We start from the raw sequence: 144,179 nt of genomic DNA, 5'->3' as shown, positions 1-144,179 counted from the left end.
CTGAATCAGTGACCTGTCCTCTTCATTATTTATCACTCTCCAAATTTTGTGTCATCTTCAAACTTTATCACTGATAATTTTATGTTTTCTTCTAGGTTGTTGATAAAGATGTTAAACAGCATAGGGCCAAGAATCAATCCATGCTGGACCTTACTGGAAATAGACCTGCTCAATGATGATTTTCCCTTTACAGTTTAATTTTGAAACCATCAATTAGCCAGTTTTTTTCCCATTTAACATTTGCCATGTCAATTGTATATCATTCTAGTTTTTTAATCAAAATTTCATGCAGTAACATGTGTCACAACAAGAAAAGGAGTACTTGTGGCACCTTAGAGACTAACCAATTTATTTGAGCATGAGCTTTCGTGAGCTACAGCTCACTTCATCGGATGCATACTGTGGAAACTGCAGAAGACATTAGATACACAGAGACCATGAAACAATACCTCCTCCCACCCCACTCTCCTGCTGGTAATAGCTTATCTAAAGTGATCATCAAGTTGGGCCATTTCCCGCACAAATCCAGGTTTTCTCACCCTCCGCCCCCCCCTCACACAAACTCACTCTCCTGCTGGTAATAGCCCATCCAAAGTGACCACTCTCTTTACAATGTGTATGATAATCAAGGTGGGCCATTTCCAGCACAAATCCAGGTTTTCTCACCCTCCCACCCCCCTCTAACAACCACACACACAAACTCACTCTCCTGCTGGTAATAGCTTATCCAAAGTGACCACCCTCCCTACAATGTGCATGATAATCAAGGTGGGCCATTTCCAGCACAAATCCAGGTTTTCTCACCCCCCCCACCCCCATACACACACAAACTCACTCTCCTGCTTGTAATAGCTCATCCAAAGTGACCACTCTCCCTACAATGTGCATGATAATCAAGGTGGGCCATTTCCAGCACAAATCCAGGTTTTCTCACCCCCCCCCACACACAAACTCACTCTCCTGCTGGCAATAGCTCATCCAAACTGACCACTCTTCTTACAATGTGCATGATAATCAAGGTGGGCCATTTCCAGCATAAATCCAAGTTTAACCAGAACGTCTTGGGGGGGGGGGTAGGAAAAAACAAGGGGAAATAGGCTACCTTGCATAATGACTTAGCCACTCCCAGTCTCTATTTAAGCCTAAATTAATAGTATCCAATTTGCAAATGAATTCCAAATCAGCAGTTTCTCGCTGGAGTCTGGATTTGAAGTTTTTTTGCTGTAAGAAATCGACCTTCATGTCTGTGATTGCATGACCAGAGAGATTGAAGTGTTCTCCGACTGGTTTATGAATGTTATAATTCTTTACATCTGATTTGTGTCCATTTATTCTTTTACGTAGAGACTGTCCAGTTTGACCAATGTACATGGCAGAGGGGCATTGCTGGCACATGATGGCATATATCACATTGGTGGATGTGCAGGTGAACGAGCCTCTGATAGTGTGGCTGATGTTGTTAGGCCCTGTGATGGTGTCCCCTGAATAGATATGTGGGCACAGTTGGCAACGGGCTTTGTTGCAAGGATAGGTTCCTGGGTTAGTGGTTCTGTTGTGTGGTATGTGGTTGTTGGTGAGTATTCGCTTCAGGTTGGGGGGCTGTCTGTAGGCAAGGACTGGCCTGTCTCCCAAGATTTGTGAGAGTGTTGGGTCATCCTTCAGGATAGGTTGTAGATCCTTAATAATGCGTTGGAGGGGTTTTAGTTGGGGGCTGAAGGTGACGGCTAGTGGCGTTCTGTTATTTTCTTTGTTAGGCCTGTCCTGTAGTAGGTGACTTCTGGGAACTCTTCTGGCTCTATCAATCTGTTTCTTCACTTCCGCAGGTGGGTATTGTAGTTGTAAGAATGCTTGATAGAGATCTTATAGGTGTTTGTCTCTGTCTGAGGGGTTGGAGCAAATGCGGTTGTATCGCAGAGCTTGGCTGTAGACGATGGATCGTGTGGTGTGGTCAGGGTGAAAGCTGGAGGCATGTAGGTAGGAATAGCGGTCAGTAGGTTTCCGGTATAGGGTGGTGTTTATGTGACCATTGTTTATTAGCACTGTAGTGTCCAGGAAGTGGATCTCTTGTGTGGACTGGACCAGGCTGAGGTTGATGGTGGGATGGAAATTGTTGAAATCATGGTGGAATTCCTCAAGGGCTTCTTTTCCATGGGTCCAGATGATGAAGATGTCATCAATATATCAATATAACTGGACAGTCTCTACGTAAAAGAATAAATGGACACAAATCAGATGTAAAGAATTATAACATTCATAAACCAGACGGAGAACACTTCTATCTCTCTGGTCACGCAATCACAGACATGAAGGTCACTATCTTACAGCAAAAAAACTTCAAATCCAGACTCCAGCGAGAAACTGCTGAATTGGAATTCATTTGCAAATTGGATACTATTAATTTAGGCTTAAATAGAGACTGGGAGTGGCTAAGTCATTATGCAAGGTAGCCTATTTCCCCTTGTTTTTTCCTATCCCCTCCCCCCCCCAGACGTTCTGGTTAAACTTGGATTTGTGCTGGAAATGGCCCACCTTGATTATCATGCACATTGTAAAGAGAGTGGTCACTTTGGATGGGCTATTACCAGCAGGAGAGTGAGTTTGTGTCTGGGGGGGCGGAGGGTGAGAAAACCTGGATTTGTGCGGGAAATGGCCCAACTTGATGATCACTTTAGATAAGCTATTACCAGCAGAAGAGTGGGGTGGGAGGAGGTATTGTTTCATGGTCTCTGTGTATCTAATGTCTTCTGCAGTTTCCACAGTATGCATCCGATGAAGTGAGCTGTAGCTCACGAAAGCTCATGCTCAAATAAATTGGTTAGTCTCTAAGGTGCCACAAGTACTCCTTTTCTTTTTGCGAATACAGACTAACACGGCTGTTACTCTGAAATGTGTCACAACATTAGCTTTCTGCCACTCTTCTGGAAATTTCCCAGCGCTCCAAAACTTATTGAAAATCAATATTAACTGTTTAGAGAGCTCCTCAGACATCTCTTTTAAAACTCTTGCAAGTTATTTGGACGGAATGATTTTAAAAACTCTGACTTCAGTACCTTCTGTTTAACATCCTGCAGAGCTGCTAGTGGAATGGAAAGAGTGTCATCATGTGATTAGACTATATCATCTTTTTTTCCCCCAGAACAGAAATCTTTATTCAACACTTCCACCTTTTCTGCATTATTATTGATAATTCTATCATTTCCATCTAGTAATACCATCATCGGGAATTTTTTTGTTACTAATATCTTTTTTTAAAACTCCTCCTTATTTTTCCTTAACTCTGCTGGCCATAGACTTAGTCTTGTGTCCCTTAGCTTCTCTTATCAATTTTCTATAATTCCTAACTTCTGATTTATATTCATTACTATCAGTTTCCCCTTTATTCCATATATTATGTCTATTTACAGGTGACTTCACTTCTTCTATAAACCAGGTCATTTTTTTAACCAGCAGAGCCTTCTTCCTCAGTAGTGGAATTCCAGCTTTAGGGACATCTAGCAAGGTGTTCTTAAATTATTCCCATCTATCATTCACATTTTTTCTGATTAAATTCCTCCTCTAAGATGATTTTGCTCATATTTCTTTTTGACTTTATAAAATTAAAGCCCCATAAAAACAGCAAGTGTGTATATATTACTGGTCTGGACTTTATTCTGCTTTCACTTTATAAATGTGAACAAATCATGATCCCTTGTATCTAAGCTACCATTAATTTTTAGTTCTGTGGTTAGTTCCTCTTTATCTGTTAGGACAAGGTCTAATATTGAATTCGCCTATGTTGTTACAACACTTTTTCAGTTAGGAAATTGTCATCTATAATGTTTAGAAATATCAAGGATGTTTTAGTACTGGCAGCATGAGACCTCCAGCATATCTCATTCACACTGAAGTTCTGCATGATCACACAGGGTTCCCCCCCACACACACACACATACACACACTGTGGATAGGTGCTTAAAGAAGAACTCCAGCTTGTGCATTATCTGGTACGACATTGATCCATAAGTATTCCAGCTCATTTTCTTCTGAGTTATCCGTGACTCAGAAACAGATAATGACATTTTTGACATAGAGTGCCATTCCCCCTCTCTGTTTGCGCACTCAGTCATTCCTAAATAGGTTACAACCATTGATTTTAACATTTCAATTGTGCAAATCATCCCACCAGGTTTCAATAATACCAACTAGATCAAATGTATGCATATAAAAGAGCAAATCCAATTCCCCCAGGCTTCTAGCATTAGTGTATAGGCAAATGAAGAATTTTTTCTCTTCATGTCCTTTGGTTCCTTGATTAATTTTGTTTGCAACATCTTAATTTTGTACTGAGTGTTCATATCTTGCCTCTTTTTACCCTCCCCTTTTGCTATTAGTTTAACCCTCTCCTGACTACTCTAGCCAGACCAGTCCCCAAAGAGATTGGTTTATCTTCTTCTGAAATGGAGGCATTCCACACTATACAGCCCTCTCTCCCCATACAAGGTGGAGCAGTGTTCCACAGTACCAAAGCCCTCCACCCAACACCACTTATCTAGCCAGCTATTCACTTCTAAGAAAATAGAGAGAGATTTGGGACATGTGTATGGATGGCAGGTGAGCACATTCTCAGCTATTCACTTCCAGAATTTTCTGCCTTATGTCTGCCTTTGCATGTGGGACAGGAAGGATCTCAGAAAAGATTGCTTGGACATTCTTTTTCTTTTGCACACTTCTAAGTTCCCTAAAGACATCTGCTATCTTGAAGATGTCCCACGATGCAGAGTCCTTAGTAGTGATAATGAACCATCACAAGTGGATCTTTGCCTGTAGACTTCAAAAGCCTATCAGATCTTAGAAAGAAAAGGAGTACTTGTGGCACCTTAGAGACTAACAAATTTATTTGAGCATAAGCTTTCGTGAGCTACAGTTCACTTCATCGGATGCATCAAATCAAATCAAAAGTCTAAATCAAATCTTAGAGTGACATGTTGTGTCTTAGCTCCAGGAAAGCAGCACACTGTTCTGTTGTCCACCTGTCCCTTGCAGAATGTTCATTCGAGTATTTTGAGTATAGAATCTCCAACAAGGATCCTCCATCTTCCTTGGAGGGTTGAAGAATTCTTTGGGTGTAAACATGATTTTTTTGCAGGTTGTGCCAACATGCCATCCGTACACATGTCCCATATATCTCTTTTATTTTTGTGGACCTACTGGATCTTGAGAGGTATCTTCCATAGTTTCCTTGTGCCCATAGTGTCCAGGGGTCAGGAAGGACTTTTTCCTTCCAGCTCATAATTGTCCAGATGAATTGTGGGTTTTTCTTACCTTCCTCTGAAGCATCAGATATTGGCCGCAGCTGGAGGCAGGATAGCAGACTAGATGCACAAATGGCCTGATCTAGTGCAGCAAATCCTATGGTGATAGGTGCTTAGCCTGTTCTTGCTCATGCGCCCAGGATTAAACTGATCACCAGATATGGGGTCAGGAAGGAATTTTCCTTCATGTCAGATTGGCCAATGCTTTGGGGAGGGGGCGTGTCCACTTTCCTTTGCAGTGTCAGGCATAGAACATCTTCAGGGATCACCTGGACCCATCTCACACAGCTATTTCCCACCATTGCAGGGGCCTCAGGTATTGGGGACACCTCGGTCCTTCCTGTTTCTATCTGTGGTTAAAAACAGTTTGATCTCCTCAAGAACCTACATTTTACAGGATAATTAGCCCAATTTAGATTTTATAATGATGAACCTGGTTCAATAAAATTCATTTGGAAAGAATATCAATTGAGTTGTGTTTATCTGGAGTTGCCATTTCTTTGTGATACAAACATGTTTTCTCACAAACTGGAACCATGGAGTTTGCTGCCAGAGTCCACATGTCATTTGTCCTTCAGTGACTGTTCACAAACGGAGCTGGTGATAGCTTCTTTGAGCTACAGGAACCATTGGTGAATGGCCAGGTAAAATGGATGGGGATGGCGCACCCTGAGACCATGGGGAAAACAAGGCATATGTTAGTCTTAGAGCACTTCATGATGATACATAGTGAAGAGCTAAGTAGGAATCCAGCCAAGAGGTTCCCAAGTTGTCAGACTGGTTTGTGTCCATGAAACCCTGAGGCACTGAAAGGGGATAGAGGAGAAAATAGAGTTTTAAGGGCAGAAAGAGAGACAGGCACTGTCATATGTCAGTGAGATCTCAGCATAAATTATCCATAGGCCACCCCGTTGTGATAAAAGAGAGACAAAAGAGAAGTGATGCTGGGGAAGCCAGATATGGGCTATTGTTCATATAATTGCTCAACCTAGAAAACAAGAGGACAAGAAGGATCTGAGACTGGTTGTAGCAAATTCACAGGTTATATCCCTCAGTATACTTAGCTCCTACCCATCCCTAGTAAACAAATATTTTTCTTTGTATATGAGTTAATTGAAATCAGGTGCCAGGTCTCCGGGTCTTGGGTGCTGAGATTCATGGTGACCAGTAACTGGATCCAGCCAGCATAAATGCTGCCCCTCCACTGAGGTGAAACCAGGCCCTACATGCACAGGTCCCTTGATCTGAATGATTATGGATCTGGGAAGTTGTTTCAGAGTACGGGAAGTATGTTTGGAGGATCATCACACTTTTTATGTGATTTTAGGGGATAATCTGGAGGAACAAACTGAGATGGCCCATGTCATGGCTTGGAGACAGATCTGCATTTGTCCAGTGGGATGTAGCACAGCATTGGTGCCCTGAGAGCTCCTTGGGGCTCAGCAAATTGCACCCTGGAGTCCAACTAACATGTTGCCCATCACACCCACTGCTACATGATCTCCAGATGGATATGAAACAGTTCTTAACAAGGTTAGTGGTCAGACATGGCATTTCCAAAATGAACTGAAGTAAACAGATGGAGCCAAGAATTGTGGTATCAAAACCACACATCTCCGTTCCATTATGTACTAAATATAAAATCATAATAAAGGTGTCTTAAAGCTGCCTCAAGGCAGCAGCTGAGGGCACCTGTGTCCTAGGTGAATCTTCCACAGTCTTTGGCTCTGTTCCCCCTCTAAGCACTCTGGCACAGAAGACAGTACAGGGCTGAGAAAGGGGTCCATCAGTCGTGGGAGGAAGCAGGGCTGGAACACAATGCACAATAGAAATTATGGTCTGTAGAAAGGCTCCTTGGGATTTAGTACCCACTAGTGCTAGTTAAAGAATCCCTGACCCTACTGTACCTTTGACTGGAGGCCAGTTTAGTTCCTGGCAGGATTAGCAAAGCAGAAAGGTGACATAAATCCACCTATGCACTAATTACCCACAGGTGGCTCACCTAGGAACTTAATCTACAGCCATACTGAAAAGGGTATAAATAAGATAGTAAAGCCATCCCCAGTGGGAGATAAGGGCCTTCAAACATTTCGATATTCAGACAGCTATGGGAAAATGCTGAGGATCTCTAGGTTGAGTCATTCCTACAGAAGTCCAATGCCTTTTCACTAGTCTCCAACTCCATCTCCAATTGCAGCCGTGATCCTAATTGCTCCATGATCTCATAACCTTCCCACCTGTGCTTGGGTCAGCACTTTCACAGGGAGGCTTGACGCCATGGAATACAAGCCCACATAAGGTCATGCTGCAGGGAACTTACTGCAGATTTGAAGAGGGATGATGCTGGAGAAAGTGTTTCTCCCACATACACCCAAAACTGCTGAGCCCGAAACCAGTAGTTTGTGCATGACCTTCCACAGGTTTGAAAAAAGGGGATAATGCCACACTGATAATATTCCACCACTTTGCCAGAATGTTGGCCAAATGAGCATGTTTTCTTAAAAAAAAATGTGATATGGTCCTTCTGATTTAGAATGGAATCGAAGTGTGGCATCCCCACTAGAACGAGACGAACCCTGTAGAATTTTCCACAGTCATTTACATCACTTTTAAAAACATTTGCTCTGGCTGTGCCCTTTTTGTGTTTGCTATCTGTAGACATTCGGGCAATCAAGAGTTTCTTGTGCAAATGCTGACAGGAAATGAATTGTAAGGTGATATGTCCATTGATCATAAATATTTTATGTGGGATGGGGCAATGCCTGATATAGCCAGAAGCCATGGTTCCCAAAACACCTCACCTTTCCCAAAACACCTCACCTCACCCGAGCCCTGGCACAGAGACAATTAGATAAGAACAACAGGGGCATACTCTGCACCTAGGAATGTATATACATACACACAATTACTTTCTGTGACTATGCCCAGAGCAAATCAAATTTAAACTCTGCAGCAGGCTAATGAATCATACAGTAACCTAATTGAACAAGGAATGATGCCCCAGGAAAGGTTTATGTGGCCAGAAAGGAAAAGGTTTAACCTTTTCTAAATTTGCTAATCCTATTAACTCCTCCCTCTGCCCAAACTGCTATCAACCTCTCCTTGAGAGACTGAAAGCCACAGTTGTATGCTCCATATTAATATGTCATTGCTATAGAACCTGTAAAGATGCTGTAATTTTAATTGTAGCAGGTGCATCATGGCTCCTGGTGGTTGAATTTTCATGTCATGTTACTGAGGTGAAAAATGGTCTTTCAGAGTGTCAGTCTGCTCAGAACTTAAAGGTGCTCATTGCTTAAATTCATAGTTGGAGAAAAACATGCTGCACTGAGAGGTTTGCAGAATAAAGGAATGACATTGTTCAATGCTGGCACAGGGGAATGTTTTGCTAGAGTAAAAAGAAAAGGAGTACTAGTGGCACCTTAGAGACTAACCAATTTATCTGAGCATAAGCTTTCGTGAGCTACAGCTCACTTCATTGGATGCATTCAATGGAAAATACAGTGAGGAGATTTATATACACACAGAACATGAAAAAATGGGTGTTATCATTCAAGCCTAAGTTAATTGTATCCAGTTTGCAAATTAATTCCAATTCAGCAGTCTCTCGTTGGAGTCAAGGATCTACAACCTATCCTGAAGGACGACCCATCACTCTCACAAATCTTGGGAGACAGGCCAGTCCTTGCCTACAGACAGCCCCCCAACCTGAAGCAAATACTCACCAGCAACCACACACCACGCAACAGAACCATTAACCCAGGAACCTGTCCTTGCAACAAAGCCCGTTGCCGACTATGTCCACATATCTATTCAGGGGACACCATCATAGGGTCTAATCACATCAGCCACACTATCAGAGGCTCGTTCACCTGCACATCTACCAATGTGATATATGCCATCATGTGCCAGCAATGCCCCTCTGCCATGTACATTGGTCAAACTGGACAGTCTCTACGTAAAAGAATAAATGGACACCAATCAGATGTCAAGAATTATAACATTCATAAACCAGTCGGAGAACACTTCAACCTCTCTGGTCACTCGATTTCAGACCTAAAGGTCGCACTATTAGAACAAAAAGACTTCAAAAACAGACTCCAACGAGAGACTGCTGAATTGGAATTAATTTGCAAACTGGACACAATCAATTTAGGCTTGAATAGAGACTGGGAGTGGATGTGTCATTACACAAAGTAAAACTATTTCTCCATGTTTATTTCCCACACCCCCCACTGCTCTTCGGACGTTCCTGTTAACTGCTGGAAATGGCCCACCTTGATTATCACTACAAAAGGCTTTCTCTCCCCCCACCCCACTCTCCTGCTGGTAATAGCTCATCTTAAGTGATCACTCTCCTTACAGTGTGTATGATAACACCCATTTTTTCATGTTCTGTGTGTATATAAATCTCTTCACTGTATTTTCCACTGAATGCATCCGATGAAGTGAGCTGTAGCTCACGAAGGCTTATGCTCAAATAAATTGGTTAGTCTCTAAGGTGCCACAAGTACTCCTTTTCTTTTTGCGAATATAGACTAACACGGCTGCTACTCTGAAACCTGTCATTTTGCTAGAGTGCTTTCTATGTTTAAAGATATTCCTTCGGCACCTCCTCTAAAAATGATTCAGGCTGCTGCATCAATGAGGTTGCAGATGTACTCTTTTTTTAGGCAATGGGGAAACCTTTTTAACATGAATTTTATTAGACATTTATATGCAGTCTCAGCAGGCCTGTGGTGTTTGCACAGCTACTTGCTGTAATTGTTGCAGAGAGAGACATTCAATATGCAATTCTCCAGTTGAAAGAAAATGTAATTCTCAAAGTACTGAGTTATTATTAGGACTTTCTTTACAAATTACAGAGAATCTTGAGACACTCTAGACTGGGAAAATAAGATAGATGGTGATATTTCAGTTCTAATAGCAATACTGGGTTGCAGGAGAAAAAAAAGCAATGAAGATGATCTGAGATATGAAGGATCTTTTATTTTCTCCCTGCCTCAAAGAACTCCCTAGCCAGAACTGCATCTCTCATTTGGTCTATCTATGCATCCGATAAAGTGAGCTGTAGCTCATGAAAGCTTATGCTCAAATAATTTGGTTAGTCTCTAAGGTGCCACAAGTACTCCTTTTCTTTCCATGTATCTAAGGTGGTTATTACAATAGCATCTCTTTATAGCATCAATTTTATTACAAGAAACTGCACCATTCAACAGCAACATAGGATAAGTTGCTGATACACACTTTTCTTTTCCAGGGGTTTTTTGGTAAGGTTTTCTTGGTGCATTATTTTTCCATTTAAGAAAGAGTATTTTTACATACCAACTATCCACTTCAAAATGTTTCGTCATAGATGGGCTGCTCCACTAATGTGCAATAGCTCAATGTTATAAATTACAGTAGTAGGGGTGCCTGGATAACTAAGAGGATTGGTACTGTAATATAGTCTTTCACTTCTAGGTTACCGGGTCAAATTTAGCCTATGCAAACGCTGACCAAAAGCTGTTACCATATAATGGCTATTAGGTGTACTATGTGAAATCCAGTTCCATCCAATTCCTAGTGCACAAGTTGTCCACATCACAGAATAAACAAATAAAAATAATGAAAACGCACCCCAGCTGGTAATGCCAGCAGAGGCCAAGGGCTCAATATATATGGAAGCTGAACTGATCTTTTACCAGTAACACTTGTGTAGGGAAGGTAATAGCTGCGGAAAAAATGATAGATTTTTAGGATTGATATTTACATTTGGGCTAGGTACTTTGGATGCTGAGATGAGATTTAACAGTTTCCAAACAAGTTTATCTTATTAAATACAACCAAAGAAAGAAAAAAAGTTTAGACATGAAGCTTTTTTTTCTTTACCCTGGAATGATGATTATATTATCAAAGGCTCAGCTTTATTCCAGGCTTTCTGGAGCTCTTATATTAGCCCATCACATCAGAATGGCAGCCTCTTGCCGTTGGAAAGCTGGGTTCATGAAACACTCCTCTGAGCTGCATTTCTCTTTCATCACAAAAAAAAAGTCAAGAGTAAAATAAAACAAAACAAACGAGATATTTTTATTTAAACATAGACATTTTTTAGCAGAGCCTTACAACTCCCCGCCCCAAACCAACAACCAGGGAACAAATGCATCATTGGATGGATATTTATTTGTGTTTGGACAGTCCTTTATCTTGTATTTTTGTATTGTGTGCTTTTAATTTTTGGAAAGATTCCCAGATCCAAAGTTGGGCACCCATTAGAAGTTTATAAATTTAAGTATATATATATAAATAAATAGGATTAACATCTCTGGGGTCATCTTATCAAACAGAAGGTGAAAGAGTGACTTGATCACAGTTTGTAAGTAGCTATGTGGGTAACAAATATTTGATAACGGGCTCTTCACTCTAGCAGAGAAAGGTCTGAGTCCGAGCTGAGGGAACTGGTGGGCTCAGAGGTCTCTGACAACTTCTTGGACCTAGATTTTGCTCAGACCATAACATTCCCATTCAGCATAAGAGCATCCCTGATGTGGTGGAATCCATTGATGGGTCCCTCATTTCCTCTGGCCCAGTTACTCATCAAATTACACTGCTGATGGTGACCACACTCCAGGACCACTGGCAGTTGCTGCAGTTTGGATCGATCTGAGCCCCTCCTTTCTCTGTCATCCTTTGTATTCATTGGCTGGTCATCCACAACCCATGCATCCAGTGGGGATCAGGCAAGGTGCACTTTACATCAAGATTCTGCTGCAAGTCATGTCTCCCAAGATCAGGAGTCAAACCTGAACCCCTGTCAAGGTTCCTCCCCCACTCTGAACTCTAGGGTACAGATGTGGGGACCTGCATGAAAACCTCCTAAGCTTACTTTCACCAGCTTAGATTAAAACTTCCCCAAGGTACAAATTAATTTTATCCTTTGACCTTGGAATATCCACTGCCACCACCAAACTCTAACTGGGTTTACTGGGAAACGTAGTTTGGACACATCTTTCCCCCCCCAAATCCTCCCAACCCTTGCACCCCACTTCCTGGGAAAGGTTTGGTAAAAATCCTCACCAATTTGCATAGGTGACTACAGACCCAAACCCTTGGATCTGAGAACAATGAAAAAGCATTCAGTTTTCTTACAAGAAGACTTTTAATAGAAATAGAAGTAAATAGAAGTAAAGGAATCTCTATAAAATCTAAAACCTCTATAAAATCAGGATGGTAGATACCTTACAGGGTAATTAGATTCAAAACATAGAGAATCCCTCTAGGCAAAACCTTAAGTTACAAAAAAGACACACAGACAGAAATAGTCATTCTATTCAGCACAGTTTTTTTCTCAGCCATTTAAAGAAATCATAATCTAACACATACCTAGCTAGATTACTTACTAAAAGTTCTAAGACTCCATTCCTGTTCTATCCCCAGCAAAAGCAGCATACCGACAGACACAGACCCTTTGTTTCTCTCCCTCCTCCCAGCTTTTGAAAATATCTTGTCTCCTCATTGGTCATTTTGGTCAGGTGCCAGCGAGGTTACCTTTAGCTTCTTAACCCTTTACAGGTGAGAGGATTTTTCCTCTGGCCAGGAGGGATTTTAAAGGGGTTTACCCTTCCCTTTATATTTATGACAACCCCCTTGTGATAAATTGCGGAAGGGGGTACTTTAAAAGTAGATGCCACCCTCTCTGTCATCCGTTCATTCACTTTGGATATTCCAGAGAAATATCAATACTACACGGATGTCTTTGACAAAAGAAGGGCAGATGTCTTACCACCTCATCACAGCTAAGATTGCCCCATTGATCTGCAACCCAGGGCTGATGTTGCCTCTCAGAACCAGAACTCCAAATGCTCTGGGAATATATCCCTGAGAATTTAGAGAAGGGGTTGATTTGTTCTTTTACCTCTCCAGTGAGGGCTCTGATCTTCTTTGTGGCAAAAAAGATGGCTCCTGGCTCCCCTGTGTTGATTACTGGGCTCTGAATACAACAACAGTTTGAAATCACTAACCTTTGCCACTTATTAATGAACTCTTTGATAGACTTCACTCTGCCAGGCTTTTTCTAAACTGAACCTTCCAGGAGACTTCAATCTGGTTTGTATCAAGGAAGGCAAAGACTGTAAGAGTGTGTTTTGAACTCAATACAGTATTTAGGCTCATTTGAGTATTTAGGTATTCATTTGGGCTATGTAATGCTCCAACTATTCTTCAGTATTTTGTGAACTCATTTTCAAGATGGACCAATTTGTTGTTATCTGTTTAGATAATATTCTTGTCTTCTCTGAAAAATAGAAGGTACATGAACAACTTGTCCTTGGCAGACTTCGCCAGAATCACCTTTATGCCAAACCAGAGAAATGTGAATTCAGTAAGGATGCTACTGAGTTTCTTGGGTATATCATTTCTTCCAAGAGCCTGACAATGGACCCAGAGAAAGTGTCTGCCATCACTGGGTGGAGTACTCCAAAGGATGTAAAGGGAGTTCAGTGATTTCTCATTTTGCCAATTTTTATCAGCTCTTCATTAAAGGATTCTCCTGGCTAGTAGCACCAATAACTGCACTCCTCCAAAAACTGGCTTGTTTTGTCTGGTTGATGGAGGTACAGTCTGCCTTCAATAAGCTAAAAAAGCCTTCACTTCAGCTCCTGTTCTTTTGCACCCATACCCTGCTAAACCTTTTACCATGGAAGCAGACGCCTGTGACCTGTGCTGCTGAAGAAAGTGCCCACATGCTAAACTGCTCAGTCTACTCCAGCCTCTGCCAACCCCACCTCAACTCTGATATGTGGTCTCATTGGACTTCATTGAAGACCTGTCTTGTTCTCAAGATTGCACTATCATCCTGGTAGCCATTGATCTTTTCACTAAGCTGGCACATTTTATTTCTTCTCTCTCTCTTCCCACGGCTCAAGAAACAGCCTGTCTGTTAGCAAACCATGTTTTTCATCTTCACGGATTGCCACCTGGAGTAGTGTCTAATCAGGACCCACAATTCTCTTCTTAGTTCCAGTATGAACTCTGTAAACTCCTAGGAATTAAACTCTTCACCTTCTTAGACTACCACACGCAGACAAAGTTGCAGATGAAGTGTGTAAATAAAATCTTAGAGCAATATCTTTGATGCTTTCTTAACTCTCACTAAAATGATTGGGTCACTCTCCTGCCATATTTGCTTACAAAGCATGCCTCATATCTGTCTAGTCACACCTATAGACTTGCAAGTTCCTGCTGTGGCACACCTCACTGCCCACCTTTATCAAGTTCACCAGGAACTTATGGAGCATCTGGAAGCCACCAAGAAAACATATAAACTGAGACTGTCAAGTGCACTGACATTGAGTGCAACTAATCATCTCAAATCCTCCTGCCCATCTACCGAATTAGACTATCCATACCTAGGTTCATTCAAGATTGCTGAACAAGTCAACCTGGTAGCATTCCATCTCTAGCTGCCCACATCCCTGAAAGAACACCCAATTTTTTAAAGGTACCCCCTCAAGTCCCCAGCTGCTCCACTCCACCACTCCCTCCCATGGAAGCTCAGGGGCAGGAAAAATATGAAGTATGAGAAATCCTGGGTTCTAAGCAAATCCTAAATTGTCTTTACTATCTTGTGGACTGGGAGTGATGTGGCCTGGAAAAATGGTCTTGGGAATTGGAAGGGAATGTCCATGCTCTGGAGCTCATATTCCCCCTTCACCAGAATAACCCAGAAAAACCAGACCCTAAGGCCCCTAGAAAGTGCTCTTGAGTTGCCGGGAGTACTGTGAGGAAGCCAGCTTCAGCAGGGTCTGCTAGCAACACAGTGGGCATAACTGATCATAGCAGTGTCTTCTCGTTAGATAGACCATCCATTCTCTTGATCATCCCCATGGCTTTTCTCTTCCCCTGTTCTAGTTTAAATACCTCTTTCTTGAACAAGGGTGACCAGAATTGTACGTAGTTTTCCAGATAAGGTCTTGCCAGTGCCTTGTATAATGATATTAATATTTACCTACCTGCACTGGAAACACCTTGCCTGATACATCGTAAGACAGCATTTGCCTTTTTCACAGCAACATTACATTGGTATTTCATAGTTATTCTGTGAACAGATACATCCAGGTCTTGCTCCTCCTCTGATGTTTCCAACTGATGAGCCCCCAGCTTATAACATAAATTACTACTTTTAGTCTATCAGTGCATGATCTTGCACCTTGTACTATTGCATTTTGTCCCATTTCAATTACTCTACTCCACAAAATCATCCAGTTCTTCCTGTGTAATGTTCTGATCCTCCACTGTATTGGCAATGCCCCTCAACTTGGTGTCATCAGAAAATCTCATTAGCACACTCCTACTTTTTATGCAAAGGTCATTAATAAAACTATTAAAGAAGATTGGTCCCAAGAGAGCCGCTTTAGGACTTTCAGTGGTAGGCTCCTTCCAGCCTATTGTAGCACAACCTGTTGTCATCTCCCTTTTAGCCAGTTCCTTACCCCCTTACAGTTCCTGTGCTAATCCCCATCTTCTCCAGTTTGACTAATACTTTCTATGTGATACCCTGCCAGATGCTTTACTGAAGACCAGATATATTACATCTACTTTATTTCCCTAGTCCAGAAAATCTGTTATCTTCTCAAAGACAGATATCAGGTTATCAGGCATGATCTATCTTTAGCAAACGTATATTGGATTTTATCCCCTTTTCCATTTTGCATCATGCCTTTCACTATTCTTTCCTTCAAACTTTGTTCTATACCCTTGCTACTGTATGGAATTATTTTTAATAACTCTCTCTGCAATCCTCCATTTAATTAGTCATGCCACTGCTGGTCTTGTGTAACACCTGCATCGACACGTTGCTTCCCTTGGGATTTCATATAACCATAGAATCCTACAAGATCAGGGATGGATAAGACCTCAGGACATCATCTGGTCCAACCCCCTGTTCAAAGCAGGACCAACACCAACTAATTCATCTCAACCACGGCTTTGTCAAGCTGGGGCTTAAAAACCTCTAAGGATGGAGATTCCACCACTTCCCTAGGTAACCCATTCCAGTGCTTCACCACCTTCCCAGTGAAATAGTTTTTCCTAATCTCCAACTTAGACATCCCCCACTGCAATGTGAGACCATTGCTCCTTTTTCTGTTATCTGCCACGACTGAGAACAGCTGAGTTTCATCCTCTTTGGAACCCCACTTCAGGTAGTTGAAGGCTGCTATCAAATCCCCCCTCACTCTTCTCTTCTGCAGACTAAATAAGCCCAGTTCCATCAGCCTCTCCTCATAAGTCATGTGCCTCAGCCCCCTAATCATTTCTGTTGCCCTCCGCTGGACTCTCTCCAATTTGTCCACCTCTTTTCTGTAGTGCGGGCCCCAAAATTGGACACAGTACTCCAGATGTGGCCTCACCAATGCCGAATAGAGGGAAATAATAACTTCCCTCGGTCTGCTGGCAATGCTTCTACTAATACAGCCCAATATGCAGTTAGCCTTCTTGGCAACAAGTGCACACTGTTGACTCAAATCTAGCTTCTCATCCACTGTAATCCCCAGGTCCTTTTCTGCAGAACTGCCTCTTAGCCAGTCAGTCCCCAGCCTGTAGCGGTACATGGGATTCTCCTGTCCTAAGCGCAGGACTCTGCACTTGTCTTTGTTAAACCTCATCAGATTTCTTTCACCCCAATCCTCCAATTTGTCTAGGTCACTCTGGACCTCCTATCCCTGCCCTCCAGTGTATCTACCTCTCCCCACAGCTTGGTGTCATCTGCAAACTTATTGAGGGTGCAATCCATCCCATCATCCAGATCATTAATGAAGATGTTGAACAAAACTGGCCCCAGGACAGACCCCTGGAGCACTACACTTGATACTGGCTGCCAACTAGACATCGAACCATTGATCACTACCCATTGAGCCCGATGATCTAGCCAGCTTTCTATCCACCTTATAGTTCATTCATCCAATTCACACTTTTTTAATTTGCTGGCAAGAATACTGTGGGAGACCTTATCAAAAGCTTTGCTAAAGTCAAGATATATCATGTCCACTGCTTTCCCCATATCCAGAGAGCCAGTTATCTCATCATAGAAGGCAATCAGGTTGGTCAGGCATGACTTGCCATTGGTGAATCAATGTTGACTGTTCTTCATCACCTTCCTCTCCTCCAAGTGCTAAAATGGATTCCTTGAGGACCTGCTCCATGATTTTTCCAGGGACTGAGGTGAGGCTGACTGGTCTGTAGTTCCTTGGATTCTCCTTTTTCCCTTTTATAAAGATGGGCAATATATTTGCCTTTTTCCAGTCTTCCAGGACCTCTCCTGATCTCCATGAGTTTTCCAGGATTTGCTATTTTGCTTGTCCATCCTGCAGCAATGCTCAGCAGACTGACTTGGCTTAGCTGACACAAGTAAGAAATGGTGATATTGGATGAGTACCACTACTGCACACACCTCTGCATGGTAGAAAAAATATCTTCACTGACATCCATATATCTTCTCTTCCTATAACTGATTCAGAATGATACTCTTCCTACCTCTTAATTCAACTTTGTACTTTGCTATGATTTTCTGGGACCTTCATTCTGATTCTCTTAATCTCCTAACATCCTTCCCTGTCACAGTCTCCATAGACTATAATTTATTTCTCACTGCAGCTCACACTTTCCTGTCTCCATCAGAAAAAAAAGGCATGTAGAATATTTAATCCTTAAAAAAAACCACCCTAAAACCTTAATTCCACCATTAATTCCCTGGGGGTATACCCATGTGGAGCTCCATTTCCATAAATGGTTCCACTTGTAGGATCTGTCAATAAAGTATGTGCTTTTTACACCTATTTTTAAAAATTAACCAGCCAATTTTCCTCTTAATTTCCTCAAACCCAACTTCCATCTTCAAGACTCCCCTTTTGTGAATAAATGTGAATTAATTTGATTACAGTGGATAAGATATAGATAGATATTTTTTGTGTATGAATAAGCTAAAGCATTGTCATTATGTGACCTTCAGTCCTTCCTTCCACAGTCAAATATCTCTTTGTTTTACAAAGGGAATAGCAGTTTCTGCTTCAAGCAAAAGTCACAGAATAGTACTGGGTGGAATAATCTCCCCCCTCCCCTGCAAATTTATGAAAGCAGTGAAAGGGCAACTTCTTTCAGCGTTGATTTAGTTGACAACATTTTTTCAGAGCTACATTTGGCAACAGCCATAGATGTTTGTGAGCACTGAAGAGTCTTCACTTTTTAACTCAAAAACATGTATTCCCTTTTTTCACCCCTCTTCCCTATTTTCAGTCACTGATACTCTCTATTTTAAGGATTAAGATGTCTGCTATGGCACTAGAGATGTGTGAAATATTTGCATTGAACCGCTTAAGCAGTCTTAGATTTGAAGGTTGATGCAGTCATGAATCTTAGACCATTTTTTCTAAAGTTCAGGGACCATTAGCTTAGGCTGTTAGCAAGGCCAGGAAGCTGGTAAACCTCTTTTGTGAACTGGCTTCCCTTACTCCCTTTCCCAATCTATAAATCCCAACTCCCTCTCCTGCACACATCTAAGGTAAAAGGAAAGAGTTGAGTACTTGTTGAAGAGGGGAAGAGGCAGTAATGGCCAGCTGTGTGGAATTTCCCTTGGAAGTTTGTTGGAACCTCCAAGTAAACCTGCAAGGTTTGGTTTGATTGTAATGCTTGCAAACCAAACTAAAGGTTCAGTTTTCAAATGCATTCATAAATTGAATCCTGCATGGCATGCACAACCCAAGCTAATCCAGCCTCAAATCCAAATTCATCTTGACTCCAGTTACCTTGCACCCTTCTGCAATTCCCTCTGCATATCAATCTTTTCTCAGAATTTTTTGCTACCATGTTTTTTACTCCTGTTCACCCTGAAGAGCTTATACATCTTAAGGGGAGTGAGCTGGTTTCTGTTCTGGTTCACACACCACCAACAGAATGTTTCAGCTGCAAAACCTTTATTGATGTTAATGCACCAGCCAAAATAAACTTAGTTTGACTCTCAAATCGTTAAGCTGGCAGTTGGAAAAAGCATTGTTTCATTTGTAAATGGTGCAAAATAGATATAGATGTCACAGAGACGGTAACCAAGGAACGTTATTTCAACAATCACTTTTCATAGCAAAATGGCATCTATCCCATTTTTGTGCTCTCCTTTTTTATGTAATGTAGGGATGGGACAGACCACATCAGAAAAAAAGCAATAGTTTCAAACATTTTGGGTGTCTATAAGTAAGTGTGCTGAAGCTATTGTACCATACAAACATTTATATATGATCCATGGTTTCTGCATAACTGCATAACCCGGAAGGTGTTTATTTCTTCTTGCTTCAGCAGCTGTTCCTTCTATGGAATGTCCTCTCAGTGACTTGCTGGCACAAGTAGTGGCCAGCTCAGTTGTGTGAGACTGATGGGCTACTCAGACTCTTCCTCTTGCAGTGAGAAGTGAATGATCTAGAATATTAATCAAATATGCATTTACCTTCATGGCAGGAATCAAAAAATCCTGCCAATCAAAGATTTTCACAATGAAATCACTGTGATAAGAATATTTGGCCTACATTTCCTCTCACTCCAGAATTTTCACCAGTGTAACTCAATTGAAGTCATTTGAAAATACTCTTGAAATACTCCTGTGCGAGGGGATAATTAGGGCCATAATTTTTGGTTTTCATTTTTAAGCATTTCCTTATGAAACAAGTGTAGAAGCAGCATCATAGTGATCTGCTCAATGATAAAAGCGGCAAAGAGTTCTGTGGCACCTTCTAACAGACGTGTCGGAGCATAAGCTTTCATTGGTGAATACCCACTTCGTCGGATGCATGTAGTGGAAATTTCCAGAGGCAGGTATAAATATGCAAGCAAGAATCAGGCTAGGGATAACGTGGTTAGTTGAATCAGGGAGGATGAGGCCATCTTCTAGCAGTTGAGATATGAACACCAAGATCAGCCACACCATCACCAGTTCATTCACCTGCATGTCCACCAATGTAATCTACGCCATCATGTGCCAGCAATGCCCCTCTGCTATGTACATCAGCCAAACTGGACAGTCCCTACATTAAAGGATAAATGGACACAAATCAGATATTAGGAATAGCAATATACAAAAACCTGTAGGATAACACTTCAACCTCCCTGGACACACAATAGCAGATTTAAAGGTAGCCATCCTGCAGCAAAAAAACTTCAGGACCAGACTTCAAAGAGAAACTGCTGAGCTTCAGTTCATTTGCAAATTTGACACCATCAACTCAGGATTAAACAAAGACTCTGAATGGCTAGCCAACTACAAAAGCAGTTTCTCTTCCCTTGGTGTTCACACCTCAACCACTAGAAGAGGGCCTCATCCTCCCTGATTGAACTAACCTCGTTATCCCTAGCCTGATTCTTGCTTGCATATTTATACCTGCCTCTGGAAATTTCCACTACATGCATCCGACGAAGTGGGTATTCACCCACGAAAGCTTATGCTCCGACACGTCTGTTAGTCTATAACGTGCCACTGGACTCTTTGCTGCTTTTACAGATCCAGACTAACATGGCTACCCCTCTGATACTCAATCATAGAATATCAAGGTTGGAAGGAACCTCAGGAGGTCATCTAGTCCAACCCCCTGCTCAAAGCAGGACCAATCCCCAACTAAATCATCCCAGCCAGGGCTTTGTCAAGCCTGACCTTAAAAACCTCAAAGAAAGGAGATTCCACCACCTCCCGAGGTAACCCATTCCAGTGCTTCATCACCCTCCTAATGAAAAAGTTTTTCCTAATATCCAACCTAAACTTCCCCCACTGCAACTTGAGACCATTACTCCTTGTTCTATCATCTGCTACCACTGAGAACAGTCTAGATCCATCCTCTTTGGAACCCCCTTTCAGATAGTGGGTTGATAGTTGAAAGCAGCTATCAAATCCCCCCACATTCTTCTCTTCTGCAGACTAAATATTCCCAGTTCCCTCGGCCTCTCCTCATAAGTCCCCTAATCATTTTTGTTGCCCTCCACTGGACTCTTTCCAATTTTTCCACATCCTTCTGGTAGTGTGGGGCCCAAAACTGGACACAGTACCCCAGATGAGGACTCACCAATTCAGAATAGAGGGGAACGATCATGTCCCTCGATCTGCTGGCAATGCCCCTACTTATACAGCCCAAAATGCCGTTAGCCTTCTTGGCAACAGGAGCACACTGTTGACTCATATACAGCTTCTCAACCCCCTAATTCCTAGGTCCTTTTCTGCAGAACTGCTGCCTAGCCACGCGGCCCCTAGTCTGTAGCGGTGCATGTGATTCTTCCATCTGAAGTGCAGGACTCTGCACTTGTCCTTGTTGAACCTCATCAGATTTCTTTTGGCCCAATCCTCTAATTTGTCTAGGTCCCTCTGTATCCTATCCCTATCCTCAAGCATATCTACCACTCCTCCCAGTTTAGTGTAATCTGCAAACTTGCTGAGGGTGCAATCCATCCCCTCATCGAGATCATTAATGAAGATATTGAACAAAACCGGCCCCAGGACTGACCCTTGGGGCACTCCGCTTGATACCAGCTGCCAAGTAGACATATAGCCATTAATCACTACCTGTTGAGCCTGACGATCTAGCCAGCTTTCTATCCACCTTATAGTCCATTCATCCAGCCCATACTTCTTTAATTTGCTGGCAAGAATACTGTAGGAGACCGTGTCAAAAGCTTTGCTAAAGTCAAGGAATAACACATCCACTGCTTTCCCCTCATCCACAGAGCCAGTTATCTCATCATAGAAGGCAATTAGATTAGTCAGGCATGACTTGCCCTTGGTGAATCCATGCTGACTGTTTCTGATCACTTTGCTCTCCTCTAAGTGCTTCAGAATTGATTCCTTGAGGACCTGCTCCATGATTTTTCCAGGGACTGAGGTTAGGCTGACTGGCCTGTAGTTCCCTGGATTCTCCTTCTTCCCTTTTTTTAAAGATGGGCACTACATTAGCCTTTTTCCAGTTGACTGGAACCTCCCCCGAGCACCATGACTTTTCAGAGATAATGGCCAATGGCTCTGCAATCACATCCGCCAACTCCTTTAGCACCCTCGGATGCAGCGCATGGGGCCCCATGGACTTGTGCTCGTCCAGCTTTTCTAAATAGTCCTGAACCACTTCTTTCTCCACAGAGGGCTGGTCACCTCCTCCCCATGCTGTGCTGCCCAGTGCAGTAGTCTGGGAGCTGACCTTGTTCGTGAAGACAGAGGCAAAAATTGAGTACATTAGCTTTTTCCATGTCCTCTGTCACTAGGTTGAACTCCCCCATTCAGTAAGGGGCCCACACTTTCCTTGACTTTCTTCTTGTTGCTAACATACCTGAAGAAACCCTTCTTGTTACTCATAACATCCCTTGCTAGCTGCAACTCCAAGTCTGATTTGGCCTTCTGATTTCACTTCTGCATGCCTGGGCAATATTTTTATACTCCTCCCTGGTCATTTGTCCAGTCTTCCACTTCTTGTAAGCTTCTTTTTTGTGTTTAAGATCAGCAAGGATTTCACTGTTAAGCCAAGCTGGAATAGGACCACAGTGTTACAAACAAAGGAGTCAACTGTGACTTGGACTATATACCTGTGCAGAGGAGTAAGAACCTTGTGTCCGGAATAGGCAGGCAGGGAATGGGTAGGGAGTAACAAGGGATGGGCAATGCCTAAGTAGGGAGATTATAGTTTACTGCTGGTATAGGTCAGCAGCAAATTACTACTTCCATGGAGCAAGCATGGTGAGAATTGTTCCTCTGAGGGGAATTTGTGAGTCATAATTTACTCTTGATGTATTCCAGAGATGGTGCAGTTTTTACACTACTCCTTGCTCAGGGTTGTGTCCCAAGGAACAATGTAGCCTACAGAGAGAAAAATTAAAAGGAACAGTAGGTTTTATTCCATTATATTTTGTCAAGAATTCATTTTTTTTAAAAAGTCTTATTCTCTATCTATGAACTAGTTCTACATTGGTGGCTTGCTGTGAGACTTCTGAAATCCATGTACCATCAAGACCTTTCCTTATTTGCAATGCCTCATGACTGACAGAACTGCAATATAAAAAAGAATATGCATATATTTGTTTGTGAGAAGATAGAGAATAATCGTCTGAAGGGATAGTCGAGTGAACCATCCTGAACTGCAATAGAGAATGTATATTCAGAACCATACAGTTCATTCACCTTTTGTTATATAGATTTCTAGTATATTTGTAGATATAAACTGTTTTATAGTATATTAAGTCAACGTTTTCCATGTTACATCTCTAACATTTTTTGATCTCAGATATATGTCTATTTCAGTTTTTTGAAGTCCAGTAAAGATCTTGAATCAAAAATTAATGCTATATTTTAATGTTTTCATTTATTACTATATTAAGTATTATTGCATAAGAACTCACTCATTTATCAAAGCCCACATAGTTCTAATATTTATTTTGGCACAGATAGACAGTAAACCACTAAAAAACATGGTGCTGTAACGTTGCAGAGAGAAGCTCACCTAGTTTTCAACAATTCTGGTCAGCAATGGCTCAGCTTGTGAAAAGTAATTTAAGGCTGCTGTCATGTTTGTCAGTTTTTCAACAGGAAGAAATGGATTGAAAGAAAATGTAGTAATATCTTGTCCCTTTAGCTCTTCTCCTCCATGGTTGACAGGGTTCCATCAGTAACATTATGCTGAAGGATCCCAGTTTGATCAAAGGGGAAAGGACATTTTCACACAAGGGGTGCTGTCCTTTGGGGAAATAACTAATACTATTAGGCTGGTCACAAAGAGTATAACCCAGTACATGAACACCACAATACATTGCCACAAACCCCAGCCAATGAATTGGCACACTCAAAAAGAACAATGTAACACACAGGACTTTATTGGGAACAGGAAAAACCAGATCTAGGGGAGGAAAAGGATAAACTACAATGTTAAAACATTAACAGTATAACAAATTCCCCACCTCCCTGCATTCACCATTGTACGCAGACCCTCCCCCCCCCAGCTCACTCCCTAGAACCATTCCAGGCTGATGGGAGGCTGAGGATAAGTCCTGTGACAAGTGTTGCAATGCTGTGAACATTGGCAGGCTTAAAGCAAAAGAAAGGAGTTCCTTTAGAGAGTCTTCACCCCGAGTAGGGATAGGGTCCTCTAAAGGCTCCCTAGTCTGGAGACCTGTGGAGGCCTCGCCTGGCTGTGGGTAGCCAGCACCAGGTTGGTTATCTGACTACCTGACTACCTGATCCCTGTTCTCTGCAGCACTGGCTTTCCCCAGTCACATTCTAGATCCCAAAATAGATGGAAGTCTCCCTTTGTGTGAGGAGTGGAAGCTGATCAGAAACTCCCCAGGCTGTGCTGCTCCTCTCCCAGCTCCAAACCCTGCCTGAAAAAGAATGTTTCATGGAAAGCTGTTCAGAACTCTGTCAGCAGTCAGAGTTGTTCTCTTGGTACCAGTCCAGCAAAACATGTAAGCACATTTTTAACCTTAAGTATGGAAGTAGTCCCATTGACCCAATAGTCTCGTTTTTGAGCAAAAAAAAGTGACATTTTAAAAAAATCCTGATTTGGCTATTTTAAATTTCTTTCAGATAATAATTCACTACAACAACAATAATCACTTTCCAGAAAATAAAATTGTTCCATGTCAGTATAATAGTCCATGAACACAATGTAGTGCACAATGTAAAAAGTATTTGTGTCAGCTGAACTGTGTGATACACTATCATGTTATAATGTAATATTAATCTCAGCAGTAAAAAGACTGGGATTCTGATGAATGCTAATATTATTCACTTGATTTTAGAACTTGGTGGATGAAGAATACTGATCTGCATTAAGATAAAGCCTACTGGGTTGCATGCATCTATTATTTGTTTCTTTTACATCTCGATGAAGTAGTATTATTTTAATAAAAGCAAACACATATGCATCCACACTGACTGACTGTAGATATAAATAAGCAAATTGTGTACCAGTTTCAATGTTGGTTTGTTTTGAATGTGACATTGATTGTCTGACAAAGAAAAAGGAAAAACCTACTCTGCTGATGCTGATGACTGGGGTTGTGGTGTTTCTCACATACATTTTAATTGATTAGTTTTGGCTTTTTGCTGGTCTCTTGAAAACAAACTCATGGAGTAAGGTGAAATTCAAAGTGCGTAAGCATTTCAGAATCTGGACCATATTCATACAGCAGTATGTTACTCCATAAGTATCCCCACTAATATTATTCCTTAGTTGTAAGGATGGCAGACTCTGACCTATATTTACAAACCGGCTATGAATTTACAAAATTTAATCAAAGGGTTAGCTTCTACCCCTCTTACTCATGCTGAGTAACAAAATCAGTGGAACAACTCACAAAGTAAGGTGCAACTCAAAGTGAATAAGGGTGGCAGACTTACTTTTGTTGTAGAAGTTTGGTTGCACGTGTGCATTCTCCCTATGTGTTGTCCCAGCTCTGCGCAGGTAGCTGGCACAGCAGCAAACCACCCAATGACCAAACCGCCCAATGACCAGAAGATCCATTAAGGTACAAAGGCACTAGGTCAGGTTTATTGTCAATGAAGCATGGTCCTAATGCCCTGGCTCAATGGTTACAGGTACACTAACACATGTATGCCCATTGCAATGGACTAGCTCAGTTAGCTGAGGGACTTTCCATTATCCTCTAGGCCAGCCAAAGACACGCCCTCTGAGACTCCATTTTATACACTAATGCAAACAAATTACATATTGCCCCTCGGACATAGTTATTGCCCCCTGATGTGATTTATTACCAACCATTACCTTGTACATGTTGGTTCAATCAAAACATCTCTATCCATCACACTGTCATCCTGACCTTATCTTTAGGAGGGGACAGAGTGTTCTCGTTATCTTTAGGTTGTGTGTTTGTACATACTTGGAATTAGGGTGTTCTGGTACCATCCTACTGGAATGTGTTTGTGTGAGTGTCCTGTGCATCCTGTGCATCCTACTGGAATGTGTGTGTTTTTGCAATACCAGTCCTGGTCTTGCCAGGTTCTGAGAGTTTGCAAGCAGGCAGATGCTGACATCTGCTCATAGCAGATTTTTGCTAAATTTGCTTTATATCGGCAAAGCCTGCCCACTACTTTAGCTCAGGCCTTAGGCCTCACACTGGGCTTCTGATACAAGACTTCATGTCTCAGGCTCTCTTTCTACTACAAATTTCAGTCATATATTTAAAATTAGACATCTACATTTTGCATCCTTTATTCACATGGATGAGCACTTTGTCCCACAATTAGTTCCACTGAAGTCAATAGAACTGCTTGGTGAGTAACTACTCTTCAATGGGAGTACGGTGTTTGCAGTCTGACCCATATTTAGCAAACCATATATGATTTTCCTTTTGCCTGATCCAAAGCCCATAGAAGTCAATGAAAAGACTCCCTTGACTCCAGACTTTGAATCAGGCCTTAGTTCTTTCTACAATAATGTTTCCCAATTTATTTCCAATAACATTCATCTAGTCAGTACTCTTGACAGAGAAAATGGGTTTTTACTGATATGAAGTAGGAGAATTAAGTGACAGCAATACTAACATAATCCCTGTGAAAGATGATTGGATGTTTAAATGATAAACTTTCCACAACTTGAAAACAAAGTTGATACTAATAATTACTGAATTACAGAAATTAATGGATTAGCACATGCATTCAGTATCTTGATGCATTCATCCATTTCCTTTAATGAGTTTGCTATTTTCTTGGGTCTTGCTGACTTGTCTTCCATCATGGCAAGAAGTTGAAAAATAGCTACTATTACAAATGTAGGCTGTGTGAATGGTATAATTTAGGCTGTGTGAACAGTTTAATGAATACATTTATATCACACAGTTTGTGACAGAGCAAGTCTAAGAGGCAAATGAATCAGTTCCCAAAAGATGAACATTTTTAAAAAAACCATCCTCAAATCCCCAGCAAAGCCCTTTCTAAAAACTGCTTTTCTCAAAGTATTAGCCTCCTGAGGTCTAAATTGAAACTTAAGGTTCAGCCCTGAGTATTGGCAGTGCACAGCTGGGCCACCCCAGGAGGAGTGCCAGGAAAGAATTGTGTCTTAATGACACCACTTTGAAGTAGTTTGCCTCCAGAGTAAACTTCTACAGCTTGTAAATATGTAGGGGGGAGGAAGGTAGGAACATGGTACATTAGCCCTCATCCAGCCAGCTCCACCAGCTGTAGGGTTGTCAACTTTCTACTAGTACAAAGCTGAACACCTTTGCCCCGCCTCCTACCCCACCCCTCCTCCGAGGCCCCACCCTGCACCGCCCTTCTCCAAGGCCCCACTCCTGCTCACCTCATTCCACTGTTCCTCACTCTCCCTACCCTCACTCCCTCACTCACCCACTCACTGGCTCAGGGGGTTGGAGTGCAGGTGGGGGTGAGGGCTCTGGCTGGGGGTGCAGGCTCTGGGGGGGCAGGGATGAGGAATTTGGGGTACAGGAGGGTGCTTGAGGTTGGGATCGAGGGGTTCAGAGGGTGGGAGGGGGATCAGGGCTATGGCAGTGGTTGGGGCACAGGAGGGGGTCCGGGGTGCAGGCTTCCTGCAGCGCTTACGTCAAGAAGCTCCGGGAAGCAGCAGCATGTCCCACCTCTGGTTCCTACATGGAGGCGTGGCCAGGTGGCTCTTCATGCTGCCCTATCAGCAGGTGCCACCCCTTCAGCTTGTATTGGCCTTGGTTCCCGGCCAATGGGAGCTGCAGAGCTGATGCTTTGGGTGGGGGCAGCTTGCAGACCCCCCTGGCTGCCCCTACTCATAGGAGCCAAATGGGGGACATGCTGCTGCTTCTGGGAGCTGCACAGAGCCATAGCAGGTAGGAAGCCTGCCTTAGCCCCACTACGCTGCTGACCGGACTTTTAATGGCCCGGTCAGCAGTGCTGACCCGAGTCGCCAGGCTCCCTTTTCGACCAGGCATTCTAGCCGAAAATCAGAACCCTGGCAACCCGAACCGGCAGTTGTGTAGGCAGGGATAGAGCCATTGATCCACCTACTTTTGCCCCTCCCTACCCATTTGCTCACAAAGGACTGTATTGTAAATTTCAACAGTTTAAGTAGGTTTACATTGTGCATTGATTAACATGTCTGTTCCTGTTTTGGGAGAGTAAAAGAAGGAAGGTGATTGTTGCTATGACAAGAGGAGGCCTTATATATCCCAGTGAAGGATTTTCTTTGCTATTTATGATCCTGTCAAGGCCTACATACAGTACATGGAGAGGTGAAAAATATCCCTGGTTTTCTTCATGAGAAAGATGCCTACAGTCAGAACAACTTGTATTATAAGTTAGTCAGCTCTCATTAGCAAATCAGAGCCAAGCCTGGAGATTACTAGTATGGAAGATTCTCCACACAAATCCATATGCTATAGGTGATTCAGTAACTATCACTATCCTTTGCGCCAGCACTGAACCCAGAGCCCATCATGTGTCAGAGGGCACTGTGCTTTTCTAATCACTTGTGGTCATTGAAGCTCCCACAGAGCCTTTTGCAACAATAGAAAACACCTGCCTAAATTCATCGCTGAGTTATTACATTTTGCTACAAAAAAGTCCCTCCTGCAATTATTTTTCTGTTCCCCTCCAAAGAACTGTTGTGTAGAGTCGCTAACACGGAATAGCTGCTATAAGTGTGAAAGAGGGTCAATGTATGGATTTTCTGAGGTGTCAGAACTGAAATCTAAAACCAGATTTGCCAATATGATGAACACTGTAGCCAATGTTAGAATGGAATCTAACAGGATAATCACCTTTTTACTGAGGCCAGGGAGCATTAGCTTAGCCATTTTAATGCTAGGTTATTTTCACGTCAACTTTGAAATTGAACAATGTTTCTCAAATCAGAACATTCGGTTATTCTTAAACAATCATCAGTTTATTAACTAGACAGAACCACATTAACATACAATCAACAGTTCATTAAGCAAATGTACACACAACCAATACTTTATACATGTTTTGAACAGACAAATAAGCAATTGTCATAGACCAGGGCTGGGCAAACTTTTTGACCTGAGGGCTGCCTGTGGGTACGGAAATTGTATGGTGGGCCATGAATGCCCAGTGGGGGTGGGGGACTCTATGGGGTGTAGCATGGGGGGCTCTATAAGGGATGTTACCAAGGTGGGGGGAGGGGGGACTCATAGGATATGGCAGGGGTGGGCTCTACAGGAGCGGTACTAGGGACTCCTATGGGCCCTGCCGGCAGTGACACCAAGGTGGTCGTACCAGGCACTGCCATGGGCGGAGGAAACCCAGCTGTGATGGGTGTGGCCCCTGGGCAGTTTCAAAGCTCTCAAGGGTGGGGCCACAGGAGACTGGGAGGGGATTGGGCACACTGCTGCCAAGGGGGGGCTACTGCGTAAGGGTGGGATTCTGATCCCAGAAACAGTGTGGTGAAGTTGCACCTGCGCAGTGTGGCTCTGTGCGTGCCAGAAGATGGTGGAATTGTGAGTCAGGGGCTGTGGAGTGCTGGGCAGGCAGAGCGGGCAAGCCCCCAACCCCGCTCCTCAGGCAAGCAGATTGGGGCAAGTCCCTGACTCCACTCCCTGGCGGGAGCTCAAGGGCTGGATAAAAACGTCTGATGGGCTAGAAGCAGCCCACGTGCTGTAGTTTGCCCATCCCTGTCATAGACTATAGTTGAGTCTCTGTAATTACATCTACAAACAATAGAAATCACCAAGATTTTTATTACATTTACTTATGACATTAATCATCAATTCTTTAGTACTTAATACCTTTCCAGTATTTCTCCAAGAAGTAATAATTCACTTGGCTTTAAGGTGTTTTTAAGCATATAGTCCCTGATATTTGAATGGATTGTCCAAAAAGGAGCAATTTTAGAACATCCAACACAATTGTTTAAAGTTATGGTTCAAACCTCTCTTAAGACAATGTGCTTGGACTTATAAGGCAGGGCATGTGTATAGCATTAGTTAAAATCCAAAATATGGCTACTTGAGATCTCACTAAAGAGAGTAGACTCAGCAAAATAACCCACAGTTATATATGTTAAAGAACAGAAGAGGAAATACAATCCTTGAAATGAAATCTCATTACATTTTCTTATCCTGTTGATCTTGGAAAAAAGGTTGAGTCCTTTACACACAGCTGGTCCAGTTGTTGGTTGCACTGTGGATTCTTTAGCTTCTTTATGGGTTCAGCCGACTCTTCTTTATCCTGAGACCCTGGACCAGGGAGAGTCTTTCCCACATGGAGTTTGTAGTCAGTCACTGGCTGTATATCTGTGTTCTTTCTGTGTGCTGTCCCAGCTCAGCGCAGCTAGCTGACACAGCAGACCTCGATTGAACTGCCCACAAAGACCACAGACCCATTTCAGTAGCAAAGGCACCTGTCCAGGTTTATAGTCAATGAAGCATGGTCCTAATGCCCTGGCTCAAGGCTTACAGGTACGCTAACACATTTATGCCCGGTGCAATGGATTCATCTCAGTGAATGGTGGGACTTCCCATTCCACCAAAGACACACACCCTGTGACCTCCTTTTTATACTGATAAACAAGTTGTGTATTGTCCCTCTGCTGTGGTTAGTTACCACCCTTTACTTTGTACATGTTGGTTCAATCAAAACATCTCTATCCATCACCCTGTCATCCTGATCTTATCTTCAAAAGGGGGTCAGTGTGTCCTTGTATCATCTTTGGGGAGTGTGCTTACACCATAACCTTGTATTAAGGTGTTCTGATACTAGGCTTCTGGAATGTGTTTATGTGAATACTTAATGCCTAGGAATGCTTGTGTTTTTGCAATGCCAGCCCTTTTCTTGACAAGTTAATGTATTGGATAGTGAACCTGCAAGTAGGCATGTTTTATAACAAGGCCTGACTTCTGCTCAGAGTCTGACTTTTGGTAACTTTGCTTTATATCAGCAGGATCTATCACTTTAGTTCAGGCCTCAGGCCAGGCCTCATGTTTCAGGATCTCTATCTACTACAGGGTTCAGCAAAAATCTCCTGGAAAAACTGAGGTTCTATACAGTGACCTCAGTTTTATATACTTTGATTTCAAGGCTTGTTTGAAGCTGATTTCTATTGCCATTTGCCAACTGGGTTTTAGCTTTCTCAGTTTCTCTGCTGCTCTCATTAATATCCAGTAAATGATCTCAGTGTATAATAAATTTCTTCTATGTTTCTTTTAGTGTCAGGTTTGATTCATGTAATGAATTCTATTTCATTTTTAGCCTCAAACAAATGGACAGTTCCTAAGTTGGAGAGAAATATATTAATTATTATTATTATTATTATTATACTGGCTTCCTGAGGTATCACGAAGTTTGACCTCTGGAAGTTTCAAATTCTTGAGTCACCAGCAAGTTATTCCTAACTGATTTAAACCTACATTTTGTTTTCCCTCTCCTCTGGTTCTTAATTAACATATAGGAGACAATAGGACACTTTGAACAGGTAAAGGGGAGGTGACTCTTGTTGGTTGTCTGGTGGGGATCCTCCTTGGCTAGGCTAAGAGAGATGGATGTCCTATCCACGAGTAAATTATGGAGCCTTTGGTCTGAAAAACTAACAATAACTGGAAAATTTCTCATCAAGCATAGGATCATTCCTTTCCTGGGAATTGTCTATTTTAGCTTTAGGTTAATTAATGCTTCCCAGGCAAGATGTCTCACCTGTTAGAATGGGCCTATTGACTCTTTGAGAGGAAGCGAAGTTTAAAATTTGCATAAGGGATATTACCACTTGATAGTTAAAAGGGCAGAGAGAAAGAAGGGTGTTGTCAACAACATATTTTCAGTATTTTCATATTTTCTTACAGTGCAACATTCCACCATACATACAGAATCTTTTCATGCATCTAGTCCATACAGTGCCACAACCTTAAAATGTGGTAGAAATAGGTTTTGTGGGAACATTCTGAATATTGGAAGAACTACACAAATTGCAGATTCCCAGTTTGCATCCATTGGTCAAATTTACTGGTGGATAGTACTAAAACTATTCAAAATTATGTTGTGTTTTCAAAAGTTATTTCTCAATAATTGGTATTGTTCAGTTACTTTCTTGCCAGGAGCTCTGAAGTTAGGACAAGATTATACTGTCAAATTATGTAAATTTATACAAGTTATCATAAGAAAGTGGGCAATAACAACAAATAAATGCAGTGTATATTCCTGTCCTAGAGAAACTTTCTGAAGTAAGTTTTGTTGAGTAGGTAGTTCAGTCAGTAACCAGTATGTTTGGCAAACTCTGGAAACAGATTTTAATGCTGAACCCTTGGTGGATACTTTTAAAGGAATTTAAATTCTTCAGAGCTGCCAAGCAACTTAACTTTGTGCATTGCTTACCGGGGGCTAGATTTTGTCATTAGACACACCTCTGAATAAAGGGAGTAAAGCGCAGTGAATTTTTTTTACCAAAATATTTTTTCCATAAAAATAGTAGATTCAAAACACCTAAACATTTCATAAATTTGTGTCCATTTCACTGAATTGTTCCTTTTTAAATAAAATCTTAAAAATCCAATAAAATCAAAACCATTCATTGTGACATTTTCAAAACAAAACATTTCATTTATTTCAAAACAATTTTTGTTTCAAAATTTCTTTCAATTTAATTTTTTTTAAATCAAAAACATTTAAAAATACTTGAAATCAAAATGAAATATTTAATTGGGCCTCAAACAAAATGTTTCATTAGCCCTGAAATAACATTTTTCTTCAACTTCCAACATTTTTTAAATTTCTTGCTTTTGGTGCGACCCAAAACAATTTTTTTCTTTGACTTTTTGAAATTGCCAATGGACTAAAAAGCCTTTATTCACCCAGCACATAAACTGCACCATTCCAGAAACACTACTCTGAGTCACAATTCCTCCCCCGATTCCTCCTGGTGCCTCAGTGGTAGTAATTTACTGTTGGTATAGGCTTGGTGTATAGTCCAGAAGTACAGCATCACATATGCATGCCCTATATTGACTCAGGAGTATTTGTGGCACCTTAGAGACTAACAAATTTATTTGAGCATAAGCTTTCGTGGGCTAAAGTCCACTTCATCAGATGCATGCAGTGGAAAATACAGTAGACAGATAGATATAGAGAACATGAAAAAATGGGTGTTGCCATACCAACTCTAACGAGACTCATCAATTAAGATATGAGTCTCGTTAGAGTTGGTATGGCAAAACCCATTTTTTCATGTTCTCTGTATCTATCTTTCTACTGTATTTTCCACTGCATGCATCTGATGAAGTGGACTTTAGCCCACGAAAGCTTATGCTCAAATAAATTTGTTAGTCTCTAAGGTGCCACAAATACTCCTCGTTCTTTTTGCTGATACAGACTAACATGGCTACCACTCTGAAACCTATATTGACTCAGTTACTCTACCTAGAGAGTTGGCAGGGGAACAAAGTTCCATTCATTCTTCACCCATTCCCTGCCCATAGCCCCTCTGCTCCAGGGTGGGAGTAAGCAGGCATGTAGTTCCACTTATTCCTGTGCACATGAACCCAAGATCAGGTAGTCCATGGCAGGGGTGAGTTTTTATTCCCTCTTACTCCTTTTCTCAGGCATACAGTCCAGTCACAACCTAGGCCATGGACAGCACCTCTCTAGTGCTGGAAAATGGCTTTTTCTCCTGTTGCACTATACATTTTGCTCCTTCCTTTAAGCACTAGCAATAGAAATTAATAGGTGCAGTTTTCCTCTTAGGTACAGTAGATTGTTGAATACATTGTAAATATGTGAAACTTTCCTTCAAAGAGTCAGAGAAAGTAGCTCTTTCTAAAAGCAAAACTTAGACTGATTCACCAGATGACTGCTCTTTATTATAATTATAGGCCACTGCTGAAATAATATTTTCCTTGATGTTCATGCTATTAAACTAGATTAAAGTGAATAGCATACTGTGCAAAGAGAACATCTTCCCATCCAGCTGAAATGTAATCTTATTTTAGAATGTGATCAGTATGTTGTTTTAGCTCAGCAGAGTATTAATATAAACAGTAACTGAACTAAATCAATCAATTTGCACATTTCATCTTCCAAACTGAGGAATATGAGCTGAATTCAGCCTTCAGTAGATTGGAAAAGTCCATGTCTGCTTGCTCCTTCCCCTAAGAGTATTTACTGATGACTGAAGGGATTGTGCTTTTGCTGTTACTCCAGTTATAATTTCATCCACCAGGAAGAAATTGCATGCAGATTTTTAGCTGGTGTGATAGGCCCATGCCAGTTGGGTACAGTAGAGTAGTCCTGTTGGTATCCAGGAAGTGGGCGGGCAGAGCCCGCGCACTACTAAAGGACCACCCCCAGCCTAAGGGGAGGATCCACGGGTCTGGGATTCCAAATAATTGCGGGGAACAACTAATGAGATAAAAGGAACGAGAGTGAGGTCACAGAGCTAAACGGACGGGGACACCGAGCAGAGAACCCCAGACAGCGCCCACTGCTCCTCAAAGGTGTCAAGGGAGCCAGTGGACGCCGCCCAGAGGAACTCTGCCTGGATGCGCGAATGGACTGAGGAGCAGAAATAGGCCCCACAGTAGCAGGAAACCCCGTCAGCCAACCTCTTCTCCCTTGTTTTGTAGATGGCCATTTTGTCCAGGGCTAGGAGGAGGTTGACAAGGAGGTCCCATGACTTTGTGGGGCCATGGATGGAGAGTGAGTAGATGAAAAGGTAAGGGGAAAAGTGCAACCAAAAATGTAATAGTAGATCCAAGAGGAGCTGGAAGAGGGGCTGCAACCTGGTGCACTCCAGGTACACATGCGCCAGGGTCTTCCTCATGCCGCAAAAGAAGCAAGTGTCTGGGAGGGGAGTGAACCGCGCCAAGTACATGCCCGTGCTCATGGCTCCATGAAGGATCCGCCAGCTGACATCCCCGGTGGGCCTCGGGACCAGAGTGGAATATGGGCTGGCCCACTGGGGCGCCTCACCCTCCAGAGGTGGCAAGAGGTCTCGCCACTTCGTGTCAGGGCGGGATGCGAGGGTGAGGACATGAAGAGTGTGGAGCATGAGCGTGTACAGGTGTTTTCTTGGCGCGGTCTGGAACCAAAAAGGCTGCAAGTCGTGCAGCTGCCTCACAGTAAAGGGGTGGGATGGTCTGGCAGGTCCACGGGGTAGGGGCCCGATGAAAAGGTCCATAGGGCCTGGGGTGGAGGGTGGGCATGGCATGCCCTCTCGCAGGACCCAGTCTCATTGACATTAAGGTCAGAAGGGAATATTATGATCATCTAGTCTGACCTCCTGCACAATGCAGGCCACAGAATCTCACCCACCCACTCCTGCAATAAATCTCTCACCTATGTCTGAGCTATTGAAGTCCTCAAATCATGATTTAAAGATGTCAAGGTGCAGAGAATCCTCCAGCAAATGACCCGTGCCCCATGCTGCAGAGGAAGGCGAAAACCCCCCAAGGCCTCTTCCAATCTGCCCTGGAGGAAAATTCCTTCCCGACCCCAAATATGGTGATCAGCTAAACCCTGAGCATGTGGGCAAGATTCATCAGCCAGATACCCAGGAAAGAATTTTCTGTAGTAACTCAGATCCCACCCCATCTAACATCCCATTGGGCCTATTTACAATGAATAGTTAAAGATCTATTAATTGCCAAAATCATGTTATCCCATCATACCATCTCCTCCATAAACTTATCGAGTTTAATCTTGAAGCCAGATAGGTCTTTTGCCCCCACTGCTTCCCTTGGAAGGCTATTCCAGAACTTCACTCCTCTGATGGTTAGAAACCTTCATCTAAATTTCAAGTCTAAACTTCCCGATGGCCAGTTTATATCCATTTGTTCTTGCGTCCACATTGGTACTGAGCTTAAATAATTCCTCTCCCTCTCTTGTATTTATCCCTCTGATATATTTATAGAGAACAATCATATCTCCCCTCAACCTTCTTTTAGTTAGGCTAAACAAGCCGAGCTCCTTGAGTCTCCTTTCATAAGACAGGTTTTCCATTCCTCGGATCATCCTAGTAGCCCTTCTCTGTACCTGTTCCAGTTTGAATTCATCCTTCTTAAACATGGGAGACCAGAACTGCACACAGTATTCCAGGTGAGGTCTCACCAGTGCCTTGTATAACGGTACTAAAACCTCCTTAACTCTACTGGAAATACCTCGCCTGATGCGCATTAGGTTTTTTCATGGCCATATCACATTGGCGGCTCATAGTCATCCTGTGGTCAACCAATACTCCAAGATCCTTCTCCTCCTCCGTTACTTCTAATTGATGGGTTCCCAGCATATAACTAAAATTCTTGTTATTAATCCCTAAATGCATAACCTTACACTTCTCACTACTAAATTTCATCCTATTACTATTACTTCAGTTTACAAGGTCATCCAGATGCTCCTCTATGATATCCCAGTCCTTCTCTAAATTGGCAATACCTCCCAGCTGTGTAACATCCGCAAACTTTATTAGCACATTCCCACTTTTTGTGCCAAGGTCAGTAATAAAAAGATTAAATAAGATTGGTCCCAAAACTGATCCCTGAGGAACTCCACTGGTAATCTCCCTCCAGTCTGACAGTTCACCTTTCAGTAGGACCCGCTGTAGTCTCCCTTTTAACCAATTCCTTATCCACCTTTCAATTTTCATATTGATCCCCATCTTTTCCAATTTAACTAATAATTCCCCATGTGGCACAGTATCAAACGCCTTACTAAAATCTAGGTAAATTAGATCCACTGTGTTTCCTTTGTCTAAAAAATCTGTTACTTTCTCAAAGAAGGAGATCAGGTTGGTTTGGCACGATCTACCTTTTGTAAAACCATATTGTATTTTGTCCCATTTACCATTGACCTCAAAGTCATTCACTACTTTCTCCTTCAAAATTTTTTCCAAGACCTTGCATACTACAGATGTCAAACTAACAGGCCTGTAGTTACCCAGATCACTTTTTCCCCCTTTCTTAAAAATAGGAACTATGTTAGCAATTCTCCAGTCATATGGTACAACCCCTGAGTTTACAGAGTCATTAAAAATTCTTGTTAATGGGCTTGCAATTTCAAGAGCCAATTACTTTAATATTCTTGGATAAAGATTATCTGCACCCCCCGATTTAGTCCCATTAAGCTGTTTGAGTTTTGCTTCTACCACAGATATGGTAATATCTACCTCTATATCCTCATTCCCATTTGTCATGCTACCATTATCCCTAAGATCCTCTTTAGCCTTATTAAAGATTGAGGCAAAGTATTTGTCTAGATACTGGGCTATGCCTAGATTGTCCTTAACCTCCACTCCATCCTCAGTGTTTAGCGGCTCCACTTCTTCTTTCTTTGTTTTATTCTTATTTATATGGCTATAGAACCTTTTACTATTGGTTCTAATTCCCTTTGCAAGGTCCAACTCTACTTGACTTTTAGCCTTTATCACTTTATCCCTACATGTTCTGACCTCAATAAGGTAGCTTTCCTTGCTGATCTCTCACATCTTCCACTCCCTGTACGCTTTCTGCTTTTTCTTAATCACCTCTCTGAGATGCTTGCTCATCCAGCTTGGTCTACAACTCCTGTCTATGAATTTTCCCCCCTTTCTTGGGATGCAGGCTTCCGATAGCTTCTGCAGCTTTGATTTAAAGTAATCTCAGGCCTCCTCTGCCTTTAGATCCATAAGTTCTTCAGTCCAATCCACTTCCCTAATTAATTTCCTTAATTTTTGAAAGTCAGCCCTTTTGAAATCAAAAACCCTAGCCGCAGATTTATTTTTGTTAATCCTTCCGTTCAGTTTGAACTGAATTAGCTCATGATCACTTGAACCAAGATTATCCCCTACAACCATTTCTTCTATGAGGTCCTCATTACTCACCAAAACCAAATCTAAAATGGCATCCCCTCTAGTCGGTTCAGCAACTACTTGATGAAGGAATCCATCAGCTATCGCATCTAGGAAAATCTGAGCCCTATTATTATTACTAGCACTCATCCTCCAGTCTATATCTGGAAAGTTAAAGTCTCCCATGATCACCCAGTTTCCATTAGTATTTACTTCATGAAAAACATTAAAGAGGGCTCTATCCATATCCAAATTAGATCCCGGCTGTCTATAGCACATCCCACGTACTATCACAGGGGAGACTCTAGTAGTTTTCTTCCCCAATGTGATTTTTTCCCAGACGGACTCTGTCTTATCCATTTCATCGCTTCTTATTTCTTTACATTCTACCTCATCCTTGATATACAATGCTACTCCACCACCTTTACCTTTATTTCTGTCTTTCCTAAACAGCACATACCCTTCAATAGCTGTAGTCCAGTCGTGACTACTATTCCACCATGCTTCTGTTATCCCTATAATATCTGGTTTCACTTCCTGCACCAGTAGCTCTAGTTCCTCCATTTTGTTTCCTAGGCTCCTCGCATTGATGTACAAACATCTTAATTTTTGCTGTTTGGCCTCGCTCACATTCTTTACTCGATTAGGCATGGACATTCTACAGCCAGTATGACCTATTAGAGTGGTATCCACACTGCCCTTCCTCCTTATGTCCATTCTCCTACCCACGTCTGTATCCTTTCTTACTTCGTTTTCTTCCCTCTCAATGCTAAAATCCGTCGTGGAGATTACCTGGACATCTCCCAACCATCTCCCCCAAATTCCTAGTTTAAAGCTCTCTTAATCAGTTGTGATAGCCTCCCTCCTAGAAGTCTATTTCCTTCCCTACTCAGATGAAATCCATCCCGAGAGAACTGTCCTTTGTCTATGAATGCCTCCCAGTGGCCATACATCCCAAAGCCCTCCTTATAGCACCACTGCCTGAGCCATCTGTTGATAGTCATAATCCTGTCACACCTTTGTTGCTTCTCTAGGAACAGGCAGAATCCCACTGAAGACCACCTGATCCTCCATTTCCTTAACCATCTTCCCCAGCCTGGCATAGTCTCTCCTGATACATTCCAGTGAGAATCTACCGGTATCATTTGTTCCCACATGAAGGACAATCAGTGGATTCTTTCCCACTCCCTTTGGGATCCTTTTCAACCTCAGGTCCACATCCCGTATCTTAGCACCTGGAAGACAGCACACCCTTCTATTCTCTGGATCAGCTCTGGTTACAGGCCTGTCTATTCTTCTCAGTAAGGAGTCCCCGATCACATAGACCTGCCTTTTCCTGATGATGGTGCGATTCTCCGGTCTATCCTCTGTTCCCTCTGGCTGCAAGTTCTTTTCATTCCTATTCTCCCTTGTAATCCTCTTCAATCCATCCTGTATACTCCTGTGGCTCATATTTGGTGTAGTCTCCATTGACTCTTCCCCTTTTCCTATAGGACTAGCCGCTCGTCTCTTCCTCCTTGCCCTTCCACCTTCAGTGACCACCTGCTGAGCCCTTCTTCATTTTCCAACTCTGCAAACCTGTTCTTGAGCTCTATTTCTTCTTAACTAGCCCGCCTTTTCCTCTGCCTTGTTCTCTTAGTCACATGCTTCCATTGTCCATTTTTTTTCACCCAGCAGTCTCCCCTCAGAATTTTTCAGTACTGCTTCCATCTGCAAGTCTGAGCTTTTCCCTTCAGTCGAGGAAGACACAAGCAGTGGGCATTAAAGTGGCCCTCACCTTCTGAAGTAAGGGTAATATCCCTTATGCTCCAGGGAGTACAAAGTCTGGAGACCCCCATGCGCTGAGCGAGCATCAGGGAATCCAGCCAGTCTCCCCGGTTGTAGTCCAGAAGGTCTCCAACTCTGGTGACTTCTGCCAGGACCAACCTCTGGTGCACCAAGGGGGACTCTGCCACCTGCACACAGAGCTGAGGGTTGTGTAGCAGGGGTTCCATGAGAAGATCTGCCCCCTCGATGGCCACCATGGACCTGGTGGCCGAAACCAGTTTCCAGGTCTGGAGGAGGTCCTGGTAGAAGACCGGCAGCCCAGAGAGGTCTCACGGAAGACCCCTTGGATGGAGATAAAGGAGCTGCCGGTTGCATCAGAGCCCTCGGAAGTGGTGCAGGAGGGCGTGCGCCAGTATGCTTCACGCTGGACTACCTGCACCATAAAGGAGCCTCTGCAGAGCCTGGAGGTGGAAGATGTGGACCTGAGTGCGCAGGCACTTCAGGCCCTGTCCTCCCTCCTCCAGGGGTAGGTGGAGGACCCCTGCGGAGACCCAGTGCAGTCCTGGCCAGAAGAACTCCAGAACCAACTTCCGGAGGTTGGCCAGGAAAGCCGGGGCTCGGACCAGGGTGTGGAGCCAGTGCCAGAGCATGGACAGGACTAGCTGATTAAGCATCAGTGCCCTCCCTCAGAGGGAGAGGCACCTGAGTAGTCCTGTCCATTTCCGGAGCTGCTCTACCACCCTGCCCTCTAAACCTTGCCAGTTCTCTGGCAGAGACGGATGCATGGCAGAAAGGTAAATGCCAAGATAGAGCAGCGGACCCGCACTCCACTGGATGGCCTGAAGCGCGGGTGGGAGGGAGCTCACCTGCTACCCATCCCCGACCACCAGGCCAGACCTCTTGACCCAGTTGACTCAGGCGGAGGAGGCCACTGAGTAGATGGCCTGGCAAGCCTCCACCTGCACCAAGTCGCCTGGGTCATGGACCACAAGGAGCACTTCGTCGGTGTACGCTGACAGGACCAGCCGCAGCTCCTGTTCCCACAGCACCAACCCTGTCAGCCTCTGGCGGAGGAGACAGAAGAAGGGCTCAATCACCAACATACAGCTAGTGCGAGAGGGAGCACCCCTGCCATACTCTCCGCCCAAAGCTGAGCAGCTCGGTCAGGGTCTGGTTGAGCCTGACCTGACACTCCGTGGAGGTGTACAGCACCCGAAGAAACCCCACAAACTGGGGTCCGAAGCTGAACTCTCGCAGAGTGCTCAGGAGATACCCGTGGTCCACCCTTTTGAACACCTTCTCCTGATCCAGAGACAGAAGGGTGAATGACAGACCATCCCTACACCCGAGGTCCAAGAGATCCTGGACCAAATACAGATTATCAAAGATGGTACAGCCCAGGACAGTGTAGGTCTGGTCGGAGTGGACCACATATGTGAGCATGGACCCCAGCCGCAGCGAGGTGACCTTGTAGTCTATGCTGAGGACCGAGATGGGACGCCAATTCCAAAGGTCGTTGGGGTCCCCCTTCTTTGGGAGCAAGGCAAGCACGGCTCGCCTGCACGACAGGGGGAGGACCCCGCTCTCCAAGGACTCAGCCCAGACGGTGACAAGGTCTGGGCCGAGGACATCCCAGAACACTCGGTAGAACTCCATGGTCCATGCCCGGAGATTTATTGGTGGGCATGCGGTGGAGGGCTTCCAAGAACTCAGCCAGAGTGAGAGGCAGCTTAGCTGGTCTCAGTCACTCACGCTGACCATCAGGAGTCCATCCCAGAGCACTCTGCAAGCGTCAGGATTGGTCGGACCTGAGGAGAAAAGACCTGCGTAGAAGGTCCTGGCCCGCCCGCACATCTCTGCCTGATCCATGAGGGGGGTGCCGTCCTCTGCCAGGAGGCAGGTGACATGCTTCTTGGCCCCCCTCTTTTTCTCCAGGGTGTAGAAGAAGTGGGAGCCACAATCCATCTCCCGAAGGAGACGGATGCAGGATCGAACAAAAGCACCCCAGGCCCCAGAGCTGCAGAGCAAGCTGCACATTGTTTCCTGGAGAAACTCTCACAGTTCCTCTTACAGCCTATTGGGGGGCAGGGTTACAGGCCCCTGGTCATCCTCTAGTGGGGCCCCTGTCAAAGTCCTGTGGCCTACTGAGATGGGAGGCAGGAGGTGAACCCCTGTCATGGCACCTGATGTGCCAGTGCCACACAGCCCGCCTCAGCCCCCGGCTCAGTAGGGGGTGGTGAAGGGAAAAATAGCAGCCCCTAGAGGGTCAGAACAGGGGAACACAAAGGCCGCTCCCTGGGGGTCGTCTTCCGAGAAGGGGAAGGAGATGGCCCCAGGGGCGGCAGTAGCAGCACGGGCGGTGGAGGGGAGGGGGCCGGGGTCGGCATAAGGGGCAGGGCAGAGGTCAGAAGCAGAGTTGGGGAGAGGGGCAGAAGTGGGATCATGGGCCCCTGAAGCCGAGCCACTGGGGGGCAGCGCCTCTTGGCCAGGCTCAGGGGTCTGTGGAGTGGGAAGGGGACCCTCAACAATACTGGGCTCGTGCTCCAAGGCAGATGTTGTGGCCATGGCATAAATAGGTGGGGAAGCAGCAGTGGGGCCCCCATATGGGAAGGAGGTTGGCTGCCCCTCGTCAACGAGGGATGCTCCTGGTGACTCAGGTCCCAGCCACGTGGCACTGGCTCTTGCCTCAATAGGCTTGGCAGCCATTAGTGGGGGGCCATCTGCGGCAGGGCTGGTGGAAGAGTCCAAAGGTTCCTCGGAGGCAGGAGCAGAAGCAGTGGTTAGGGGGATGGAGCATAGAGAGACGGGGGCCGGGGTGAGGTCACCCAGATCGAGGCCTGCTGGCAGAGGGTCATCCTCCCCCTGAGTGACTGGGGTCAGATCTAGGGCCTCAAGCTCCTCAAAGATGGAGGGGAAAATCACCACCCCGGGGCCCTCCTCTCTGGTGCCCAAAGCGACACTTGCCTTGAAGCATGCAGGGAGGTCAGGTGGCAAGGGGGCAGGAGGGGTTCCATTGGGGGGCCCCACAAGGAGGGACTCTGGAGGAGGGGCAGTGCTACCTGCCATTGATGCCACATCATCCCCAGCTGGCTATAACAGATGGGATGCACCCAGGGACAAGGCAGAAGGCTCGGTGTTGGTGACCACCTTCCTGGTCTTTTGGGGGGCCTGTGCATCAGATGGAAGGAGCAGACCTTAAGCCTTCTGCTTGCCCCGCTTCCCCTGTACTTGGACCCAGTCCTCCATGGCATCATCTGTAGGCTAGCCAGAAGGGGTCGGGTCAGGGGGCAAGGGCGATGGCATGGGAACACGGGGAGGTTGCAGTGGGCTGGCACAAGGGAGGGAAGATTCCCCCTGGGGCAGGCCCTCTCCCATCCCAGTGGTAATCCCACCACACCCTCCTCCAAAGGCCCCGCCAGACTGCACACAGCAGGGGCGGGGCTCTCCCGCTCATCTGGCCGCGCTGGGGGAGGTACCTCTAGGGCCCAAGTGGGAGCCGTGGTGGGCTGGGAAGGAGAAGGGGCGGCTCCTGGCAGCCACGGTTGCCAGTAATGATGGGGCCGGCTCCCTGCCGGGGCTTGGGGGTCCCAGATGCTCCTCCATGCCCGGCCAAGGGGCAGTCCCTTCGGATGTGCCCCATCGCCTGGCAGAGGTAGCACCAGGCCTCCCCCCTAAAGTAATGCACCTGGTAGCAGGCCCCCTGGTAGGGGACCAGAAAGGATTCCTCACGTGCCTCTCCATCACACACTGCCAGCAGCAGTTGAAGCTGCACCTGCCGGTGGAACGAGAGGACATGATGGAGGGCAGGGTCTTTGCAGCCCAGGGAGAGAGGACTGACTATGGAGAGGGGTTGCCCCAGGGTAGAGAGGCAAGGTAACAGAGCAGCATTAGGAAGGAATGGAGGGACTGAGGTCAGGACCAACAGGTGGAGGTCAGGACCAACCAGACGCCCAGGTCCTCCAGTGGCTCCAGGGGGACGAACAGAGCCAGGCCCTACTCCACTGCCTCCTAGGCAGCGGCCTCCGAAGCCAGGAAGAAGATGACCTTCCCATACATTTTGGAGGCTGCTACAATGGCCATGGGCCCCACCACCCTCGCCAATGCCCACAAGTAGGTCTCCACGTGGGGTGAGGTGGGCACCTGGAGGCAATGGACGCCATGCTTCCTGGTCAAGGTGGGGAAAGGGCTCTGGCCGCCAGAGATGGTAGCAGAGGTGATGGCCGGGAGAGATAATGTAGCGGCAGGCAGGGGAGTTGCTGCCACCTGGGCATACGTCCTGGGGGCCGGGGGAGGGGCACCTGCAGAGCTAGTGGAGGGAGCAAGGGGGAAGGATGCTGTGGCCAGTGGTGGGGCTGCGGCAGAGAGGGCAGTCCCTGCCATGGAGGGCCTAGCCTTTTTGGTGGAGCCCTTACCCTTCTTTTTTCCCTGGCCTTTCACACCGGCTGCAGGGGCTCCCCCAGAATCAGAGGTGGCAAGGGACGTGGCAGCAATGGAGTTCACCCTGTTTTTGCTGCTGCTGGTGCCCCAGTGGGGGTGGTAGCAGGTGATTTGGCAGCAGTGGTTGAGGTGGGAGCCACAGTGGGATGACTGGGGGGCGGGTGGAGGAGGGGCAGGAGGAACTGCCTGGGGGGTCTCACCCACCTTCTCCCCCACCATAATGAGCAGGGATGGAGGAGAAACACCGGAGGGGGAGTAGGGAAAGGGGAAGCAGGTCAACCACTCCTCCCTGCTAGGCTGCAGGCAGGGGAGGAGGGCACCAGAAGAGGGGGTTGGATGGGGGGGCTATCAAGGACTTCTGGAGGGGTGGGGTTCAGTCACCAACACAGGGTGGGATTCCATCTCCTCTAGCTGCACTAGGGGAGGGGGGCTATAATAGCATCTGGGGAGTGCAGTGAGACAGGGGTTCAAACTGAACCGGGGAGGGGCACAAGTGCATAGGAGGGGGCACGGTCACATGGAGCAAAGGGCCAGTCAGGGCAGAGGAACTGTGGTGGGGAGAAGGGGAGAGCCAGGCTGGAGGTAGGACAGGAAAACCAAGGGGCTAGCTTTAGAGGCTGGGGCAGGGCAAACAAACAAAAACAAATAAACAAACCTGCAGAGGGAAAGGGGGGTGGGGGTAGGCAAACAAACTAAAGCTGCTGAGGGGCTGGGGCAAAAAGGGGGGGTAAAGGACTGGAAGGGAAGAGGGGGAGACAACTGCAGGGAAGGGGGAGTGTCAGTCCAAGGCGGGGGGCACATGCACCCACATGCACTTGCAAAAAAAAAAAGTCAATGGTTGCTGGCTGCTGCTTCAGGCCCAAATGGTGGAAACAGGGTGTGGCAAGCCAGGTGAGCAGCTGAGTCTCAGAGGCAGGAGCTTGAGGCAGATGGTCAGTGTCCACTGCAGGTGGTGGAGGGGACAGCAATGGTGGTGGGGAGGCCGGGGGGAGGGACACAGATGGACCAGGGTGCAAGCTTCACGCCATACCCCCTGTGTCCCCACAAACATAGTCAAGACCCGCACCATAAGAGCACAGTTTGAAAGTTACTCAGTACTTGAAGGCCCCCTCCACAGTGGTCTGCAGAATCTCTTTGTGCTCCTCCAGCAGCGGATCATCCCCATCTTCCTCCTCCTCGAGGCTCCAGGGGCTCCCAGGCAGCCACAGCAGCTCCAGCTCCTGGTGGCCAGGCAGGAAGGACCCCTCTCAGGTGGTGGTGGTGGTGTCCACAGCAGCAGTAGCAATGGCTGGGGTCCCTTACTCCCCTCCTCGGGGGGGGGGGGGATGCACCCAAGGGGTTGCAGCAGGAGCAGCAACCACTGGGGGTGGGGGGGGGGAGAGGCTCCAGCAGCCAGGTAGCAGAGAAGGGGGGGTTGTCTGGCCCAGTCAGGGGAGTAGCTGGAGCAGGAGCAGCAAGAGCCAGAGCCCAGCAGCAGCCCCAGCACTTACGGAAAACCCAGTAGGTGGGTGAGCTCAAGCTCCTCCTGCTTCTCCCGGTACGCTGCACAGAGGGGTGGATTCTCGGGGCCAGAGACCTCTCTAGCTCTAAGACCTCCTGCTCCAACTGCCCTATCACCGCATCCCTCCGCCGGCTGGTGCCAAGGGTGTAGTCTCAGCAGAAGAGCCGCTCGCTTACCTTCCCCACATCCCACCAGTGCCATGCCGAGGGAAAGGTGTGTCGCTGCCTCCGCCAGGCCAGCCAGAACTCCTGGAAGGATGCCACGAAGTCCACATCCTCCAGCATGCTGTTATTAAAATGCCAAAAGGTCAGCCCTGGCCTCTCTGAACTGAGAGAGGCCATCACGGTCACCAAGTGGTGATCCGTGAACGGGGCTGGCCAGATGCTGGAGGCATGGGCCTGTGCCAGATGGAAACGTGAGAGATACATTCGGTCCAACCGGGAGTGGCATGACCGATCGTCCTCCATATGGACATAGGTGAAGGTAGTATCGTCATCCGGGTGGTGGTCATGCCAGACGTCCACCAGGGAGTGATGGTCCACGATCTCCCTGAGGATGCTCACGGCAGCCGGGGAATTCTCGAGTCCTGAGCGATCCCGGTCCTCCAGGATGTTGAAGTCCCTGCCCAGGACCAGGCACTCGTGAGGATCCAGGGTGCCAAGGAAGGCCAACACCTGCCGGTAAAAGTGCACCCGGTCCGGGCCTGTGTTTGGGGTGTAAATGTTGGCTAAGTTTAAGATCAGCCCCTCCACACAGGCCTGGACGTGCAGCAGGTGGTCTGGCAAGACCTCAGCGACCCCCAGCACCTCGGGCCATAGCTCGGGGGAGAACAGGGTAGCCACCCCAGCCGAATGGGTGCTGAAGTGACTAAAATAAACCCTGTCCCCTGACTCCAGCTGCCAGGTAGCCTTGACGGCTGGAACCGTGTGGGTCTCCTGCAGGAAGATCACAGAGTACCCCCCCTCCCAAAGGAAGAAGAGCACCTGGCTCCTGCGGAGACCCACCCTATGGCCCCAGGTGTTTAATATAGTGAGGGGAGGAATCGAGCCCGTGATCTGCAGGTGCCGTGCTTCCCCCGGATGAGCACCCAGACCTCCAAGGTGGAGGGCCAGTCAGCAGGGTAGGGCCAGGGGGCAAGGGAGATGGTTCCAGGGCTCGGGGGGGCAAGGGTGGGACAGCAGGGGGAAGGGAAACCTCCCCCGGGGCAGGCCCTCTGCCTTGGCCAGCAAGGGTCTCACCGCCCTCTCCTCCATGGGCCCTGCTGAACTGCAGCTGATGGAGGCTGTTAGGGGGCTTATTCCTTCACACACTTACTTCTCTGGTCCTTCTCACATGAACAGAGAGGAACAATACCCGAAGTCCAAAGGTGCAAACAATTCGATGTTTATTGGGGTGAACGTCCAGCAAGCATGATTCCAGTTTCCTTCCTTAGTGTCCCTCTTCCCAGCTCTGACACCACAGAGCCTTACACCTTTGTCCCTGTTCCCATTCCTGCCCTTAGCCAAACATGATTCTAATTTCCTTACCCCCATTCCCTGTTCCCATTTCCCCTTTTAGCAAAACAAGACTCCAATTTCCTCACCCCCATTCCCTGTTCCCATCCCCCCCACCCACACTCACCCACTCACTTCCTGATTGACTGCAGACTATATAGTAAAACTTGAGTTCTGCTTAGCTATACCTTAACCAATCATTTTCCTGAAATTTAACTAACCAATCCTAACATATTGTAACATGATTATGTAACCAATTCTATCCCACCACCTTAATTAGTTTACACCCAGCAAAATTAATTATACAGCAGACAAGAACAATCACAGAACCAGACAGAGATTATACAGACAAACAATAGCAAAGTGGGAACTATAATGACAAAACAATATAGAAATGAGGATTTCACATCCCAGTATTGATAAGTGAGTTCTTGCCAAACAGGATGCTATCAAACTAAGTTTCCTTTTACATCTTCTAGTCACTTCCCTTTCTCTGGAGGCGATAGGCCTTATCAGGACAGGATTGTATTCCTAACAGCCCAATAGCACCTTCTTTCAATGTGACTAGTTTGGAATGTGAGGATGTGACCGGTCGCTTCCCAGCTTATGGCTGCCTCTGCTGCTTAGCCAAAGGCCTTAGCCTAAGAACAGGGCCTCAGACTGTCACAGTAAGAGAAGGCCCTTACACCGGCAGACAGTGATTTTGATTCTCTCTTTTATACCTCTATAACTAGCCAAGTGATAAGAATACACCTAAATTCTTCGAGTACAGGCCTTTACCGACAGGCCTGAATATCTATATCCTAACAGAGGCAAGGCCCACCCACTCCTCTGGGCATGACATGGGGGCTGACCCCACAGCCTGAGCGGGGGCTAGGGCAGGAGGAGGAGGGGTGGTAGCAGCGGTAGCCAGGCCACCAGGGTCACTGGCGATGACAGGGCCAGCACCCTCCCGGGTCTTGGGGGTCCCAGGCATCCATCCATGCCGGGCCAGGGACTAGTGCCTCCAAATGTGCCCTGTTGCCCGGCAGAGGAAGCACCGGGCCTCCCCAGTCATGCAGTGGACCCGGTAGCGGGCCCCCGGGTAAGGCACCAGAAAGGACCCCTCGAGCACCACCCTGTCACATGCCACCAGCAGCAGTTGGAGTTGGATCTGCCGGCGGAAGGATAGGATGTGACGGAGGGCAGGGTCCTTATAGCCCAGCAGGAGAGGGCTGATGATCGAAATGGGCTTCCCCAGGGTGGAGAGGGCAGGTAACAGGGCAGCATTAGGAAGGAAGGGCGGGATGGAGGTCAACACCACCCATATGCCCAGGTCCTCCAGGGGTTCTACTGGGATGAACATGCCCCCCACCGCCAGGCCCCTCTCCACCGCCTCCTGAGCGGCGGCCTCCGATGCCAGGAAGAACATGAACTTTCTGTACATTTTGGAGGCCACCACGACAGCTGTGGGCCCCACCACCCACGCCAGTGCCCGCATGTACGTGTCAACATGGGCCAAGGTGGGCGCCAGGAGGCAGCATATGGCGTGCCTCCTGGTCAGTGATGGGAAGGGACCCTGGCCACCAGGGATGGTACCGAAGGTGACAGTTGGGGCAGATGATGCAGTGGCATGTGGAGGGGCGGCAGCCTCCTGGGCGTACACTCTGGGGGCCTGAGATGGAGCACCCCCAGAGCTGGTGGAAGGAATGGCAGGGGAAGGAGGGGTCATGGCAGGTGTCGGGGTCACGGTGGGGGGGGGCAGCCCCGCCCATGGCAGGGAGTGCAGCCCCACATGCAGTAGGTTTTGCTTTATAGGCGGGACCTTTGCCCTTCTTGTTCGTTGGCCCTTTTTGCTGGTGGAAGTGTTGGGGGGGCCATGGCAGTGGCAGAGTCTGGACTAGTAGTGGCTGAGAGGGCAGCCGCTGGGGCAGGCAGGGGTGGTGGCGGCAAAGGGGAAACCAAGGGGTCAGCAGGGGCAGGGGCCTCCTCCATTGTGGCAAAAAGCAGGAGGAAGCCCTAATATTGGGGTGGGGCGATGGGCAGCCACTCCTCCTCACTAAGCAACAAGCAGGGGAGGAGAGTCTAGCAGAAGGGGCAGGGGGGTGGGGAAGAACAAACAGGGCTAACCACTCCTCCCTGCTAGGCTGTGGTCAGGGAAGGAGGGTAACAGTGGAAAGGGAAGAAGCAAGCACTCCCCCCTGCTAGGCTGCAGACAGGGAGGAGGGCACCTGCAGTGGGGGATATAGGGGCGAAAAAGGGGGCACCAGTACAGGATAGGGATACCAGCTCCTCCGGCTGCACTGGGAAGGGGAGGGACTACAATATCCTCAGGAGGGCTGTGAACAGTGATGGGGGCAACGGAAAGGGGGGGGGGGCACAAGTGCTTATGAAGGGGGCATGGGCACACAGGTAAGAAGGGCTGAGCTGCGGGGAGCAAGGGAAGGCCAGGGCCAGGCAAGTCACAGAAGGGAACTACAAGTGTAAGGGTGGGTCAGGCAACCAACCCAAAACCCAAAGTTTGGGGCAGGGCAGGTAACAAACACCGAAGGGCTGGGGTGGGGTAGCAAACTAACAAATGCTGAGTCAGGGCAGGCAAACTAACAGAGGAAAACTCCCAGAGGGTCTAAACAAGTGGCAGACAGGGCAGGCTGCACAGAGGGAGGTGTAAACAAATGCAGGGAGGCTGGGGGGCACAGCAGGGAGGGGGCCCACTAGCCAAATGCAGGTGGCAGGGAGAAAAGTCCAAGGTGGGGAGGCACGTGCGCCCACATGCGCTTGTGTAACTCAGTCTTTACTGCTCATTGCTGCAAACAGTCCCCAGGCGGTGAAAAGGGGAGAGACAACAGCCACGCTGAGGGGCAAAGAGTAGGTCCAGTTGGTAAGTGGGGTGGTGGATGGGGTGGGGGGGGAGCAGATGGGCGAGGGCTCCACACCTCTCCCCCTTGCTCCCCATAGCAGCAATAGAAGTCACCACCACACCAGGATCAGAGATGTCAAAAGTCACTCAGTTCGTGAACAAACCCCCGCCGCAAAGTCCTTCAGCAGGAGGAGTCCTCTTCCTCCTCCTCGACAGCAGCAGTGGCTCCGACACAGCAGCAGTCAGCCGGCCAAGCAGGAGGGACCCATAGGTGGTGGTGTCCTGGCTTCTCCCTGTAGAGGTGGGGCAGGGGCAGGCCAGCAGTGACCCCCTACATTCAGCAGTCCAGGGAGGGAACTCCAGCCAGCAGCAGCAGCCACCACCCAAGGGAGGGAGGGAGAGCAAGCTCCAGCCAGCAGGGCTGCCAGAGCATACTGACCAGCCTCTGTAGTGAGGTGAGGGGGCTTCCCAACCAGCTCCAGCAGCACCTATTGGAAAACCCAGGAGGTGGGAGGGAGCAGCCTCCTGCCTCCCTCCAAGCCAGAGGGCTACAGGAGAGGAGTCAAGGGCTGATCTACTGGCCACTGGAGAAACAGCAGGTTGCTGTTCCCTGACTGACCAGAGCAGGGGCTGCTCCAGGCTAAGGGGGACACTGGACTCATGACTCCAAGTAGCCTGTAAAGAGTCAGGTGAGGCAGTTAAGCTAATGTGAATGCCTGACTCTAATTAAGGCCCCTCTGATACTATAAAAGGGCTCACTCCCATCAGGCCCAAGAGAGCCAGGGGAGAGGAAGTGTGGCTGAAGGGTTGGATAATGAAGATACCCTCAAACCATTGGAAAGGGAGCCCTAAGGTAAGGGTGAAGAAGGCATTAAGAGAGAAGCGGGGGAGCTGTGGTGAAGTGGCCAAGTCCCATTATTTTTTAAGTAGCTGAAAGAGTAGTAGTGAAAGACAGCATGGCTATATACTTAAAGCAGGGGACAGGAAATCTAGAGAACTTGTGTAATTCCTTATTCTGTTATTTACTCACTAAGTGGCTTAAAGGGGTATTGAGAAGAATACAGTTACACCTGATAAATATTTTAAATTGATTACTATCAAGCAGTATCCTGTGAAACAATGAAGTTTGTATAACAGTATTCCAGTTTTAGTCTCTTTAGGATGCAACTACTAGAAGAGGATGATCACAAACACTTGAGCATTTCTAACATTCTATCCAGCAGAGGACAGTAGTGCAAGAATGCATTGTGAATGAGATTATGGAATTTAATCATTAGTCAACTCTGGGTATGCTCAAGCTCCCTTATGAGAGGGGAGGTATCCAGCCTGCTCCCCTTTCTGCATCTGGCTAGCCTCCTCCCTGCCTTTTCTGACCCTTTTTTGGGGTGGACTGTACTCCTGTGAACACACAAAAGGAAGAATGTGCTTGATGGTTTTTTTATGAGAATTTTATTTTGAGATAGTGATTAAAGGTTTGCAAGCTATTTCAAATAGCTGTGCTGAAGTACAACTTGCTGTAATCACCATGGTTCAAGCTAGAAAACAGTCACATTGTTGCATAATGCAAGTACTGTGTGCACAATCACCTGGAGCTTTCCTGTGCCTGCTGATAATTCATAAGAATGATATTAATGAGATCCCTTGAAGAGAAGAGGCAGAAGTAAAATGTCAGAGGGGTTTAATGCTTAAAATATTAAAGTGATAACAGCAGAGGAAAAGTGCTCACAACACTGGAATTACAAGAGTTAGGTCAAACTGCTTGAAGGTTAAAGAGCTGTATCTGGCCTTGTACCACAAATCTATAAACTGATAGCAAATCTGTTCAGAGGAGATTGTTGTGCCACTTTGTGTGACTTCTATGGGAAATCTTGATAGTATTGGACCAATAGATTTTTCCTTGTGTAAATGAACACTATCAGTGAGAAAAATTAATTGCTCTCACATACTTGGAGACTTTTCTTTTGAAACGGTGACAATCTTATAAAGAGAAACAACTTCAGAAGATTTAGAATGCAGAAGCCCAAGACAAAATAGAACTTGTATAATCCAATGAAAGTATTCAAAAGAAAAAAAACATGATTTACATAAGAAAAAAGCAGCTTTTCTCTAGCTCTTAAATATGTTGAGATGTATAAAATTATAGAAAATGTTACTTTCTATTGATTTCAGTAGGAGTTGGATTAGGCCCTAAATATAGCTATAGAAACCTAACTTTTGGCAACTCTTTTTGAATATGTTGGCATCTGTATGGAACTAATGAATGGAATAAACAGTGTATGCACTCGCCATTGCACTCAGTAGAGGTACAGAATGAAATTATTTTTGTTAGACTGGCTGAAGACTATGGGTGAGATTTTCAAAATTTTCTAGGGGGAGAGTTTTAAATGTATTTAGGCACCTAAAAACCTGTAAAAATATGGCCCTAAGTGACTTAGGAGGACATGTCTAAAACTCACCTATGCAGTTTTGAAAATCCCACACCAAATTCTTAAATCCGCAGTAACTCTCGACTTCCATGAAGCTACCTCATATTTATACCAGTGTAACTGAGAGCACAAGTCAGTCCAAAGTCAATGCAAATTTTAAAATTTAAAAATGAAAACAGGCCTACCTAGGACAGTGAATTATTGTGCTGTAGCTATTTTTGCCTTTAGAATTTTGGGTTTAAATACCACTTGAGACACAACTGAAAGTTATTACAATGGTAGCTTCTTCCTAGTCTTTAGATATTGCTCCACCTCACAAAATGATTGTAAAGCACAGTCTGCCAAGTGCAGGGGAAGAAAATGACAAACTAGTGGTGACACAAAATGTTCTTCCTGACCTGCTGTAGGCATGAAGTATTAATTAATGCTATACTATGGATATTTCAAATATTGTGACTGTCACAGGGTTTTAAGAGGTGTCAGTCTGCCTGTAACTGCTTTGTGCAGGCCCCTCTGGGAGTAACTGGCTGCCCCTAGTGACTGCTGAATGGTTAAGTAGTAAATGAGTACCTGGCCCTAATACAAAGGGTATCCCAACTCAGTTAGGGTGGGTATCCCAGGGTAAAGGTGCTTCTGGATAGAAGGGGCTCATGGAAAGAGTTGCCCAGGAGAAGGAACTGGTCAAGGGACTTCCTGGATAGTTTATCCAACAATGACTGACACACCGTCAAGCAAAAAGTGGCAGCCATCAGAACATCCCTGACTCTGGAAGAGGAACTCAGCACAAGAGTGCTCCATGGCTAAAGGAGCAAGACATAAGACTGACTAACCGAGAGGCAGAGGGTTTTCCTGTGGAGTAGTGGAGCAAAGGTTTCACCTATGTTTTATGTTGGTCCTTTCTGTTAATAAAAAAAAACCCTCCAAAGGGGGTGCTCGTTAGTATGTGAAGGTCTGCTTGGACTTGATTTCACCTCTCCTAGATATAAACAAGGCAGGGCTCAACTGCAGTGCCATGCCTGACCACAAGGGAGTGTGCAGGGATGTTCTCTGCCATAACAGTGGTATTTTTTTATTCATATACATGTTTTATAGAAATTTTCAGAGAAAAAACATTTAATGTTTATTAGCCAAAAGGACAATATTTTATTCCTCAGTTCAAGTAACAAGATGCACAGGAACATCCTAAATAAGATGTCCAAATTATACATTAAGTAGTTCAGGTATCGGAGAACTTATCAGGAATTCAGAAGGAATGTCAGTACCATGGGTGAATGTAAATGCAAGCCTTAGGAAAGAGCAACTGCATTGAAAATTAATCGGGAAATATTTTTTGGAAGATCAGGTATACTCAATCTTGGTACATATTGCTTCATTTAAAGGGTTTTAAATGAATTTCACCCTTTATAGAATTTGCTTATTCTGAATATTCCCCATTCCTACAGTTCAACTGAAGCAAAAGTCTCATTGCCTTCCATGAGAGATTGTGCGGAGATATTCGAAGGTGCCTAAAAGGGATTTGGTGCCCATCCCCCACCACCTGTCAGTGAGAATTGAGTCTAACTGTCTTAGGTCCCTTTGAAAATCCCCACCTTCTGTCTGAAAAAGGATTCACTGAAACCTGCAGGATTGGGTCTAATATTCAAATGTAAAGTTTGAGAGTTTAAGGACAGAAGGGACCAGCAGATCATTTAGTCTGACTTCCTGTATTGACACACCGTTACATTTCACCCAGTCACCCCTGCACTTAGCCCATTGACCTTATCTAGCTAGAACAAATCATTTCAGTCCTCAGGAGATAAAACCATGTGCCATGGGCAGAGACTGAGGTGTCACTGTTGTCCGAGGCATGAAAGGATATACACTCATTCTAGACCATGTGGTGGAGCTCCCTCTTTGCCTCAGAGGGTCATGCACTTCTAGGTAGTTAGGGCACTTGCCTCAGAAGTTTGCTGTGACCCTCAATGTAGGCTCTCTCCCCTCCTAGAGACAAGGGTTACAGCTTACTGAGCCACCTTAATTATCAATGAGTCAATGGGTTTGGTATAAGAGCCCTCTTTAGTCCCTGTCTTCCTACTCGGGGAGCATTTGTGAAGAGTTGTGGGGAGGGCTGGGGGGAACCCAGGCCCACCCTCTTCTCCAAGTTCTAGCCTAGGGACTCTAATGGCACCAGCAACAGGTAGTTTTCCTATACTACTGGAGCTATAGTCCTTCCCTGGGCTACTTCCCTAAATAGCCCCTCCTAGGTACCTGACCATGCTTCCCCTCCTGGCTCTTTCACTACACACCTTCTTTCTTTCTCCCAGTTTTCCCCCAGCGCACCTTCTTACTCCCAGTTTAGGGGCTTCCTTTTAAACTAGTCCCAGCTGGTTCTAAATGGGCTTCAGATCTGATTAGCCTGTTTCCCTTGATTGCTGCTAATCAGTTCTTATTGGTTCCAGGTGTCTTGTGGAGTCTGCCTGACTTAATTGCTTCTAGCACCTTCCTGACTCCTCTGGGGCAGCCCCTGCCCTGGTCACTCAGGGAACAGAAAACTATTCATCCCATATGTTTTCCTTCTACCAGACTTCTGCACCCAGCCATTCTGGGTCTGTCACAACCATTATGAGCGAATGGTAGTGTTGTATGTTGTTAGAGGGGTAATTTTTTCTCAACTTGCAGTATATTCTCAGATATGATATATGATCTTAATATAATGTTGATTTGGGAATTGTTAATATGTGTGTGTTCCTGGAATAGATAGCTCTAATTATTGTGAATATGATGTTATGGAAAAAATGCTATAAAATGAACTTAGGTCTAGTTTTGCATGATGCTGAATATCTGCTTGTGCTGAAGTAAATGGAAACTGCAGGTGTTCTGGACCACTCAGGGGTTGCTTAGCATCATCTTGCAGGATTGGGTTTACAGCATGAAAATTTCCCAACTGAAAATAAAATGAGTAGCTGGATTTCCAGGACTAAAGAGAATACGTATTAAATAATCTAAGTTTAAAGGAGATCAAAGAATTCTAGTATAATCTGATAGGTTTAGATCTCTTATTAAATAATGCAGCAACAATAAATGAAAAGCTTAGAGGGAAAAGAGTAGGAAAAACCAAGTCTGAATTATGAGTGGTATGCAAAAGTGAGTGTGCTCTTTGACCTACCGTACCTGTCGGTCATAATCAAAGTAATTCAGTGCAGGAGGAAAATACCTGACAACTTTTGCTTCTCCTAAAAATTCTGGTTTGGCTCATTTTCTTTATTCATGGATCCCTTGTTCTTATGGACCCAGACTGAAAGCTATAAAGCCGGGCTTTATAGCTTGTCTCAAGCTATCTGATGTGGGGGACCGGCAAATTTTTTTTTTCCAGTATGTGCACAGACCGGCAGCTGATGGCTCCCTGTCCGCAGACTACCACTTTGAGTAGCACTGCTACAAAGGACTCACAGAAGCAAGAGAAAATATGCATTGTCTTTTAGGAAATAGGAAGTTGGGATAATTCATGTGTAATACAACAAATAAGTTTATAGAATGACTAATAGACAGAAGGACCAATTCCACAAAGAGACTGCTCTCAGAACTCTTGTTGACTGAGTGTGGAGTACTTGCATGTTCTGGCCTCTAATTTGTAGAAACAATCAGCCACAGATGCACTGCATAGTGTTGAGTACCAATATATACACTCCTGCAGAATTTCACTTTAGACTTGGGAATCTGTCCTGCAAGGTGCTAAGTAGCTCTTGAGAGATGCTGAAACCCCTCAATATCCATTTGGATTCTTTCCATTCCCAATAAGTCATTGGGAGTTTTGCTATTAGCTTCCATAGGAGCAGAGTTAGACCCACTGACTTCATTGTGATGTTAGAGCACCCAGCTCTTTTCAGGACAAGGCCCTAGATGCAGCAGCTCCAGAATACTCCCTTTTAACCTTTAAACATCAATGGGGATAGTGCGCTACTGCTCCAGCAAAGCAAAACATGTTGACATCTGCTTCCAGAACAAATAGCAGATTAGATTTTTTTAAATCTCTCAATATAAAATCTGTTACACAATTTAATTATATATTTTCTTTAAAAAGGTTGGGTTTTTTTCAGAAAAAAATAGCCATTTGTCCAAAAACATTTGACAGACTGCATGTTAGCTTTATTATCAAGCTAATAATTAAGACATTTGTTTTGCTGGTTATTTTCTTTTTCTTACAAACCCTATGGGCTCATCTTAATTAAAAGTAGAGATTATCATTTTTAACTAAATGACAATAACAAGAAAACATACAAGAGTTCCAAATGTGATCAAATTACTTTTTATGATTTTAAAATATATTGTAAGTATTGTAGCAGAAATGTAACTGGTTGACTCCAGATAGAATAGCAAACAATTACTTTGACAAATCCATTAATAATGCACTACAGGATAAATCTATTGTAAAGATATCTCAATGCTGCTTTTATAAAATCATTTCTTTCTCAAAAACACAATTTCATGTGCAATAAACTTGCTGATTTTTTTCCTATTTTTTTTCTAAGGAACAGCAGCAGCCTTGGATAGCTAGACTTAAAGCCCAGTAAAATTCTAACTGAGCAAAGTGACTTTGAGCACATTGGAAAAGAGATTTAAGTAAGAGTCTGTCAGCATTTCTTACACACAGGTTGCCAAAAAGGAGTTCATCTGTGCAATAATGCCTGAAGCCACTTTAATTCAGCACTCCCTGGTTATGGGCCCTGATTTCTGATGATTACATTATGATACTCTGCATCTCAAAGTAGAACCCTGGACCCCCTTATTCACCACTGTCATATGATTATGATACGTTTTGTACAAAGTATGCCTTGTGAGGTTTCATTTTAAGAGTTGTGATCTGATGAACCTTAATATCCTGTTGAATTGTATGTATGCGAAGCTATGAAGTATTGCTAGATGTGTTTACTGAAATATTTTGTGAGGCTGGGAGATGCCCACACCTGGCCTTTCAGTAACAACAAAGGGGCAACCATCCCTGGCAAGACAGTTAATGATGGCCCATCAAGAAGAATCCATAAAATCCATAAAAGAAGAAAGTATAAAAGGACAATGACATCATCACTCGGCCTCTCTTCTCCCCCATATCAACAACTGGAAGATTGTCTGGGAGACAGACTTTGAACTAGGGAGATTGGTCCCAGGCTGGAAGGGAGTTCAGTCTATGTATTAGGATCTGTAAGCTGCCTGTAACATCTATCAGGGTGAAAGACTGTCTGATTCAAATCTTACTTAATCTGTTAAAGTTAGAATTTAGACTGCAAATTTATTTTTGTTTCTTAGGTAACCAGCTTTGATCTCTTTGCCTGCTACTTATAATCATTTAAAATCTATCTTTCTGCAGTTAATAAATCTGTTTATTTTACCTAAAAGTGTGGGTTTTTTTTAGTTCAAAGGCTTGGAGAATCTCTACTCAGGTTAACAAGGGCTGTTACACGTCCACTACGCTTTTGTCAGAGTAGCGAACTAATTAATGAGCTTGCACTGCCCAAGGGAGTCTTTAGCAGTTTAAGACAGTATATTTCTGGAGTGCAAGGGTGGGGGTTGGGGTGAGTGGCTGATGCTTCTCTCCATATCATTCATGAGTGACTCAGTGAGTATTCATGCAATTTAGCTGTATGTAGGGCTCCACATGCTGATGGCGGAGTAATCACAGCTCCTGGAAGGGTTTTGCTGATTGTCACTGGCACAGCATTGTGTGAGACAACACAGGCTGGAGAGTTATGGAAGCACAGCAACCCCACAGTTCCAGGTTGTACCCCAGGGATCCTGTCACATACATGTAGTAGCACATTGATGCCCTAACTGATATTGGCCCTATTATGTTTGGTTATGAATAAACATATAGTCAGAGACATCCCAAAATCTAAATACAATGTGAGGGGAAAAGGAAATGTCATTATCCCCATTTTGCAAAGGGGTATTTAAGGCACAATGGTCTCAGTTAAGCATGCTCCTGAATATGGGGGCGTTTTCCCAAACAGAGGTTAGAGACTGTGATGAAGTGGACATTTTTGTAATTTTTTTGACTCTTATGTGTGCCTTAGTTTCCTCTATATAGTGCATTGCAACCAAGTGATAGAAAAAGGGATTAAGTTTCCTCTGAGGATAGTGTGAGAGAAATAGGTGTGTGTGTGTGTGTGTGTGTCTCACCCCTCCATCTGTGTGGAATGAAAAGTCATTAAGGAACTGGTTAAAACAGATCAACAAGGAGGATGAGACACCAAGCAAGCTGCAATAACTAATGGATTTCCCCACTTCTCACCAGGGAAGCTTAGCAAAGACCCCACTTGAGGATAAAAGACTGAGAGGCCTGAGGCTGGGGGATAAGTGTGATCTCTAGAAGAAGCTTAAGTTCTCTCACCTGGAACCTGACTAAGGAAGTCGGACAGAGACACACAGAGCCTGAAAATGGAGTTCACTGCAGATTGGCTGGGGCTCTGGGCTGACCAGCGTGGACTACCCTTTAACCTTCATTTCTCTAGGCTAGGGACTTCCTATGCTGTGTTCCAATTCACTAATAAATCCTATTGTTTTGAAAATGCTGCTTGAATGGCATTGTAAATACTTAGTGAGATGCATTAATCTCTGAAGAGTGTATAAGTCTCTACCCGGAGTCTTTCTCATTGGACTCACTGAACAGAGCTTAGGGTGTGAAATAAAAGTGCTGAAGCCCAGAGGTTCAATCTCAGGAGTCAGTGAGGCCATATGACCTACCTTGAAGAAAGAGTGAGACACGTGGGGGTCTGGCACCTCCAATGGGGTTCCTTCAAGATACTGTTCCAAAAGTAGGAGCATAACACCAATCCTGTGGATCTGACAATTGGTGGTAACAAGGGGATACTGAATGCACCAATAGTATTTTGCAGTAAGTGACTTGCAACCATAAAGTAAAGTTAGTCAGAAGTAAAAAGCAAGAAAATTGTGTATATCCACCTCTCTAAGAAGAACATTGTAAACCTGTGCAGGGAGAGAGGGTTAAGTATTTGGAAGTTCAACAGGGTATAGCTGATTGTGCAGCTGGTGAAGGATGATCAAATGAATCAGGTTCCAGACCCAGCAGTGGTTCTGAGAGTGACAGAGGCAGCAGCAGAATGCCCTCAAGACCTGGTTCCCCTTCCAGCAGAGGGTCCTCATGATATGGTTCCCCTCCAATAGATTTGATACAGTGGGAGTTGGAGCTGAGTATGAAAAAGCTAGAGGACCAAAAAAGAGAGCGAGTTGACCATGAGAAGCAGTGAAAGCATGAACTAGGATGGAGAAGAGGAGGAGCAAGAGGACCCACAGATGGGTAAGTGGGGAAAGATCCCAGAATGCCAATTCTGCAGGGAGCCTAGATAGTTAGTCTCTAAGGTGCCACAAGTACTCCTTTTCTTTTTGCGAATACAGACTAACACAGCTGTTACTCTGAAACCTTAGATACCAAACTGTTTCCCCTGTTTAAGGGGGTGGGATGTAGATGCCTACCTCAGTGCCTTTTGAGAAGGTTTGATATTTAAACTTGGTTGACCCTACATAGAAGCTTCACTGACTTGCCCTCTTACTTTGGTCCCAAAGCTATAGAGGTGCACAACTAGAAGGACTGACTTGATACTGGTGACTATGAACAGTTCAAAAAGGCTCTACTTCTTAAGTTGAAATTGACACCAGAGGAGTCTAGGAAAAGGTTTTGAGGTGTGCAAAAGATCCTGGGTGTGATATAGCTTCCCATGGTGGCTTCCATATATATATTCACAAATTGGGTAAAGGTGCAGAGATCAGTACATTGGAAGATTTGTCTAGTCTGATTGGGTTGGAACAACTCTGAGAGATGTCCCCATGAATATAGCTAAACCCTTCCTTGTGAGTGCAGAAAATTAACTTGATTGCCTAACTGTCATTTTTAGACAAGTGATAGATGTTCAATTCATTGGTTTCTGAGTGTGTGGAAAGGATTGAACTCTAACATCATCCAGCAATTGGATTTGTTACAATATCTCTTTTCTGAAGTCATGATTGTGTCATATATAAGCCTTTTAAACTCGATCTTTCTAAGTTCTATGAATGCAACACTTCATTGCTAGGGAAGAGTTTGGCAAAGTTCCAGTTTACTTTTAGAACTGAATTATGCTTTCTTCATCAATTCAGCATTTACAATCTGTTTTTTATTAACTTGGTTGCTGCAAAAGTTTCATCTGATCTTTGATAGATGGCCTTTGGAATTTTCAGAGGCAGGTAACTGGATTGCATTAGAAAAGGAATTAAAACTGACACTTTATATTTTCTGTTATTTTTAGTTATAGGCTGGATCAGTTTTTTGATAGATATGTGTAGCTCTCATTCTGGGTCAGTCTGTTGGTGCTATGGCAGAAATGATTAGGATTAGGATTGCAGTAGCATCAACAGACCCCAGTCAGGCCCCATTGTACTAGGCACTGTACTGACATTTAAGCAAATTACTCAGCTTGCAATATTATGTGAAGGCACAAAAAGTGGAGAGGACAAACAGGAATGGAGGAGTGAGAGGACTGCAAAGTAAAAAAACCAAACAAGTATTGTACAATGAGCCGTAGTTAAAGCTCACATCTCAGCTGTGATCAGCTTGCATGGTTTCATAAGCACGATGTCAAAGGTAAGTTTTGAGAAGATATTTGAACAAGAACTTGGAGTTTGCTGTGAAATTTTCCCCATCCAGTGTGGCTGCAAAGGAGAAGACATGAAGATGTTTCAGAAAGCTGACTGGTAAGCAGTAAAGACTGGGAACATTGGTGGTGAGACAGCAGTGATCAAGGTTCCAGAGGTTACTATATCAGCTAGGTAGGACAAGGCTAACTTGGAGAAGGTCTTTAAGATACAGATGAGAAGCTTGTGTTCAATGTGGTGGAGAAGAGGGAACCAAGGAAGGGAAGGCAGCAAAGAGAGGTTGGATGTGGTCAGAGTGACAATCCAGAAAGGTAATTTCGATAGCAGCATTCTGAATAGATGTGAAGTGGAATGGGCCAGAGAGGCGATGTTTATCAGACCGCGCCTGGGGGAGGTCGCCGTGAACTGCGCCATCCCCAGTACTGACAGCCAGTTGTGACCTGAAGTGGTGGTCACCGACAAGGCCCAGAAAAAGATCATCCTCATCTACGTCACGGTCTCCTTTGAGAACAGGACCCTGGCCTTCCGCGAATCCTAAGCTCATAAGCTGGAAAAATACGCCCCCCCGGCCAACACCCTGAGAGAAGGGCTACGAGGTGCAGATGGATGCCCTGATCGTCGGAGCCCTGTGCTCTTGGGACCCCTGCAACGAGCATGTGCTGCGGACCTGTGGGATCAGTCAACACTGCGCACGGCTCATGCGGCACCTCGTGGTCTCGGACACCATCCGATCATGGAATATCAGGGTTGGAAGGGACCTCAGGAGGTCATCTAGTCCAACCCCCTGCTCAAAGCAGGACCGATCCCCAATTAAATCATCCCAACTAGGACTTTGTCAAGCCTAACCTTAAAAACTTCTAAGGAAGAAGATTCCACCACCTCCCTAGGGAATGCATTCCAGTGTTTCACCACCCTCCTAGTGAAAGTTTTTCCTAATATCCAACCTAAACGTCCCCCACTGCAACTTGAGACCATTACTCCTTGTTCTGTCATCTGCTACCACTGAGAACAGTCTAGATCCATCCTCTTTGGAACCCCCTTTCAGGTAGTTGAAAGCAGTTATCAAATCCCCCCTCATTCTTCTCTTCCGTAGATAAAACAATCCCAGTTCCCTCAGCCTCTCCTCATAACTCATGTGTTCAGGTCCCCTAATCATTTTTGTTGCCCTCTGCTGGACTCTACCCAATTTTTCCACATCCTTCTTGTAGGGTGGGGCCCAAAACTGGACATAGTACTCCAGATGAGGCCCCACCAGTGCCGAATAGACGGGAACGATCACATCCCTCGATCTGCTGGCAATGCCCCTACTTATACATCCCAAAATGTCATTGGCCTTCTTGGCAACAAGGGCACACTGTTGACTCACATCCAGCTTCTCATCCACTGTAACCCCTAGGTCCTTTTCCGCAGAACTGCTGCCTAGCCATTCGGTCCCTAGTCTGTAGCAGTGCATGGGATTCTTCCGTCCTAAGTGCAGGATTCTGCACTTGCCCTTGTTGAACCTCATCAGATTTCTTTTGGCCCAATCCTCCAATTTGTCTAGGTCCCTCTGTATCCTATCCCTACCCTCCAGCGTATCTACCTCTCCTCCCAGTTTAGTGTCATCCTGCAAATTTGCTGAGGGTGCAATCCACACCATCCTCCAGATCATTTATGAAGATACTGAACAAAACTGGCCCCAGGACTGACCCTTGGGGCACTCCACTTGATACCGGCGGCCAACTAGACATGGAGCCATTGCTCACTACCCGTTGAGCCCAACAATCTAGCCAGCTTTCTATCCACCTTATAGTCCATTCATCCAGCCCATACTTCTTTAACTTGCTCACAAGAATACTGTGGGAGACAGTGTCAAAAGCTTTGCTAAAGTCCAGGAACAACATGTCCACTGCTTTCCCTTCATCCACAGAACCAGTTATCTCATCATAGAAGGCAATTAGATTAGTCAGGCATGACCTTCCCTTGGTGAATCCATGCTGACTGTTCCTGATCACTTTCCTCTCATGTAAGTGCTTCAGGATTGATTCTTTGAGGACCTGCTCCATGATTTTTCCAGGGACTGATGTAAGGCTGACTGGCCTGTAGTTCCCAGGATCATCCTCCTTCCCTTTTTTAAAGATGGGCACTACATTAGCCTTTTTCCAGTCTTCCGGGACTTCCCCTGATCGCCCTGAGTTTTCAAAGATAATGGCCAATGGCTCTGCAATCACATCCGCCAACTCCTTGAGCACTCTCGGATGCAACACATCCGGCCCCATGGACTTGTGCATGTCCAGCTTTTCTAAATAGTCCCAAACCACTTCTTTCTCAACAGAGGGATGGTCACCTCCTCCCCATGCTGTGCTGCCCAGTGCAGTAGTCTGGGAGCTGACCTTGTTCGTGAAGACAGGGGCAAAAAAAAAGCATTGAGTACATTAGCTTTTTCCACATCCTCTGTCACTAGGTTGCCTCCCTCGTTCAGTAAGGGTCCCACACTTTTCTTGACTTTCTTCTTGTTGCTAACATACCTGAAGAAACCCTTCTTGTTACTCTTAACATCTCTTGCTAGTTGCAACTCCAGGTGTAATTTGGCCTTCCTGATTTCACTCCTGCATGCCCGAGCAATATTTTTATACTCATCCCTGGTCATTTGTCCAAACTTCCACTTCTTGTAAGCTTCTTTTTTGTATTTAAGATCAGCAAGGATTTCACTGTTAAGCCAAGCTGGTCGCCTGCCATGTTTACTATTCTTTCTACAGATCGGGATGGTTTGTCCGTGTAACCTCAATAAGGATTCTTTAAAATACAGCCAGCTCTCCTGCACTCCTTTCCCCCTCATGTTATTCTCCCAGGGGATCTTGCCCATCAGTTCCCTGAGGGAGTCAAAGTCTGCTTTTCTGAAGTCCAGGGTCCATATTCTGCTGCTTTCCTTTCTTCCTTGTGTGAAGATCCTGAACTCGACCATCTCATGGTCACTGCCTCCCAGGTTCCCATCCACTTTTGCTTCCCCTACTAATTCTTCCCGGTTTGTGAGCAGCAGGTCAAGAAGAGCTCTGCCCCTAGTTGGTTCCTCCAGCACTTGCACCAGGAAATTGTCCCCTACATTTTCCAAAAACTTCCTGGATTGGATTGTCTGTGCAGCGCTGTATTGCTCTCCCAGCAGATATGAGGGTGATTGAAGTCTCCCATGAGAACCAGGCGTGCGATCTAGTAACTTCTGTGAGTTGCTGGAAGAAAGCCTCATCCCCCTGGTCCGGTGGTCTATAGTAGACTCCCACCACGCCATCACCCTTGTTGCTCGCACTTCTAAACTTAATCCAGAGACTCTCAGGTTTTTCTGCAGTTTCATACTTGAGCTCTGAGCAGTCATACTAATCTCTTACATACAGTGCAACTCCCCCACCTTTTCTGCCCTGCCTGTTCTTCCTGAACAGCTTATATCCATCCATGATAGTACTCCAGCCATGTAAGTTATCTCATCAAGTCTCTGTTATTCCAATCACATCAAAATTCCTTGACTGTGCCAGGACTTCCAGTTCTCCCTGCTTGTTTCCCAAGCTTCATGCAGTTGTGTATAGGCTTTTGAGATAACCCCCTGATCGCCCTGATGGTCCAGGGACATCTACATTGAACACATCACTGGCCACCGACAGTAGCAGGAGGTGTGAGCCAGTACAACATCGTGAATCAACTATGGGAAAGGGACTGAGAGACTTTTTCCATTGGACCATATGAACTGGAACCATAAACTCACTGAACATTAAATCCCACCAGATGAGGGTAGATCTCTCCCCATCATCGTACCCGCTCATTATACTCCACACCTGAACATAGCCATTATATAGGCAACATACCCCCGTAGCTCAATGTCTGTACTTTGACCCATTAAACTTTTACCCCCAATCGGGGAGATTGCAGATTATGAATTCCTTACACCACCTGCTCCTAAACCGAATTTTGCACCCCTTGATAATCTGTACCTTATTCCCTGATAACCAGAAACTTCTAGGCCTAAACTCTGTATCATTTTCTTTTTACTTCAACATTATCCTAATAAAATTATTAATTCTGAATAGATGTAAAGTGGAACGGGCCAGAGAGGGGATGTTTGCAGTAGTTGAAGCAGTTGTCTGTGTGATCTTCTATGATTGATTCTTTGTGTCTATTAATCAGTAACACTGTAGTCTACATATTTTCTACTATGTTTAGCATTTAGCTTCCAGTAGTTTACACATCTTTTGTTAATTAAATACCAATGTAATCAATAAACATATGTAAGTAACGTATTAAACCATACTGAATAGTTTTAAGAGATCTTACCATAATACAAGTTTTTGTCACTGATATGGTCCAAATTAGCCATTCCTAATCTAACACAACAGAAAATCATTGACAAAATGCAAAAATATAATCAAAATGTGGGGGACAGACCTGGACTCAATAAACAAGTACAAAAGTGCATTTTGAAATGTGGTATGTGTGCTGGTTGAACCCAGCCACTGGACCAGACAGACCATAGCAAAAAGTTGATACAGTTCTTTAGCAGCTAGATGAGCTACCTATCATTTACGGCTCAACTACTTCTCAACATTCATTGGAATAGGTTATGAATGACCATGTCTAGTGCAAGAATGATATTTGATTACTATGTGGTTCCTGTGCAAATGATTTCTAATAATAGTCCTGTTTTTAGGACAGACTTATTGAAGTTTGCAGACACGTACTGATTTCCCACACCACATCCATCCCATGTTTTTCCCAGAGTAATGTCAAAGTAAAATCTGCCATTAAAATGTTGAAACACTTCTTTGTGAAATATTCAGCTCCTTATCTGTCATCCTAGCTGGGATGTCCTATCCCTTTAAATGGTGAGGCATTCTGTGCTCAGTCAGGTACAGTCTCACTTGGATTTCAGTTTCATTTTTGCTGCCAGAACAATGTCTCCACTGGCTCGCAGCAGACAGTTGTATTTCTATCCACTCCCTCTGTATCTATCTCCTTTCTCTGCTGGGTCCAAATATATGCAATATGAGCCAACTTGAAGAGGAAACATACATTTCCCTACAAATGTTAAGGAGTACTTGTGGCACCTTAGACTAACCAATTTATTTGAGCATAAACTTTCGTGAGCTACAGCTCACTTCATCGGATGCATAGATGTTGTGACTCCAGCAGTGAAAAAAGTTAATTGGGTAAACTCCAAGAGTACCTGGGTTTACATCAAATTGCATATATACTTGAAAATAAAGTTTACTGCAGCAAATCAGGAATGTTAATATGGGGAACCAGAGCCTATTAAAATGTTTGCTTCAGTTCTACTGATAGTTAAATCACATATGGAGTCTTGCTCAGTTCTGTGGTCACAGATAATTTGGGAGCCACATCACTCTGCAATTTAGAGTTACTCTGGTTTATGCTTATTCAAATATATGCAAGCTCTGCATACTTTAGCAAAATGTGTTTTTTATGACGTCTGCAATTTGCATTTTTGCCTAGTGTTTTGGAAAGTCAACCATACGAATGCCCTCACGACATCTAAAATGAGATTTATTATTTATAAAGTGACTTGTTTGCCAGTTACAAATATGAAGTTTTTCCCCTTAACATCATATCTACTTACCACACTGATGTCAATGATCTATGAAGCATCACCGGACTATATAAGACAACAATTTTCCTCTTTAATAGTGCTTCAATTCTTTTAACTAACATTTTATCCTTATAAAAGGTTAAATCTTTCTGTTAACAGGCATGCTATGATTTTTGGAATTATTTGTCTTTTCAAATATTTGATCATGAATCATTTTACTATCTAGACTTCCAAAATTTTTGAAAACCCTTTCTATTTATTGTAAACTAAACTGGCAAGTTTTTAAGGGCAACCATTGTACTTCAACTTAGTAGAGTGAGTCCATAAGATGCAGCTAGAACAGTGGTCCCCAAACTGTGGGGCATTTGCCCCTAGAGAGGCACAGAGGAACATTTGTGACGGGGGGGGGAGACATGGTGGTGTGCAGCCTTGGCCCTGACTGCGGCCCCCAGCCCTGCTCCCAGCTGCAGCCTCGATCGTGGCCCCTGCTCCCAGACTCCGCTCCCAACCGCAGCGGAGGAGGGGTGTGGACAGGGATAAATGGGTATGCAAGGTAAAAAGTTTGGGGACCACTGAGCTAGAAGAGAGACATCTCCCTACAAAAAAGTAGTTGACTCATATAAAATTTGAGGGAGGGGATATTCTGAATGCACCTGGGAGTGAGGTCTAATGTCAATACTATCAACACTGATACTGTCCATTTTGAATAGGAGGCACAGCAGGTCTCATAGAGCAGGCGATGTGTTGTAGCAGGTGTGAACACTGGACTAGGAGAGCTGAGTTCTAATCACACCTTTGTTTCCAAGCTAGAGTTGCAATCTTCTGAAAGTCACTTCTCCCTTTGTTTTTCCTTCAGCCTTTTGGAGATCAGACTAGAAGATCATAGTGGTCCCTTCTGGCTTTATAATCTATGAAAATTAAATTTCTCATTTATACCAGAGCTGAGGTGGGGGAGAGCGAGCAACAGAGGGAGGGGGTATGGAGTGAGTGGGGGCAAGGACTTGGAGAATGGCCCCAAGGCAGGGGGTGGGGCAATGGTGTTTGGTTTTCTGCAAATAGACAGTTGGCAACCCTACCACCGATGTCCAGACTACTGCTTCCATAGTTTGGAGCAGTCAAATGTACATTGATGACAGCATTTTGGGTTTTAGTATGCATGCAATTTTCAGTGATCTACTGTGTGTGTATATAAAGAGGGAACTCTCAGCAACCTCTCATGTTTTAACGTTTGTTTTCATCCCCAATCAGGCAAAAAAAATAAATACCAAAAAACTTTATGAAAAAAAATTCTGAAGAATTTCAATTTGGAAATGTCTACATGAAAATTTTCAACATTTTGGGTTGAAACAAAACATTTCAACATTTTGAAACAAAAATTTCCATCTTGATTTTCCCTATGGAAAACTGAAAAATGTTGTTGAGTGGGTAGCCCTCCATTTACCTGGTTACCTCTTTTAACACCAATCACTTTACAGGTGTTGACGGACAAGCCTGGGTTCATCTGGATACTACCTCCAGCTCAGCAAGATATTTATTTTCTTCCTATATGAATTTATTAGGGAGTGCCTCCAACCCTTTTGGTCCTTCCTAGCAGGGTCACTAGGGCAGCTCAGAAGGAAAATTATAACTACAAGGTAATCCCCACTTACTTGCCAGATAGTTGGAAACTCCCAAGAAATAACACAAACAATATATTCAACAGAGTAATTATATTAAACAGGAAGTAAATATAACATAACAGGGTAAAACATTACTCTCAGGATCACCAGTGCCCATGCTGATAATACCCATGAAACTCCCCAGTCACATGACCTGATATAGTAAGAGCAAAATTTAGTGTCCCACTTCTTCCCAGGGACTGTGCTTCTTCCTGTGTTACAAGCACACAGAGACCCAGGAACTAAGGTAAACTCCTTGGGGGTTACACAGGAAAATGTCAGTACCCAAAAATGTTGATTTCCACAAAACCATATTTACCAGCAGAAAAGATTTTTGTGCAAAATCTTTTGACCAACTGTAGCTCTGGGTAAAGATCTGGCTTATTATTTCCACATACATCCTTTTCTCCCTCTCATCTCTGGAACCCTATCAAACCCTCCCACCAACCTCCTCTCTCTCTCACACACATACTTTTTCTCTTTAAAATAAAAATATTCTGTTTATCAATGTTGCAGCAATCTGTTTGCCTCTATACTCTAATAATAACTTCTGGTCCTGAATGTTAAATGCACTGCACAAATTGTTTGCTTTGTGACAGCTTTCAAATGAGGTTAAGACAAAATGTATGCTCAAAAATGTATCAGATTGTTTTAATTATGAACTGTGCCCTGTCACAAATGGCTGGAGATTGGAAATTGATTTCTAGGAGCACAACTTGTTTATTTAAACATTCATTGGCCTCAAGGGCGTAGTTAGGCTAAATTATTCAGAGGTACAGACCTGAAGCTTTTTTTAATTAAAATTCCTGGATTCATCAACTGGCTAGAAATCATTATGAAAATATTCAGAAAACCTTACACTGACAAGAGGATGAGATTGCTATTGGAATTGGAACACAATTTTTTATCTAAAATTGCTTCAGTCTTGCTTTGTATTTCCAGTGCCAATTTCTTTTTGGATTGTCAGCCCCATCAATGTTATTGGGGGTGGGGGGCGGGAGAGGAATGTGCATGTGTCTCCTTAATAAATGAAGCAAGGAGATAACATGTGGAAAGTCATCTGAGTTTTACATACCCCAGGTAAAACATATATTTACATGTAACTTTAGTGCCCTCATGGCCAAGATAGAGTCTGCTCTGCAGGCAGCTCTGGTCACGAAAAGGAGCCTGCAGGAACACAACAGGGAAAGTCCCTTCCACCCCAGGGGCACCTATTTCAAACACTCCCCCACTCCCCCTCCCAGCATGAACACACACACACCCTGGAAGAGTACAATGAATATAGGAAAGGGAAATATTTATTTACAGAGAAATGAAAGGAGAAAAACAACAGGGGAAAAGCTGTGGGGAGCGGTAAAACAGGGTCACATTCAACACAAGGCCCCACAGGCCCAGTGGTACCACAGTCTGAAAGGGCAGATATCAAGCAATGCGTCTGCACAGAGAGTTCAGGAGTCCTGGGCAAAATTCTGCTCTGGTGGTGAGTCTTGGGTGCTCCTGGTCGTCTTTGGCTCCAGTAAACTTTCCCCCCCAAAAGTTGCCCTCTTCTGCTGCTCTCTGCAAACCCACATAGTGACAACCTCTCCATTTAGGTAGCTACAGCCTCCCTCGTTATTCCCTGTGCAAGGTCACAAGCCCTGGTACTGGGTCCATCTCTGGTTTGTCCTTCTGCCTGGCACAGTGCTCCTTCTGGCTCCTGTCCTGAGGTGTCTCCGATCCACCGCTCTGTCCCTCCCAGGCTTCAGGCAGGTTCTCGGCTGCTTCACTCTGTGAGGGCATGCTTGCTGCAGCCCTTCTGTCTGGAGCTCCAGACACATACAGCCTGTTCTCTCCCTTTCTCCACACTCTCCCCCGCCCCCTTGCCCACCCTCAAACAGCATTTCCTCACCCTCAGGACAAAGGGGACATGCTCTCTAAACCCCAAAGGGGTTACATATAAACAACTGGGCAATAGTTTCAGACAAATATTAAAAGTTTCTCTCTGTTTGGACTAAGGCAGAGAGCAAGAACTGGATTTTCTCCTACCGCTCTGAAGGACTTGGGCTCTACCCTTGAATAACCTTCACAATCAGTCATTGATCTTTCACATTCCAGGACCTTCAAAACTGAGTACATTATTTTACAGAGCAAATACTTTTGCCGTATTGAAATTTGGGGGAAATCGTGCCTTTGTTGTGCTCAAAATGTTTCAATCAATGTCACTGTAGTAAAGACAATAGAGCAGCCATAAATCTGGTCTTTATATTTCAGTTAATTTGCCCTTTCATTGATCCTTGTATTTAAGCAATCTACGGTCATGTAGCGAAAAAGAAATTCTGTACATGTGGAAAAACATGGCTCTACATGCAAAAAACATTTTTGCTCATCTGCCACAGTTATGCACTTCCCATCCACCCTGCAAACTTTGCATCGCCTTGTTCACCACCACCACTATGATAAATAGCTGAACTGCCCAGCTGTTTGATAAGCTTGAAGGAAACATTGCTGAAACTGTACAATCTTCATAAAGCAGCTGACCAGGAAAGGGTATGACTCGAATATTTTTAAAAGTATCAAGAGGGTGAGAAAAAGCTAATTAGCTAAGGGCTAATTATACCATCCAGATGAGGACAGTTGAGAAACAAACCATCACAGCTCCTATTGGTTGGCTGTAGATGCTCCACATCTCTAAACATTTTGACATCATGGGCCAGATTTTGCCCTTCATTTCCACATTCAGAACAGAACCTATGCCCATGGATCTCACTGCTACCTGTTCTAACTGTTCAAATAGTTTGTTTTCTACACGGCATGTCAGATAAGTAGGGTACTGATGATGATTTTTGCTGGGATAGGGAACAAAAATAATTTTCCTCTCCTTTCTTATCTCTTTTCCTCCAGATCTTTCTCCATCTTTTCAATCAGTTTCAGACTTCTGATCAGTTTCTCTTTCTCTTTTAAACTGTATTTTAAAAAATATTTTAACCCCCTTTCATTGCTGGTACAGCCACAAAGCTCCCTCTGCTAGCCATCCCATTGCATTGTATGCACTTTTTAGAGCTCCTCACATTAATTCACTGTCTCTGTGCTATTTCAGTACAGTGAGATAGCAAGACAAAGTGGTTGTTAGGGAAAAACAAACCCACAGTGGGAATGAAATTAGTTTGTAAAAGGACAGAGTGACCTCTATTTCAGACACGAATTGGGCTGGTGAAATGTGGATGTCACACTCCATGTACATCAGCATCCTAGCCTCTCAAATATTAACTATTCTAATGTTATCCATGTTCCTAGTTGAAAATTCTTTTCCCAGAGTGCCTGGACAGGTAGCATCTCAATCTGCAGCTTTCTGTGCAAATTTTGAAACTGCCTGAGTGCTGTAAAGTCAAAAGTTCTCAAAAGATACATCAAATGAGAACACAAACATTTGTATTTTGATTGTGTGAACAGTATTCATTTTAATTCTTTGAATACAGTGATGATTCACAGGAACCACAAACCCATTGCCAGAGCTTGAATGGTTGCTTTATCTATGAGATGATGTTTTTGACTTGTTTGCCATGCTGAGAAGGTGTTACAACAACTATTTGTGTCAGGTTACTTAAGGTAATTATGCCATGGACACAAATCACCTTTCTAAATTATGCAGCAGATACAGTTTGTTCTGCTTTTGAAATATCTCCTCTGAGAATCATTAAAAATTTCTTCTTGTGAGTAATTCCATTCACTAATCACTCTTGAATGACTGTGTGGGCAACCTGCATAAAGCAATATTTTCTAAATTGGCAGGATGTTGTATTTCTATTTAAAATATCAGCTGTTCTAGCTATATATTAACTATACTTTACTTTTTAATGTCAATTGATGTTTAAGCCATCACATAAAAAAATGCTGCCCTGTAGCCCTACATTTCAAGGAGCCAGGGTCTTTCTCAGGTTGGCATCACTGTGTTGTGCAAGTACTAGAGTTCTTTAAAGTTGCCCGCTGTAGCTTTCTCCATTTGAAATTATCAGGCAGCATGTGGTTCACCTTAAGTTCTTCTATTTAACCACTGGTAATAACTCATTTCAGTAACTGTTTTCAATTCATTTGGCCATCATAATTATATGTTAGACGTCCAGGGCATGGTCTATGGTGGCTTAGGAATACATGAGAATTAGCCTTTAAAAGTATTAAGATCAGCTATACCCCTTCATGTTGACTGCAAAGACAGAAGAGTAATTTATGTTATGTAACTTATTATAAAAGTGATACTGAGGGTTTTAGGAAACATTGAAAATCCCAACTTTAAGATGCTTGAAGAAATACTCCTTTTTATTGCAACCAGCTGGGCTCTCAAAAGTCAGGAAGGTAAAAAGGGAACCAAAGTAGGTAAACAAAAGGCATTTTACTGTTATATTGCTTGGCCTGTGTGTTAACTGTTATGTGAAATTAAGATCCTCCATTCTACTGTGCTATTAGCTCTTTCCAGTGATTATGCAGTAGTAAGATGTACAATATACTTCTTGTGCAGTTGCCAGAAAATTCAGTAACTGTGCAGGACATTAAAAATGGTTGTTTGTGCTGTTCCCATCTGCCTCAATATATCTGTTTGTATTCCCAGTGGACATATGATCTTTATTTTATGTACCAATGAGCTTTTGAAGTGACTTGCTTGGAGCCTTTCTGTTCCTTCCCCAAGAATTCATTTCTGAACTTATTATGATAACTCCAGTTTCTCTGGCTGGTACATGGACCACTTCAGAGCAGGAAGAGAATGAGGAGGAAAAAAGAGTGAGAAGAAATAAACAGAAAATGAGTAGGAAATGAAAGAGCTGGTCCCAAAATAAAAGGAACAAGAGAATGGAATGATGCACTAAAAGGACAGAGCAGGAATAAGGGGAAATGGAAACACAGAAATGAGACAGGAGGAATATTGAAAAATAAGGTATAAATGTTTGATCAACATTCAAAAATTAGATCATCAAAAGTCAGTTTTAATCTAATCTAAAGCTTGGACACTTGACATAGTCTTCTTACTGAGAGACTGGAAAGCCTGCCTGACATTTAAGTTGCTGATAAAGGCCAACAAACAGAAAGACAAAATGAAAGGAAGTTCCCTGTTGTTGGCCGATGGCCTTTTAAAAGGTCAGAGGAAGATGTCTGGGTCCACTGGCCTTGGACCTCCCAAATCTACTGGAGCTGTGAAACCACTACTTCTGGGCCATGCCTCAAACTCTTCCTTTTCCTGAGCAGAGAGCAGGACATACTGATTTAAACTAGAGCTCAGACAGTAGGAGTAGTTTAGGTGCTGTGGATTGAAATTTCAGCATTTGTCTCCCTGCCTGCCACCTTCCAAACTACATTTCAAAAGGGCTGGAATTCAAACTTCTGTTTTTGACCCATCTCTGGTTATTTTCTTAGGTCTGAATTATAAATTCTCACTTGGTCAAAACTGTTGTTTAAGTCATTGGGAATTTTGCTTTAAGAAAAGATTGAGTAAGGATTTCAGGATTTTGTCTCTTCATGAACGTTGAACAGATCTGTTAGGAATGATCTTTCTCTTGTAAATTCATTCCATCTCTGTGAAATCAAACTCCAAATACCACGTTTCTGACCATCAGAAACCTGATACCACTTGACACTGCCTTTGACAGTATCATAGCACAAGGCACTGGGAAGTGTTGGGTATTTCTATATTTCCTGTAAAGGGCCAAGGGACTGTATAATAAAATGTTAAAATCCCTATTCAATATTAATCTGCTCCAGAGCAATTTACAATATTGAACCTCCAGTTGAAAAGCATGCTATGTTATGTCATTACAAATCAGATGTAAAATTAATTTGCTGTATGATTTCTATCTTTGTGCTAAACCAGAATAATGTGCTTAATTAATATGGCATGCAGTATCTGGATGGAGTGCCCTATGCAGAAGCTTCACATGAAATCAGGGCTGGGCTTACGGGTGGGCACAATGACCAGGGGGGCACCATGGTCAAGAGGCAAGGAGCATGGTGGGCCTGGCATGTGAGAGTGTGGAAGAAAGCTTGGGGAAATGGGGGGCAGGGAGGCAGCAGGGCTTGGGGGTGATGCAGGGGAGCCCTGGGAGGCAGCAGGTGACAGGGCTCCAAAATACAAGTTTGCCCAGGATGCCATTTTCCCTAAGGCTGGTCCTAAATGAAATGTTATACTGACACAACTTTTTTAAAATGTATTTATATATACTGCATTTTTTTCATAACCCCAGAATCATCAAAGACTGCCCTTTGGAATATTGGTACCATAAATAAAAATGGGATTTGATGGCTCCTATTACTTAAATAACCCCCTGAATCTTTTTTACTAGCTGCAAGTGCAAAGCCTTGTGATGATCCCTTGCCTGGAAGGACGTGCAGCCTGGCTTCTTTGTCTGTGCCTAAGGTTTCCCCTGACACCTTGAAACAGCAGAATCTTAAATGCTATAATGAAAATGAACCAGATTCTCAGCTCGTGTCATTCAGCATACCTCTTTAAAGTCAATGAAACTGTGCCCGTGTATATGAGCTGAGAATTTGACTCTTGATGTTGTAACAATGGTATGACCGTGCTGCCTGGATGGGCCATGCTGAGAATGCCAACTCAGGGCAGACTGCAAGAATTAGGACAGACAATCCCCAAGATTGGTGATTTATTCTACAACTAGATTCACCAAGCTAGTAACCAAACAAGTTCTGTAATACCACACTGGTCAAATACAGAAGTCAAATATAGTCCCCTTTATGCAATCCAGCCTTTGCCCCCCATCTAGACAGCCAAGTCTAATACAGTGAGGGTTTACTGAAAAACTTATTCACCAGACTTAAAGTTCTACCAATCCCAAAGGACCAGACACATTGCCTACCAGGTTAATGAGTATTTCAGATCTCACCCAAATACATGATAAGAGCCAATCCTTATTAACCAAACCTAAGATTTATTAATAAAAGAAAAAGTAAAGAGAGTTCTATATGGTCAAAAGATCAATATACATACAAATGCATGTAAAGTCCTCAGGTCAGTTTCACAGCAGAGATGGTGAGGCTGCTGATTTGCAAAAGTCTTTCTGGAATCAATTTAAAAGGTTATAGCTCAATACACATTTCATGTGTAAAGTTTGTTCAAGTTCTTCCATGAGAATTCCAAGGTAAATCCAGAGTAAACCCAGAGACCTCAGTCTTGTGACTTAGACCTTCCCTGTCAAAGTTTAAGCAGATCTGAGATGGCAGGATCAGGCCCAAGGCTTCTCTTTTATAGCTCTTCTAGCCGTCTGGCAAGCCTCCTCACAAAAAATGTTATAGCAGGGCCTTCCCCTAGGGAGAATGGTCAACGTGGACCTTTGCTTTGAAGTTAATCGTCTATTTCCTATGTATAGTAGGAAGAGTGCCTGAGACATAAGCCCTTGTATCAGAGGCCTGGCATGAGGCCTGAGGCATAGGCTAAAGTAGTGGTCAAAGCTTTGCTAATATAAAGCAAAGTCAGGTTGTGAACTAGATGCAGGCCTTGCTCACAGAATCTGGCAAGAACAGGGCTGATATTGCAGAAACACACATTCCTAAAACATACTAGGCATAGGAAACACATTCAGACTCATTCCAGAAGGGTGGTGCCAGTACACCCCATACCACGTATGGTACAAACACCATCCTCACCACACGAGAACACACTGAGATACTGAGAACACCTAAAGATAAGATCAGGATGACAGTGTGATGGATAGAGATGTTTTGATTGAACCAACATGTACAAGGTAATGGGTGGTAGCTAACCACATCAGGGAGCAGTAACTCACCATGTCAGAGGGGTAATACGTAACTTGTTTGTATTGGTATATAAAATGGAGTCTCACAGGGAGTGTCTTTGGCCAGCTGAGGGGGGAATGGAAAGTCCCGCCATTCACTGAGCTGCTTCCGTTGTCACAGGCATACATGTCTTAGTGTCCTCGTAGAGTCTGCCAGGTGCTATTATCATGCTTCGTTGACAATAAACCTGGCCAGGTGCCTTTGTGCCTTAACAGATCTTGTGGTCATTGGGCGGTTTGCTTGAGGTCTGCTGTGCCAGCTACCTACTCAGAGCTGGGATGGCATACAGAGGGAACAAACGCAGCCAAACATCTAATTACACTATGGATACACAGGTAAACTAGGAATATTCATTAACGTAAGGCAGTTAGCATTCAAACTATCAAGGCAGTTCATTATAGGATAGATAATTAAGCTAAAGACAATGTAAATAATATTATTAGTTCCTGTACTATCTTACATCTTTGATCTTTGAGTCAATAAAATACAGCAATAAAGCATTAAAAGACAGGAATAGGATTTTACCATCTTGTTGGTGGTTTCCAGTTTGCAAATTAATTCCAGTTCAGCAGTCTCTTGTTAAAGTCTGTTTCTGAAGTTTTTTTTGTTGAAGAATTGCCACTTTTAGGTCTGTAATTGAGTGACCAAAGAGATTGAAGTGTTCTCCGACTGGTTTTTGAATGTCATAATTCTTGACGTCTGATTTGTGTCCATTTATTCTTTTACATAGAGACTGTCCAGTTTGGCCAATGTACATGGCAGAGGGGCATTGCTGGCACATGATGGCATATATCACATTGGTAGATGTGCAGGTGAACGAGCCTCTGATAGTGTGGCTGATGTGATTAGGCCCTATGATGGTGAATTGGAATTAATTTGCAAACGGGATACAATTAACTTAGGCTTGAATAAAGACTGGGAGTGGATGGGTCATTACACAAAGTAAAACTATTTCCCCATGTTTATTCCCCCCCGCCCCCCGGCTGTTCCTCAGACGTTCTTGTCAACTGCTGGAAATGGCTCACCTTGATTATCACTACAAAAGGTTCCCCCCTACCCCGCTCTCCTGCTGGTAATAGCTCACCTTACCTGATCACTCTCCTTACAGTGTGTATGGTAACATCCATTGTTTCATGTTCTCTGTGTATATAAATCTCTCCACTGTATTTTCCACTGAATGCATCTGATGAAGTGAGCTGTAGCTCACGAAAGCGCATGCTCAAATAAATTTGTTAGTCTCCAAGGTGCCACAAGTAGTCCTTTTCTTTTTGCGGATACAGACTAACACGGCTGCTACTCTGAAACCTGAAATTTATTAAATATTTTTGGATGTTTTTCTATATATTGATTTCTATTACAACACAGAATACAAAGCATACAGTGCTCACTTTATATTATTATTTTTTATTACAAACATATGCACTGCAAAAATTATAAACAAAAGAAACAGTATTTTTCAATTCACCTCATACAAGTACTGTAGTGCAATCTCTTTATCGTGAAAGTGTAACTTACAAATGTAGATGTTTTTTGTTACATAACTGCACTCAAAAACAAAACCATGTAAAACTTTAGTGCCTACAAGTCTACTCAGTCCTACTTCTTGTTCAGCCAATTGCTCAGACAAACAAGTTTGTTTACATTTACTGGAGATACTGCTGACTGCCTTATTTACAACGTCACCTGAAAGTGAGAACAGGCATTTGCGTAGCACATTTAGAGCCAGTGTTGCAAGGTATTTATGTGCCAGATATACTAAACGTTGATATGCCCTTTTATGCTTCGGCCACCATTCCAGAGGACATGCTTCCATGCTGATGATGCTTGTTGAAAAAATGATGCATGAATTAAATTTGTGACTGAACGCCTTGGGGAGAATTGTATGTCTCCTATTCTGTTTTACCCGCATTCTGCCATATATTTCATGTCATAGCAGTCTTGGATGAGGACCAAGCACATGTTTGTTTTAAAAATACTTTCACAGCAGATTTGACAAAATGCAAAGAAGGTACCAATGTGAGATTTCTAAGGATAGATATAGCACTAGACCTAAGGTTTAAGAATCTGAAGTGCCTTCCAAAATCTGAGAGGGATGAGGTGTGGAAAATGCTTTCAGATGTCCTAAAAGAGCAACACTCCGATGTGGAAACTACAGAACCCGAACCACCAAAAAAGAAAATCAATCTTCTGCTGGTGGCATCTGACTCAGATGATGAAAATGAACATGCATCGGTCCGCTCTGCTTTGGATCGTTATTGAGCAGAACCCATCATCAGCATGGATGCATGTCTTCTGGAATAGTGGTTGAAGCATGAAGGGACATATGAATCTTTAGTGCATCTGGCATGTAAATATCTTGCGATGCTGGCTACAACAGTGCCATGCGAATGCCTATTCTCACTTTCAGGTGACATTGTAAATCAAGGTGGGGGGGGGGAGAAAACCTGGATTTGTGCTGGAAATGGCTCACCTTGATTATCATACACATTGTAAGCAGAGTGATCACTTTAGATAAGCTATTACCAGCAGGAGACTAGGGTCGGGGTGGGTGGAGAGAAAACCTTTTGTAGTGATAAACACCCATTTTTTCATGGTTTGTGTGTATAAAAACATCTTCTGTATTTTCCACAGTATGCATCCGATGAAGTGAGCTGTAGCTCATGAAAGCTTATGCTCAAATAAATTGGTTAGTCTCTAAGGTGCCACAAGTACTCCTTTTCTATTATAACTTGTTGCTTACAGAATTCATACTTGTTCACTGCTGACTTGAAATTAAATGTATTTTTGTCTTCACAAGTTAAACCAAAGTGAAAATTGAATACTTATGGAAGCAAATATACATTTGCGTAGGCTTATTTTTACCTCTTAGTAGGAGAAGAAGACACACCACCTGAGTGTCAGTGCTTGGAGGCATTATGCCTTAGGAAGGTATAAAGCCTCTGGGAATTGCTGAAGGGAGTGCATTAGGAAACAAGATTGGTACATCTTTGCAAATAGGTAGCCAGCATTCTACACCTATTGTCTTCTTGCATAAAGGTTGGGAGAGTCAGGGGGAAAGACTGAAATGGGGCATGGTCCTTTCCTGACCAGACATGCCTCCTCTGTGAGGCCACTAATGCTTTTTGCAGCACACGAACATCGTCCTCTCCTCCCTCCTGCAAACTACAATTTCATACAGACAATGACTTGTTTATACTGCTCTATATACTATACAATATTTATAGTCAAATTCATTATTTTATAATTATAAGGTAAAAATGAGAAATTAAGCAATTTTTCAGAAATAGTGGTCTGTGATACTTTTCTATTTTTATCTCTGATTTTGTAAGCATGTAGTTTTTAAGTGAGGTGAAACGTGGGGATATGCAAGACAAATCAGACTCCTGAAAGGCATAGAGAAGTTTGGAAGGGTTGAGAGCCACTGGTCTAGCATACCTGTGCAAAGCCTTATGAGTCAAATTCTCTTCTCCATTACACCCATGCAATTCCATTTAAGTTAATGGGGGTTTGCACCAGTGTAACTAAGAGGATGCTTTGATACTGTATTTTTCCAAAAGCTAAATATGTAAATGTGTTAAATAATAGTGGCAGACTACACTATAAGAAATCTTGAAGCTTTTAGTCCTTTCTCATAGCCCAGTCATGTTCCCAGCTCATTCAAATCAGAGAAAGAGAGGAGAGAGAGAGAGAGAGACAGATTGAACTAAAAAAAATCTAAGGTTAAATTCAGCAGCACTATTAAGTCCTCAAAAATAGAGCTTAAGTGAACCAAAGTCCTTCTCTTGGCCTTCTCACAGTGATGACTTTCATCCCTATAGTGCAGTAGTTGTTGAATCAGTTCATGTTACTTAAGTGTTAACATAGGTATGCGGAGTGTAAATATACACAGGTATACATACACCAACACGTAATGCTCTGCTGCTGCAAATGAGAACACACTAGTGTAGTAAGTTGCATAAGTATATGTTACTGTGTACTTTTCCTGTCACTGATTTTAATATACTCTCTGTGTTACATGTATTGTTACACCATAAAGCAAGACACTGTACAAGTTTATATGATTGTGAGGCAATGAGCAAAAATTTGGGAATGTGGTAAAAATAAAGAATAAAAAAAATCGAAGACTGTGTTGTGATTTATATGCAGAAGAAGGTAGAGTTAATGTTGAGTATTCACCTGTAACTTGACATTTCCTGGTTATTGAGCTGTCAGTTGTCTATCCTCTTAACACATTTAATATCCTCTTAACACATTTAAATACACAAATGAAAAACAACAGATTTTGCTTCAAATAGTTCATATTTTAATAATCGGACTATCTCCACTATAGGCCAATGGCATTTTGGGATGTATAAGTAGGAGCATTGCCAGCAGATCGAGGGACGTGATCGTTCCCCTCTATTCAACACTGGTGAGGCCTCATCTGGAGTACTGTGTCCAGTTTTGGGCCCCACACTACAAGAAGGATGTGGAAAAATTGGAAGGAGTCCAGCGGAGGGCAACAAAAATGATTAGGGGTCTGGAACACATGAGTTATGAGGAGAGGCTGAGGAAACTGGGGATGTTTAGTCTACAGAAGAGAAGAATGAGGGGGGATTTGATAGCTGCTTTCAACTACCTGAAAGGGGGTTCCAAAGAGGATGGCTCTAGGCTGTTCTCAGTGGTAGCAGATGACAGAACAAGGAGTAATGGTCTCAAGTTGCAGTGGGGGAGATTTAGGTTGGATATTAGGAAAAACTTTTTCACTAGGAGGGTGGTGAAACACCAGAATGAGTTACCTAGGGAGATGGTGGAATCTCCTTCCTTAGAAGTTTTTAAGGTCAGGCTTGACAAAGCCCTGGCTGGGTTGATTTAGTTGGGGATTGGTCCTGCTTTGAGCAGGGGGTTGGACTAGATGACCTCCTGAGGTCCCTTCCAACCCTGATATTCTATGATTCTATGATAACAAAAGCAAAGGCAGAACCTCACAGATTTGCTAATATTGAATCTTTTCTATATTAATTATTAATTTTTAACAAAATAAAATAGTCTTGTGGATGTTCTTTTCTTTGATTATATCTAGCTCTTGTCACAGAAATATTCATGAAAAATCTTTCTGGCAGTCGTTCTCAAGCCATTCTGAGACTGTAAGATAATTGTGTAGACAAGGTCATTTAGGAAATACTTCTATTATGAAAATAGCTAAGATCATCCTCACTCATCTGCATAATTTGAAATAATGAATTTTTGTCTCCCACTCTTATTTTTTTTGGTCTCTTCCATGATTCTTTTTTCCATAAGAGAGTTGTTTTTCCTTTCATGCTGAAGGCACTGAGGGCTAGATTCACAAAGAAACTTTTCAGGTGTGGTCACACATTGATTGCACTGAGGCTTAGGTATCCAGATGCCTGGCATGGAGCAGCAGCACATATACCCAGGTGCAGAAACCTAGGGTTTAGGGAGCTTTTACTGTAAAAACTTAGGTGCCAGGTAAGTTTAGGCACCTACAGAGTTCAGTGGCAGCTGAGCAAAGGTTTTGTGAAACCCATTAGAGCTTGATTCTGGGTTGTAGGCATCTAAGTCTTTTTGTGAAAATAACCCAGTCTGTAATAGCTATATAAATAATAGTAACAGAGGTGTAGTGGTAATGGATTTGGACAACAAGAATGTATGTGTCCAAATTTGGTAAATATAAGGAAGCACAGCTTTGAAAAGCAATGCATGATAAGCAATTGCCATAGGAGGTGTGACAAGATGCGCTTGCTCCGCATTGGTTCGGCAAAGATTAACCCCACTCTGTGGCCTGAGGAAACCATGCCCGCTCAGCTTTGCTGGGCATGCTCTGGCTGGAACCCAGGTATAAAAGGGAGCAGCTCAGCTCACTTGGAGCTGACTGCTGAGGAGGGAGGACATAGGTTGCTGCTTAGGCAAGGCTAAGGGTGGTAGGGCGGACTCAGCTATGGGGCTATAACAACCCCTAACCCGCCCCAAGAGGGAGATGGGGTACATTTGTCCCGTGACAGGAGGTTTTCCTTAAATACAAGAAATACAAGAAACTAGAGATGCAGACGCTACAGAATATGGGCCCAATCCTGTTTCCATCAAAATCAGTGGCAAAACTCCTGTTGACTTCAGTGGAAGTTTCAATCGAACATAAACATCTAATTCTGAGAAATAAATAGGAAGACAATGATTTCCTCATATTATAGGGCAGAATCCATCTCTTACTGAGGTCAATGAGAGTCTTTGCATTGATTTCAATGTATGTTGGATCAGACCCTATATAGATTTTCTATAATAATTCATCGACAGACAACAATTTACTTCCCATTATAACAAATAGACTTAGCAATGCAAAGTTATACAATACGGGTGGGATTTTCAAAAGCAATGCTGGCCTAACTTAATTGCAAATGAAGTTAATGATAAAACCCCAATTGACTTCAATGGAAGCAAAGTTAATCCAAATCTGAGCCCTTTCGAAAATCCATCCCCTTTCCTGTCCTGATGGACTTGATACTGTAAATTGTCCCAGTACCAAAGTTTTTTATTGTTTATTTTAAGCAATTTAAGTCTGAAGAGAATGTAGTTATTACTGATGTAGTGCCATAGTGAACATAAGGTGTTATTTTATCAACATCCCAAGAATGAGGGGTTGTTTGCTTGGTTTTGTAACTCATCATTTACAATTTAAACATTAATTGTGCCCACCCATCTATATCGTATTTTGAATTATCATGCCAAGATTGATTATTTTATGTTCAGTTTCTGTCTGCATGTTAACTACAGACAGGCAAGTGATAATTCATTAACAAAAGTTTTTTATTAGCAGCTGCTAACATCACCCACAGAGTATCTTGATAATATTATCTATATGTAAATTTTCCATATTTTCTATTCAGATTTGAGCCATCCTTACAGAAAATAATGAGTTACTCAAAGGGACACAGCCAACGAGTGTAGCCACCCAGTCTCTTCTTTCTTCAAACCATTATGGTCACACTTCATATTAAAGTTATATTTATAAGTAGTTTATAGAAGGTTAATGATTAAAAGACGTTACAATCATGTCACAGGCATGAAAAGTATATGTCACAGATTTGTATAAGCACATCAGTCAAAGGTGTTATAGATTATGATAAGTGGAGCTGGTTGGAAATATTCCAACAGAACATTTTTCTATCAGAAAATGCTGTTGGAAGCTAAATGTTCGATGGGAATGTGTCAATTTTGATTAATCTTTTGATTAATCTTTCTTTCAAATAGTTCCAGTGGAATCCTGCCTGGTTTCTGGATAGCTTGCCACCTGCATGCCCAGCTCCTTAGCAGCCTGGTGGCCTGCCATGGAGAGAGGACTTCCTGGGGTCATGGGCTCCAGACTCTTTGGCAGCCCATGATCACTGGCTTCTTCACAGCCTAGCTGGTGGGGAGCTTGGGAGCCAGATCTCTCCAGACTCCCAAGCTCCCTGGTTCCTTAGTAACCTGCTGGGTGTGGAGCTGGGACTACCAGCGCTTCTAGACTTCCAGCACCAAGTAGAATGACCAGATGTCCCTCTTTTATAGTGACAGTCCCAATATTTGGGGCTTTGTTTTCAATGGAGTCCTATTACCCCCCCACCCCCCTGTCCCGATTTTTCACACCTGCTGTCTGGTCACCCTTGCACCAAGTGGTAGGTTGCTGCAGATCTAGGGAGTATATTTCATGCTGGATACAGCAAAACAATCCCACTGTATTACATTTTGGTGTATCTGAAATAAAATATTGTAGACTTTCACTTCCGCAAAAGCTTTCAAGGTTTTGACTTTCCATCCCGATTCAGAACATTTTTCCTGCCCAGAATCTCAACATTTTTTGCAGAATTGAAATTCAGTTTCCTGGCCACATCTAGTTATAAATCAGATCTATAAGTGGCTATATAATAATATATAATGACTGAATAACCATTTATTAAATCATGTATTAATCCTTAATAAACTATTTCAAAATGTACTCTTAATATAAACAGTGACCACTATTATTCTTTAGAATGGCAGTGGTATTCTCAGGAATATTTGTCAGTTATATTGATAACTGCTAGCCTTGTCTCTTATGTTTGTTGAGGTTTTCTTTGTACATTTGTTTTTTTGTTTTTGTTTGTTTTGCTTATTTGTTTGTTTTTCCTCCCCAATCCTGAAAACCACTAAATGTACTGCTTCAAAGTTAAATTATGTAAAAGCTTATGCCTCCAATGTAAGAAAGCACTTTCATAATTCTATATTATGAAAGGTGTATAGTTCCCCGGAGTTTAAGTCAGAAGGAACCATCAGATCATCTAGTCTGACTTCCTGTATCTCAAAGGCCTTAACTTAACCTCAATGGCCCAGTAAGTTTAGTTTAGACTAAAACATTTCAGTTTCTAGTATACTAAACTGTGTGTCACATCCTAGAGAACAGGAGAGACCAAGGTGCCCCCAAAGCCCATGTAATGACTGGGAATTGATTAGATGAGATATGTCCAGGGGATCCCGGCAAATGAACTACACCCCATCCTAAGAAAACAACAAGGAGTGCGGTGGCACCTTAAAGACTAACATATTTATTTGGGCATAAGCTTTTGTGGGTAAAAAACCCACTTTTTCAGATGCATGGAGTGAAAATTACAGATACAGGCATAGATATACTGGCACATGAAGAGAAGGGAGTTACCTTACAAGTGGACCACATCCACCCTGACTGAATTGGCCTTGTCAACACTGGTTCTCCACTTGTAAGGTAACTCCCTTCTCTTCATATGCCAGTATATTTATGCCTGTATCTGTAATTTTCACTCCATGCATCTGAAAAAGTGGGTTTTTTACCCACAAAAGCTTATGCCCAAATAAATATGTTAGTCTTTAAAGTGCCACCACACTCCTTGTTGTTTTTGTGGATACAGACTAACACGACTACCCCTCTGATACTTGACCCCATCCTACGGTGCAGGGCAAAAAACTCAAGGTCCCTGACAATCTGAAGTAGGGGGAAAAATTCTTCCTGACCCAAATCTGGTGATCAGTTTAACTCTGACCATAAGAGCAAGACCTACCAGCCAGGCACTAAAGATATAGGATTCTCTGTACCACCTCATATCACTGGTCCCATGTGGTATCCTGTCTCCCCCTGCGGTAAAATCTCTGATGTTTCAGAGGAAGGTGAAAGAAAAAAATATGTCTCCTGAATATTAACTACATTGTTGAGATGTCCCAACAGAGTCTAGAGGACTTAGACGCATCATCCATTATGGAGTGCTGTGAAAAAAAATCACAACTATTTTGCATACGTTTCCAGCAAAACAGCTTTGTTTCCTTGGCAAAAATGGCAGTTTCTCCTGCAGAAAATTATTTCCATCTTATAGGAGACTGAAAACAATTGGTAGTATACTCAAATCTTTTCTTGCTTTTGCTAAGATAATCACTTATTTTTCAGCTGATGCTTTCCATGCTGAGGTACTCAGGGTTCTGTCCAACATGTGTAAAGAATAGTAAAATAATAACTAAAACAAATTAACCAGAATAAAATGTAAAATGAATCAAAGTGGAGGGATCTGCTCCAGGAATGACTGAGAAGGTAAAACATATGTGTTACATTAAAAGAATGCCTTTGGAACAGTTTTTGTTTTAATGCTGAAAGATGGTCTAAGATGGATGCTAGATGGATGGTGATGAATAGGATGAGATTTGGGCTCACCACAGAAAGAATATTTTATGTATTTATTTATATTTACAATGCAAGCATTTATTCCTTGCTCTAGGTTCAAGACACTTAATTTAAAAAAAAACACAATTTATATGTCATGCAACATTGTAGTACGCTGCCCACATAGGAAATAGTAGTTATTTTCCATACCAATAGATGTATCATAATAACTCCCACATATGACTAACCTCTCTCCTTCCATCCAAGCCTAGCCCAAAATCCTGAAAGGAAAGATGTGCTTTACCATATGTCCTGGCCGTTAAATCTGAAGGGAAAGGTGATTTCCAAAGTCAAGAGCCCCTCTACACATTCCTGCGCTCGCTTCATCTGTTGAAACTCATCTGCAAATCATGGTAAACTGTGAGAGGACAGCTTTGGGCGAGGGCATTTAGGAGTCACTGAACTGATGACAGAGGACAAAAGTTATTGTGAATTCCTGCCAAACCTTCAATAGAGTGGTCTGCTGGCTGCTGCAGACCACTCTATTGAAGGTTGGCAGGAATTCACAGTAACTATACATGGCTGCATGTATAAAATTGTGCACAGAATTGTGCCCCAGTCCTAAACTGGAAGTAATGATTGGTCCATGATAGATGGTACCCATCTCTCCAACCTCATTGCAAATGCTAGATATAAAATGTGTACTGCTATGTCAACTCACAGGTATGCTTTCTCAATGCACTTAGAAAATCAAAAGCTCATCATAGAACTGTCACAGGCAAGGATATTGGAGTCACCCAGATCAATAAACCTCGAACACGACTGCTGTGAAGAACCTAGTCAGTCTTCTACAGATTTTGCAGTCTGCCAGCCAAAATCTACAACAACATCAATCTCAAAATAAACCCATCCCAAGATTCTCACACAGAATGTATACCCTCACTTCTATCTGTCTGGGGACAGGGCACTACCCGTATCTTAGTTTGGATGTAAAATGCATGTCCCAAATGCATGCCCAACCCTCTCCCATCCAATTAATCCCTCCTTGGTTCCTGCTGAACCCATAAAGATGACAACACAGCTCTGACACATTGTACATGCAGATTTGGGAGGTTCTTCATGGGTCAAATGACAAATAGTAGTGATTTTATTAATCACTGGTTTTGTAGGAAACAGCTTGAAGTGAAGAACCTGATGAATATTAACTGACACGTTGTACACCTGAGAATCAGACAGATGGTGAATCTTGGTATGACCCAAGGACCCCTTGATGCCAATTGATAGAGGACACAGAGGTACATAGGGTTGCAGGGATCCCATGTGTTTTCATGAGAAGGGTTCATGTAAGGTTTCTAATAAAAACCTGTGTCACACAGGTCATCAATATCATTGTGATATATCATATATATATGATATCATATATATATATATATATATATATATATATATATGTATATCATGTACATATAATAAATATTAAGTTCTCAAGATTTGTGTCAAGAGACTGGTCACCAGCAAAGATAGAAAGCAGTTTTCTTTCAAACAAGAAATGTTTATCTATCTGTCTGTTTACACGTAAATTAAGTATTGTTTGGTTCACTGTGCATCTCCACTCACAAGTCTGAGCTGAATGCAAATGAAGGATGTGAAATTTTCAAAGACAGGAAATTAACAGAAAGTGGTAAACAGGAGGAGTTATCCTGTTTAGGGGTAATAAAATGAACTTATGACACTATATCTGGGGTACAGATAAACACGCAATCTGTGAGGACAAGCTGTCAGTGGACTGGATCTTCTGAGAACAGGTCTGAACCAATCTGGCTGAAAACACAGGGGAAAGACTTGGGGTAAGTTTTCTTGTAGGAAATAGAGGGATACCTTGTTAGTTTAGTTCAGTCTCTAGAAAGTATATTCTGGTTTTGTTTTATACGTAACCATTTGTTTCCAATTTTCTTACTCACTACCACGTGAATCTCTTGTTCTTTCAGAATAAACTTATTCTTGTTTTCACTATCAATATATCTAATTGTTGTGTGTTCAGCAGAGCTGTGTTCTAAGGTATAACTAGTAAGCTTTGTTGTATTATTTCTGTGGGAACAACAGGACTGGCAATTTTGTGGGTGTTCAGTGGATAAGGGGCTGGACACTATAGGGAACCCTCAGAGGACTTGGGGGTTAGTGCATGCCTGTCAGTAACCTGTACAGAGAGAGTGAGGCCTGCGGTGGCCTTCGAAGTAATGCGTTGACAGAATCTGGTGATTTCAGGGAGCTGAGCCACATCACGGACAGACAAAACTTGTGTTTGACTAAAGCATATATGGCAACAAGTCATCATGTGAAGATTTCAAGAGTTGGAGAATCCAGTATTCCTCTTGGTAGTTTGTTACAAGGGTTAATCACTCTCACTGTTAACATTTGTACCTTGTTTCTAACCTGAAATTGTCTACTTTCAATTTTGCAGCCATTGGTTCTACTCATGCCTTTCTTATGTGTCCTGTATTCATTTACTCATAAGCGTTAGAGAACTTTGGAACATAGGGCAAACTCTGCCCAACTAGGGATGAGAAACCTGCATGAAAATAGAATCATAGAAATGTAGGACTGGAAGAGATCTTGGCAGGTCATCTAGTCCAGACCCCTGCACTGAGGTAGGACTAAGTATTATCTAGATCCATCTCTGACAGATGTTTGTCTAACTTTCTCTTAAAAACTTCCAGTAACAAATATTCCACTACCTCCCTATGTAATAGTTGTCAGAACGTTTTTTTCAGTCTCACCTAAATCTCCCTTGCTGCAAAAAAGGCTATTACTTCTTGTCCTTTCCTCAGTGGATAAGCAGAACAATTTACCACCCTCTTTATAACAACTGTTTAGGTACCTGAAGATTGTTATCATGTCCCCCAAGAGTCTTCTCTTCTCCTAAATAAACTAACCCAGTTTTTTCAATCTTTCCTCATATATCATGTTCTCTACAGCTTTAATCATTTTTGTTGCTCTTCTATGGACTTTCTCCAATTTGTCCATATCTTTCCCAAAGCGTAGTACATAGAACAGGGCTCAGTACTCAAGTGGAGGCCTTATCAGTGCTCAGTAGAGTGGAAGAATTGTTTTTTGTGTCTTACTTACAACACTCCATCATCCCAGAATGATGTTTGCTTTTTTTGCAACAGTGTTACATTGTTGACTCATATTTAGTTTGTGATCCACTATAATCCCTAACTACAATGCACAATAACTGCAACCTGTTACTTGGTATGAATAAATATATATATGCAATGGTATGTTTGTGTACATTTCAAGATTATTAGTGTATAGTTTTCTTTAGTACTATGTATTGTACAACAGATCTAATTTTTAGAAAGCCATAATGTAAATATACAGTTGAAATTTGCCTTTTTTAATAAAGAAAGAAACTGAGTATGTATTATAATTCTTTCTCTATCTAGAGTATGGCATGTGGAAATGCTAAGAATGTAATTTTAAGATTGCAATTGTCATTTAAATCATTAAATAAAATAGAGTCGGAAGGCTGGAGTTAAGGTAGAAATGTGATCTACCTTTCCTACATTCCACATTGCATTTTGCTTGACTTGGTTTTTATTTTGAGAAATCTGGGATAGCATTTAAATCTGGGTAGACCTCAACAACAACTGATTGATAGTTTCTTAAAAGTCAGATAACCTGTAGATTGGTTGTATTCTATGATTCAGTGTGTGAGATGAGGTACGATATATGCTCAGTGATATTTCCTATCACTGTTCAAGAGAAGGCGAATCCTATATCCCCCAAGGACTCTGCAACTCTGTTGAATTCTTGAGGATCTCTTTCATTTCACCAGTTTTACATCTGCTGCTCTTCCCACCAGGCTTTATGTTGCAACCTCTTTCATCCAAGCCTCACAGAACAAAGCTTCTCCTTGACTGGCCAAAAAGGCCCCTTTGGAATGATTTCCCCACCCAGCACCCCAAGTCCCTGTCAGTCCCACCAAGTTCTGACTGACTATATTAAATAAAAACTTCAAAAGTTTCCCAAATCAGTCCATGAGAAGTTTTGAATCTTTAGTGCTGGAGTAACTGAGAAATTTGACTAAACTGAGTTGCCCAAACCCTAACTTCCTTTACAGCCTATGCATCAAATACTTGATTAAAGTACTTCAGACAACATGCTGGTAACATATTGAGCAAAATGAAATTATTAGTTCTCAAACAGGTGTGACAAAATAGCTTTCAGTTTGGATAATACTGTCAAAATAATATCCAGAAACAAAGATGATTCAGCTAACTATGTGTATTTTAGAGAGCGAGGATACATTTTCAGAACAGTGCACTGAAATTTAGCCATGTCTCCCCTGTAACATTAACAAGACCTGCAAGCTAACTCCTTGTGAATTGTACTAAACAGTTATTTACCACTTCTCCAATGAATAACATTTTCTACTGCTTCTGAATACACAATCCCCTGATTCTTAGCACAAAAACTCCAGAAAATTGGTTATCTCTGTGTAACACACAGGGTGGAAATGTCAAAATCATGGAATTATTATTATAGTATGTGCTAAAAAAAGGATCTCAACTCAGGACTCTTTTTTATAAATAGAACAGCAAAGGTCACATAGCTTTCAGGCCTCAAATTACAAGGTAACCTGAAATTTGATTGCTGATTATGGTTTCCCAGTAAAGCCTGTCTCTTGTAGTGAGGGAATAATTTATAAGTATTTGAAAGAGCCAAACTGGTAGTTAGTTTCAAATAAAACTTTTCTGGATACTGGCTAAAGAAAAGAATTTGGACACCTCTTTTCCACAGTTTCAAAATTAAAAGATTTTGTAGAGTTTAAGACAAGAAGGAACCATTAGATCAACCAGTCTGACCTCCTGTATATCACAGGCCATTACATTTCACCCCACTGAGTCCAGTGACTTGTGTTACATTAAAGCACTTCTGTACTCAGGAGATTAAGCTGTTGTATCCCACATGCAGAGATCAGAAGAGGCTGAGATGCCACCAGTGCCCGAGGATTCTGTAATGGCAGGGCATTGAGTAGGTGAGATATGCCCAGATGATTCTAGCAGCTCAAACACACCTCATACTGAAGAGGAGGGAAAAACAAACAAAAAGAAAGGTTCCTGCCAATCTGACCTGGGAGAAAATTCCTTCCCAACTCCAACTCTGACAACCAGTAGGCCCCTGAGCAGGGGAGCAAGACACACCAGCCAGGCTTCTAGAAAGTGGATTCTCTGTACCACCTCAGAGCACTGGTCTATCCAGTTCACTGTCCCATCTCAAACTGTAGCCAATTTGATGTTTCAGAGGAAGGTGAAACTTCCCCCCAGCTCACATCCTCCTGAATATATCTGGCCAATTATACACTGAGAGAAAAATGCTTCCTGACCACCCTAGGCAACTAGCTGATACCCTGAAACATTAGATTTAATTATAGTCATGGTGTTAATGAAGAGCTGCAAGTATTATGAGCATGTTGAGAGCAATGCAGAACTTCCTGTTCTCCCCGTGGTCCATGAAGGAAGGGAATGAACAGTGGGTTTCATAAATTCACAGATTCCAAGGCCAGAGGGGACCACTATGACTCTTCACTCCAACCCCCAGCACACAAACCTGCTTTTGAATTTCTCCCAGAATCTGAATTAAAGCATATATTTTAGAAAGATCTCTAATCTCATTTTAAACACTCCAAGTGATGTGAGTCCACAACCTCCCCTGATAGGCTGTTCTGATTGTTAATTACTCTTACGGCTAGGTTTCAGAGTAGCAGCCATGTTAGTCTGTATTTGCAAAAAGAAAAGGAGGACTTGTGGCACCTTAGAGACTAACGAATTTATTTGAGCATAAGCTTTCGTGAGCTACAGCTCACTTCATCGGATGCATTGGATGCTTATGCTCAAATAAATTGGTTAGTCTCTAAGGTGCCACAAGTACTCCTTTTCTTACTGCTAGGTAATTGCATTTTATTTCAAAGCTGAAATGATCTAGCTTCAGCTTCTAACAATTGGATCTTATTATTCCTGTGTCAGAAGGCTGAAAAGCACCCCTCACCACCACCACTATTGGATATCTTTTCGAGGTGTAAGTACCTATACACAATGATTAAGGCAACTCTCAACCTTCTCTTCGAGAAGCAGAATAAGTTGAGCTCCTTAAGCTTCACATCATAATGCTTATTTCCCAGTTCCTGGATCATTATTTGACACTCCTTTGAACTCTCTACAGTATTTCCATATCCTTCTTGAAGTGTGGACACCAGAACTGGACACAGGGTTCTAGTAAACATCTTACTAATTGTGTGTACAGAGGCAAGATCATTTCTATGTTATATTCCCCTTTTTATACATCCAAGAATCGGATTAGCTTTTTTTTGTTACAGCATTGCACTGAGAGCTCATATTGAAGCAATCATCAGTGATGACCCCTAAGTCCTTCTCTGCATCACTGCTTTTCAAGACAGTCTCCCAACTTGTAGGTACTTACATTTGGTTGTATTAAAACACATTGTGACAATTTGAGCAGGTAAATCAGATCACCCTGTAACAGTAATCTGTCCTCCTTTTTTACTGCCCCACTAATCATTGTATCACCCGCAAACTTCACAAGCAAAGATTTTATAGCACCCTCTAGAGTGTTAATAAAAACACTGAATAGAGTTTACTCAAGTACCCTGCGGGGCCCTGATGGAAACAGCCCTGCACATTGATGTGTCCCTCTTAACACCTACATTTTGAGATCTATCAGTAAAACAATTTTTAATCTGCCTAATCTATGCCCTGTTATTTCTATATAATGCAAGTTTTTAAATTAAAATGTCTTGTGGTGCTAAGTCAAATGACTTGGAGAAATCCAACTATACTATATCAACACAGTTGCCTTTATCAACCGGACCTGTAATCTTGTCCACAAAGAACAACAGTATTGCTTGATAAGACCTATCTTCATTGAATCAAGCTGACTGGCATTAATTATATTTTTAGCCTCTAATTCTTTGCTAATATAGTCCTGAATTAACCTATCCACTATTTTACCCAGGACCAACATCAGGCTAACCAGCCTATAATTCCTGGAGTAATCCTCTTTACCCTTTGTAAATATTGGAACTACATTCGCCAGTCCTAGTCCTATGACATTTCCCCAGTCTTCCAAGATTTGTTAAAAAGTAACATTAATGGTCCTGAGAGCTCCTCATCTCCCATTGTGATGCTGTCAATGGAACAGCAATATTACCTTTTATTAAAAAAAAGAGGATGTAAAGCCGCATCTTCTAAAAATAAATATTTTCAATTCAAAACACCAAGATCACTTACATGTATGAATGCAAAAGGGACTGGCTGAGGTTTCCTGGAAGGTACACACTCAAACACAGCATATATTTAATATATTTTGTGTTGCAGCAAACACTGCTGAAAGCATTTGGAAATCTGTTATACTAATACTGAATACTAATTAGTATATAGAGTAATATATGGGTAATTATGGACATAATAAACCACTTCATCATAATATCAGAAAGGTCAAAAGTCAGGTTGACTTGCAAAGAAGGCAGCTTTTATACTCCTCATCCTGAGCAACTCATTTCAAAGTAAATGCCTATGGAAGATCTGCAGAGTCTATTGAAAAGAGTTTCATGTAATATCAGAAATCTAAGTAGAGTCAATCAATCCAAAGCATAAAATATGTGAAGCAAGTGATAATACAGAGACCTCCTGGAAAAAGAAAACGGGAGGGGAGACACACTTAGATAAACATTATGCACAACAATAGAGAATGAATCCAAGTCAATATGACACTCAGAAGCCTAAGCAGACCAGTAGAAGACCAGAATAAATGGTGGAAACTGATAGATTCCCTATGCACCTGAGGGTGTGGGAGATCCAAAAAAAGAAGGAATCATGAGCAAGGTCATATTTCCCCAATAGCAAAAACACCCACAAAACCCCATGCCAGTTACATTGATACATACATTCAAAGAAATACATTAAGACACTATTATTTTCAGTGGCAACCATATGAGCACAAATTTTCATTAAGACAGAAATCAACTGCCTAAGACAAAAAAATGCCACTGAAGAGAAAAGGCAGAGAGGGAAAAGAAGGGAGGAATGATTCCAGGAGCTTTCTCACAAACCTATGGATCACCACCACTGGAGGAATTCATTGGTTGGACTTTCCAAAGGACAGCTACTGAACCATTCACAGATGGGGGAAAAGGGTGACCCACAGCCCACTTGCCCCATCACAACTCCCACTTAAGCTACAGAAAGATGGAATCAGCATGTAATCTGAAGGAATTTACTGGTGGCATGGTCCACAAACAATCAGGACCTCATAAATTCAGAAACAGTTATGCACACCATGGAAGCTAACAAAGAAGGATTTGGCTACCTAACACAAAGACCTTATAGCATTTGAACTAAAAAATACCACTGCAGGTCTAAACCATCAGAAATCTGACTAGAAGACACTTCATAGAATCACAGAACGTAAGGCTGGAAGGGAACTCAAGATGTCATTATGTCCAGCCCCCTGTGCTGAGAAGGAAAAGCTACATCTAGACCATCTGTGACAGGTATTTGTCTAAGCCAGCGTTTCCCAAACTTTTTTGGCCACGGAACACTTTTTAGCCTATTACGGAACACATATAATATTATTTTGTAGTCGTTTGGTTTTCAAATAAACAATTGCATTATTTATGCTCAAATATATTTTGTTTTATAAAACAAAGCAAAAATACAAATTTAAAATAACGTAAACTAACAACTTCTAACTGGAAAGCGCGTATAAAGTAGTACAAAAATCAAGTGCAAGAGTCAAAATTACAAACAGTGTTCTACTTAAAAGAACCCTGTTTTTATATATACACAAACACCATACAAATTAGATTTTTACTAGGAAAATCTATTTTTATAAACAGAAATACAAATTTGGATTTAATGGGATTGGTGTTTCTGAGTTTTTCTATTACAGATTCGCTTAATATTAGGAATAATGCCAGAAAAAGAGTTTTATGTTAAATTACAGTCATTCAAAAAGAGTTGTAAACTATGCTTCAAATATGCCAAATTTAAAATTTAAAAAAAAATTAAAGACCCTTTTTTTCATTACGATTCTTTCACAGAACACCTATTCACATCGTGCGGACCACCAGTGTTCCGCAGAACACAGTTTGGGAAACGCTGGTCTAAGCTGTTTTTAAAAACCTCCAGTGATGGGGATTCCACAACCTTCTTTGGAAGCCTATTCTAGAGGTAAACTACACATATAGATAGAAAGTTTTCCTAATATCTAACTTTAATTTATCACAGTTGATCACTGTCCTCTCTATAACATCTTTTCGTATATTTGACGACTTTTATTTGTTTTCCTCCTCAGTATTCTTTTCTCAAGGCTAAACATGCCCAGTTTTTTAAAGCTTTCATTGTAGGTCAGGTTTTCTAAACATCTTAATCGTTTTTGTAACGCTCTTCAATTTATCCAACTTTCCTAAAGTGTGCTGCCTAGAATTGAACACAGTATCCACTATAAGGTGGATAGAAAGCTAGCTAGATCATCAGGCTCAATGGGTAGTGATCAAGAGCTTGATGTCTAGTTGGCACTTGTCCTTATTGAACCTCATCAGATTTCTTTTAGCCCAATCCTCCAATTTGTCTAGGTCACGCTGGACCCTATCTCTACTCTCCAGTGTATCTAACTCTGCCCTCCAGTTTAGTGTCATCTGCAAACTTGTTGTGGGTGCAATCCATCCCATCATCCATATCATTAATGAAGATGTTGAATAAAACCGGCCCCAGGACTGACCCCTGGGGCACTCCACTTGATACTGGCTGCCAACAAGACATCGAGCCCTTGATCACTACCCGTTGAGCCCGACGATCTAGCCAGCTTTCTGTCCACCTTATAGTCCATTTATCCAATCCATACTTCTTCAACTTGCTGGCAAGAATACTGTGGGAGATCATATCAAAAGCTTTCCTAAAGTCAAGATATAACACGCCCACTGCTTTCTCCATATCCACAGAGCCAGTTACCTCATCATAGAAGGCAATCAGGTTGGTCAGGCATGACTTGCCCTTGGTGAATCCATGTTGACTATTCCTGATCACCTTCCTCTTCTCCAAGTGCTTCAAAATGGATTCCTTGAGGATCTGCTCCATGATTTTTCTGGGGACTGAGGTAAGGCTGACCAGACTATGATTCCCTGGATTCTCCTTCTTCCCTTTATTAAAGATGGGCACTATATTTGCCTTTTTCCAATTGTCTGGGAACTCCCCTAATCGCCACGAGTTTTCAAAGATAATGGCCAATGGCTCTGCAATCACATCAGCCAACTCCCTCAGCACCCTTGGATGCATTGCATCCAGCTTCATGGACTTGTGCATGCCCAGCTTTTCTAAATAGTCCTTAACCTGTTCTTTCACCATTGAGGGCTGTTTTCACCATTGGGAGCTGACCTTGTCTGTGAAGACCAAGGCAAAAAAAGCATTGAGTATTTGAGCTTTTTTCCACATCATCTGTCACTAGGTTGCCACCCCATTCAGTAAGGGACCCACACTTTCCCTGACCTTCTTCTTGTTCCTAACATACCTGTAGAAACCCTTCTTGTTACCCTTCACGTACCTTGCTAGCTGCAACTCCAGTTGTGCTTTGGCCTTCCTGATTACACCCCTGCATGCTCTAGCAATATTTTTATACTCCTCCCTAGTCATCTGTCCAAGTTTCCACTTCTTGTAAGCTTCCTTTTTGTGTTTAAGGTCACCAAAGATTTCTCTGTTAAGCCAAACTGGTCGCTTGCCATATTTGCTATGCTTTTTGCACTTTGGGATGGTTTGTTCCTGCACCCTCAATAAGGCTTCTTTAAAATACAGCTAGCTCTCCTGGACTCCTTTCCCCCTCATATTAGCTTCCCAGGGGATCCTGCCTGTCAGTTCCCTGAGGGAGTCAAAGTCTGCTTTTCTGAAGACCAGGGTCCGTATCCTGCTGCTCTCCTTTTTTTCCTTTTGCCAGGATCCTGAACTCGACTATCTTATGGTCACTGCTTCCCAGGTTATAGAATCAGAGAACTGGGAGGGACCTCGAGGGGTCATCTTGTCCAGTCAAGGCAGTACTAACTATTATCTAGACCATCCCTGACAAGAGTTTGTCCAACCTGCTCTTAAAAATCTCCAATGATGGAGATTCCACCACCTCCCTAGGCAATTTATTCTGTGCTTAACCACTCTGACAGTTAGGAAGTTTTTCCTAATGTCCAACCTAAACCGCCCTTGCTGCAATTTAAAACCATTGCTTCTTGTCCTATTCTCAGTGATTAAGGAGAACAATTTTTCTCCCTCCTCCTTGTAACAACCTTTTATGTTCTTAAAAACTGTTATCATGTCCCCTCTCAGTCTTCTCTTCTCCAGACCCATTTTTTTCAATCTTCCCTCATAGGTCATGTTTTCTAGACCTTTAATCATTGTTGTTGCTCTTCTCTGGACTTTCTCCAATTTGTCCACAGTTTTCCTGAAATGTGGTACCCAGAACGGGACACAATATTCCAGTTGAGACCTAATCAGCATCGAGTAGAGCAGAATTACTTCTTGTGTCTTGTTTACAATACTCCTGCTAATGCATCCCAGAATGATGTTTGCTTTTTTTGCAATAGCATTACACTGTTGACTCATATTTAGCTTGTGATCCACTATGACCCCCAGATCCCTTTCCGCACTACTCCTTCCTAGGCAGTCATTTCCCATTTTGTACGTGTGCAACTGATTGTTCCTTCCTAAGTGGAGTACTTTGCATTTGTCCTCACTGAATTTCATCCTATTTACTTCAGACCATTTCTCCAGTTTGTCCAGATCAATTCTGAATTTTAATCCTATCCTCCAAAGCACTTGCAACCCCTCCCAGCTTGGTATCGTCTGCAAATTTTATAAGTGTACTCTCTATGCCATTATCTACATCATTGATGAAGATATTGAACAGAACGAGACCCAGAACCAATTCCTGCAGGACCCCACTCATTATGCCCTTCAAGAATGACTGTGAACCACTGATAACTACTCTCTGGGAATGATTTTCCAACCAGTTATGCACCCACCTTATAGTAGCTCCATCTATGTTGTATTTCCCTAGTTTGTTTATAAGAAGGTCATGCGAGACAGTATCAAAAGCCTTACTAAAGTCAAGATATACCACATATACCACCTCCCCCATCCCCAGGCTTGTTATCCTGTCAAAGAAAGCTATCAGGTTGGATTAACATGATTTGTTCTTGACCTTATTATCTTCTAGGTGTTTGCAAATTGATTGCTTAATTATTAGTTCCATTATCTTTCCAGGTACAGAAGATAAGCTGACTGGTCTGTAATTCCCCGGGTTGTCCTTATTTCCCTTTTTATAGATGGGCACTATATTTGCCCTTTTCCAGTCTTCTGGAATGTCTCTTGTCTTCCATGACTTTTCAGAGATACTTGCTAATGGCTCAGATATCTCCTCAGTCAGCTCCTTGAGTATTCTAGGATGCATTTCATCAGGACCTGGTGATCTGAAGACATCTAACTTGTCTAAATAATTTTTGACTTGTTCTTTCCCTATTTTAGACTCTGATCCTACCTCATTTTCACTGGCATTCACTATATTAGATGTCCAATCGCCATCAACCTTCTTGGTGAAAACCGAAACAAAGAAGTCATTAAGCACCTCTGCCGTTTCCACATTTTCTTTATTGTCTTTCCCCCCTCATTTAGTAACAGGCCTACTCTGTCCTTGGTCGTCCTCTTGCTTCTAATGTATTTGTAGAATGTTTTCATGTTTTCTTTTATGTCCCTAACTAGTTTGATCTTGTTTTTTTGCCTTGGCTTTTCTAATTTTGTCCCTATATCCTAGTCTTATTTGTTTATATTCATCCTTTGTAATTTGACTGAGTTTAGACTTTTTGTAGGACTCTTTTTAGAGTTTTAGATAATTGAAGATCTCCTGGTTAAGCCAGGTGGTCCTTTGCCATACTTCCTATCTTTCCTACGCAGTGGGATAGTTTGCTCATGTGCCCTTAATAGAGTCTCTTTGAAAAACTGCCAACTGTCTTCAGTTTCCCCTTAGACTTCCTTCCCATGGGATTTTATCTACCAACAATCTGAGTTTGTTAAAATCTGCCTTCTTGAAATCCATTGTCTTTATTGTGCTGTTCTCCCTCCTACCATTCCTTAGAAGCAAAGCAAAGCAAATCTAGAACAGCCTCCCTCCTAGTAGCTTTCTCCACCTTCTGAAATAAAAAATTGTCTCCAATACATTCCAAGAACTTGTTGGATAATCTGTGCCCTGCTGTGTTATTTTCCCAACAGATATCTGGGTAGTTGAAGTCCCCCATCACCATCAAGTCCTGTGCTTTGGATGATTTTGTTAGTTGTTTAAAAAAAGCCCCGGCCACCTCATCTTCCTGGTTTGGTGGTCTGTAGTAGACCCCCTACCATGACATCACCCTTGTTTATTACCCCTTTTGTCCTTACCCAGAGACTTTCAACAAGTCTGTCTCTTATTTCTATCTCAACCTCAGTCCAAGTGTATACATTTTCAATATATAAGTCAACACCTCCTCCCTTTTCTCCCTGCCTGTCCTTTCTGAGCAAGCTGTATTCTTCTATACCAATATTCCAGTCATGCATTTTATCCCACCAAGTCTCCATGAAGCCAACTATGTCATAGCTGTGTTTATTTACTAGCATTTCGAGTTCTTCCTACTTATTCCCCATACTTCTCACATTAGTATACAGACATCTAAGATACTAATTTGATTCTCCTCCTCCCCCGCACAGTTAGAATCATAGAATCATAGAATCATAGAATATCAGGGTTGGAAGGGACCTCAGGAGGTCATCTAGTCCAACCCCCTGCTCAGAGCAGGACCAATCCCCAATTAAATCATCCCAGCCAGGGCTTTGTCAAGCCTGACCTTAAAAACTTCTAAGGAAGGAGATTCTACCACCTCCCTAGGTAACGCATTCCAGTGTTTCACCACCCTCCTAGTGGAAAAGTTTTTCCTAATATACAACCTAAACCTCCCCCACTGCAACTTGAGACCATTACTCCTTGTCCTGTCATCTTCTACCACTGAGAATAGTCTAGAACCATCCTCTTTGGAACCACCCCTCAGGTAGTTGAAAGCAGCTATCAAATCCCCCCTCATTCTTCTCTTCTGCAGACTAAACAATCCCAGTTCCCTCAGCCTCTCCTCATAGGTCATGTGTTCCAGACCCCTAATCATTTTTGTTGCCCTTCGCTGGACTTTCTCCAATTTATCCACATCCTTCTTGTAGTGTGGGGCCCAAAACTGGACACAGTACTCCAGATGAGGCCTCACCAGTGTCGAATAGAGGGGAACGATCACGTCCCTCCATCTGCTCGCTATGCCCCTACTTATACATCCCAAAATGCCATTGGCCTTCTTGGCAACAAGGGCACACTGTTGACTCATATCCAGCTTCTCGTCCACTGTCACCCCTAGGTCCTTTTCCGCAGAACTGCTGCCTAGCCATTCGGTCCCTAGTCTGTAGCGGTGCATTGGATTCTTCCATCCTAAGTGCAGGACCCTGCACTTATCCTTATTGAACCTCATCAGATTTCTTTTGGCCCAATCCTCCAATTTGTCTAGGTCCTTCTGTATCCTATCCCTCCCCTCCAGCGTATCTACCACTCCTCCCAGTTTAGTATCATCTGCAAATTTGCTGAGAGTGCAATCCACACCATCCTCCAGATCATTTATGAAGATATTGAACAAAACCGGCCCCAGGACCGACCCCTGGGGCACTCCACTTGAGACCGGCTGCCAACTAGACATGGAGCCATTGACCACTACCCGTTGAGCCCGACAATCTAGCCAGCTTTCTACCCACCTTATAGTGCATTCATCCAGCCCATACTTCCTTAACTTGCTGACAAGAATACTGTGGGAGACCGTGTCAAAAGCTTTGCTAAAGTCAAGAAACAATACATCCACTGCTTTCCCTTCATCCACAGAACCAGTAATCTCATCATAAAAGGCGATTAGATTAGTCAGGCATGACCTTCCCTTGGTGAATCCATGCTGACTGTTCCTGATCACTTTCCTCTCATGTAAGTGCTTCAGGATTGATTCTTTGAGGACCTGCTCCATGATTTTTCCAGGGACTGAGGTGAGACTGACTGGCTGTTGTGACCTGCACTGGATGTGCCATGTTTGTCTTTCTTCCACAGGACAGAAGTGACTTTGTCTGTACAAAGTGCAAGCTGGTCTCCATATTGGAAGAGAAGATTGAAGGTCTGGAGCAACAGATAACGACCCTGCATTGCATACGAGAATCTGAGGATTTTCTGGACAAACGTCAGGGTATGCTTCTACGGGCGCAAAGCTCTAAAGATTTAGAGCAGGTTGCACAGCGGAGCCAAGAGGCCAGTGAAGAAGCTTGGCAACATGTGACCTCCAGAAGAAGAAGGGGGAATGTCTGGGTTCCAGCAACGCAGACACAGGTAACTAACTGCTTTTATGTTCTCTCCACAGGTACCATTGCGGAGAGTGGACCAGACGATACGTCTGGGGGGAGAAAGCAGAAGGAGACTCCGCTGGTTGGAAGGCATGAGATGCGATGTCCTGAGGTTGGGGGTTCCACGACCACCACTCCCAAGAGAAGGAGGCGGCTGGTGGTGGTCGGGGACTCTCTCCTCCGGGGGACTGAGTCATCTATCTGCCGCCCTGACCGGGAAAACCGAGAAGTCTGCTGCTTGCCAGGGGCTAAGATTCGCGATGTGACGGAGAGACTGCCGAGACTCATCAAGCCCTCGGATCGCTACCCCTTCCTGCTTCTCCACGTGGGCACCAATGATACTGCCAAGAATGACCTTGAGCGGATCACTGCGGACTACGTGGCTCTGGGAAGAAGGATAAAGGAGTTTGAGGCGCAAGTGGTGTTCTCGTCCATCCTCCCCGTGGAAGGAAAAGGCCAGGGCAGGGACCGTCGAATCGTGGAAGTCAACGAATGGCTACACAGGTGGTGTCAGAGAGAAGGCTTTGGATTCTTTGACCATGGGATGGTGTTCCATGAAGGAGGAGTGCTGGGCAGAGACGGGGTCCATCTTACGAAGAGAGGGAAGAGCATCTTTGCGAGCAGGCTGGCTAACCTAGTAAGGAAGGCTTTAAACTAGGTTCACCGGGGGAAGGAGACCAAAGCCCTGAGGTAAGTGGGAAAATGGGATGCCGGGAGGAAGCACAGGCAGGAACGTCTGTGAGGGGAGGGCTCCTGCCTCATACTGAGAATGAGGGGCGATCAGCAGGTTCTCTCAAGTGCTTATATACGAATGCACAAAGCCTTGGAAACAAGCAGGGAGAACTGGAGGTCCTGGTGATGTCAGGGAATTATGACATGATTGGAATAACAGAGACTTGGTGGGATAACTCACATGACTGGAGTACTGTCATGGATGGTTATAAACTGTTCAGGAAGGACAGGCAGGGCAGAAAAGGTGGGGGAGTAGCACTGTATGTAAGGGAGCAGTATGACTGCTCAGAGCTCTGGTACGAAACTGCAGAAAAACCTGAGTGTCTCTGGATTAAGTTTAGAAGTGTGAGCAACAAGAGTGATGTCGTGGTGGGAGTCTGCTATAGACCACCGGATCAGGGGGATGAGGTAGATGAGGCTTTCTTCCGGCAACTCGCAGAAGCTACTAGATCGCACGCCCTGGTTCTCATGGGTGACTTTAATTTTCCTGATATTTGCTGGGAGAGCAATACAGCGGTGCATAGACAATCCAGGAAGTTTTTGGAAAGCGTAGGGGACAATTTCCTGGTGCAAGTGCTAGACGAGCCAACTTGGGGGGAGCTTTTCTTGACCTCCTGCTCACAAACAGGGAAGAATTAGTGGGGGAAGCAAAAGTGGATGGGAATCTGGGAGGCAGTGACCATGAGATGGTCGAGTTCAGGATCCTGACACAGGGAAGAAAGGTAAACAGGAGGATACGGACCCTGGACTTCAGGAAAGCAGACTTTGACTCCCTCAGGGAGCAGATGGGTAAGATCCCCTGGGGGACTAACATGAAGGGGAAAGGAGTCCAGGAGAGCTGGCTGTATTTCAAGGAATCCCTGTTGAGGTTACAGGGACAAACCATCCCGATGAGTCGAAAGAATAGTAAATATGGCAGGCGACCAGCTTGGCTTAATGGTGAAATCTTAGCGGATCTTAAACATAAAAAAGAAGCTTACAAGAAGTGGAAGGTTGGACATATGACCAGGGAAGAGTATAAAAATATTGCTCGGGCATGTAGGAATGAAATCAGGAGGGCCAAATCGCACCTGGAGCTGCAGCTAGCAAGAGATGTCAAGAGTAACAAGAAGGGTTTCTTCAGGTATGTTGGCAACAAGAAGAAAGCCAAGGAAAGTGTGGGCCCCTTATTGAATGAGGGAGGCAACCTAGTGACAGAGGATGTGGAAAAAGCTAATGTGCTCAATGCTTTTTTTGCCTCTGTCTTCACTAACAAGGACAGCTCCCAGACTGCTGCGCTGGGCATCGCAACATGGGGAGTAGATGGCCAGCCCTCTGTGGAGAAAGAGGTGGTTAGGGACTATTTAGAAAAGCTGGACGTGCACAAGTCCATGGGGCCGGACGAGTTGCATCCGAGAGTGCTAAAGGAATTGGCGGATGTGATTGCAGAGCCATTGGCCATTATCTTTGAAAACTCGTGGCGAACGGGGGAAGTCCCGGATGACTGGAAAAAGGCTAATGTAGTGCCAATCTTTAAAAAAGGGAAGAAGGAGGATCCTGGGAACTACAGGACCCTGCACTTATCCTTATTGAACCTCATCAGGTTTCTTTTGGCCCAATCCTCCAATTTGTCTAGGTCCCTCTGTATCCTATCTCTGCCCTCCAACGTATCTACCACTCCTCCCAGTTTAGTATCATCCGCAAATTTGCTAAGAGTGCAATCCATACCATCCTCCAGATCATTTATGAAGATATTGAACAAAACCGGCCCCAGGACCGACCCCTGGGGCACTCCACTTGACACCGGCTGCCAACTAGACACGGAGCCATTGATCACTACCCGTTGAGCCCGACAATCTAGCCAACTTTCTACCCACCTTATAGTACGTTCATCCAGCCCATACTTCTTTAACTTGCTGACAAGAATACTGTGGGAGACAGTGTCAAAAGCTTTGCTAAAGTCAAGAAACAATACATCCACTGCTTTCCCTTCATCCACAGAATCAGTAATCTCATCATAGAAGGCAATTAGATTAGTCAGGCATGACCTTCCCTTGGTGAATCCATGCTGACTGTTCCTGATCACTTTACTCTCGTCTAAGTGCTTCAGGATTGATTCCTTGAGGACCTGCTCCATGATTTTTCCGGGGACTGAGGTGAAGCTGACCGGCCTGTAGTTCCCAGGATCCTCCTTCTTCCCTTTTTTAAAGATTGGCACTACATTAGCCTTTTTCCAGTCATCCGGGACTTCCCCCGTTCGCCACGAGTTTTCAAAGATAATGGCCAATGGCTCTGCAATCACATCCGCCAATTCCTTTAGCACTCTCGGATGCAACTCGTCCGGCCCCATGGACTTGTGCACGTCCAGCTTTTCTAAATAGTCCCTAACCACCTCTTTCTCCACAGAGGGCTGGCCATCTACTCCCCATGTTGCGATGCCCAGCGCAGCAGTCTGGGAGCTGTCCTTGTTAGTGAAGACAGAGGCAAAAAAAGCATTGAGCACATTAGCTTTTTCCACATCCTCTGTCACTAGGTTGCCTCCCTCATTCAATAAGGGGCCCACACTTTCCTTGGCTTTCTTCTTGTTGCCAACATACCTGAAGAAACCCTTCTTGTTACTCTTGACATCTCTTGCTAGCTGCAGCTCCAGGTGCGATTTGGCCCTCCTGATTTCATTCCTACATGCCCGAGCAATATTTTTATACTCTTCCCTGGTCATATGTCCAACCTTCCACTTCTTGTAAGCTTCTTTTTTATGTTTAAGATCCGCTAAGATTTCACCATTAAGCCAAGCTGGTCGCCTGCCATATTTACTATTCTTTCGACTCATCGGGATGGTTTGTCCCTGTAACCTCAACAGGGATTCCTTGAAATACAGCCAGCTCTCCTGGACTCCTTTCCCCTTCATGTTAGTCCCCCAGGGGATCTTACCCATCTGCTCCCTGAGGGAGTCAAAGTCTGCTTTCCTGAAGTCCAGGGTCCGTATCCTCCTGTTTACCTTTCTTCCCTGTGTCAGGATCCTGAACTCGACCATCTCATGGTCACTGCCTCCCAGATTCCCATCCACTTTTGCTTCCCCCACTAATTCTTCCCTGTTTGTGAGCAGGAGGTCAAGAAAAGCTCCCCCCAAGTTGGCTCGTCTAGCACTTGCACCAGGAAATTGTCCCCTACGCTTTCCAAAAACTTCCTGGATTGTCTATGCACCGCTGTATTGCTCTCCCAGCAAATATCAGGAAAATTAAAGTCACCCATGAGAACCAGGGCGTGCGATCTAGTAGCTTCTGCGAGTTGCCGGAAGAAAGCCTCATCTACCTCATCCCCCTGATCCGGTGGTCTATAGCAGACTCCCACCACGACATCACTCTTGTTGCTCACACTTCTAAACTTAATCCAGAGACACTCAGGTTTTTCTGCAGTTTCGTACCAGAGCTCTGAGCAGTCATACTGCTCCCTTACATACAGTGCTACTCCCCCACCTTTTCTGCCCTGCCTGTCCTTCCTGAACAGTTTATAACCATCCATGACAGTACTCCAGTCATGTGAGTTATCCCACCAAGTCTCTGTTATTCCAATCATGTCATAATTCCCTGACATCACCAGGACCTCCAGTTCTCCCTGCTTGTTTCCAAGGCTTTGTGCATTCGTATATAAGCACTTGAGAGAACCTGCTGATCGCCCCTCATTCTCAGTATGAGGCAGGAGCCCTCCCCTCACAGACGTTCCTGCCTGTGCTTCCTCCCGGCATCCCATTTTCCCACTTACCTCAGGGCTTTGGTCTCCTTCCCCCGGTGAACCTAGTTTAAAGCCTTCCTTACTAGGTTAGCCAGCCTGCTCGCAAAGATGCTCTTCCCTCTCTTCGTAAGATGGACCCCGTCTCTGCCCAGCACTCCTCCTTCATGGAACACCATCCCATGGTCAAAGAATCCAAAGCCTTCTCTCTGACACCACCTGTGTAGCCATTCGTTGACTTCCACGATTCGACGGTCCCTGCCCTGGCCTTTTCCTTCCACGGGGAGGATGGACGAGAACACCACTTGCGCCTCAAACTCCTTTATCCTTCTTCCCAGAGCCACGTAGTCCGCAGTGATCCGCTCAAGGTCATTCTTGGCAGTATCATTGGTGCCCACGTGGAGAAGCAGGAAGGGGTAGCGATCCGAGGGCTTGATGAGTCTCGGCAGTCTCTCCGTCACATCGCGAATCTTAGCCCCTGGCAAGCAGCAGACTTCTCGGTTTTCCCGGTCAGGGCGGCAGATAGATGACTCAGTCCCCCGGAGGAGAGAGTCCCCGACCACCACCAGCCGCCTCCTTCTCTTGGGAGTGGTGGTCGTGGAACCCCCAACCTCAGGACATCGCATCTCATGCCTTCCAACCAGCGGAGTCTCCTTCTGCTTTCTCCCCCCAGACGTATCGTCTGGTCCACTCTCCGCAATGGTACCTGTGGAGAGAACATAAAAGCAGTTAGTTACCTGTGTCTGCGTTGCTGGAACCCAGACATTCCCCCTTCTTCTTCTGGAGGTCACATGTTGCCAAGCTTCTTCACTGGCCTCTTGGCTCCGCTGTGCAACCTGCTCTAAATCTTTAGAGCTTTGCGCCCGTAGAAGCATACCCTGACGTTTGTCCAGAAAATCCTCAGATTCTCGTATGCAATGCAGGGTCGTTATCTGTTGCTCCAGACCTTCAATCTTCTCTTCCAATATGGAGACCAGCTTGCACTTTGTACAGACAAAGTCACTTCTGTCCTGTGGAAGAAAGACAAACATGGCACATCCAGTGCAGGTCACAACAGCCAGTCAGTCTCACCTCAGTCCCTGGAAAAATCATGGAGCAGGTCCTCAAAGAATCAATCCTGAAGCACTTACATGAGAGGAAAGTGATCAGGAACAGTCAGCATGGATTCACCAAGGGAAGGTCATGCCTGACTAATCTAATCGCCTTTTATGATGAGATTACTGGTTCTGTGGATGAAGGGAAAGCAGTGGATGTATTGTTTCTTGACTTTAGCAAAGCTTTTGACACGGTCTCCCACAGTATTCTTGTCAGCAAGTTAAGGAAGTATGGGCTGGATGAATGCACTATAAGGTGGGTAGAAAGCTGGCTAGATTGTCGGGCTCAACGGGTAGTGGTCAATGGCTCCATGTCTAGTTGGCAGCCGGTCTCAAGTGGAGTGCCCCAGGGGTCGGTCCTGGGGCCGGTTTTGTTCAATATCTTCATAAATGATCTGGAGGATGGTGTGGATTGCACTCTCAGCAAATTTGCAGATGATACTAAACTGGGAGGAGTGGTAGATACGCTGGAGGGGAGGGATAGGATACAGAAGGACCTAGACAAATTGGAGGATTGGGCCAAAAGAAATCTGATGAGGTTCAATAAGGATAAGTGCAGGGTCCTGCACTTAGGATGGAAGAATCCAATGCACCGCTACAGACTAGGGACCGAATGGCTAGGCAGCAGTTCTGCGGAAAAGGACCTAGGGGTGACAGTGGACGAGAAGCTGGATATGAGTCAACAGTGTGCCCTTGTTGCCAAGAAGGCCAATGGCATTTTGGGATGTATAAGTAGGGGCATAGCGAGCAGATGGAGGGACGTGATCGTTCCCCTCTATTCGACACTGGTGAGGCCTCATCTGGAGTACTGTGTCCAGTTTTGGGCCCCACACTACAAGAAGGATGTGGATAAATTGGAGAAAGTCCAGCGAAGGGCAACAAAAATGATTAGGGGTCTGGAACACATGACCTATGAGGAGAGGCTGAGGGAACTGGGATTGTTTAGTCTGCAGAAGAGAAGAATGAGGGGGGATTTGATAGCTGCTTTCAACTACCTGAGGGGTGGTTCCAAAGAGGATGGTTCTAGACTATTCTCAGTGGTAGAAGATGACAGGACAAGGAGTAATGGTCTCAAGTTGCAGTGGGGGAGGTTTAGGTTGTATATTAGGAAAAACTTTTTCACTAAGAGGGTGGTGAAACACTGGAATGCGTTACCTAGGGAGGTGGTAGAATCTCCTTCCTTAGAGGTTTTTAAGGTCAGGCTTGACAAAGCCCTGGCTGGGATGATTTAACTGGGAATTGGTCCTGCTTCAAGCAGGGGGTTGGACTAGATGACCTTCTGGGGTCCCTTCCAACCCTGATATTCTATGATTCTATGAAACCCCCCCCCCCTTCATATCACTTTCCTACTATGAGCTTCCTCAGAGAAGTTGACAAGATGTAAGCCTCACTGGGCTCACTCCAGGCGAACTCCCAGGCAAACTCCTGCTGTGTGCTGCTCTGCTGTCCCCCGCTGCTCAGCTGGGTCGCCAAGTTCTGTCTTGTCTCTCCCTTATTTCTGCTATAACAGCCCATGCTCTCCCCAGATTCTGACCCTTCTCCCAGGTCTCCATGTTTTTGACTTACATGTTGGCTTTGGTCACCTGCCCTTATTGAACCTAGTTTAAAGCCCTCCTCACTATGTTAGCCAGCCTGTAGCCAAATATGCTCTTCCCCTTCCTCAATAGGTGGACCCCATCTCCGCTTAGCAGTCCTTCTTCCTGGAACAGTATCCAGTGGTCAAGGAAGCCAAAGTCCTCCTGGCTCTCCCTCTGGATACAGGCTCAGGCGGAAGAGACAGGAGCAGTGTTGGCACTGGCTATGCAGCCCTTCCTAACCATAACAATTATGTTATGACTCTCTCCTACAAACTCCCTCTCTCAAACTCCCCAGTTTGTGGTCCCCTGTTTGCTAGGTTGCTTGACTAATGTTTCAAACTGAGGTGTTTCTTAAAATACTGGATCTTGTTCAGTTGAGAACAGCAGAGGACAAAAAGGCAGCAGCAATAGAAGCAATGCTGTCTTCTGGAGGGCAGAGGTGTAAGGAGCTGTGACTAGTAAACCAGATTTCAAAGTTCAGTTTGGTTTAAGGGCCAAATGAAATATTTTTATCTGAGCTGTTGTCTCCATCTGTACAATAGAATCAGATCTGCACTTGCAGGTATTATTAAACTCATAAGATGAGTGGTTGAGAATTTTTCCATGAATTTTTTTGGTGGAAAATTAAAAATGGAGTCAGGCAGAACAGGAACTTAACCCAGATATCCCACATCATAGGTAAGTACAAGGCTTTGCTGCAGGTTAGGAGGCATATGTCTCTTTTAGTCAGAAGGTCTCTGTTTCCTCACAATGTGGATTTTTTTTTTAAATCTTGAAAAATCTTCCAAAGCCATTTCCTCCCCACCTCTGCTCTGTTAAAAATCACCTGCTTGCTTTTAAATCCCATAGCTTAGAGAATGGCTTGGGGAATTGCCTTCCAGGTTGGGCACATCGCTTTTTCCCACACTTGGGGGAGTGGCCCTGCAGTTAATGTTCCAGCAGCAAGTTCTCTCTTCTTTCTGATTAGGTAGGAGGGAACATAATGGCAGGGATGGGATGGCTGAATCTGAATGACATGAATGTCAGCAGATATTCTTTTCTATAGTCATCTGACTTATATTTATACTATCTGAAACAATTATTATTTGGTTCCTGCCAACCAACATAATGTGATTAATATTTTCCCCTGCAGCACAGGCCAGGTAGAGAAAATCCAGTATGTGAGAAGGGTTCTTGAAACTGTCATTATTGCAGCTTGGCTAATATTTTATATTTAATCATTTCTTAAGTGAATTTTAACTCTTTTTTTCTGTTTGCAAATTGTGAACGGATTGCAATTGTCACAAACATCTTAATTATTCAAAATAATTCTTGGTCTGCAACTCATTCGTGAAAGAGTCATTATGTCTCTTCTTCCTGACTGAATGGGCATAAGACAGTAGTAACAAGTTTATTTATTGTATATGCCTAGTTCTAGTCTCAGAATGTAGCTTACAAATTTTATTGAGCTTGGTACACACATTTTGTTGTCTGTTGCTTGTGTCTTTCAAATAGCTTGTCCTTGAGCTGTCAAATTACAGATTCCTCAGAAGCTCTTTGTTTCATGCTGCTGCTGTTGTTTAAACACTCCTCATGACTCCATCTACCTACCTGCCTAGGCTTTTATGCCATGCTCATCACTCTGCCATGTGTCCCTTTCAGTTCTCTTACTATAGCTCCCAATCGGAAAGGAAATGATGTAACCAAACATGTGGTCCTCATTTAGGGTGACCAGATGTTCTGATTTTATAGGAACAGTTCTGATTTTTGGGCCTTTTTCTTGTATAGGCTCCTATTACTCCCCACCCCCTGTCCCAATTTTTCATACTTGCTGTCTGGTCACCCTATCCTCATTCTCAACAGTTATTAAAATGACGATGTCTTGTTTCTACAGAATCATTATACATGACCATTATACATGGTCACTGAGCTGTACTGAAAAGTTTCATAAGTGTGCTCAGCTGAGCCCCTTTGCAGGAAAAATAGCTGGGTTAGTAAATACAGGGCACTGGAGTGACAAATCAGAAGGGCTGTGTTCAATTCCCAGCTCCGCTACTGATCTACTCTGTTATCTTGGACAAGGCATTTTATCTTGCTGTGACTAGTTCCCCTTCCTCTGTCTTGTCCTCTTCTGAGTGTTATTACAGTTTGAGATAAATTTACTGTCATTTGCATTACTATAGTGCCCACAGGCCCCAAAATCTAGCAGACTCACGAGACATTGGTGACCCATTTTTCTAGGTAGTGCACAAGCACATGGTGAGATAAAACTCCAAACTTCAAAAGCTCATGATTTAAATGGAGAAGACAAACAAAGGATGAGAGAGAGGTTGTGAGAATTTAGATTTGTTTACAGTTTATTTTCAACTGGCACTTCTGAATACTAACGTTTCTGCAACTAAGTGGTTTTATTTAATTATGTGTTTATTGTAGTTCCAACTGTCACTTTAAGGGATATACCACAGACAAAAGAACTGAAGCTTCAATCTTTACAGTTCACATAATCTCAAAAGAAAGTTAATATTTTACTGTGTTGATGTAAACCACAGCCCACACACTCTCATTTCATCAGTGGAATGCTTTGAAGCAGTCAAGTGTATGAGGAGGAAAACCTAGTAAGACAGGAGCATTTCATAATCTAATTTCAAGTTTCAGGTTAGATAGCAAATGCAGTGTTGCAAATTAAGGGTCTGGCCCTATGAGGAGCTGAAGCCAATGGGAGTTAAGAGGCCTCATTACATTGCAGTATCATGATTTAATTGCACAAATATCAGGAGACAGCATGGTGATATGAATCCTCAGGCATTTACCATGACTTGAAATAATTTTAGCACAAAATTACCATGAAATTACTTGTTATTTACATTGCAGTACATATTTAATCAACTTTATTACTTCTGTAACTTAGTAGGTGAGATGGAAAGGACTAATAGGAACCAAGAATAGTATTGATCAGTAAAGCTGCAAGTTTGTCATGGAGGTCACAGAAGTCACAGATTCTGTGACTTTCCGGGACCTCTGTGACTTCTGCAGTGGCTGGTGCAGCTGGCCCAGGGGCTGCCTGAGGAGCTTGGGCAGCCCCTGAGCCAGCCACACCAGCCACTGCTGGGGCAGTCTCAGGCCACCATGCTGCCCTCCTCCAGCAGTAGCAGGAGTTTGGGTGTGGGAGGGGCCTCAGGGCTTGGGGTTGGGGTATGGGAGGAGGTGAGGGCTCTAGGCAGCACTTACCTTGGTGGTGGCGCTCCCCAGAAGCGGCGACATCCCTCAGCTCCTAGGCGGAGGTGCAGCCAGGGGGCTCTGTGTGCTGCCTCTGCCTGCAGGCACCACCCATTCAGCTCCCACTGGCCATGGTTCCCAGCCAATGGGAGCTGTGGAGCTGGCACTCGGGGAAGAAAAGAGCTGCCTGGTCATGCCCCTGCCTAGGAGCTGAGGGATGTCGCTGCTTCTGGGGAGGCATGGAGCAGGACAGGGAGCCCACCAGCCCCTCCCCCAGCACCAGCGGGGCTCCTGGGCCACAGGCCACTGCCCCTCCCCAGCACCCGTGGCACCCTCCCCAGGCCTCTCCCCCACAAGTTGCCCCCCTGAGCACCCACGGTGCCCCGCCTGGCTGCCCCCATGATCACCTGTGGAACCCCCATGCCAAGTCCCTCCCTCAAGATTTAGTCAGTGTTATATAGTACAAGTCATGGACAGGTCACAGGCCATGAATTTTTGTTTACTTCCAGTGATCTGTCCATGACTTTTCCAAAAATACCCATGACTAAAAAGTAATCTTATTTATCAGTTATGAAAGATACACACACTGTAAATAGTCAATATAAATCGGAAAAAAGAAGTACAGCTTTAGGGCAAGTTGTGACTTTGGGTATACTCCTAATGTAGTCTCTCAGAGTCCCATGTGGAAATTTTTCCCTCAGTCATGAAATATAATTCAGCATATATGTATGTTCAGGTTTAAGTATAACGTTTACTGTCAAGTCCAGTAACATTTTCCTATTAGACGTCTCTCACATGACTACACAATTCAAGCTTTTATCTGACCTATATTTAGGAAGTTCTGTTCGCACAATGAATATCTCTTTTACTCACAATAAGAGAAGGGCTTCAGTTGCAGAGGTCACACCAGTTTCTGAACTTTCACAAAATTCATAGGGATTTGGTTCCAGGGTGTTGGTTGAATTGATTCCAGAAAGAGGTGACAGCAGCAAATCTAGATCTGCATTTAAATTCACCCAAAGTTCAAGAGGGTTTGAATATGGGATTTTAGTTTGGGCCGATATCTTCTCATAACCTGACTCCTAGCAACTGGCTGGTAAAGTCCATTCATTTGAAGTACTGCTACTGATTTAATCTGATTTAAATAAAAATAAAATATCCAGAAACTCTTTATAACACAGTCTAATCTGTTGCAATATTCTGTGTCTCAAATTATACCAGCTTTCCACCTAACCGAGTTTGCTCATGCCCTTCCTATAGTGTCCATGACAGTCATCAAAGTTTTTACTGCCACTGCTGCTTCTCATTCTAGTCTTTTTTCTCTTTCAGTGAATTCCAATCTACAATGCCAGATGTAATCATTTCAAAACATCATTTAAAATTTAAATTCAGAATTGGATTATTTTACATGGTCTTATGTATATGTTTAGGTTGAAAACTTTGAAGGTAACTTTTATGTTTCCCTCTTCATCCAGAAATGTGTGTTTATTTTCCCACTCCCCTCCATCTCTGCCCACAGTTCACTTCCTGCATACTGTAATTAGACACATTAATTTATTTTCCTTTCAGGAGATTTTGTGGGTGGAATATGCTCATCGTTGCCATTACTGTGGCTCTGTGTATTAGAATGTAATAATGGGTTCTATTTCAATTATTAATCGATGAGACATCAGTAGTTAAGTCCATATGGTTTGTATTAATCAATGATTATACATCCAGGATTAATCAGCACAAACAGAAAGGTGGTATTCACTAATCCAGGGTCCAGTCCATAGCTCACTCAGTCCCGGATTGATTTACAACTCTAAAGGTTTTTATAGACCATTTGTTTATCTCTTTCTACATCTCATGGTTAATTATGTAACTGACAATCAACAGCAAATGTCATGTTCCACTATACCCTACAAATCCAGAGAGATATTAACAAAGACAAGTGGGCTATCACTTAGTTAAGTGACCATTCTCTGACAGAGGGAAGGCATGAACAATAAATTTACATTTCATCACAAGAATGGTTCAAACCTCATGTCCACAAGAGACTGTTTTGCCACCACGACTCAGCAAGGATGTTTCTAGCACAAGAAATCAAATTATAAAGAGGGGGAAAAATGCTTGACTTCACTCTCCTCCTTCATCTCTGCTCATGACATTAACAACTCTCAAAGAACTGAACTGGGAGGCTTTTCAGCCTATATAGACTGCTGTACACTTATAGTTAGAAAAACCTTTTGCTTTTAAGTTCACTCAGATAGTTAAGTTAGACAATTAGCTTGTGTTTTATCTTTTTATTTCTTTTGTGACCAAGCCTGACTTTTATATCTCATTACCTGTAGTCACTTAAAATCTTTCTTTTCTTTCTGTAGTTAATAAACTTCTTGCACTGCTTTATCTAACCAGCATGTTTGGATTAAAAGGTGGGGAAAACTCCATTTGGGATAACAAGACTGGTGCATATCATTTTCCTTTGATGAAATGATGAACTTTCTATGAGCTTGTATTATCCAGTAGGGTGATGGGCAGTACATAATGCAAATTTGTGGGGGACAAGGCTGGGACTAGAAGAGCATTCATGTAACATACATTAGAGTGATTTTGCATGCTAAAGGCCAGGAGTGGCTGTTCTTACAGCAAAGCAGTGTAAAAGGCACCCCAATTTGGAGAATTGAGGGGACACAGATGTTCAGTCCAGATTGTACCCTGAGGAATGTCACACAAGCATAAAAACAATTATAAAATTGTGCCATGTTCTTAAACATATTTTTGTTCTACAAGCAATATGACTTCCACTTACTAGTAAATTCCTTACTAGTAAATACGAGGAGAGATCAATAAGATTGGGACTTTTCAGCTTGGAAAAGAGATGACTAAGAACGGATATGATAGGGGTCTATAAAATCATGACTGATGTGGAGAAAGTAAAAAAGGAAGTGTTATTTACTCCTCATAACACAAGAACTAGGGTTCACCATCTGAAATTAATAGGCAGCAGGTTTAAAACAAATAAAATGAAGTATTTCTTCACACAATGCATAGTCAACCTGTGGAACTCTTTGCCATAGGATGTTGTGAAAGCCAACTCTATAACAGGCTTCAAAGAAGAACTAGGTAAATTCATAGAGGATAGGTCCATCAGTGGCTATTAGCCAGGATGGTCAGGAATGGTATCCCTAGGCTCTGTTTGCCAGAAGCTGGGAATGGGCAACAGGGGATGGATCACTTGATGATTACCTGTTCTGCTTATTCCCTCTGGGGCACCTGGCATTGGCCCCTGTGGGAAGACAGGATACTGGGTTAAAAGGACCTTTGATCTGACCCAGTATGGCCATTCTTATGTTCCATTCTTTTCTCTCAGCATAATTTTTGCATAGCTTCTTGGGAGTCTTGCCTATTTGCTAACAATTCTTTCAGCATAACCATGAAGGATGCCTGGAGCTTGAGGCCTATCTGCCAACAGGTGTTACAGCAATCCATTCTTTCATCTTTCACTGCATGGGAAATCACATGAGCTCTTGTGACAGATATGAAACTAACCTCTTTTGTGTATTCAGGCCAAAGAGTTCGAAGTATTGTTCTGGTGCAGTAATTGTGTGAGAGGATATTACAGGATTAAGCTGTGAGAGAACTATTTGACTTTGTATATAATTTAGTCCTACAGCATTTCCCCACTTCCCACTCCACCTCCCATGCAGTGCTAGGAAAGAGATAGAGACCGATAATGTGATAATGCTAAGGATAAGATCATTTCTTTTCAAATAAAGACTGTTTCTTTTTTCTGTTGAGGAAAGAAAGCTCCTGGAATTTTATTGATAAATATCCATTCCTCCACTGTGAAGAATACACAATTTAAATTTGTTCTTGATTTCTCTTTTTAATTAGAGCCATTTCACGTAAATTTTACTGACTTCCTTAGTGAAGTTATTCACAGCTTATGATGTGTGTCCTTCTTTCAGATCTACTGGAGCAAAGGCAATAGAGGGTATGTCTACACTGAAATTAGACACCCACCTCACTCAGGTTAAGGGACTATTTAATTGCAGTGCAGACATTCAGGCTCAGACTTCAGCCTGAGCTCTGGGATTCACCTCCTAGCAGGGTCATAGAATCATAGAAGATTAGGGTTGGAATAGATCTCAGGAGGTCATCTAGTCCAACCCCCTGCTCAAAGCAGCACCAACACCAAATAAATCATCCCAGCCAGGACTTTGTTAAGCCCGGCCTTAAAAACCTCTAAGGATAGAGATTCCACCATCTCCCTAGGTAACCCATTCCAGTGCTTCACCACCATCCTAGTGAAACAGAGTTTCCTAATATCCAACCTAGACCTCCCGCACTGCAATTTGAGACCATTGCTCCTTGTTCTGTCATCTGCCACCACTGAGAACAGCCTAGCTCCATCCTCTTTGGAACCCCCCCTTCAGGTAGTTGAAGGCTGCTATCAAATCCCCCCTCACTCTTCTCTTCTGCAGACTAAACAAGCCCAGTTCCCTCAGCCTCTCCTTGGAAGTCATGTGCCCCAGCCCCCTGATAATTTCCCTTGCCCTCCGCTGGACTTTCTCCAATTTGTCCACATCCTTTCTGTAGTGGGGGGCTCAAAACTGGACGCAATACTCCAGATGTGGCCTCATCAGTGCCAGATAGAGGGGAATGATCACTTCCCTCAATCTGCTGACAATGCTCCTACTAATGCAGAGCAATATGCTGTTACCCTTCTTGGCAACCAGGGCACACTGTTGACTCATATCCAACTTCTCATCCACTGTAATCCCCAGGTCCTTTTCTGCAGAACTGCCTCTTAGCCAGTCAGTCCCCAGCCTATAGTGGTGCATGGGATTCTTCATTCCTAAGTGTAGGACTCTACCCTTGTCCTTGTTGAACCTGATCAGATTTCTTTTGGCCCAATTCTCCAATTTGTCTAGGTCACTCTGGACCCTATCCCTACCCTCCAGCATATCTACCTGTCCCCCCAGTTTTGTGTCATCCGTGAACTTGCTGAGGGTGCAATCTAGCCTATCGCCCAGATCATTAATAAAGACGTTGAACAAAACCGGCGCCACGGCAGACCCCTGGGGCACTCCACTTGATACCATCTACCAACTAGACATTGAGCCATTGATCACTACCCATTGAATACTGATTTAGGCTGCTTTCCATCCACCTTATAGTTCATTCATCCAATCCATACTTTTTTAACTTGCTGGCAAGAATACTGTGGGAGATCATACCAAAAGCTTTGCTAAAGTCAAGATATATCACATCTACTGCTTTCCCCCTATCCACAGAGCCAATTATCTCATCATAGAAGGCAATCAGGTTGATCAGGCATGACTTGTTGAATCCATGTTGACTGTTTCTGATCACCTTCCTCTCCTTCAAGTGCTTCAAAATGGTTTCCTTGAGGACCTGCTCCATAATTTTTCCAGGGACTGAAGTGAGGCTGGTTCCCCGGGTTCTCCTTTTTTAAAGATGGGCACTATATTTGCCTTTTTCCAATCGTCCAGGACCTCCCCTCATTGCCACAATTTTTCAAAGATAATGGCCAATGGCTCTGCAATCACATCAGCCAATTCCCTCAGTACCCTCGGATGCATTAGATCTGGATCCATGGACTTGTGCATGTCCAGCCTTTCTAAATAGTCCTTAACCTGTTCTAAATAGTCCTTAACTGGGTCCTACAGCCCAGGCTCCAGCCCAAGCCCAAACATCTATGCCATAGTTAAACAGCCCCTTAGACCAAGTACCATAAGCCCTTGAGGAATTCCACCATGATTTCAACAATTTCCATCCCACCATCAACTTCAGCCTAGACCAATCCACACAAGCAGTCCATTTCCTGGACACTACTGTGCTAATAAGCGATGGTCACATAAACATAAACACCACCCTATTTACCACATAAACACCACGGAAACCTACTGACCACTATACTGACCTACATGCCTCCAGCTTCCATCCAGGACACACCACACAATCCATTGTCTACAGCCAAGCTCTAAGATACAACTGCATTTGCTCCAATCTCTCAGACAGAGACAAACACCTACAAGATCTCTATCAAGCATTCTTAAAACTACAATAACCACCTGCTGGTATGAAAAAACAGATTGACAGAGCCAGAAGAGTACCCAGAAGTCACCTACTACAGGACAGGCCCAACAAAGAAAATAACAGAACGCCACTTGCTGTCACCTTCAGCCCCCAACTAAAACCTCTCCAGCACATCATCAAAGATTTACAACCTATCCTGAAAAATGATCCCTCACTCTCACAGATCTTGGGAGACAGACCAGTCCTCGCTTACAGACAGCCCCCCAACCTGAAGCAAATACTCACCAGCAACCACACACCATACAACAAAAACACTAACCCAGGAACCTATCCTTGCAACAAAGCCTGATGCCAACTCTGTCCACATATTTATTCAAGTGACACCATCATAGGACCTAATCACATTAGCCACACCATCAGGAGCTCGTTCACCTGCACGTCTACCAATGTGATATATGCCATCATGTGCCAGCAATGCTCCTCTGCCATGTACATTGGCCAAACCGGACAGTCTCTAAGCAAAAAAATAAATGGACACAAATCTGACATCAGGAATCATAACATTCAAAAACCAGTAGGAGAACACTTCAACCTCTGTGGCCACTCAGTAAAAGATTTAAGGGTGGCAATTTTGCAACAGAAAAGCTTCAAAAACAGACTCCAACAAGAAACTACTGAGCTTGAATTAATATGCAAACTAGATACCATTAGCCTGGGTTTGAATAGGGACTGGGAGTGGCTGGGTCATTACACGTATTGAATCTATTTCCTTAAGTTAAGTATCCTCACACCTTCTTGTCAACTCTCTAAATGGGCCATTTTGATTATCGCTACAGAAGTTTTTTTCTTCTGCTGACAGTAGCTCATCTTAACTAATTAGCCTCTCACAGTTTGTATGGTAACTTCCAACTTATCTGTATGTATACATATCTTACTATATGTTCCATTCTATGTATCCGATGAAGTGAGCTGTAGCTCACGAAAGCTTATGCTCTAATAAATTTGTTAGTCTCTAAGGTGCCACAAGTACTCCTGTTCTTTTTGCAGATACAGACTAACACGGCTGCTACTCTGAAACTTGTGCCTCTTGTTTGTTTATTTATTAATTGTTCATCATGTTGCCTGACTGACAGAGGATGCACTCCTTCTTTAGGTGTTCTGGGAAGTCCTGAAGGGCTAGCACAACTGCTGTCATGTCTAAGATGTTGATCACCTGGGAACTTTGTGACATAAGCACGTTCCTTGTGAATTATAATGCTCCAAGTGACATTCTCAGCTTGAAAATCTGGGATCCATGGTCAGGGCTTTGAGTTCTGGATTATGAAGACAGAATCCTACCATCATGTGGGCTCCCTGTTTCTAACAGTTGAGGGACTGAATTCATCTGAATTTAATTATTATTTTCAAAACTCTCTATCAAATCATAATTCCCTGGGCTACCCTTTCTCCCCCTTCTGGGCCTGGAAAAAGTGACTGTGGGCTCATATTTAGTGTATTTCCTCTCTTTCTATACAGACTATACCAACTTCCCCTTTAACTAGCATTATTTAAAAAAAATATAAACTGTCCCCACAACTGTCTTAGCTCCCTCTATATCCTCTCCTTGGGGTCCCTGCCTCCACCTGGGACTGGAAAGCCAATTGGGCCATGAGTTCTCCCATTTTCTGGCATTGTCCAGGAACAGGGATGGATCCCTGCTGGTGTCAGGGGCAAAAGGGCAGAAACTCCTTGCCCTCCGTACAGTTATACCTTGCCCTACTCCCCATATTTTTGTCACCCCATACTCAGTCTCTGAACCCTACAAAATAACTCAGTCTGGAACTGCCTGCATTATTAGGACTCCTGGAATAATAAAGGACTGCTGCTGAGGCTGATGAACTTAGCTGGCTCCTGTTCAGGAAAGCACTTAAGCATGAAGTTTAACATGCACTTAAGCACGCTTTCTGACTAAGGGAGTCATTTCCTGAATTGGAAGTGAGTTATACCCCACAGTCCCATATGTCACTGAAATCTTGTATTACATTTTCCATGCCATGTATTACCTTCTTAGAAAGCATGACTTCTGTTAGATGTGAGATCTCTATTGAGTTTACAAGTGACAGCATGTAAGCCATAATAACATCTGGTTCATCCTCAGAATGATCATTGTATCAAGATATGACCATCATTTGTTTCTTTATACAGGAAATGAGATGTGATTTAGAAATATCATGCTGTGGATGTATGAACAATATTCCATAATCAGCCACCCAAAATAATGCGTTTGGTTATTTGTTTAGTTAGGGGCTATTTGAAATTAAGCAATCTGCAATAGCTTATAAATAGGATTTTAAGGGACCTATATTTAATAGGACTTTAAGGGACCAATTCTCCACTCACACTAGCTATATGTCTCTGACTTCAACAGAATTATCTAGATTTTCATTATTGTAAGTCAAAAGAAAATCAGGCCCATTGTTTGTTCCAAACTGGGGTAATTTAATCACACACACTCTTTGGGCCCAACCCTACTCCAATTGAATTTAATGGAAGTGGGATAGAGCCCTTTCCAAAATGCAGTAACAACCATAGCAAGGTTAGAACTTGAAACCTGCAAGCAAAAATTGTTTACGTTGTTGTTAAGAATGCCTGCAGAGATGAACAGTTCACTTGGCAGTCTACTGTGCAAAACATAATGGGTATGGTTTAATTATATCAGACTGAGTAGCCCCATAAGTTAGTTAATAATAGTAGAGCTGCACTGAGCTGTTAAGAGTTTTAAACAATGACAAACTAGTCTCTTCAAATTGATGATGTTATTGCCATTCAGCCAGTAGGACTGATATTTATTAGCAATCTGAAGATCAAGATAGTGAGTGAGAATGAAAAAAAAATGAGATAACTGGATCTCCAAGACACTGGGAAATGAAAACCTCTCAAGTGCAGGAGCCAACAGAGCTAATGAAATGCAAAAGATAGAGAAGTTCAGAGTGATATCTCTGCATCATGAGCTCATGAAATGTACCAAAGCCTGGATGGGAGCACAGGTTTCCCCAATGACTAGATGACCTCCTGAGGTCTCTTCCAACCCTAAGCCCTAGTCTACACTACAAGTTTAGATCGAATTTAGCAGAGTTCGATCGATTTAAACCTGCACCCGTCCACACAACTAAGCCATTTTTGTTGACTTAATGGGCTCTTAAAATCGATTTCTGTACTCCTCCCCGACGAGGGAATTAGCGCTGAAATCGACATCACCGGGTCAAATTTGGGTTAGTGTGGACACAATTCGACGGTATTGGCCTCCGGGAGCTATCCCACAGTGCTCCATTGTGACCGTTCTGGACAGCGCTCTCAACTCGGATGCACTGGCCAGGTAAAGAGGAAAAGCCCTGCGAACTTTTGAATTTCATTTCCTGTTTGGCCAGCGTGGCAAGCTGATCAGCACAGGTGACCATGCAGATCTCATCAACAGAGGTGACCATGGAGTCCCAGAATCGCAAAAGAGCTCCAGCATGGACTGAACAGGAGATACTGGATCTGATCGCTGTATGGGGAGATGAATCCGTGCTATCAGAACTCTGTTCCAAAAGACGAAATGCCAAAATATTTGAAAAAATCTCCAAGGGCATGAAGGACAGAGGCTATCACAGGGACCTGCAGCAGTGCCGCTTAAAACTTAAGGAGCTCAGGCAAGCATATCAAAAAACCCAAGATGCAAATGCCCACTCAGAGGCCCAGACATGCCGCTTCTATGATGAGCTGCATGCAATTCTAGGGGGTGCCCCTACAACTACCCCACTTCTGTATGTGGACTCCTACAAGGGAATCTCACATAACAGGGATGAGGATTTTGGGGATGAGGAAGATGATGAGGAGGGGGAGATTGAAGATAGCGCACACCAGGCAAGCGGACAAACTGTTCTCCCTGACAGCCAGGAACTGTTGATCACCCTGGAGACAGTACCTTCCCAACCCGGGCTCCCGGACCTTAAAGGCGGAGAAGGCACCTCTGGTGAGTGTACCTTTGTAAATATAATACACGGTTTAAAAGCAAGCATGTTTAATGATTACTTTGCCCTGAAGACTTGGGATGCATTAGCGGCCAGTGCAGTCACTGGAAATGTCTGTTAATGTGTCTGGGGATGGAGCGGAAATCCTCCAGGGACATCTCAATTAAACTCTCCTGGAGGTACTCCCAAACCCCTGGCAAAAGGTTTCTGGGGAGGGCAGCCTTATTCATAGATTCATAAATACTAAGGTCAGAAGGAATCATTATGATCATCTGGTCCGACCTCCTGCACAATGCAGGCCACACAATCTCACCCACCCACTCCTGCGAAAAACCTCTCACCTATGTCTGAGCTATTGAAGTCCTCAAATCGTGGTTTAAAGACTTCAAGGAGCAGAGAATCTTCCAGCAAGTGACCCGTGCTTCATGCTGCAGAGGAAGGCGAAAAACCTCCAGGGCCTCTTCCAATCTGCCCTGGAGGAAAATTCCTTCCCGATGCCAAATATGGCGATCAGCTAAACCCTGAGCATATGAGCAACATTCACCAGCCAGATATCCAGGAAAGAATTTTCTGTAGTAACTCAGATCCCACCCCATCTAACATCCCATCACAGGCCATTAGGCCTATTTACCATGAATATTTAAAGATCAATTAATTACCAAAATCATGTTATCCCATCATACCATCTCCTCCATAAACTTATCGAGTTTAATCTTAAAGCCAGATAGATCTTTTGCCCCCACTGCTTCCCTTGGAAGGCTATTCCAAAACTTCATCCTCTAATGGTTAGAAACCTTCATCTAATTTCAAGTCTAAACTTCCTAATGACCAGTTTATATCCATTTGTTCTTGTGTCCACATTGGTACTGAGCTTAAATAATTCCTCTCCCTCTCCGGTATTTATCCCTCTGATATATTTATAGAGAACAATCATATCTCCCCTCAACCTTCTTTTGGTTAGGCTAAACAAGCCAAGCTCCTTGAGTCTCCTTTCATAAGACAGGTTTTCCATTCCTCGGATCATCCTAGTAGACCTTCTCTGTACCTGTTCCAGTTTGACTTCATCCTTCTTAAACATGGGAGACCGGAACTGCACACAGTATTCCAGGTGAGGTCTCACCAGTGCCTTGTATAACGGTACTAAAACCTACTTATCTCTACTGGAAATACCTCGCCTGATGCATCCCAAGGCCTCATTAGCTTTTTTCACGGCCATATCACATTGGCAGCTCATAGTCATCCTATGATCAACTAATACTCCAAGGTCCTTCTCCTCCTCCGTTACTTCTAATTGATGCGTCCCCAGCTTATAACTAAAATTCTTGTTATTAATCCCTAAATGCATAAGCTTACACTTCTCACTATTAAATTTCATCCTATTACTATTACTCCAGTTTACAAGGTCATCCGATCTTCCTGTATGATATCCCGGTCGTTCTCTAAATTGGCAATACCTCCCAGCTTTGTATCATCCACAAACTTTATTAGCACACTCCCACTTTTTTTGCCGAGGTCAGTAATAAAAAGATTAAATAAGATTGGTCCCAAAACTGATCCCTGAGGAACTCTACTGGTAACCTCCTTCCAGCCTGACAGTTCACCTTTCAGTAGAACCAGCTGTAGTCTCCCTGTTAACCAATTCCTTGTCCACCTTTCAATTTTCATATTGATCCCCATCTTTCCAATTTAACTAATAATTCCCCATGTGGCACCATCATCAAACACCTTACTGAAATCTAGGTAAATTAGATCCACTGCATTTCCTTTCTCTAAAAAATCTGTTACTTTCTCAAAGAAGGAGATCAGGTTGGTTTGGCATGATCTACCTTTTGTAAAACAATGTTGTATTTTGTCCCATTTACCATTGACTTCAATGTCCTTCACTACTTTCTCCTTCAAAATTTTTTCCAAGACCTTGCACACTACAGATGTCAAACTAACAGGCCTGTAGTTACCCGGATCACTTTTTTTTCCTTTCTTAAAAATAAGGACTATGTTAGCAATTCTCCAAACATACGGTACAACCCCTGAGTTTACAGATTCATTAACAATTCTTGCTAATGGGCTTGCAATTTCATGTGCCAATTCCTTTAATATTCTTGGATGAAGATTATCTGGGCCCCCCGATTTAGTCCCGTTAAGCTGTTCGAGTTTCGCTTCTACCTCAGATATAGTAATATCTACCTCCATATCCTCATTACTATTTGTCATGCTACCATTATCCCTAAGATCCTCTTTAGCCTTATTAAAGACTGAGGCAAAGTATTTGTTTAGATATTGGGCCATGCCTAGATTATCCTTAACCTCCACTCCATCCTCAGTGTTTAGCGGTCCCACTTCTTCTTTCTTTGTTTTCTTCTTATTTATATGGCTATAGAACCTTTTACTATTGGTTTTAATTCCCTTTGCAAGGTCCAACTCTACCTGACTTTTAGCCTTTCTCACTTTATCCCTACATGTTCTGACCGCAATAAGGTAGCTTTCCTTGCTGATCCCTCCCATCTTCCACTCCCGGTATGCTTTCTGCATTTTCTTAATCACCTCTCTGAGATGCTTGCTCATCCAGCTTGGTCTACAACTCCTGCCTATGAATTTTTTCCCCTTTCTTTTGGGATGCAGGCTTCCGATAGCTTCTACAGCTTTAATTTAAAGTAATCCCAGGCCTTCTCTGCCTTTAGATCCATAAATTCTTCAGTCCAATCCACTTCCCTAACTAATTTCTTTAATTTTTGAAAGTCAGCCCTTTTGAAATCAAAAACCCTAGTTGCAGATTTATTTTTGTTAATCCTTCCGTTCAGTTTGAACTGAATTAGCTCATGATCACTTGAACCAAGGTTGTCCCCTACAAACATTTCTTCTATGAGGTCCTCACTACTCACCAAAACCAAATCTAAAAAGGCATCCCCTCTAGTCGGTTCAGCAACTACTTGATGAAGGAATCCATCAGCTATCGCATCTAGGAATATCTGAGCTCTATTATTATTACTAGCACTCATCCTCCAGTCTATATCTGGGAAGTTAAAGTCTCCCATGATCATGCAGTTTCCATTAGTATTTACTTTATTAAAAACATTAAAGAGAGCTCTATCCATATCCAAATTCGATCCCGGCAGTCTACAGAACACCCCAAGCACTATCCCAGGGCAGGCTCTCATAGTTTTCTTCCCCAATGTAATTTTTGCCCAGATGGACTCTGTCTTATCCATTCCATCACTTCTTATTTCTTTACATTCTACCTCATCCTTGATATACAATGCTACTCCACCACCTTTACCTTTATTTCTGTCTTTCCTAAACTGCACATATCCTTCAATAGCTGTAGTCCAGTCATGACTACTATTCCACCATGCTTCTGTTATCCCTATAATATCTGGTTTCACTTCCTGCACCAGTAGCACTAGTTCCTCCATTTTGTTACCTAGGCTCTTTATTGCGTCCTCCATGGTAGGACACTTTACCATGGCAGGCCAATAGCACGTAGTCTGGAATCATTGCATAAAAAAGCATGGCAGCATGTGGTCCCGGTGTTTGCTGGCATTCAAGCAACATCCATTCTTTATCTCTCTGTGTTATCCTCAGGAGAGTGATATCATTCATGGTCACCTGCTTGAAATAGGGGAATTTTATTCAGGGGACATTCAGAGGTGGCCGTTCCTGCTGGGCTGTTTGCCTGTGGCTGAAAAGAAATCATCCCCACTGTTAGCCACGCAGTGGGGGAAGGAGTGAAATGATCATCCCAGAGAATTGGGTGGGGTGGGTGGGTTTAGTTGGGTTTGTGCTGCATGTTAACCTGAAAACATCAGTCCCTCCTTTTAAATGGCCAATGTGTCTTTTTCAATTTTACTCTCCCTTTTTTCCTCCCGCAGCAGCAAATGTTTCAATGCTGCCACTAGCATCTCCATCCCAGAGGCTAGCGCAGATAAGAAGGTGAAAAAAAAGCACTCACGATTAAATGTTCTCTGAGCTCATTGAGTCCATCCAAACTGAAAGAGCCCAGCAGAATGCATGAAGCCAGACAATGGCAGAGTCCAGGAAAGCTCAGAATGAACACGTGGACAAGAGGGATGCGTGAGAGGACAGGTGGCGGGATCAAGAGGAAAGGTGGCGGCAGCATGATGAGAGGCGGCAGAATTCAATGCTGAGGCTACTGGAGGATCAAACTGATATGCTCCGCCTTATGGTTGAGGTGCAGAAAAGGCACAGACCGCCACTGCAGCCTCTGTGTAACCAACCGCCCTCCTCCCCAAGTTCCATAGACTCCTCACCCAGACGCCTAAGAACGTGGCGGGTGGGGAGCTCTGGGCACCCAACCATTCCACCCCAGAGGACTGCCCAAGCAACAGAAGGCTGGCATTCAATACGTTTTGAAGTGCAGTGTGGCCTTGTCCTTCCCTCCTCCCCCACCCCACCAAGTGCTTCCCTCCTTCCCCACCCATCCCGGGCTACCTCGGCAGTTAGCCCCCTATTTGTGTGACGAATTAATAAAGAATGCATGAATTTGAAACAACAATGACTTTATTGCCTCTGCAAGAGGTGATCGAAAGGGGGAGGGGAGGGCGGTTGGCTTACAGGGAAGTAGAGTGAACCAAGGGGGCGGGTTTTCATCAACAAGAAACAAACAGAACTGTCACACCGTAGCCTGGTCAGCCATGAAACTGGTTTTCAAAGCCCCTCTGATGCGCAGCGCACTCTGCTGTGCTTTTCTAACTGCCCTGGTGTCTGGCTCCACGTAACCAGCGGCCAGGTGATTTACCTCAACTTCCCACCCCACCATAAACGTCTCCTCCTTACTCTCAGAGATATTGTGGAGCACACAGCAAGCAGTAATAACAATTGGGAATGTTGGTTTTGCTGAGTCAGTAAACTGCGCCAGCAACCTGTTAAACGTCCAAATGCACATTCTACCACCATTCTGCACTTGCTCAGCCTATAGTTGAACAGCTCCTGACTACTGTCCAGGGTGCCTGTATATGGCTTCACGAGCCATGGCATTAAGGTGTAGGCTGGGTCTCTAAGGATAACTACAGGCATTTCAACATCCCCAACGGTTATTTTCTGGTCTGGAAAGTAAGTCCCTTGCTGCAGCTGTTCATACACACCAGAGTTCCTGAAGATGTGAGCGTCATTGCAGCAAAGCCATCCACAATGACCTACACATTTCCCAGAGACACTACCCTTGATAGCAGCAGCTTAGTGATTGTGTTGGCTACTTGGATCACAGCAGCCCCCACAGTTGATTTGCCCACTCCAAATTGATTCCCGACTGACTGGTTGCTGTCTGGCGGTGCAAGCTTCCAGAGGGCTATTGCCACTCACTTGTGAACTGTGAGGGCTGCTCTCATCTTGGTATTCTTGCGCTTCAGGGCAGGGGAAAGCAAGTCACAAAGTTCCATGAAAGTGCTCTTACGCATGCAAAAGTTTTGCAGCCACTGGGAATCATCCCAGACCTGCAAGACTATGCAGTCCATCCAGTCTGTGCTTGTTTCACGGGCCAGAATTGGCATTCCACAACATGAGCCTGCCCCGTTGCCACCAGGATGGCCAAATTGCCAGGGCCCGTGCTTTGAGAGAAGTCTGTGTCCATGTCCTCATCACTCTCATCACCGTGCTGCCATCACCTCCTCGCCTGCTTTTGCAGGTTCTGGTTCTGCATATACTGCATGATAATGCGCGAGCTGTTTACAATGCTCATAACTGCTGTGGTGATCTGAGCAGGCTCCATGCTTGCCATTGTGTGGCGTCTGCAGGAGAGCAGAGGTGCAGGGGAAGCGGTGGTTGGATGACCAGTTTTGCAGGTCTACTGCACCGTCTGCTGCCAGGACACAACAGCTGAGCGGGCTGCACACTTGCCGTGGTATGGCAAGACAAGAGGAGCCAAGCAGAGCTGCAGCAGAAGCAGCCCTTCGAGACCACCAGGAGAGCAGGCGAGCAGAGTGCCAGTGGAAGCAGTGGATGCCGACGGTCATATAGAGGACCTGAGAGGTGGATTCATAGCATCAGGAGAGCAGAGTGGCAGCAGAAGTAGTGGATGACAACGATAGTTAGCAGTCCTACTGCACCATCTGCTGAAAGCAGTATGGCGCCCGTACGGAAAAAAGGCTCGAAAAGATGTCTGCCGTTGCTTTCACAGAGGGAGGGGCGACTGACGACATGTACCCAAAACCACCATGACAGTGTTTTTGCCCCATCAGGCATTGGGAGCTTAACCCAGAATTCCAATGGGCGACGGAGAATGCGGGAACTGTGGGATAGCTACCCACAGTGCAATGCTCCGAAAGTCGACGCTAGCCTCAGTACTGTGGACATAGTCCACCGACTTAATGCGCTTAGTGCATTAGTGGAGGACACACACAATCAACAGTATAAAATCGCTTTCTAAAAAATCGACTTCTATAAATTCGACCTAATTTCGTAGTGTAGACATACCCTAATATTCTGTGATTCTATCAGGCACCTTTTAAAATGACTTTCAGGCCCTGCCCTCTAAAACCAGCTCTTAATGGCCTCTGTGAATTACTGAAAATTGGCTGTTTGTCCAAGTTCCTAGTGAACAGGCATCCACATCACAAAAAATACCACTACTTCAAGCCACTTACATACAATCACATTCACCACTAATCAGCACTCTCATTTGTCATCCCAGTTTATAGGGCAAAGAATAAAGAAGCATGGAGACCGTATGTTATTGATAAATTGTATAGTCAATTGCTTGACCACACGGTTCATTTTTTCATTATGAAATATCCTTAAGAGACCAAATAACCAGTGCCAGTCAAATTTACTAATAAGGTATGACATTCCCCATGGTACAATCTGGACTGTTTAACTGCTCTGTCCATTTAACTCTCCAGCCCAGGGTGCCTTTTACTAGTGAAAAGCAGCCTCTCCAGACTCTGCTCACTCACAGCCACTAGTATATAAAGTCACTCCCAGCAAAGTTATAAGAATGCTTTTCCAGTCTCTCATGAACTATATACAGGGTGACACCTGCAAATTCTTAGCCCCAGCCTTGCACCTCGAGAAATACGTGTCTTGTACTGTTCAGCACACTGCTAAAAATGGAAGCTCATTAATAGTCCATCATTTCATCAAAGGAAATTATTATACACCAGCCTTTGTTAACCTGAGTAGAGATTTCCCAAACACTTCAACCAAAAACACTGGTTTAGATAAACCAATAAAAGAAGTTTATTAGCTAGAGAAAGGTTTTAAGTGATTATAAGTGATAAGGCATAAAAGTCAGAATTGGTTACAAAAGAAATAAAAGGTAAACACAATCTAATTCCTAAACTTTACCAAGCTAAGTAAGATTTGAAGCAAGCAGCTTTCTGACGCAACCATATGCTGCAGACAGTTCACAGTTCTTAGTTCACAGGCTGGATTTTCTTTCAGCCTGGGACCACTCCCCTTAGTTCAGGGTCTTTCAGGTATTCATTGATGTTATGAGCAGAGAGATGTAAGGTCAAGAGGAGATGTGGCCTTTCCCCCCTTTTCTTATATTCTGAACCTTTGTACTGGGAAAGTCTTTGCTGGGTTATGGGGTCAGAAGTTTAATTGCGTATGTGCTCTGCCTGCTGTCCTTCAGGTGAATTATAAATACTTTGTTTATAAGTCCCCTGCTGGTAAATCTCCGCTTAAACAGGCAATAACTTTTTATCACACTGCTGGCTGCAAGTGTGTCTTTGTCTCTGAAAAACTAGTTTAAGCCCACTTTTATAACTTTGTAACATGCTATGGTAAAATCATTGTTATAGAGTAGAGTCTCATTACTTTACATACAAAGCTTCTGTACATATTTTACCAGGATAATAATAGACAGTAGATTGTGAGTTTTCAAATGATACTTCACAAGGCATACTTTGTACAAAATATATCATAACCACATAAAAGTGGTGAAAACGGGGGACAGTATGTCACATACAGTACAGGAAAAATGTTCTATTGATACCAGTCTCCTAAGAGCAGTCCCACGCAGCGATATTACGTTCACCTTATACAGAAAGTGTGCCCCCTAAGTCACACATTTCAGTTGGTATTATTTATGGGATTTCACTAGTTACACATTTCTTTACACACCACTGAAATCCAACCAATTAGTTTGTTCCAGTTCCCTAATTTGTTATTCTATTCTTTCCTTATCTTTGTTTTGGATATTATCATTCCAGATACTGATCCATGAAGATACTTCCCTAGCTCGTACTAAGACATAGAAGGAATTTATCTTGATTTTGGCAGGTTTCCTATTTGCTTATGCCAGATGCTTACTTCAGCAAATGCAAGGAATTATGGGATACTGATCATAAGTGAACAGGATTATGATGTAGGCCAGTTTAGGCATATGGTGTGGAAAATTCATATTATATATATATATATATATATATATATACCAGAATATATTAATCAACATACTCTAGAGGTTTTTTCCATATCAGTGTGGAGACACATTTCCAGGGCAGGTTGGAAACTCTTGCAATAGGTTACCTGATCTGAATAGTATTAAGGGTCTGTAATGATGCTGGTTCTGGTGGGACCCAACTGAGAGTGCTAATTCAGAACAAATTGCCTAAAGCAGGGCAGTTACAGCCCAAGGCTGGGGTTTCTGTGCACACCAAGGCAAACCAAACCAGCCAAACAGAGAAGACTTTGGTTTTACCCCACTGGCTAAACACAAATCACACAAGAAATTCCCTTAGACACCCCAGTTTCGCAGTATCACCACCGGTGCCACTCGTTATGGGGACAAATGGTTATGAAAACCAATACCCCAGTAAAAGAAAAAAGGTTCTTTCAATGCCAAAGGACCAAGACCCAGACCCAGGTCAATATACACATCAGATCTTACCCACAAATCACGCTGCTGTCAATCCTTTAGAATCTAAAATCTAAAGGTTTATTCATAAAAGGACAAGATATAGAGGAGAGCTAGAATTAGTTAAATGGAATCAATTACATACAGTAATGGCAAAGTTCTTGATTCAGGCTTGCAGCAGTGATAGAATAAACTGCAAGTTCAACTCAAGTCTCTGGAGTACATCCACAGCTAGGATGGGTCTTTCAGTCCTTGGTTCAAAGCTTCAGTGTAGCAAAGTTCCTCCAGAGGTATGAAGCAGGATTGAAGACAAGATGGAGGAGCTGCAGAATCTTTTTATATTCTCTTGCCATGTGGTCTTTCTTTCTTTGTTCCAAAGACAAGCTGTCCATCACATGGCATGGAAAAACCTCAGAGTTCTGTCCATAGGCATGTCCCTGCATACCTTGCTGAGCCACAAGGCGTGCCTGCCTTCTCTCAATGGGTCAATTGTATAGCTGATGGTCCTTAATGGGCCATCAAGCAGGCTAGGCAGAGTTGACACCAACTTGTCTGGGGCATCACCCAGAAGCATAGCATAAATTTGAAATACAGACAGTATAGAGCCAATATTCATAACTTCAACTACAAAATGATACACACATATAGACAGCATAATCATAATCATCAAACCATAACCTTGTCTTAGACACCTCAGTTGACCCCCTTTGGTGCCACTACAGGACCTTGGTTGCAACGATGATCTTTACGGTCCCAGATTATGTCAATAACGTCACAGGGTCTCAATCTGGCTCCTTTCATATGTATTAAATTCACTGTAAAAATAATAGATTCTACTGTTAGAATTTGCATGGACTTCCCATTGCCTCTCTGTGGTTTCCCCATAATTCATCCCTCATATGAGTGATCACTGCTATCAAACTGCTCTCATTTCTCCTGCATGAGCTTCAAGGGATCTGCAATATTTGTGAATTAATTCATACTACATTAATTATTTCCTTACATTGATTCTCCATTAACTTTCACTAACTTTCAGAATTGGTGGTCTTTAAAAATATACAAACAGTGCTAATCAAGTTGTTTTTTCTAGTTTCTAGTCTCACCACTCTGTTTTAAAGCTTTTCATGGTCTTGTTCACTTTACTCCATTTATCTTTTAAATACCCTAGAAACCAAATCAGGCTGTTCAGTCTCAGACCACAACCCATTTAAAATTACATGGATGTTGTGCATTCTCATATGTTTCTTCCACCCACACCCCCTGAGAGAATTTAGCTAAAGGCATGTGGAATATTAAATCTACTCTGATAACACTATTGTTTTCCATTGCACTGAACACCCAGCTGCTACCAGGATATCTTGGTATTTTAATTGCATGCTCTAATAATGCTAACTGTAACACAGTACATGAAGGCATTAATATGTATTATTTTAATATCTATCTCGTTGCTAAGGAAATGCTTGTTTTCAGAAATAGCTAGTCACCTATGGGGCATTGCAAAATAAGTTTTCTAAAATCCATTTCAACCACAAATTTTGAAGGTCAGTTTTTTAAATGGCTTTTCCCCTGACTACATGCTTACATTGGTTGACTGCCAACATTGAGTGCACTTTATTACCCCTGGGTAAGCTAACATGATATTTCTAACTTACCGATACTTTTCAGATAACCGTTTTAGAGCCTTTAAACACAAATTAAGAAACCAATATTTGTTCCACTGAAGTCAGTAAGAGTTTTTTCACTGACTTCAAGAGAAATAAGATTGACATCTAAGACTTGAGAGTGTTAACTGTTCTTAAAGTATGGTCAACATTTTTGCTTTATGATGCTTTATAGAAAAATAGTTTTGCTTTCTTATATTGTGAGGTTCTATTATCTTAACTCAAGCAGGGTGCAAACATTTATGACTAGTTGCATTTACAAGCCGCATACAGGTATAAATACTCTGCAGGCCCAAAGGTATTTGAGAAGCGGGGGTTAAGTAACTGGGGGCCTGTACCCTCTTATGTGGGTTGCTTGCATGTAGAGTAGTGGAAACTGAGCCAGATTCTGGCCACTTTCCAACCTTGTGTGGAAAGGGCCAGGCAGAAATGTAGTAACCCCAATGGCAGGAGTAGAGTCATGGCTCTGCACTCCCAAGAATTCCCTGTAAGCCATCCCCCATGAAAGGGTATAGTTGCAAGCTCAGAGCTTCTGAGGGCCTGGGGAGCTTTAAGAGTCAGAATTTCTCCTTGAGCTGGTGCATGACTCCCTACTACACACTGGGCCTGAAAGGTACAACTGATATGTCTGTTAGCTCCATGTTGCACAGTTTCAATGGAATTTTTCCATTGGAGGTGAAGGAATGTGGTTTACCCCTCCCTTCACTTGCAGAAAAGATCAAGAGTTCAGCTTCCTTAACATGTGTATCCACTGAGACCTACATTGAAATCTGAGAATCGACCAGACTCGAGGGCCACCAGTGTGTGAGAAATACCAATGGTTGCCTCTAGAACCCTTCAGGAAAGGCTTGAGGTTTACACAGCATAGAAGGGGAAGCTGCACAAATTACCACAGACTGTGCCCTCTGTAACTTGCACCTCCTCACCCTGCAGGCTAGAGTGCAGAGGATCTGGAATTATGGTCAGCCGTGCCTTCCCAACTCATGGAATCTGAACCCCAGGGAGCCACAACAAACAGGCTTCCATGATATCTAAGGTAAATGGGGCTAGGGAACTGCTGCAACTTGTAAATAATTTGTTGGATCCAGGTTGTCTCCATTTAGTGACACAACTGAATGTTACTCACTGTGAGGAATTTTCACCATCTGGTTTAAATGGGAAGGGCTGGGAGGAAAGCATTCTCCATGAGGACCCCTCAAATCTGGAACTCGTTTTCACTCCTTGGTCCACCAGAGGCTGAATCTGTTGACGTCTGATGCCACAAAAACTTTCTTGGGATATGGAGGATTTGTGGGATAGGGGTAGGGAAGGTCTGAATTTAGGAGAGTAGGGGAAGGTTATAAATCTGTGTGCATTGGCCCAACAGATAAATTGATATTGTATGTGTTTTGAATTAAACGTATTACTTTACATGCACCTACAATAACGGACTGGCACTTTTTACATAAAACTAAATATGTGTAGTTTTTTTTTCTCTACAGTAGATGTCTATATATGGACCATCCATAGTGCTACAATACTAGACACTTTTGGCCAAATTGTCAGTGAGTAAAACCTGTGTGCAGGCAACTGTGAACCTCTATTTTCACAGTTTGGTCACAACCTGGCTGTTTTGTAAATGCAGATGCAGACAGACAATATGCACAGCTCTCAAGTCTCATTATTTCAAAATTTGGCCCCCAAAGGGAGGCAGGAGCAAGTAGTGCAAATACGATACCCTGTCTAATTTCTAACAGCCTTACAGGGAAGGTATAGTAAGAAAAATACCCAGTTGACAGTACCATCTCTGAACATTAAGGAGTTGTGAAGGAGAATGGTATTTTATAATACAACCTCAAAGTGGTATGCTGTGTTATAACTGACATTTGTGAAGGGATGGATTCACCACGGGCACCTCCTTGTGGCATGGTGAAGAAGCTTTCTCCCCACTGGATGTCTCCTGCTGACACCTGCTCTGCCTCTGTGGTGACCTGCCTCTTCCTGCAACTTGGCCCTCCATCCAGGTCAGTTTAAAGTCTCTATCTTTCTGGGATAGTCCGTGAACAAAAAGCAAGGGGAATGAACACAAAGAAACTGAGTTAATATGGAACAGAAGGGATTGACTCCCCCTTCAGGTGCATGAGACTCTGGCCTCCCTTCCCTTAGGGAGGGGCCTTTAGACAGTGGTCATCTAGAAAGCTCTTGCTTTCAGGCAGCCCATTCTTCCAGAGCTGCAGGTTGAAGGTCTTTTCTCTTCCGTGGTCTGCCAACAAGTGAAGTGTTCTGCTTCCCTTTTACCTCCTTCAGCCTGTTGTGTCTTGCAGGTGTAGTGGGGTGGAGCTGGCTGAGCCCAGAGCAGCTCCTTAACCCCTTGTTGTCCATTGTGGGGTTTGTACACCCCATCACATTGTTTATACAAAATATATATAGGAAAACACATCCCATCCAACAGTAGTAATGCACCTTTTCTTTCCCTTGAAATGGTCACTACTGATTACTTTTTATAGTGCTTTAGAATATAATACCTGTTTTATCCAGGTGACAAGGTTTGTTCCAGTTCCAAAACTTTCTGAACTTTAAATAATTATTTAAGTAATAAATAATGCACCCTCGACTTGGAACAAGTTTTTCAAGGTATGACAAAGCACTTTGCTGTTATGGTAAATGTTTAGTGTTAGAGACATTTAAAAAAAGGAGTTTGCTTCCAGGATACCAGTATATATATTTTAAAATGCTATTATTTCTTGTTATTTAGAAGACTTCTCTAGTAGATACCCAAGAAGTGCATTGTCAGAAGCTTCTAACAGAGTTGGTAGCTCCTAGAATTGTAAGCCTGTCATTTTCTGCAAGGACACATTGCATTGTCATTTTAGCCCAGTGTCACCCTTTGGCTCCAGTCCTGAAAGTTGTTCCATGTGGGAGAATCTCAGACCCTGTGGAAAGTCCCATTGGCTCATGTGGGATCCTGCACAGGCACAGAGGGGCATCTCCCCACACAGAAAAACTTACAGGATTGGAACCTAAGTATTTATTATTTTGATGATTTATTATTTGCATTGCAGTAGCACCTACTAGTCCCAGTCATGGATTATGACCCTATTGTGCGAAGAGCTGTACACATGTAACCTAAAGACATCCCTGCCTGAAAGAGTTTACAATTACAGCTGACTGGAAATTTTCCATCAGGGTGATTTTCTGACAGAAAATGTCCTTTTCACAAAATCAAAATTTTCCTCAGGAAAAATTAAATTTTGCCAAGGTTTTTTGATTTTCCATCAGCTTCCAAAGCTGAGCACTCTGACTCCTTACCTAAGACCCTGGGGCAGAGACATGGACCGTTAAGCCTCCCTGGCTCCCTACCAGCTGTGGGGCCAGAGAAGCTGAGCTCTCTTGCTCCTTGAGCTGTGAGGAAGCTGGGCAGCTGGGATCTCTGTTTTCTGGCTGCCAGGCTGCAAGGCTCTTGGGTCGGCAGCAGGAAAGATGCAACATTTCATTTCAGTTCTCCCCAAGCACAATTTTCTTCTTAAAATCTCTTCCCATTAACATTTTTGCCATTTTTACTTTTTGTCCTGATTTGGTATGGATTTTTTCTAGCTAGCTCTACATATGATCATGTCCAGGAACAGATAGATGCATGGAACAGATAGATAGATGGATAGCACACACAGAGGAAGCATTTTGATTAGTGTGGTAAATAGAGATGACTGTGTGCTAAAAGTAAATCTTTTTTTCTGCTGTGTACTATTTATTGTCTTTATAAAAGTGTTTTAGGTTTGCAACAGGATTTGCAACACCAGCCTCGTAAGTCCACGTGGAGGCTCTATAGGTTCATGCTAGCTGATCCTTTTGCAAGATCAGGACCATACTTCATACCAGTGAGTTATGGATCCCCATTGTACAATAAATCTTAAAATAAAGAGGAAGAATGATCTTGTTCTTAAGGCAGCAACCTGGGAGTCTGAAGATCTGAGTTCAACTTTTGCTCTGCTGCAGAATTTCTGTGTGACCTTGGACAAATTCCTTGATGTCTCTGTATTTCAGCTCCTTATCTTGTGATGCTTTGTTTGTCTGTCCTACCTATTCACTAGTCAGTGCTTATAGCTTCACACACACTGAGAAGTACCTTGCTCCGCAAGCAGTGGCACTGAAGAGAATATGAAATTTGTGGAGAGTAAGGTGCTACTCAACATGAGTATAGGTATCAGAATCTGGATTTTAGATTGTAAGACCTTCAAGTAAGGGAGTCACAATGTGTTTTTGTACAGTACATAGTACACTGAGGCTGCCATCTCAGCTGGAGCTGGTAGCTGTTGCAATAATAATAATAATAATAATTATAACAAGTAGATTTAGAATGGGATTAATCAGCAGTGGAATTACTTTTCAAGTGGAGATATGTGCCTAGAAATTAACTAGCATGCTAGACATTTTCCAGATTTTTCACTAAATAAGTCATGTCATAATTTCACTGCTATTTAAGGGAAATACGATTTTAACATAAAGCAGTGCTAAGTTAAAACTCAGTTTTAGAACATATATGTCGGCAACAGTGTTATTTTTCTTGCTAAAGAGGTTATCAACAAAAAAGAATTGGAAGAAAAATTACATTTAAATAAAATAGATTGGAGGCATGGAGTATTGTTTTACTTCTGTCTCTTTCCACTTCACATCCCTGGGGAACAATAATGTAACCAGACATCCAGCATGCTAATGAATTTTAATTCTAACATGCCTCTGATCCATTTCAGAAACAGAATACTAGGAATCTACTCTGAATGGTTTCCTAAGCAAAAAACAGGCATGCATAGTGAATAAACAGATTATAATAACCACACTTCGGACAGATGCTGCTTTTTAAGCCCTGGAGCACAGTGAAAAGGGCATGGAGGGGACATACTATAACAGCTGCCTCTAAAAGGGATGCTGGTTGACTCAGGTTACCTCAGGAATGCACTCTTTCAATGGGTGCAGCCTGCTCACCCACATTCAAACTCTCACAGGTATTTTACCGGGAACAGAACAAAACAGGAATGGAGTCTCAGAACTTAGTAAGTAATCTAGCTAGATATGCGTTAGATTCTGTTTTGTTTAAATGGCTGATAAAATAGCTGTGCTGAATGGAATGGATATTCCTGTTTTTGTGCCTTTTTGTAACTTAAGGTTTTGCCTAGAGGGATTCTCTATGTTTTGAATCTGATTACCCTGTAAGGTATTTACCATCCTGATTTTACAGAGGTGATTCTTTTACTTTTTCTTCTATTAAAATCCTTCTTTTAAGAACCTGGTTGTTTTTTCATTGTTCTTAAGATCCAAGAGTTTGGGTCTGTGTTCACCTATGCAAATTGGTGAGGATTTTTATCAAACCTTCCCCAGGAAAGGGGGTGTAGGGTTTGGGGAAGATTTTGGGGGGAAGACGTCTCCAAGTGGGCTCTTTCCCGGTTATATATCTGTTAGATGCTTGGTGGTGGAAGCAATAAAGTCCAAGGGGAAAAGGAAAATAGTGTGTACCTTGGGGAAGTTTTAACCTAAGCTGGTAAAAATAATCTTAGGAGGTTTTCATGCAGGTCTCCACATCTGTACCCTTGAGTTCAGAGTGGGGAAGGAACCTTGACAGAAGTCTTTAAGAAGGGAAGAACAGCATGAGGCCATCCTGCGTCTTGAAACAAGGTCTTTAAACTTTGGAAGATATAAGCAAAGGACAGAAGCATCTTTGGCTTCCATCACTACTAGAAAGACACAAGGCTCCAGAGCTCTTGCAAGATTGGAAAGATGGGTCCTTCACCTAAGGAGAGGTTGAAGTCTCTGGGAACTGAATATAGATGAGAAACCTGCTTAGGCAAATATCTTTTCCTTGGAAGACAAAGGAAGCCATCCCCTTGTACTTCTGTGGAAGTACAGTTGGAGTGCCTTAAGTGATTATATTCTGCACATGGTGATCAGTCATATGCAGGCCACTAACAGCAATCTTAATAAACCCTAAACTGTATACATAGTAACATAAACATGCACACCACAGACACTCATCTTTATTATCCCAAGCATACACATTCATTAACTCTATTTCTATTCTATATCCTATACTATAGTTAGCATGCTTAGTCTCCATAGTTTTCTTTCCCTCTGCTCTGTCTTAAGGATCCTTTTCTGCTCTGTCCCAGAAGCCCACTGTTGCTACTGTCACCCCGAGGTTGCTTCTGCTACTGCTTCTGATTTCTTTACTCTTTTAGGTTTCTTCTAATTTCTTCTGATTCTCCTTCTTCTTCTCCTACTCCTAACTTGCCTGACTTTTGCCTGATTCCTCTCTGCTTTATATACAGTTTTTACCTGTTCTGTTTGGCTTATTTTTCAATTCTAGCATTAGCATACCTACCTTCCAATCACCTTTAGATCTACTCTAATTGGTCCATATTTATAGACCAATCATAACTGCAAAATCTGGCTGGCAATCAAAAATGTTACACAACAAATTTTAGTATTATGGGATGGTGACTAGGATGGTGACCCTTACCGAGTTTTAGACTGAGCATGCCTGATTCATCCCTCCCTTCAGTGCTGAAGTGATCTTTTCCTAATCTCAGTTCACACTTTGCCTAACAACACACTAGCCATAGGCTAACCTGCTTAAACTGCTAATTCATTGTTCTTGGCTGTGTGCCAACTTTGTACTCACACTTAAATTACTGAACTTTTAAACTATAAACCACCACCTTATGTCTTTAGTATATGCTGAATTGTTACCTTATGCACCTTAAAATTATGGTCTATCACTGTCACCCCATTTCTTACCAATTTAGTTCATTTTATTTTAGTTCTTCCCCTATTTTCAGTTAATGGTGGCAAGGTAATGTTTTCAGTGCTGTGCTTAGGAAACCAAATAGAGCAGATCAAAATCCTTTGTATGACACTCAGCCATGCCCCATCCCCATCTGACTCTGCACCCTCCCATCCCCCGTCCTCATGCGGTTCTGCACCCCCCACTCCCACTCAGCCCCTACACAGACTGTCCCCCCGAGTATCCCTTCTGAACCACAGTCTATGTGATCCCCCAGCAGTCCTGTGTGCCCTACTCTGTCTGTCTCCCCCATATCCTGTGCCTCCTCACCTGGCCCTGTGGGAAGGGAACAGTGAGGAATGCAGCCTCTCCTCCTCCTCCCTATTGCCTGCTGACTGCTACAGTCCTGAGCTGGCTACCCTTTCTTCTGGTGCTACAGCAGTCTGTGGTGGGCTAAAGGCGTAACTGCAGCACCTCTCCAGCAGAGGGAAAAAAATGTGTGGGACATGAATTCTGAGCATGCGCAGAAATCCTCCAGGTGTACTATTCACTTTCTTCACACCATTTGTCATGCTGTTGAGTGGCTCACGACTGTGAGTACCTACCTCAGGGAAGACTTTCTGAAAACATGGCAGACACCCCAAACCGGTGCTGTGTTCTATAATTAGATTTCACCCAGCCAGTAACAAATGTGAACTCCTAGATCTCTATACCAATCTTATCATGGAATCACAGACAGTGCCCTTAGACTCTCCAGTCTATCTTGCCACCCAGACAAACTGGACTTTGTGATAAAAGGTCACTCAAACCAAAAATCACACCACTTCAGGTTGCTCCCAGTCCCAAGAGACCAGTCACTTGCCCCATGTCAAATTGGTACTCTAGAGCTTACATCAAAGACAACGCTGATGGTCAATTCTACAGTAAATTAACTAAAGGTTATTAGCTAAGAAAAGGAAGTAAGAGTTATTGAGAGATTAAAGCAGGTAAAATATATGTACAGGTGAAGCAAAATCTATAATTCCAAATGGTAGCAGAGATGTAGTAACCTGTCAGTTTCCCAAAAGTCTCTCGGATCTACCCTGAACAACTCTGGGGATCTTTGTCTTCTTGTTCAGTAATTCCTCCCTGTTAGAATCCAAATAGTCCAGAGATGAAGGATCTTTCCTTGAATCAATTGCTTACAGCTTATTCTCACAGAAAAGAAGCTCACAGTATCACTACCCACATAGGTTTTTCCTTTGATGTTAGAGAGTGAGGCATGCATTTAGAGTCTTTGACCTCCGATCATCACACACAATGACCACTTGCTTTGAAGTCATCACTTTTCTGTTCAAGTTCTTTGTTTGTATTCCATGAAGCTTCTGTGGAAGTGTAGTAGTCATTTTGTGCTAGGCAAGAGCCCTGCAGAAGACAGGCTAACCTTATTGTTAATAATGCGAGATTTGTAGAAGCGGGGCTTGTGCTAGGCGGCTGGGAAAATTGTGTGAGATGCTGTTTTTTGACCTTGCTTTGATAGAATTGGAATGTAGACTGTAGTGGAATTTGTTGAGAAAAATAAGATAGCAGGTAGGAATATGTATAAACAAACTGCAGCTGTGATCTTTATTGCCTGTAGCGAAAAGGTATAAAGGCTTGCCTCAATTGTTTATCTCTGGAGCCCTACCTGGAGTGAGGGAGATTCCCTGCCCGGGTGTGTGGTTCCCCTCTTGCAATTGCTTGAGAATAAATGATCTCTGATTTGTTACAACCAACCTAAGAGTGAAGACTCTGTTTTCTTCCACAATTATTTGGTGCCATGACTTGGATGGTAACGCCCGGCTGAGACAGTGGCAGCTACTGCAGACTGTTCCCCTTTGACTCCAAGGCACCAGACAAAAGGTAAGAGACCTTTTGAAATCTCTGTTGGGGTACCAGAGGAGGACTGCCTGTAGGGCCGTCTGTCCTTCTTGGACTCACACCATCCAAACTGATTGCTTTTGTAACAACATGAGACGCAAAGTGGTACTGAGGAACTGTTTGCCACCGTCAATAAGGTTACTTTGAAGTGGTACTGAGGACTTAGTTTGCCACCCTCAACAAGGTTAGTTATATGCGGTACTGGGGAATAGTTTTGCCACCCCCAATAAGGTTAATGCATCGATGCTGAGGGATTTGTTTGCTGCCTCACATAAGGGAAAGGTTGTGTTAAGTCTGGACATAAAGCATTAAGGTTATTGTTAAAACATGCATCGTGGTATGAATGAATGAGTGGGATTTGGTGTGTGTGTCAGTGTGAATTGAGGGTCTCAGGAAGACGCCCAGAGCTCTCTGCACAGCTTGTAAGCTCGTGACCAGAGATGTCTCTAACGCAAGCCCTGTGACTGCACATTAGTGGACCAGTAAAAGGTCTGACCCAAGGCGGGTAGGCTCTGCATGGTATGACCGGTGAGGGGCCTGCCTAGGTCTAGGATTGTGTGACCCCATCCTTTTCCCGTTCTTGGACAGTCCAGGTACGTTTCCTTGACCTTTTCCCTCCCCCTCTCCTCCCCGCCTTAGCCACTGACTGCTCTGACCATCTCACCGAAAGCAATCAGAGTAAGCGACATTGTTCTCTCCAAGACTAGCTGTCAGGGTTCCCTCCCCACTCTGAACTCTAGGATACAGATGTGGAGACCCACATGAGAGACCCTCTAAGCTTATTTCTACCAGCTTAGGTTAAAAACTCCCCAAAGCACAAATTCTCCCTTGTACCTTGGATTAGGTAATGCTGCCACCACCAATTGATTTAGACAAACTCAGGGAAAGGACCACTTGGCGTTCCTACTCCCTCCTAATATCCCCCCAAGTCCCCACACCCCCTTTCCTGGGGAGGCTTGAGAATAAACAAGATGAGCACAGACCAACCTTGGGGTTTTTTAGGACACTAAAAAAAAACCCCAAGGATTCTAAAAGAAACAGAACTTTATTATAAAGAAAAAAGGTAGAAGAAGCACCTCTGTAAAATTAGAATGGAAGATAATCTTACAGGGCAATCAGATTCAAAAACACAGAGGATTTCCCTTTGTGTCAAACTTTAAAGTTACAAAAAGGAAACCAGGAATACACCTTCCTCTCAGCACAGAGAAAAACACAAGCCAAAACAAAAATAAGCTAACGCATTCCTTTGCTAGTACTTACTAATTCTAATGGAGTTGGATTGCTTGCTTCCTTGATCTGTGTCCAGGAAACACACAGAACAGACAGACCAAAACCTTTCCCCACCCCCACCCCCACCCCCACCCCCAGATTTGAAAGTATCTTGTCCCCTTATTGGTCCTTTTGGTCAGGTGCCGGCCAGTTTACCTGAGCTTCTAAACCCTTTACAGGTAAAAGGATTTTGTGCCTCTGGCCAAGAGGGATTTTATAGTACTAGCCGACACTCTTTGCTAAAGGGAGGTGTAGGAAGGTCATGGACATCCTTAATAAATCATTCCTGTGTGAATGACCCGAGTGTAAAATAGGAGGTGGTGTGATAATTTTAGCTTTATAAACCGCTACCTCAGTGGACAGGGCACTCCTTCTGTGATTGGAATATGGGTGGGGGTCAGTCTAAGACAGTTCCCGCGCCACCGAAAGGCACACCTGTTCATTAAATGTATGTGCATTATAGTTCTAAGATCTGTAGGTATTTAGATAATTGGAACCTTTACACACGTGATAATCCATCTAAACAATTCCCACTAGAAGGTACCTTCGATCTAGATAAACTCATATATCTCAGAGGAACCCTTAAATCACCAAAGGCCTCTGACATACAGTGGGAGAATTTGTCTATTGGTGGGAGGAAGCTACAAAGAGACTCCATGAGTCTCAGGTGAGGAGTCTGAAGGACTCCCAGGAAAAAATAAAGTCTCAAGTACAGGATCTGAAAACTAAATGCCAAGCATTCGGGTGCCTCCCAGCCAGAGCACCACTCTGCTCCCTTATATCCCCAATTAGTTAAGACTGAGAGTGAGGAGGAAGCCACTGATGACATTGTGGATTTTTTCAGCAATGCTCCATGGCAGCAGCCATTGCCTCCTCCTCCTTCCCCCCTCTGCAGGTTGCACTTTCTAATGTTTTCCATGCGGCAGCGCAGACCTCACCAACGCATGTATCAACTGCTCACATTGGTCTTTCTCTGGGGCGGAGGGGATGTCTTCCTCTTCTCCGCCCCATCAGCAGCTGAGAAGTGATTCTGATCCTTCCAGTAGCTTGCCTGACCCTGGTTCACCCGACCCTGATTCTTCTTCTTGCCTGGTTTCCCACCACTTGCAGCCAGGTACCAATATTCCAGGCTCCCTTAAGACAATTACCTGGTGATGGAAATAACTTGGTTACAGTTCATGCCCCTTGGACACCAGGGGACCTCAGAAACCTAGTGAAGGAATTTCCCAATGTGAGAGAGGAGCCAGAAAAGTTTAGAGAGGAGCTCCAGGCAGTGATTCAAGGTCATAATCCATGATGGGCAGATGTTAATCAACTTTTGCAGGTAGTTATGCCACCCGAAGTTGGACAACGGCTCTCCCTTCAGGCTGATTGGCCTAATGCCAACCCTGGAATTGACAATGCCCTGACTCAGGCTAGGAATCACCTTTTGGCCATCATTACTGACGTTTGCCCTAGGAAAATGGATTGGACAGAGATTAATAACTGTAACCAGAACAAAGGCGAGTCCCCCGCTGATTATCTAGATAGACTAACTAAGGTGTTTGAACAACATTCGGGCATTGCCCAGCCAGCAGATAACGCCAGAGAGGCAGTTGGGGCTGCCTTTGTTCAGGGACTCTTACCAAAGGTCCAGCAGCAGTTAAGGACTATCTGCATTGGCTGGCAAACTAAATCCCTTTCTGAATTGGTGATGGTTGCCAACCATTGTACAGCTTGCATAGAGCAGAAGAAAGAAAGTACTGAAACAAAACTCTTGGCCTTGTAGTTACAAACTTATCAATATAGAGGCCGTAGGGAAAAGAGGGGTGGGAGAGGATGAGGTTGAGGAAGAGGGAGAGGTCCCTCATATCCTACCCAGACAGGAAACACTGCATGCCACTTTTGTAGCCAGGAGGGACACTGGAGAAATGAATGCCCGAACCGACTGCCTCAAAATCCTCCACCTCCTTTCTCAAACCCCGAGACACCTGTTTTTGCCCCACAAAACACTTCTTACTAGGATAGCCTGAGGGAACGTAACTGCATCATGAATCCTTTAATCCCTATTAATCAAGAAGTCCTGTATGTCAATTGTGAAATTGAAGGACAATCTGTAACCTGCCTTGTGGACACAGGAGCCAGCAAATCAGCTCTAAGGTCTGCTGAGTTTTCCTCTGTTCCCCTGACCTCCTTATCCATTAA

Source organism: Natator depressus, chromosome 2, assembly GCF_965152275.1.
Source record: "Natator depressus isolate rNatDep1 chromosome 2, rNatDep2.hap1, whole genome shotgun sequence".
Taxonomy (NCBI): domain Eukaryota; kingdom Metazoa; phylum Chordata; order Testudines; family Cheloniidae; genus Natator; species Natator depressus.
The sequence above is the reverse complement of the archived record's forward strand: the minus strand, read 5'-3'. Positions refer to the sequence as shown.